The 138,913-nt window shown below is 43.9% G+C and overlaps 9 protein-coding genes and 2 long non-coding RNA genes across 21 annotated transcripts in view; 6 read left to right on the top strand and 5 right to left on the bottom strand.

The window, feature by feature from the left end:
• LOC134472292 (NXPE family member 3-like) overlaps window positions 1-14,379 on the top strand; it is a 19,174-nt gene extending 4,795 nt beyond the window's left edge. Inside the window, exons 2-6 of the mRNA XM_063233611.1 lie at window positions 2,287-2,401; window positions 5,167-5,891; window positions 10,788-10,861; window positions 10,947-11,159; window positions 13,402-14,379. Of these exons, the coding sequence (XP_063089681.1) occupies window positions 2,287-2,401; window positions 5,167-5,891; window positions 10,788-10,861; window positions 10,947-11,159; window positions 13,402-13,934 (1,660 nt within the window). The 3' untranslated portion in view covers window positions 13,935-14,379. The remainder of the gene's footprint in view (window positions 1-2,286; window positions 2,402-5,166; window positions 5,892-10,787; window positions 10,862-10,946; window positions 11,160-13,401) is intronic.
• A 42,109-nt stretch (window positions 14,380-56,488) lies between these two features.
• LOC100718488 (NXPE family member 3-like) lies at window positions 56,489-72,430 on the top strand. Its single transcript, XM_063234201.1, has 6 exons — window positions 56,489-56,728; window positions 59,740-59,854; window positions 63,143-63,867; window positions 68,380-68,453; window positions 68,539-68,751; window positions 70,993-72,430. Coding segments are annotated over exons 1-6 (1,662 nt in total). The 5' UTR covers window positions 56,489-56,726; the 3' UTR covers window positions 71,526-72,430.
• Window positions 60,488-63,697, bottom strand: LOC134472504 (uncharacterized). The gene is made up of 2 exons (XR_010042344.1): window positions 63,518-63,697; window positions 60,488-61,158 (listed from the first exon to the last, which is right to left on the bottom strand). It is a non-coding gene; the product is annotated as an uncharacterized LOC134472504 (long non-coding RNA).
• Window positions 72,431-72,572: 142 nt separating the features above from the next.
• Mblac1 (metallo-beta-lactamase domain containing 1) lies at window positions 72,573-74,157 on the bottom strand. The gene is made up of 2 exons (XM_003470166.5): window positions 74,016-74,157; window positions 72,573-73,735 (listed from the first exon to the last, which is right to left on the bottom strand). Exons 1-2 carry the CDS (start codon window positions 74,021-74,023, stop codon window positions 72,901-72,903), a joined length of 843 nt encoding a protein of 280 aa, XP_003470214.3. The 5' UTR covers window positions 74,024-74,157; the 3' UTR covers window positions 72,573-72,900.
• A 205-nt stretch (window positions 74,158-74,362) lies between these two features.
• Cnpy4 (canopy FGF signaling regulator 4) lies at window positions 74,363-79,144 on the bottom strand. 2 transcript variants are annotated; one of them, XM_003470167.5, is made up of 6 exons: window positions 78,909-79,137; window positions 76,604-76,730; window positions 76,420-76,516; window positions 76,052-76,174; window positions 75,200-75,317; window positions 74,363-75,107 (listed from the first exon to the last, which is right to left on the bottom strand). In XM_003470167.5, the coding sequence occupies exons 1-6, from the start codon at window positions 79,021-79,023 to the stop codon at window positions 74,956-74,958; spliced, it is 732 nt and encodes a 243-aa protein (XP_003470215.3). In that variant the 5' UTR covers window positions 79,024-79,137; the 3' UTR covers window positions 74,363-74,955. The 2 variants fall into 2 exon arrangements, with proteins under 2 accessions (XP_003470215.3, XP_013008231.1); XM_013152777.3 differs by lacking the exons at window positions 74,363-75,107; window positions 75,200-75,317 and adding an exon at window positions 75,324-75,540 and having other exon boundaries at window positions 78,909-79,144.
• A 194-nt stretch (window positions 79,145-79,338) lies between these two features.
• Window positions 79,339-85,852, top strand: Taf6 (TATA-box binding protein associated factor 6). Of its 2 annotated transcripts, none has more exons than XM_003470168.5 (15): window positions 79,339-79,465; window positions 81,228-81,442; window positions 81,552-81,638; window positions 81,777-81,930; window positions 82,130-82,186; window positions 82,304-82,423; window positions 82,647-82,792; window positions 82,900-82,977; window positions 83,078-83,179; window positions 83,263-83,445; window positions 83,704-83,778; window positions 83,900-84,025; window positions 84,472-84,645; window positions 84,894-85,091; window positions 85,324-85,852. In XM_003470168.5, exons 2-15 carry the CDS (start codon window positions 81,287-81,289, stop codon window positions 85,702-85,704), a joined length of 2,037 nt encoding a protein of 678 aa, XP_003470216.2. In that variant the 5' UTR covers window positions 79,339-79,465; window positions 81,228-81,286; the 3' UTR covers window positions 85,705-85,852. The 2 variants fall into 2 exon arrangements, with proteins under 2 accessions (XP_003470216.2, XP_005003756.1); XM_005003699.4 differs by having other exon boundaries at window positions 79,349-79,465; window positions 81,265-81,442.
• On the bottom strand, window positions 84,099-89,741 carry Ap4m1 (adaptor related protein complex 4 subunit mu 1). 2 transcript variants are annotated; one of them, XM_003470004.4, is made up of 15 exons: window positions 89,504-89,741; window positions 89,315-89,403; window positions 88,822-88,928; window positions 88,646-88,742; window positions 88,377-88,487; window positions 88,213-88,293; window positions 87,926-87,988; window positions 87,762-87,828; window positions 87,621-87,674; window positions 87,388-87,494; window positions 87,194-87,288; window positions 86,880-86,924; window positions 86,587-86,637; window positions 86,378-86,489; window positions 84,099-86,231 (listed from the first exon to the last, which is right to left on the bottom strand). In XM_003470004.4, exons 1-15 carry the CDS (start codon window positions 89,559-89,561, stop codon window positions 86,007-86,009), a joined length of 1,362 nt encoding a protein of 453 aa, XP_003470052.1. In that variant the 5' UTR covers window positions 89,562-89,741; the 3' UTR covers window positions 84,099-86,006. The 2 variants fall into 2 exon arrangements, with proteins under 2 accessions (XP_003470052.1, XP_063090269.1); XM_063234199.1 differs by lacking the exons at window positions 88,213-88,293; window positions 88,377-88,487.
• A 73-nt stretch (window positions 89,742-89,814) lies between these two features.
• On the top strand, window positions 89,815-97,387 carry Mcm7 (minichromosome maintenance complex component 7). 2 transcript variants are annotated; one of them, XM_003470005.4, is made up of 15 exons: window positions 89,815-90,024; window positions 91,192-91,271; window positions 91,595-91,759; window positions 92,049-92,173; window positions 92,246-92,426; window positions 92,743-92,880; window positions 93,184-93,333; window positions 93,487-93,601; window positions 93,686-93,817; window positions 94,042-94,125; window positions 94,470-94,863; window positions 95,140-95,223; window positions 95,800-95,968; window positions 96,730-96,839; window positions 97,027-97,387. In XM_003470005.4, the coding sequence occupies exons 1-15, from the start codon at window positions 89,994-89,996 to the stop codon at window positions 97,226-97,228; spliced, it is 2,160 nt and encodes a 719-aa protein (XP_003470053.1). In that variant the 5' UTR covers window positions 89,815-89,993; the 3' UTR covers window positions 97,229-97,387. The 2 variants fall into 2 exon arrangements, with proteins under 2 accessions (XP_003470053.1, XP_005003755.1); XM_005003698.4 differs by lacking the exon at window positions 89,815-90,024 and adding an exon at window positions 90,744-90,884.
• Cops6 (COP9 signalosome subunit 6) lies at window positions 96,879-101,454 on the bottom strand. 2 transcript variants are annotated; one of them, XM_003470006.5, is made up of 11 exons: window positions 101,298-101,454; window positions 100,967-101,092; window positions 100,633-100,764; window positions 100,230-100,318; window positions 100,064-100,126; window positions 99,681-99,728; window positions 99,474-99,588; window positions 99,299-99,391; window positions 99,107-99,207; window positions 98,830-98,975; window positions 96,879-97,159 (listed from the first exon to the last, which is right to left on the bottom strand). In XM_003470006.5, the coding sequence occupies exons 1-10, from the start codon at window positions 101,365-101,367 to the stop codon at window positions 98,835-98,837; spliced, it is 978 nt and encodes a 325-aa protein (XP_003470054.2). In that variant the 5' UTR covers window positions 101,368-101,454; the 3' UTR covers window positions 96,879-97,159; window positions 98,830-98,834. The 2 variants fall into 2 exon arrangements, with proteins under 2 accessions (XP_003470054.2, XP_005003754.1); XM_005003697.4 differs by lacking the exon at window positions 96,879-97,159 and having other exon boundaries at window positions 98,723-98,975.
• An 8,435-nt stretch (window positions 101,455-109,889) lies between these two features.
• Window positions 109,890-121,823, top strand: Znf3 (zinc finger protein 3). Of its 6 annotated transcripts, XM_063234196.1 has the most exons (7): window positions 109,890-110,061; window positions 111,164-111,205; window positions 112,447-112,555; window positions 116,060-116,196; window positions 117,376-117,467; window positions 117,910-118,036; window positions 119,615-121,823. In XM_063234196.1, exons 4-7 carry the CDS (start codon window positions 116,142-116,144, stop codon window positions 120,682-120,684), a joined length of 1,344 nt encoding a protein of 447 aa, XP_063090266.1. In that variant the 5' UTR covers window positions 109,890-110,061; window positions 111,164-111,205; window positions 112,447-112,555; window positions 116,060-116,141; the 3' UTR covers window positions 120,685-121,823. The 6 variants fall into 6 exon arrangements, with proteins under 6 accessions (XP_063090266.1, XP_063090264.1, XP_063090265.1 ...); XM_063234194.1 differs by lacking the exons at window positions 109,890-110,061; window positions 111,164-111,205; window positions 112,447-112,555 and adding an exon at window positions 112,985-113,122 and having other exon boundaries at window positions 116,057-116,196; XM_063234195.1 differs by lacking the exons at window positions 109,890-110,061; window positions 111,164-111,205; window positions 112,447-112,555 and adding an exon at window positions 113,020-113,122.
• A 12,087-nt stretch (window positions 121,824-133,910) lies between these two features.
• On the top strand, window positions 133,911-138,639 carry LOC134472503 (uncharacterized). Its single transcript, XR_010042343.1, has 2 exons — window positions 133,911-134,318; window positions 137,413-138,639. It is a non-coding gene; the product is annotated as an uncharacterized LOC134472503 (long non-coding RNA).
• Window positions 138,640-138,913: the final 274 nt, after the last annotated feature.

Raw genomic sequence — 138,913 nt, 5'->3', positions numbered from 1 at the left:
ATGCTTGATTAACTGCAACTAAAGTTTAACCATTTGATTGGTGTTTATAAAACACCAACTTATAGCTTGCTCAATTCTTCGTATTTGTGTTTGTTTTCTCTTTTATCCATTTTGCTCTTTTTAGTATCATATTATTTCTTTTATTTTGTGTGCATTTTTTTTTTGTCTTTTTCCTTTTTATTGGTACCGGGGATCGAACTCACGACTGCCTGCTTGCAGGGCAGGCACTTATGCCACTGAGCTAAACTTCCAGGCCCCTATTTTTCTTTTTCTAAAAGGTGATTTTTATCCCAGTAGCTGTGTTGGTGTTTGCTTACTATGTTTGGGGGGGGGGGCAGATTAAGGAACCAAGGAAAAATACAAAACTCCTTAAAATGAAGCTTTTTGGTAAAATTCTGGTAAAGGCAATTAAGACTCTGCACCCATCCACTGACCTAAGGAAACATTCTGTTGCTTTTTTCCCATCGTGCTAACATGTCTGACTGAGCTGTAACCCCATGCCAATGGGTTGCTCTTTCTCTTTTCTTCCTTTCTTTCTTTCTTTTATTCTCCGTACCTTCCTTTTTCTTCTCCTTCTTCTCCTTCTCCTCCTTCTTCTTCCCCTTCTTCTTCTCCTTCTTCTTCTTCTTCTTCTTCTTCTTCTTCTTCTTCTTCTTCTTCTTCCTCTTCTTCTTCTTCCTCTTCTTCTTCTTCCTCTTCTTCTTCTTCCTCTTCTTCTTCTTCTTCCCCTTCTTCTCCTTCTTCTTCTTCTTCTTCTTCTCCTTCTCCTTCTTCCTCTTCCTCTTCCTCTTCCTCTTCCTCTTCCTCTTCCTCTTCCTCTTCCTCTTCCTCTTCTTCTTCTTCTTCTTCTTCTTCTTCTTCTTCTTCTTCTTCTCCCTCTTCCCCTTCCCCTTCCCCTTCCTCTTCCCCTGCCGCTTCTCCATCTCCTCCTCCTCCTCCTCCTCCTCCTCCTCCTCCTTCTTCTTCTTGTTTTTCACTTAGGATCTTGGTATCTTGCCCGGACTGGCATTAAACTCCTACTCCCAAGCATTCCTCCTTCCTCAGTTTCCTTAGTAGGTGAGCTACAGGCTCATCTCATTATGCCCTGCCCACATTCTACTTAAGAAGTAGATTTCCGGGCGTGGTGGTGCACCCCTGTAATCCCAGCACTGGAGGATCCTGGCAAGTTTGAGACCAACCTGGGCTACAAAGTGAGCTCAAGTCCAGCCTGACCTCCATAGTGAAACTCGGCCTCAAAAAGATCAAAACAATTCTATATTATAAATTATATATATTATCTGGCCTCTGGGTGATGATTGTATCTCTCCCTAAACATCTAGTTCAAACTTTAGAGCCATTTTCAGTTTCAGATCTGGGAGAACACTTCCTGTGTAACTGGCTTTCAAATCAGTGGCATTTGACACACTCCTGACTCCTAGCGGCTGATACAGTCCTTTCCAGGCTAGGTTTTTATCCTCCTGTAGGGCATTCTGTGGCGGCATCTACAGGTGAGTGGGTGGTCTCACTCCACTCCATTGCATTAACTCACAGAGGAGCAACAGTTTAGGAGATGAGCTCTCATTGATGGTCTTGGAGAAAATAATGTGAGTCTGGAAAAAGTACTAGAAGAAAAGAAAAATTACTAGAGGAAGACCTATAAAAGCAAAGGTAAATAAATAAATAAGTAAAGGGGTGGGGCTTAGCTCAGCAGCACAAGCGCCTGCCTGGCAAGCGCATGGTTATGAGTTTGATCCCAGATACCAAAACCAAGAAACAAACAAGCCAAAAATAAATAAATAAATAAATAAGAAGTAAACTGTTGAAGAGCTGCTGAGCCACTGAGGGTTCTAGAAGTGTTCTTGTACCTCACAGTCCTTGAAGACAGAGCTGGGAAGAGACCTTAGTGTCCAAGAGGACACAGTGACTCCACCTTTTCTTCCACCCCTTCATTTGTTCAAGCCCTTGCTGCTTGAAATGAAGTGGAAGAATATGATTTGGAGCCAACGTCACATCCTATGGAGAGGAAAGCTGTCCCTTCTGGGGAGGCTGATGGTGCCCAAGGCCAGAGTTCAAGACACAGGGATCTTTGGTGCCCAGGAACTTGCAGAATCAATGATCAAGATCTCTAACCAGGTATACCAGGGGCTGGGTGTTCTCTATCCAGTCAAAGTCTGGATCATACTTCTGAGTATGGCTCTGAATTATTTCATCATGCAATTGAACGTTTCAGATACCACCATTATTGATACCAAAATTCTATGTTGAAGATTTATTATTCATCCTTAGTTTTAAAAATCCTCTCCCTAGGATCTTGACCACAAGCCAGATGTCAGACAAACAACTCCAGGCTTCCAAGAACTCATCTGTCACACAGGTCAAGTGGCACAAGATTGTGGTTATGTGGTTCCTCACTGCAATTTGGGTGAGTATTCTTCTTCCTACTTTTGTCTACACACAAGAACTAGTTTGTTTCGTCTGGAAAATTCTTTCTTTTCCTGCTTATAATCCAGAAGAAGAAGCTTTAGGATGGCATAAACTCTTGGAAACAGAATGAACATACAGAACTCTGCTTGCATGAGAAATAATACCAAGAATCAAATTGAATCACATCAATTTAAAAAAAACTTCTGTGCAGCCAGGAAAACCACAAACAGAATGAAGAGACCACCTATAAAATGGAGAAGAAAATTTTGTCAGCTACTCTTCAGTCATAAGACTAATACTTAAAATATAACGAACTGGGAAACAATTAGGAACTCCAATTTAAAGACCCAATAAAAAATGGGCATCTAACATGAATAGATACTTTTCAGATATACATGGCCACTAAACATATGAAAAAGTTTCAACTTCACTGGCCATTTGAGAGATGCAAATTAAAACAGGATTCAGATTTTATCTCACTGCAGAAAAAATGACTATCATCAAGAAATCAGATAAATCAAACAAACACTAGAGAGACTACAGGGTAAAAGGAACCCTTCTTATCGGTGGCAATGTAAAGTGGTACAAGCTCTATGGAAATCAATATGGAGATTCCTTAAAAAACTAAAAATAGAAATGCCATTTGACCTAGATGTTTCCCTTCTAGGTATCTTCCCAGAACAGTTAAAGACATCATATTACAATGATATGTGCACACTTGTTTTTACAGCACCAGAATTTAGTAGCCGATACATCTATCAATAAATCAATGGATAAGAAAATGTTTTACTTAAACACAATGGAGTATTACTGTGCATAAGGAATGACAAACTTGGATCTTTTGTAAGAAAATGGGTGCAGTTTGGGACCATGATGTTAAGTGAAGCAAATAAGACACACAGTTTAAATATCACTCGGCTTCTCTCATATAAGAAACCTGATATTTAAAAAGTACAAAATAAAGACAGATAAGAGAAAATAGTTATTATAATCCAGCATAGCTGTCTTAGTTTCTTTTCTCATCACTGAGACACAATACCCAACATTCGCAAATTAAAGGAAGAAAAATTTGCTTCCGCTCACAGGGATTTTTGTTTGTTTGCTTGCTTTTGTCTTTTTGAGACAAGGTCTCACTATGCAGTTCAGGCTGGTCTCAGGATTACTTTGTAGTCCAGGCTGCTCTTGAACTTGCAATGATCCTCCTGCCCCAGCCTCCCCAGTGCTGGGAGGACAGGCAAGCACCACCACGCCTGGCCCAGCTCACAGTTTGTAGAGGTTTCTCTCCATAGTCGGCTTCCTCCAAGGCAGCACCGCGGGCAGGAGAGAAGCAATTTACGGTGTGGCAGACAGAAGGGAATAAAGCATAAAACTAGCAAAGAAACAGCAGCAAGCCTCCCTTTCCCTCCGTCCCATCTAGGCTGCAGCCTTTTGCGTGGGTCACCCACACCCAGAGTGGGCCTTCCCATTTTCCACACCAGAACTGGGCTAAACTGTGCCAGATGTGGACTTACCAAGCAGTACACTCCCTACACGTTAGACTCAGCCACCTCCAAGAGCCCCATCTAGAAGCACTCAAGGTTTGGGGGAACATCTAGACACAAACCATAACAATGGCCAATCTAAAAGTGATTTAGTATAATTGTCTCATATTTTATATGCTTTTTGGCCTGTCAGTCTGGCTCTTCATCTGTGTTTATGTAACTAACTTTATTGTTTTTATTTTATTTGTGAGTGTGCGTACATGTCTTTTTGAGACAAGGTATTGCTATGCAGTTCAGTCTCGCCTTGAACTGACTTTGTAGCCAAGACTGGTCTTGGATTTGCAATTATCCTCCTGCCTCAGCCTCTTGAGTGCTGCGGTCACATGGACAACCACAACCAGCTTGGTAACTAATTTTATAAAGACGTAAAAGAAATGAATCTGATGCTGTCCAAAAAAATTTTAAAGACAAAATGGAGAAGGAGGGGAAGGAGAAAAAACAATTGAGATGTGTTGGGTCCATGTACGAATTCTCCACAATAAATGTAGTGATTATTTAGTGCAAATATTTACCAATAAAAATTTAAAAAGAAAGAAATTGAGGAGCTGGGGATTTAGCTCAGCGCCATAAGTCTGCCTTGCAAGCACGTGTTCGTGAGTTTGATCCCCAGTACCAATAAAAAAGGAAAGAAAGAAATGTAAATAGAAAACGGGCAAACCATATGTGGCATCTCATAGCTGTAATTCCAGCACTCTAGAGGCTGAGGTAAAAAAAAATCACAAATTTAAACCTACCGGAACAACTTAGCAGTTTATAAAGACCTTGTCTCAAAACAAATTTTAAGTTTGTATTGGGCCTCTGTCCGCTTTTGTGTGTATCCAACTCCTCCTTCTAAATCTAGGATGAGGTGGTAGGGGAGAGGGCAGGGAAGGGATTTCCTTTGTAAAGGGCTGAGCAAGTGGGAGGCTGGGCATTGGATCCCAGCCTAGGCTGCCCTCTGGCGGTAGCAGGAATGTGTGCAAGTAGTGAGGCAAAAGCTACCGAGGGCCAGAAGTTGTTTCTGTGAGATTAAGAAAAATTCACAGACATATGATTTTAAACATGGGATGGGGTCTACAGATGTGTATGTTCTCTTCTAAGACTCCATACTCTAAGTCAAAGGAAGCATAAGGCACCATGGCCACCAGGCTTGAACAGCTAAGCTTCGTATACTGAAATCTCTGTCCCAAAAGGAAAATGAAGTGACATACACCATTGACAAGCTCTTTTTCTCTACCTACAGATCTTGTACTTCAGAATATCTTGGACTGAAAGCACCGCCCCTCTGCCCCCAGCTCCCCGTCCTGCAAACAAATCCTCCGGATTTTTCTCTAGGACACTGGTCAACCTGACTCATCTTTTGTATTGGCCTCTGACTCCGAGACATAAAAGGGACATTTTGGCCTCCACCAGTGCCAAGACCTCCACCTACCACCTGGGGGGTCTTACCCAGACCAGTTACACCCTGGGAGGCTACCTAGAGGCTGTCCTTGTGGCCAGGGACCACGAGGGCAGACCCAAAACTCACGGTGGAGATCTGTTTAGGGCACAGCTGCTGGGTCCCTCTCTGCATAGTGGGGTCCTTGGGGATGTCCGGGACCTGGAGAACGGCATATACCTCCTGTCCTTTCCCCTGCTTTGGGCCGGGATGGCCCAGGTGCAAGTGCGGCTGATCCACTCTAGTGAGGCAGTTGAAGTTCTACGGAGAATCTGGAGAGAAGAAGGGGCCACAGTCGATTTCACAGGCTATTTCCGGGGACCCACAGGATATGAAGAAAACATGACTTGCAATACGAACCCCTTGTTGTTTGGGGAGAAAGAGGATATCTGTTACTACAAGGATGAAGATTCTGGTGAACTCTGGTACTGTGCCCAGCCCCAGACCCTGTCCTGTGACTCACTGGTAGGACATTCAGCTGGACGATACTGGAAAGTGACCACACCATACGAAGATGCTCTGCTGGCATGGTAAGAATGTCACGTGTACAGAATTGTCATATGGTTGTTTATTTATTTATTGGAGTACTAAGGAATTGAATTGAAGGTCTTCACACTGAACTACAACCCTCTTTTTTTGTTGTTGTTGTTGTTGTTCTAAGGACTGCACTCACCACTTCAAGCTTGCCAGGCAAGTGTTTGTGTCGCTGAGCTAAATCCCTGGCCCAACCCTAATTTTTAAAAAAAAATTTTTATTTTGAGATAGAGTATTGCTAAGTTGCTAGGTTGCCCATGCTGGGCTGAAACTTGACTTCTCCTGCCTCAGCCTTCCAGCATGCTGGAATTACAGACTTGTTCCACCATGACCAACAGTTTTTCCTTTAATTTCCAGCAAGTGGAGTCGTATACATAAGAGGGCCCAATATGTCACAAAGACACACACAAAAAGCCTTTTATGAGTCACAGTTACCTCTCTTATGCAGGATTAAAACCACACTACTCTGAGCAGCATTGCTCAGGCCACAGGAAAATACTGTTCCACATTTTCACCTTGTGTCCTAAAATCAGAAATCCTGAGGCTTGTGTGGTATATCCCTACACATACATAGACATTGTTTTATATTGTGAAAGTGGACTAACTGGGAGAAGATTTCAGGCAAGAGAATGAATGAATTAACCAACTTGTCACTCCTTATTCTCAGATTCTTAACTAACGAGACTCACTTCCTGGGAAAGAGAAGGAAAGAAACCTGGTATCATCAGAATACCTAACCCATCCCTGACTCATGGTCTCCATGAATAATAATAAAAATAATAATATTATCATTATCAATATTATTATTTTGGTCCTTTTGTAGACAAGGTTTCGTTATGCAATTCAGGCTGATCTTGAACTCACTTTGCAGCCCAGGCTGGTCTCAGACTCCTAGAGCTCCTCCTGCCTCAGCCCCCCAAGTGCTGGGATTACAGGTGTGCACCACCACCCCAGCTTCTGTGGTTATCCTGACTGAACTCCTATGCTCATCATTCATCTCTTTGTATGTATGAAACACTTTCTGAGCACCTATAGCAGGCGTTATGTTTTGATCGAAAGTGGATGCAGAAGCTTTGTGTCTTTGGAAGGCAATTGGATCATGGGGGTTCTGATTCATCCACTGAGTGCAGTAGCAGAATGGGCTGTTGGCAGATCGGGCCTCATTGGGGTGGGTCACTGGGGGTGCGACCTGGAATGGTGCGTTCTCATCCTAGATCCTTCCTTCTCTCCGTCTCGCTCCCTGGCTGCCATGGGCTGAGCACCATTTTTCCACTGTTCTCCTTTGCCATCCTTTTTCTGCCTTGGAGTCAGCTGACTGAGAGCTGAAACCGTAAGCCCAACTGAAGCTCTCCTTCTCTAAATTGAGGGTGTTGCATATTGTGTCTCACTGACAAGGAAGAGAAGCTCTAGCTGTACATAATAGCATCCCTGCTTTCTTCAAGTGTTCATGATGGCCCACGGATGATGCGCAATGTTTGACCATGGTCAGTAGGCAAACCTTCGTCTCAATGCAGGAGACACTGAGCACGCAATGTGCGGATAACGTCCAGCATCTCTGAAGCTAGATTGCTTGAGTCTGAAGCCTTGCTGCTCTGATACTGTTTGTCAGTTGCTATTTATATCATCTCTAATTACTCAAGGTTAAGTAAATTAACATTTCTGCATGTTAGTGTCTTTCCCCCTCCTTTGTAAAGGAGATGATAACAATACTGATGTTGTAGCCCTTGTGGTAAGAAACAAATGAGCTAAGGTATGTAAAGTGCTTAGAATGCAATGGTAAGCAGCCAGCTTTGTCAGCTTTTCCAGTTGCCTTTGAGCACCACCCTCCTCTGTTCAGGACGCTGTCCTTGGTGCTGGAGGCCCGGGGGCTAGGAGAAGGCTGGGAGGCAACCCAGCTCTGTAGCAGCTAATAGGCAGTTATCAGATGGCCACAGGAGTGACGAATATGCACTGGACGTGAATTTGTGATCCGAAAGCCAATTGTTTTATTGATGTCAACTGTTACCCAATTCTGAAGACTCTGCGGTGGCAAAGTAAGAGGCAAAGGGATCGGTCGCCTACGGCCCTGCAAAGGAACCACCTCAAACTCAGGAGTCCTTCCTCGGTCCTCTGTTCACACTGGTCTTCTCAAAGTACCCTCTGTCCAGTCTTATTTGGTTTAGAGGGCTCTGGGTGGACAGGTATTCTCTGTGGACCTCTTAATTTTTCATATGACAAGAGGAAGGGATGGTAAATAAGAAAAACAATCTCTAAGTTATACAGAATACTAAGGTACATATGACATAGAAAGTTTAAAAATATAAAGGACAAGCCAGGTGTGCTGGTACACATCTATAATCCCTGTGTTCTGAGAGGCTGAGGCAGCCGGACTGCAAGTTTCTGAGCAAATCAGCCTGAGAAAACCAGTGACTTGTGAGACTGTGTCTCAAAAATTTAAAGACAATTTGAAAGGGCCAAAGACATAGCTCACATAAACGCCCTGGGTTCAATCCCCGGGACTGGGACCAAAAAAAAGGAAGAAAAATTAAGAATGAGTGTTACTGGTTCAGGTTAAGGAGGAAGCCTGCAGACCTGGAACTTGGAGGTTCCTCAGCAACTAGGCAAGAAATGAGATGCTTTAGACTCAAGTTGCAGTAGCACACGTATAGCTAAAATGGTCCATTTTTATATATATTCTAAAGGCAGAAACCACCGAATTACCTGAGAGACAACATGTAGAATGTGTCAAAGAGAGAGAGAGAAGGAGGAAGAAGGAAGAAGAAGAGGAGAGAGACAGACTCAGAGACAGGGAGAGAGAGAGATTTAGGACTTACAGATGGTTGCATCTGTCTACCTGGAAGGATGGAGTTGTCATCAGCCAAAATGGGGCAAAATATTGGCAAGGCAGGTGGGAGTGGAGACTGGGGGTCTAGGCTTGGCCATGTGTATTAGATATTGTGCAGAGATGCTGAGCAGACACTCAGATACAAAAATCTGGAATTAGGCAGAGGAGGCGGAACTAGGAAGAAAAATGTGGAGGTCAGGAGACGCAGTGAAACCACCAAAGGAACAAATGTAACTGTAGAACATGACCGAGGGGTGACTCTATGTGCTCCAAATAAAGAGGAAGGATTATTTAAAACAACAACAGGAGAGTGAAGTGGAGAGCAGGAAACTCAACTGGAGTGGGCTTAGTGAAAGTGAGGAGAGTTAGTACTTCTCACAGAAGGCTCCAGGCATCTTTTTTGTATCATGTTCATGAGTTATTGTTGTTGCTGCTGCTGCATTTTTTGAGACAGGGCCTCACTATGAAGTTCAAGCTGGCCTTAAACAAACTGTGTAGCCCAAGGAGGCTTCAAACTCACAATGATGATCCTCCTGCCTCAGCCTCCCGAGTGCTGGATTAAAGGTGTGTGTCACCATACCCAGCTGTGTTTTCTATATTTCATAATGCTTTGAAACTGTGGGCCCTTGTAGCCTTGGGACGATCTGCTCTCCCAATGTTAGTGAACTCCTTGGAGCATGTCTTTTCCGTGCCACCCAATTCTGAGTCCATACTATTCACACTTGCTTTTACCAGGTTCTGACAGCTCTGCACAACATCTCTCTGCCTTAAATACCATTGGATGCCCAGTGACTAAGGGACACCACTTATAGCGCAGAACCCGTTAAAAGTATTCAAACTAGCCAGTCTTAGACCTTCTCAGCTGACCATTCTCGTTGACTTTTATCTACTTTTGAAGACCTACAATGTCTCCAATGTTTTGGTTTTCTCGGTTTTGTTCTTTACTATTTTGTTCAATTGTATTATAACTAATGATATAGGCAATTCTATTAGAGATAGCAGGAGGCATTATGGTAACCATTGATGATCACCTTGTATTATGTTTTTATATTATCTATTATGTCCACCCTTTTGACTTGACCGATTCTGTCCTGTTATGTCTCATTTGGTTTTACTCTCTTCCAAAAAAGCAATAAGAACCGTGGGAGCAATGAAACCCAAAATGTGTAATAGTCATTGTACAAAAGAGAGGAAAAGAAAGTGCTCTAAACTATATAACTGCATGTATATTTAAGTGTATAAGATAGAAAATGATATCACAGAGTTTTATTGGATCATTGAACAGAACTGTTTGCAGTATCATTGTTGGAATGTCCACTCTACAAGCTTTAATTTTGTGACTTGAACAATTATTTTTAAGAAGGCAATATGTAATCCATTAACTAGTGATTTCCTACTGTTCATTTTTTTCTTCTGTAAATCTGTATAACTTGTACCCTTTCACTTTTTTTTCTTTTCTCCTTAAATTAAAAAAAAAAAAAAGAAAGACCTTCTCAGCTGTTTCCTCTGTTTCAACTTTGGGAGGACTACAATGAGGACTACAATAAGGACTTTGCCCATGCTTTTTCTTCTGATCCTCTGTCCCTAGTGCTTCCCTCTGTTGCCTTGTTTGGCATGTGGTGTCCTTTCCTTTTGGGAACTACAAGTCACAACTGTCTTTTTATGAGAATTATCTTCTGTTCTGTTGGCTTTGCCTCACGTGCATAAAACTTAAGTCCTTGCTGTGCAGTGAATGGTGGCCTGGAACCACTGTGTAGCCCAGGCTGGCCTAAAATTCATGACAGTCCCCTTGCTTTAGCCTCCTGAGTGCTGGGATTGCAGGTGTGTGCCAACACACTTGGCCTCCTGGATATGTTTTAAACAATTCTGCTTTGTGCACTCATGAAGGAAATAAATGCTGGAACGTTAAGTAGCTTCCCAACTCATCTTCTGCTGCCAAGTCCTGTCTTCAAGGTTTCTGTAGACGGGAAAGAAGCCTTTGAATTTGAGAACCTCCTTTCTTCCAAAGACCCCTATTGCCTCAGTCTGAGTTCTTCTGCTCACGCACTTCTGGTTGGTTTCTCTTTAGGAACCTGACAGACCAGGTCCTCCCACAGGGTATTGGCCCATTCCATGTATCCAAGAAAAGGAACAGGAAGCTGGGTAAGTGGCACTGGGACTTGAAGAAAGGGCAGCACTCATTTCATGACTAAACAGTCTCATGTACCCAGTGATTGCTGTGTTGCAGTTGTGCGTCCTGAACAGCCGTGCTACCCTGGGATCCCAGCCCCAAAGCCCTCTGGCTTCTACCATGGAAATGTCTGGTACTCGCTGGCGTGCTCCAGCCGCTCCTTCCCCACAGCAGACAGCATCGTGGGCTGCCTGGCTGGCCGCATCGTCCACATGATGGGGGACTCCACGCTTCGGCAGTGGTGGGAGTATCTGCGTGATACCGTGCCCTGTGAGTACTGCGAGTATTCCAGTCCCCCACCAGAACAACTCAGAGAGGAAGAGGAGAGCGAGGGCTGAAAGAAGGCAGAAAATTACATCCATGGGGCAGAACTGGCTTTCATGAGAGTGACAGGATTTGGGGCAGGGAGAGGCTGGGAAACATGGTGCTCAGAGTCCTCATCATCTCAGCCATGAAGTTTCAGATTAGGGAGCTCATAATTATGAGACGGCAGGTGTGTATACACCTGTGGCTGGAACCAAGGATTTGTTGGGGGGATACTGGAGAGATGGAGTTGGAATTTAAGGGAAAATGCAGAGAAATCAAACTTTGGAGGTTAATGTTTAAGGTAGTATTTTCATGTTTGGGGGCAGATTGCAAAGAAAGAGAAAGGACAATGGTAAAGTGAGGCTACACTGGTAAAGAAATAGTGTCCAGAGTGAAGGAAGATGCTGGAGAAAGCAATGGTGACTGCTGACTGATTGGTTTGGAGTGAAAGGAGGTGACTGAGTGACGCTGCACAACCATAAAGTGGGCTCAGAATGGTGTCACTGGGGTACTGGGATGGCAGCATGGGCAAAGGAGTGCATGAAGACAGTCTATCTACTTCACACACCCTCCCGCCGGGTTCAAGAGGTGGGAGAGGGATTCTCAGTGAACCAGTGGAGGAGGTATTTGAAGACATGGGACTGAAGCTGAAATGAGATGGTTGAGCTTCAGACAGAGTTTTGATACTTATTCCTTTGGGAACAAAAGATACAGTGGCAAGAGCGTCCTACAAACTGAGTTTCTACCTCTCATAAAGCAGAGTTTAGAGCAAATCCCACAATATGACATAGCATGGATTAAGGCAGAGGTCTTATCGGTAAAAGAGCTAACCTGAGAGCTGAGGATGAGAAAGACAAGAAAGGAAACGAGCACTCAACTCCCTTCTCTGTCCTCCCATCACCCGACAGAAAGAGCAGTGTATGGGCCCCACAGGGTAAGTCTATTCTCATACAGGGGAAACTTTTCTCCTGCACTACCACACTGCTTGTCCTGCTCCTTTTTTGAGATAGCATCTCACTATGCAGTTCAGGCTGGTCTTGAACTCGTTTTTTAGCCCACATTGGCCTCACATTTACAGCAATCCTTCTGCCTCAGCCTCCTGAGTGCTGGGAGTATAGCAGGCTTCTCCATTCCTACCTACAAGTGTTAAAACAGCCTGTCAGGGGGTTTCCCAGTACAAAACAGTCTAGAGGTGGCAGTGTGTGTTTACAGGAGTTTTCCCGAAACCAGCTGCCCCATTTTGGGCTATTGCGTTGTTGTCTACTTTCTTTCCATGGGACTAAAGCCTCCAGCCTTCCAATGTGGATGCAGCTCCTCTTTCTTGTAGGAAGGGAAGACTCTGGTATTTCAATATTGAAGCAATGCCAAGCAGGCTAGTAGGTGGCACATGTTTGTAATCCCAGCACTTGGGAGGCTGAGGCAGGAGTACCGCTGCAAGGTTGAGACCAGCCTGAGCTACATACTGACTTCAAGGCCAGTCTGGACCACATAGTGATGCCCTATCTCAAAAACAAACAATGAAAAAAAAAAATGAGTAATCTGGTAGAGTCACTTTCGAACAATTCTTCTCATGGACTGGATTAGTTTCCCAAGAAAGAGATGTTTCTAAAGATAAAAAGAAGCCCAAGACAGTAGGTTGGCAAAATCAGAGCCTCTCTGCATGATATGCAGCCTTGCTATGAATCAATAGCATTCCTCTTGGGGCCAACATGACCTTGTAACACGTGGGTGGACATGCATGCAGCAACTCTGTGCAAAGAGGGGGCCTCCTCTAGTGTGGGAGAGAACAGGCTGGATCTCAGGTGCCACTAGTGTCCTAACCTGACCACTATGGCACAAGAACACAAACTTGATGATGAGTTTCTAGCTTGGATGTATCCCATCCAGTGGGTGACTGAAGGAAGCCAATGGGTGAACCTGTGTTGGAATGCTCAGTCAGCAGACTGCAAAGAGTAACAACTAAGAAAGGAGAGTTTCTACAGGACAATCAATGAGACAAAATGCTAATGGCTGAGAGGCTGAGGACCAAGAAAATTCCTTCTCACTGGAGATCCAGGAGGTCATGGAGAATATCCTACATTAGAGAGAGGATCTGCTGGCCACAGTATATTCTATGCAAACAAAGAGATGCTAGAGCATTTGTATTTTTAATTGAGGAAATATTACCTAATATTAACTCCTGATTCCCACTCTTATCTCCCAACAGCCCTGAAGCCCATAGATCTCCATGCTACGTATCACTCGGGGCCCCTGATGGCTGTGGACACGACGATGGGCATAGTGCTGCACTGGCGGACCCACAGCTGGCCCCTGCGCACTCTCCGCACACAAGGGGCCTCCCTGCACTCAGTGGTCAGGGAGCTGACAGGCCTGGCAGGGGGTCCCCACACCGTGGTTGTGCTGGGCTTGGGAGCCCACTTCCCCACCTTCCCCCCCTCCATATTTGTGCGACGTTTGGCAGGGATTCGGGCAGCCGTGATGGTCCTGCTGTCCCGGGCACCCAGTACTCTTGTGGTCATCAAACTGGCAAATACTGGCTACAAGTCTGTGTATGGCAGTCACTGGCTCATCCTGCAGGTGAACCGCCTGCTTCGAGTTGCCTTTTCTGATCTCCGCGTGGCCTTTGTGGATGCCTGGGAAATGACTTCCAGCCTGGCCCTGCCAGACAACATCCACCCAGTGAAGCTCATTGTCAGCAATGAGGTGGACCTACTCCTCTCCTTCATCTGTCCCACCTAAACGCTCCGGGTGCCCTGGGACTGTGATCACAGTGTGCCTGGGGCCTGGCCACAGGACCTGCGAAGAGGAAGGGTGGAACAGTGACCGAGAAGAGGAGGCCTCAGGGTTTACCACCTGGCTAAATTCTCAACATTTGGGTGACCATCTTTTCCTCTACCTGTCTTGCAGTACATCAATAAATGTGTAATTTGTTATATAAATGAGCCCATACTTTACATGCATTCTTTTAAATTCCCTTCTTTGTTTTTACAATTTTATTCATAGGCACTTGACTCCTACAGTCAAGAGACAAGGAAGCCTGGTTATTGTAAACCAAACATTGCATATTGTAATCCAAATAATATAATCCCTTTTCTCATCTTCACAGCACAAGGAATTGTATACTTGTAATTTTGTTAAAATGTTATTGGAATTTTGTCAAGTTAATACCAGCATACCATCTCCAGGGCAACCCATGGTGAGAATACACATTAAGACATATGTCTGTCAGTTATGGGCAGACAAAGGTCCTGAGTCCAGTCCAGGTGAGGATACATGGAAGAAGGTCTTGATCCAAGGCCTCATCCAAGACTTATCTCATCAAGAAGAGAGTGGCTCAAGAATGAGTGAGACTCAGGAATTATGTGAGAAATGTGAGCTGAACTGGCCAGGTGGATAGCAAGTGCCTCTGCAATACATAGGGAAAAGTGTGCAGGAAGACTGATCTGCAGAACTCCATTGAGGTAACATTTGGATGATTTGAGAGACTGTTGCTTCAGTTTCTGATATGTGAGCTTTTGTGACCTGGGAAGTCCTATCTTCTTATCTTGTGGTTCCAATGCAGTTGACATTCCTGGAACTATATGGCTCTGCCATCCTGCTGTGCTCAACCATTTATAGGGAAAACTGTGAAGAAACAGGAAACTGTGCACTGCTTCTGGCATTACAAATCACAGCCTTAGCTAGCCTTATTTACACTGCTGAGAGCCAATTGAAGGGAGAAGTAAATAGCACAGTTGGCTCTGCACATATCAGTACGCAGAAGCAAGTCTTGCTGACGGAATTATTGTGCATTAAATTGGAGTTACTCACGTCATCTCCTACACCTGGCTACTGCTCCAGCTGGCAGCAAACCTTGGCATCATCCAAATGGTGCTGTTTTTAGGCACATGCAGAATTCAAGAGCTGTGGGGTCAGGAAGGCTTTTAACTAGGAGCCAGTCACTGTGCCCCTGTGAGGGAAGTGTGTAAAGCTGTGAGTGTGAAATCAAAAGTGCAAGGGAGACCCCAGAAGTGTGGAGATATCAAGAATGTGTATCATCTGAGGAAAACTGTAAGAAGAGACCACAGCCAAGCCAAGACAGAAGCCACAGGAGCTATAATTAGCAGAAGTACTGTAGCAGGGGGGGCCACCCAAGCCCTTTGGAATTTTCATCTTGCCACAGATCACCTCTGATCCTGCACATGGAACTTCAGGACTTAATGCTTGTCCTGTTGGAAGTTGGACTTGCTTTGGCCCCATTCCTTTGTATCCCTTTTTACAATTTTATGTATGGAAATACCTATCTTGTATCATTGAATGTTGAATGTGTTTAACTTTCTTTTCATTTGTACAGGGATCTGCAGCTAACTATTTGCTTTAAACATCAGGTAAGACTTTGGACTTGGACGTTTCAACCATGCTGAAACTGTTCAGACTTTGGTAGATCTTAGAGATGGATTAAATGCCTTTTTGCATAAAGGAATATGCACGAGTGTTTGGAAAGCCAGAAGCAGAATACCATGGCTAGTATTTAGATGCCCCTCCCAAAGCCTCACATGATTGTAGGTGGAGCTCTTTCAGAGGTAGCTGAATCTAGAGTGTATGACTGTGAGATTGACTCATAGTTTATGCTAGGCTCCAGGCACTAAGTGTGCTATCTTCCCTAAGTAGTTTAGATAAAATATAAAGGACATAATGACATTGTTGAGGTCCCTTTCTTGCTTTTACTATTTTGTGATCACCAGGAACTATTCTCTGTGATGGTCTTCTGCCAAGGCATCCTGCCTTGGAGCCAACCTATCATGGACTGAAACCTCTGCAAGCTAAATAAACATTTCAACTTCTAACTTTCGGTGTTAGTATTTTGTCTCAGCAACCAAAACAGGAACTAAGACATACCATGAATAAGCTTAAAGAAAGAGACCAAATAGAAAGTATGTAGGCTATGCATGTTTATTACAAAATCATGTGGACTTTGGAGGGCATGACTGAAGGGTGGGAAATACTGATAATGGCTTGTACTGCCCATTTTTAACCAGGAAAAAAGGGTTTTCAGGATCTCTAAACCAAATTCAAAGTTCAAAGTACACACTTTGGTCATCATTTTGACAAACTTTTATTCTATTTTTCAGTTTGGTTACTCCAATGCTTATTTTTCTGCCTTGGGTGATGAGTGTCTGTAATCCCACTACTGTGGAAGTCTGTGGCAGAAAAACCACAGATTTGAGCCAAGTTTGGGCAATTTTGTGACTTAGTGAGATCCTGCCCAAAATTAAAAATTAATACATACAAAATATAAAACACTTGTGAAAGTACTAATTCCTCAGATGTGTAAACCAGGCTTAGTGCAGAGATCCAGGGGCATCCTTAACATGCCAAAAGGAAACCTGTCTGTTTACAGGAGTCTGTGTTAGTTCCAAAGGTCACATGTGAGACTTCAGGATTCTGGTAGAAAATCAGGTCTTGAAAGGGTGAATTCTGAGGATCCCTGAGAGACAGAGGGCTGCAACAGACTGCATAGTGTTGAAAGAACACGTACGCATGACTCATGACGAAGTTTACAGAAGTGGGAACTTTTCCACAGTAAACGCCTTCCTGTATGATGAGCGAGTCTGTTAATTTTTGTTGCTTTATGCTTTATCTGGATCCTTGGTTCATCCTGACTGCTCAAGAAGAAACCAGATAGCATGGATCTGTTTACAGGACAATCCAAGTACCACAAGATTTTGACTATGGGATTGGTCATTTTAGTTTGGGTGAGTATTTCCCTTTCCTGTACTGTCTCTTATTGCTGGCTCCTCTTTTTTCTCCCTGTGAAAACTCAGATATGGTTTAATTAAGAGCTTTTACCTAGTAAAGGGGATTATAGAAGCCCTCTGTCTTCTTATCGCCAACCCTTTGTGATTCCAGGAACAAGGTCTGCAGGATGGGGTATCAGCTGCAGGAGGAGGCTGAGCAAGCTGACAGTTGAGGTCGATTTGGGTTCTAAAATTTAACTTCAAAAGGGGTTGTTCTTGGGGAAATTCTAGGGGTGAGAAAAGAATAAGCAATTTACATTGTTCTTTACTCTCATCTTTGAAAGATGTTTTCTGTCCTAGTATAAGAGAAAAATGGGAGTCTATAGTGTCCAACTGTGCTTTGTACAGACCAAAAAAAGATGCAGGAAATCGAGGGGGGGGGGAAACACTCCAATATGTAGAAAGTGAGCAGGTAGCTACACTGACTGAGCCTTATTTTTTTTTTAGAGAGCAATAGGAAGCCAAGAAGTGTTCAGAAAATGGCACTTTCTTGCGTGTTTTGCAAGCAAAAAGATTTTTTCAGCCATAGATACTCCATGGGCTGCTTACAGTTATTGTTTAAACAGTAGGGTCTTTGTATGGAAATAACAATATTTCTACTCTTCTTTTAAAAAGTATGTGATCTGGACTATGGTTTCATAAACTGGCCTTTATTCTAAGAGCAGTGAGTTTAATAAGAAATCCTAACTCCTTAACAGCCAGGTCTAAAGAAAGCTTCTCAGCAGTACATGGGTCATTCTCTAAAACAGACCATATATTAGCTCACAGAACATATTTAAACATATGCAAAAGAGTTGAAATTATCCCTTGCATTGTATCGGATCATAGTGCTTTGAAATTAGAAATTAATGATAAAAGATACTGCAAAAATCCCACAAACACATGGAAACTGAATAAAACACTCTTGAGTAATCAGTGGGTCACAGAGGAAATTAAAGGAGAAATTAAACAATACCTACAAACAAATGAAAACACAAATACAACTTACTGGAATCTGTGGAATGCAATGAAAGCCATCCTCAGAGGAAAATTTATTGCACTGAGTTCCCACATCAGGAAAACAGAACGAATACAAATAAATAACTTGATGCTACACCTCAAACAGCTAGAAAAAGAAGAGCAAGTCAAGCCCAAAGACAAAAGGAGAGAGGAAATTATAAAAATCAGAGCAGAAATTAATGCAATAGAGACTAAGAAAGCAATCCAAAGACTCAACGAATCAAAGAGTTGGTTATTTGAAAGAATAAATAAAATCGATAAGCCCCTACCAACCTTATTTTAAAAAGGGATGAAAAAGCTCAAATTCATGCAATAAGAAATGAAAAAGGTGAAATCACTACAGACTCTACAGAAATACAGAAGATCATCAACATCTATTTCAAAAACCTCTACTCTCAAAGGTTTGAAAACACAGAAGAAATAGATTCCTATAAACATATGAAGTACCAAAACTAGATCAAGAGGATGTAAAACTGCTGAATAACCCAATCTCCATTAATGAACTTGAAAATGTAATTAAGTCATTACCTACAAAGAAGAGCCCAGGCCCCGATGGATTCACTGCAGAATTCTATAAGAAATACAAAGAAGACCTAATGCCAACACTACTCACACTATTCAATGAAATTGAAAGGGAAGTAATCCTTCCTAAGTCATTCTTGGAAGTAAATATTTCTCTTGTACCAAAACCTGAGAAAGACCCAACTAAAAAAGAGAACTATAGAGAAATCTCCCTAATGAGCACAGATGCAAAAATCCTCAATAAAATATTGGCAAATAGGATGCAGCAAATTATCAAGAAGATTATACACCATGACCAAGTGGGATTCATCCCAGGCATGCAGGGATGGTTCAACATACGTAAATCAATAAATGTAATCCACCACATCAATAAAGCCAAAAGTAAGAATCACATGATCATTTCTATAGATGCAGAAAAAGCCTTCAATAAGGCCCAGAATGCATTCATGATAAGAACTTTACAGAAAATTGGAATAGATGGTCTTTACCTCAATGTAATAAAGGCCATCTATGACAAACCAACAGCCAGTATCATACCAAATGGCCAAAAATTGAAAGCCTTTCCTTTAAAATCAGGCACAAGACAAGGATGTCCTTTATCACCACTACTATTTAATATAGTACTGGAAGTCCTAGCCAGAGCAATTGGACAAGAGAGAGAAATAAAAGAGGTAAAGATAGGAAAAGAAGAAGTTTAATTATCATTGTTTCCAGATGACATGATACTCTGCATAGAAGACTCCCTAAACTCCATTGAAAGACTCCCAGATATAATAAATAAATTCAATTATATAGCTGGATACAAAATCAATACTCAGAAATAAATAGCATTCCTATACACTAACAACAAAATTACAGAGAGAGAAATAAGACAAGCCACACTCTTCATACTAGCAAGCAAACAAATGAAATATTTAGGAATTACTCTTATAAAAGAAGTGAAAGACCTATACAAGGAAAATTATAATACACTGAAAAAATAAATTGAAGATGATCTCAGAAAATGGTAACACATCCCTTGCTCATGGATAGGAAGAACAAACATTGTGAAAGTGACCATTCTCCCAAAGCTCTTATACAGATTCAATGCAATCCCAATAAAAATACCATCAACATACCTTAGATCTAGAGAAATCACTCCTAAAATTCATCTGGAAGCAGAAGAAACCTAGAATAGCAAAGGCAAGGCAGGAGGTATCACAATCCCTGACTTGAAGTTATACTACAAAGCAACAGTAGTAAAATCAGCATGGTACTGAAATCAAAACAGAGCCGAAGATCAATGGAATAGATTAGAAGACACAACCACAACTGCAAACACACTCAACCCCCTTATCTTTGATAAAGGAGCCAAGCAGGTACACTAGAAGAACAACAGTCTCTTTTATAAATGGTGCTGGAAAAACTGGCTCTGCATATGCCAAAAACTAAAACTAGACTCATGCCTCTCACCATGTACTAAATTAAAATGTAAATGGATCAAAGATGTGAATATTAAAACAGAAACACTAAATCTATTGGAAGACAAATTGGGTAGAAACCTTGAAGACATAGGGGTAGGTAGAGAATTCATGAACAGGACTCAAATCGCACGGGAAATACTTCCCAGAATCAATCACTGGGACCACCTCTTATTACAAAGTTTCTGCATGTCAAAAGAAACCTCCAGCATAGTGAAAAGAAAACCCACAAACTGGGAAAAGATCTTAGTGAACTCCCCCTCAGACAAGGGAGTTTTGTCTAAAACATAAAGAATTCAAAAAACTCAGACCCCCAAAATTCAAAGATCCAATCCAAAAATGGGCATCTTAGATAAATACACATTTCTCAGATGAAGAAATGCAAATGGAAAATAAATACATGAAAAAATGTTCATCATATTGGTCATTAGAGAAATGCAAATTAAAAACACACTGAGATACCATCTCACTCCTGAAAGAATGGCCACGATCAGGAAAACCAACAATAACAAAAGCTGGAGAGGCTGTGGGGGAAAAGGAACTCTCCACTGTTGGTGGGAGTGTAGACAGGTAAAACCTTTGTGGAGGTCAGTCTGGAGATTTCTCAAAAAGCTGGGACTGGAAATCCCATTTGTAACAGCTACTCCACTTCTAGGCATAGTCCCAGAAGAACTGAAAAGCATACCACAGTGACATATGTGCACCTATGTTTATAGCAGCACAATTTGTAATCGCCCGATCTTGGAAGCAACCCAAGTGTCCATCAACTGAGGAATGGATAAAGAAAGTTGTGGTATTTCTATACAATGGAGTACTACTCAGCTATAAAGAAGGATCACATGGAGATATTTATCAATAAATGGGTGCAGCTTGAGACCATACTCATAAGTGAAATAAATCAGTCTCGAATGTGTGAATACCGAATAGTTTTCCTAATATAAGAAATGATTCAAATATATAAAAGTATGTGGTAATTGATTCCCCATTATGTGTCCTTGAAGCTTTAGAAAGTTTTCATTTATTAATTGGAAAGGCTTTATTCTGGGCTGCTTGATATTATTGCCTGTGATGAAATGATCAGCTATTTTGAAGAAAACAAGTCATCATAATAGCTAGTGCTGACTTAATATCATCTTGTTTTGAAGCCCCACCAAACTATGGCTCTTCTGTCTCCAATGGTTTTATCATGTTGTATCTTGCTGGATTATATTATATGTGATAGTATAAACAAAAATTGTTATAGACAAAGAGATAATATAGAAACCACTGTTGTTTTCTGTTAGCTGGTTCTAAATACCCTACAATGCTTTCATCCACTTGAATGGTTTTACTCTGTCTTGAAATGTTTGATGCTATAGTATATGAAGTTATATTCAAATATTTCAAGGAAAAAGGCTATGGTAACTATTATTAAGTCAGGGTATTTGGTGGTGAAGCACTAGGTTGCTGAAACTGTTACGCTTTGACCTGCATTGTTATGTTGTTATGTCCTTTTTTATCTCAATCTCTCCCTTATGCGTTAAAAAATTATTGAGATTTTTTAATGATTTTTTTACTTAAGGTGAAAAAATTAAAAAATTAGCAGGGTATATTATAGTAACTTATTGGATTTCCTATTAACTTGATTTGAAGTCCTGTAATACTCCCACTAACTTGTTTTGACTGATTAGACTCTGTTGCACTCTGTATGATAGTATCAAGTTTGAGGGTATTGGCAACTACTTTGAAGGCAATAAGATTCACTATGACACCCATTCTGGTTTGACTATCATCTTCTTTTGAAATCCTGTAATGTTGACAATGTTTAGGTTTCATTGATCTTGTTCTCTACTGTTTTGTTCAACTTTATAATACCTAATGAGATAGACAATTCTTTTTAAGGAAGCAAGATGCATTACGGTAACCATTGTTGGTAACGTTGTACTCTGTTTTTATATCATGTGCTATGTCTATCCTTAGTTTTGACTGACAGCTTTGTTTTGTCATATTTAACTTTATTCTCTTCCAAAAAAAAGGAATAAGAACTATGGGAGTAATAAAACCCATAATGTGTAAATTTTGTTGTAAAAAAGAGAGGGAAAAAAAGTGCTCTAAAAGATACAACTGCAAGTGTGTTTAGGGGTGTTAAATAGATGACCATATTAATGTTTTTGGTTGGATCATTGAACACAACTGTTTGCAGTCTCACTGTGTGAATGTCCACTTTGTATGCTTTGATCGTGTGAATTGAGAAACTATCTCTAAAATGATTATGTGTAATCTATTAACTGGTGATTTCTTACTGGGTTTTTTTTTTGTTTGTTTGTTTTGCAGTTCTGTATTACTTGTACCCTTACACTGTTTTGTTTTGTTCTGTTTTTTCTTTTTCCTTTTAAATTAAAACAACTGATTTTATTGGTACATTTAGATATATTTAATGACCATATTCATCACGAGGAATTTGTACCTGTACATAGTATACCTTGATTTTTCTTCTAGCGCCCCAATTCTCTCCCCTTCCTCTGGCCCTTCTTTCCCTTTTTATTTACAGAAGCTTTGTTTCTATTTTTCTATCTGTTCTATTTCTTCTTGTCCCTTCTTCCCTCTCTTGTTCCCTTTCCACCTGAACATTTTCTTTCAGTTTCCCAAGATCTATTATACATTTTGGTCCTTATTTACCCTTTCAGTTTCTCACACTAGAGAAACAATGTGATATTAAGCATGTGTATCCAGTTTATTTCACCTACCTGCGTGGTCTCAAGGGGCATCCATTTAGCTAGAAGCCTCTCAAGTTTATCCTTGTTTATAGCAGAGTAGTACTCTATTTTATTAAAAAAGTCATTTCTTCTTTATCCATTTATCTGTTTGGGGACATTGGGCTCTTTACAAGACTTAGCTACTGTAAATTGTGCTGCCATAAGCATGGGTGTATATATATTGGGTAAAAACCTTAAAGTCATAGGAGTAGGTGGAGAATTCCTAAACAAGAATCTAATCCCACAGGAAATACCTCCCAGAATCAGTAACTTGCATCACCTCTTATTAAAATGTTTCTGCATGTCAAAAGAAATCTCCAGCATAGTGAAAAGGAAACCCAAAAACTGGAAAAATATCTTAGTGAACTTTCCCTCAGACAAAGGGCTTCTGTCTAAAACATACAAAGAATTAAAAAAAATCAGACCCCCAAAATTCAAAGATCCAATCCAAAACTGGGCATCTGAGATGAATGCACAATTCTCAGATGAAGAATCATAAATGGCAAAAAAAATACATGAAACAATGTTTATCATCATTACTCATTAGAGAAATGCAAATTAAAACCACACTGAGATTCCAAATAACTACTGAAAGAATGGCCAGAATCAAGAAAACTACCAACAACAAATGCTGGAGAGGCTGTGGAGAAAAAGGAACTCTCCTACACTGTTGGTGGGAGTGTAGACTGGTGCAACCATTGTGGAGGTCAGTCTGGAGATTTCTCAAAGAGCTGGGATTGGAGTCCCATTTGTTCCAGCTACTCCACTTCTACACTTATTCCCAGAAGAACGGAAAGTGTCATACCACAGTGATATATGAGCACCCATGTTTATAGCAGCACAATTTGTAACCACCAGATCTTGGAAATAACTTAAGTGTCCATCAACTCAGGAATGGATAAAAAATTTGTGGTACTTTGATACAATGGACTACTACTCAGCTATAAGGAATGATTACATTGAGATATTTATAAATAAATGGGCGCAGCTTGAGACCATACTCATAAGTTTATACTCACATGTATAAATACTGAATAGTTTCTCTAGTCTAAGAAATGATATAGATAATAAAAATATGTGGTAATCATGATCCCACATTATATGGCTTTGAAGCCTTATAATGTTTTCACTCATTAATTGGAGTGGTTTTATTCTGGGATGTTTGATATTATTGTCTGTGATGATATGAACAGCTATTTTGAAGAAAACAAGACATAATAGCTAGTGCTGATTTAATATCATCTTGTTTTGAAGTTCCATCAAACTGTTGTTCTTCTGTCTCCATTGCTTTTATCATATTGTATCTTATTGGATTTTATTATATGTGATAGTATAAACAAAACTTTTTATAGGCAAAGAGATGATATAGATGGTAGCTGGTTCTAAATATCCTGTAATACTTTCATCCTCTTGAATGGGTTTACACTGTCTTGATATGTTTGATGCTATGGTATACAAAGCTATACTCAAATATTTCAAGGAAAGTGACACTATGGTTACTATATTAAGTTGGGTTATCTTAAGGTGAAACACTATGTTGCTTAAATTGTTCTGTTCTGACCTGTATTGTTATGTTGTTATGTCCTTTTTTATCTCAAGCTCTCCCCTTTTAAATTTTATTTATTTAGTTATTATATTTTTAATTATGGGAAAATTTTTTTTAAATTAGTAGGATATATTATAGTAACTTTTTTGATTTCCTATTAACGATTTGAAGTGCTCTCACCATCTTGTTTTGACTGATTTTACTCTATTTTGTTCTGTTTGATAGTATCAAGTTTGAGGGTATAGACAACTACTTAGAAGACAATAAGATTCACTATGATGCCCATTCTGGTTTGACTGTTATCTTCCTTTGAAGTCCTGTAATGTCTCCAATGTTTTGGTTTTATTCGTTTTCTTCTGTACTGTTTTGTTCAATTTTAGTATACCTGATGAAGCAGGCAATTCTTTTTAAGGTAGCAAGAGGCATTATGGTAACCATTGTTGATTACCTTGTATTCTGTTTTTACAGCATGTACTATGTCCATCCTTTATTTTGACTGACTGCTTTGTTTTGTCACATTTGGTTTTAGTCTCTTCCAAAAAAGAAAAAGTAATAAGAACTGTGGGAGTAATAAAACCCAAAATGTATAAATGTTATTGTAAAAAAGAGAGGAAAAGAATGTGCTCTAAAGGATACAATTGCAAGTGTGTTTAAGTGTGTATGCTAGATGACCATATTACTAAGTTTTTTTTCTGTCTTTTTATCAGTACCAGGGATCGAACTCACGACTGCCTGCTTGCAAGGCAGGCACTTATGCTGCTGAGCTAAATCCCCAGCCCCGATTACTAAGTTTTTGTTGGATCATTGAACACAACTGTTTGCAGTCTCACTGTTTGAATGTCCACTTTGTATGCTTTAATTTTGTAATTTGAACAACTATTTCTAAGATGACAATATTTAATCTATTAACTAGTGATTTGTTACTGTGTACTTTTTTGAAATTCTGTATTACTTGTACCCTTTTTGCTGTTTTGGTTTTTTTTTTTTAATTTTATTTAAGGAGAAAAAGAGGGAAAAAAGCAAAAAAGGGTACAAGTTATGCAGAATTTCAGAAAAAAATAAACAGTAGGAAATCACTAGTTACTGGATTACATATTGTCATGCTAGAGATATTTGTTCAAGTTACAAAATTAAAGCATATAAGGAGGACTACTTAAAATAACAAAAACAAACAGCAATAATACAAAGACTAGAAGATGATAAGAGGATCTATAACTGTTTGCAGTGAGACTGCAAACAGTTCTGTTCAATGATCCAACAAAACTCAGTAATATTGTCTATCTTATACACTTAAATATACATGCAGTTATATCATTTAGAGCACTTTCTTTTCTTCTCTTTTGTACAATGACTATTACACATTTTGGGTTTTATTACTCCCACGGTTCTTACTACTTTTTTGGAAGAGAATAAAACCAAGTGTGACATAACAGAACAGAGTCAGTCAAATCAAAAGGGTGGACATCATACATAATGTAAAAACATAATACAAGGTGATCAACATTGGTTACCATAATGCCTCCCGCTATCTCAAATAGAATTACCTATATCATCAGTTATATTAAAATTGAACAAAACAGTAAAGAACAAAACCAAAACATGGGAAACATTACAGGTCTTCAAAAGTAGATAATAGTCAACCAGAATGGGCATCATAATGAATCCCACTATCCTCACAGCTGTTGCCTAAACTTTTGAACCTGGCACTATCAAGCAAAACAGAATAGAGGAACATCACTCAAAACAAGATGGTGAGAGCAATACAGGGCTTCAAATCAAGTTAATAGAAAATCAAAGTGGGTTACTATACTATATCCTGTGATTTTTTTATTTTTCCCTTAATTAAAAGGATAAAAATAAAAAAGTAAATAATAAAATGGAGATTGAGATAAAAGAGGGCATAACAACAAAACAGCGCAGATCAAAACATAACCATTTAAGCAAAATAGTGTTTCACCACAACATAATCCCGACATAAAAGTAGTTACCATATTGTCTCTTTCCTTGAAATCTTTGACTATAACTTCATATACTGTAGCATCAAATATATCAAAACAATGTAAAACCACTCAAGAGAATGACAGTATCACAAGGTATTTAGAATCAACTAACAGAAAATGAACAATGGTTTCTGTATAATCTCCTTGTCTATAAAAATTTTTGTTTATACTATCACATATAATAAAATCCAATAAGATACAACATGTTAAGACCTATAGAGACAGAAGAACAAAAGCTTGATGGGACTTCAAAGCAAGATGATATTAAATCCGCATTACCTATTATGATGTCGTTTTCTCCAAAATAGCTGTTCCTATCATCCAATCTTCTCTGTCTCACTTCTGTTGAGCTCTTTTTCTGTCGTTAGTTATCAGTTTGTCTTCTTCATTTCGTTTTCTGCTCCATTCATTGTGGCCTCTCTGCCACTATTTCTGGAATCTTCATATTTTTCTTTTTTAGAATATCCTGTAGTATTCTCTGTAGAGTTGAATTGGTGGTTGCATATTCCCCTAGTTCCTCTTTATCCTGGAAGCACCTTGTTTTTCCATCAATTTCCAGGGATAGTTGTGCAAGATATCTCAATCTTGGCTGGAGGTTATTATCTCTCAAAGCTTGAATTATTTCCCCCCACACTCTTCATGATTTGATGGTTTGTGCACAAAACTGTGGTGTTCCCTTGTAAGTGATCTGTTTCTTGTCTCTGATGGCTTTTAAAATTCTGTTCTTATATTGGGTTTCTGGCACTTTGATTATTATATGCCTGGGCATAGCTCTGTTTGGGTTGTAGGTGGCTGGGGTTCTGTATGCCTCATACATCTGAGTATCTTTACCTTTTGCTAAATTAGGAAAATTCTCCTGGATTATTTCTGCGAGTAGCTTTTGTAGTTCATTTGTTTGTGTCCCTACCTCTTCTTTTATGTTCTTAATCTTAAGTTATAGATCCTCTTATCATCTTCTAGTCTTTGTATTATTGCTGTTTGTTTTTGTTATTTTAAGCAGTTTTTCATTTTATGCTCCCATATTACAAATCTGCCCTCCAGTTCAGATGATCTATCCTTAGTTTCTTTCAAGCTGTTATGCCAGTTTTGGATAGAGATTTTAGTTTCTTAGTAATCTCTTTGAACCTGCTTCTCATATTCTATGCTTTCTCTATTTTCTCCATCAAACAATTCTCACCTTTTTTTCTGTTCTTCCATTCCACCATCTGTTTTTTCTTGGGTGGTGCTTAGCATTTCTCTAACTATTCTGCTTATGTCTTGCTTCAAGTCATTAATAACTTCATTCTTGATCTCGTCTATGAGGCTCTGGAGATAGCGCTTTAAGTGTATTGGTGCCATGTCTGCTGTTGCCTGTTTCTCAGGATTGGGGGCCAAGGAGTCTTTCTTGTTGCCCCCTCTTCCCATATTCTTTGTTCCTTATATACAAGCATATATAGGAGGCCCAGCTTCCTTCTCTATCAGCCACAGTCTGTTTGAATTGTGCCGGCTAGGTGTTCCTGCCCACCACAGCGCACCAGGGAGTTACGGACTGGGCTGCACATGTTGGACCCGCCCGACCAGCGCTGGGACCTGGGTTGTGCTAGCCTACTGGGTGTCAGCCAGTGGTGTCACACAGGCTAGGCACTGCTCATCAATCCTGCTTGAGAGGGGGTATATGTGACTGAAGTCACTACAGCGCCCTGTTTTGGCAAGTCTGCCTGGTGCCAGAATGTCCTCTGTTGGAGCCTCCTAGACCATGGAAGAGTCCCAGTTTCCCTCACTCATGCAGGTCGATGCACGGCTCCCTGCCCATCCTGCTCTCAACTCCGCTCACTGATTCCCGTTCTCAGTGCTTTTGTGCATCTCTCTCCCTGCTGAGCTGATTCAGATGCTGCAGCGGTGGGAGGAAACCCCCAAATCCCGGCTTCCAATGGCATGGGCTCCAGCTTCCATGCTGAGGCTTTATCTGTTCCTGTTATACCAGGATTGCATTCCCAGTTGGTTTCTCTCAGCCCAGTTCGTTCTTGGGTCAGCAGGGTATATCTACTCTTTCTTAGGATTCCTCACTCTGCACCATTTCTGGATTCTAAACTGGGTCTCTCAGAGAACCTCCATAGCTGCTGCTATCTGTCCACCATGTTCTCCCAGAAGTCTGGTTTTTTTCTTTAAATAAAATTTTTTTATTTAAAAGGAGTGTAAAAAGAATAATAATAAATGCCCATCACAACTATGGCCTATAGACATAACTTACATATATAATCCTCACAATTCACAAAATGTTCCTGAAAGGGTTTTGGCCCAGACAGGACACTGTAGCCAGGAAAACCTCAACCAGAACCAGGAAGCCCATATCTCCCCTGCCCCTAGGAATTTACCTATGATGCCATCTTTCCTGCCACATGGAATTTGCCTATGGCGCCAAATCCAGGACCAATGGACTACCCATGCATCCCTGATGCCCCCTTAAGTTCCACCCCAAACCAAGGCTACTTATATAACCCCAATGCCACGAGTCCGCTGGAGAGGTCACCGGATACCAGCGGTGAGGAGTGCCGGTCATCTCTTTCCATGTTCTCAGAATAAAGGCCACTTTTTGTTTTATACTTGTCATCTTTTGGAAATATTTATCATCTTTTGGAAATAATCCTATCAGTTCTTTAGGTAAAAAACCTAACCTCCCACAAAACATATATACTAATGACACAAAAAAGGACAATCAACCCATCCTTCAACAGGACAATTTTTGTCTGTGGACAAGAGGCCTACACATGTCTTTCCTCACTATGGCAGGGATCATGTAGAGTGGCTACAGTAATATCACAGGTCACCTTACACACTCAATCGCAAATCCTACACCAACATCTACAAGGCCTACCTCATCACAGTACCACACATAGAGTGGCCATCACACCTACTGTGGCTGGGACAAGTATATTTTCTGCCATTGGTCTGGGAACAAGGAGACTAAAAAACAGCCTAACATACTACTATCAGATATCATATGACTTAGATCCCAAAACATTAGTTTACTCCAAGATCAAATAAACACACTGGCTATAGTAGTTCTCCAACAAGGAAGGGCATTTGGTATTCTAACAGCAGAAAAAGGGGGATACTATGCCATGTTGGGAGAAGAATGCTGTTATTTTATTAACCAACTTGGTGTAGTAAAAGATCAGGTACAAAACTCAAAAAGTTGGCAACTAGTATATGAAGCAGACACCATTTTTCAAAATCTACCTCCTGGTCATCATAGTGGGGTTCCTTAGACACATAGGACCCCATCTTAATGCCCATTATGGGTCCCTAATTACTATAATAATTTTTTGCTGTTTGCCCCCTTTATCTTCAGGCTCCTCTCATGGTTTATCCAAGCCAGAATACAGATGTTTACTTCCAAAGAAATCCTACTACTGAGCAACATCTCTATCTCACAAACTCAGAAGGAAAGGATCCCTCGATCCCATTTCCTTCTACCCTAGGCCCCAACAATAGCCCATCTCAGCAAGCAGCAGCCAGAGAGACTCCATGGTGCCCCCTAACACCAAAGAGATGGGAATGTTAGATCCTACCTGTCTTGGAGGCAGCACTGTCATCATGGTAATGGTTCAAAACTGTGTCATCATAATGGATAACTCATTCTTCCCAGAAGCCCCTATGGTTTCTTCCTTCCAAAAGTCTTTGCCAAAGATCATACATGTAAGTATTTTTTTTTTATTTAAGAGGAAAAAGAGAAAAACACAAAACAAACCAAAGCGGTGTAAGGGTACACGTAATACAGAACTACAAACAAAACAAAACAAAAAAAAAAACATAACAGTAAGAAATCGCCTGTTAGTAGATTACATATTATCATCTTGAAAATAGTTGCTCAAATCACAGTATCAAAGAATACAAGGTGGACATTCAAACAGGGAGACTGCAAACAGCTGTGTTCAATGATCCAAAAACATTAATATAGTCAGCTATTTAACACCCCTAAACATACTTGCTGTTATATCCATTAGAGCTCTTTTTTTCCCCTCTCTTTTTTACAACAAAATTTACACATTTTGGATTTTATTACTCCTTAGTTCTTATTACTTTTGGGGGGGGGGGAGGAGAATAAAGTCAAATATGGCAAAACAAAGTTGTAAGTCAATACCAAGGATAGACATAGCACATGATGTAGAACAGAGTACAAGTTGCTCAACAATGGTTATCAACGTTGTCCCTTGTTTCCTTAAAAAGAATTGTCTATCTCATTAGATATTATAAAGTTGGACAAAACAGTAGAGAACAAGACCAATAAAACTTAGGCATTGTAAACATTACAGGACTTCCAAAGAAGACAATAGTCAAACCAGAATGGGGATCTTAGTGAATCTTATTGCCTTCAAAGTAGTTGCCTATGTCTTCAAACTTGATACTATCATATAGAATGGAACAGAGTCTAATCGGTCAAAACAAGATCGTGGGAGTACTACAGGACTTCAAAACAAGTTAATAGGAAATCAAAAAGAGTTACTATTTATCTATCCTAATTTTTAAAATTTTTTCTTTAATTGAGACAAACATAAGAAATGACTAAATAATTTTTTTAAAACAATAAACTGGAGATTAAGATAAAACAGGACAAAACAATATAACAATAGAGGTCAAAGCATGACTGTTTCAGCAACCTAGTACTTCACCACCATATAACCCGACTTAATAGTAGTTACCATAGTGTCTGTCTTTTTCCTTGAAATGTTTGGATAAAACTTCATATACTCTAGCTTCAAATATTTTCATATCAATAAGCCCAGAATAAAGCCTTTCTAATTAATGAGTGAAAACTTTATAAGGCTTCAAGGCCACATAATGGGGAATCATGATTACCACATATTTTTATATATTTGAATCATTACTTACATTAGGGAAACTATTCGGTATTCACACATGCGAGATTGATTTATTTCACTTATGAGTATGGTCTCAAGCTGCGCCCATTTATTGATAAATATCTCAATGTGATCCTTCTTTATAGCTGAATAATACTCCATTGTATAGAAATACCACAACTTTTTTATCCATTCCTCAGTTGATGGACACTTGGGTTGTTTCCAAGATCTGGCGATTACAAATTGTGCTGCTATAAACATAGGTGCACATATATCACTGTGGTATGATGCTTTCAGTTCTTCTGGGAATATGCCTAGAAGTGGAATAGCTGGAATAAATGGGATTTCCAGTCCCAACTTTTTGAGAAATCTCCAGACAGATCTCCACAAAGGCTGTACCAGTCTACACTCCCACAAGCAGTGCAGGAGAGTTCCTTTTTCCCCACAGCCTCTCCAGCATTTGTTGTCGGTTTTCTTGATCCTGGCCATTCTTTCAGGAGTGAGATGGTATCTCAGTGTGGTTTTAATTTGCATTTCTCTAATGACCAATGATGATGAGCATGTTTTCATGTATTTATTTGCCATTTGCATTTCTTCATCTGTGAATTGCGTATTCATCTCAGATGCCCATTTTTGGATTGGATCTTTGAATTTTGGGGGTCTGAGTTTCTTTAATTCTTTATATGTTTTAGACAAGAGGCCCTTGTCTGAGAGAGAGTTCACTAAAATCTTTTCCCAGTTTGTGGGTTTTCTTTTCACTATGCTGGAGATTTCTTTTGACATGCAGAAACTTTTTAATAAGAAGTGGTCCCAGTTATTGATTCTGGGAAGAATTTCCCGTGCGGTTCGAGTCCTGTTCATGAATTCTTTACCTACTCCTATGTCTCCAAGGTTTCTACCTAATTTGTCTTCCAATAGATTTAGTGTTTCTGTTTTAATATTCAGATCTTTGACCCATTTAGATTTTAATTTAGTACGTGGTGATAGACATGGGTCTAGCTTTAGTTTTCAGCAAATGGAGAGCCAGTTTTTCCAGCACCATTTATTAAAGAGACTGTCGTTCTTCCAGTGAACCTGCTTGGCTCCTTTATCAAAGACAAGGTGGTTGAGTGTGTTTGTAGTTGTGGTTGTATCTTCTAATCTATTCCACTGATCTTCGGCTCTGTTTTGATTCCAATACCATGTTGATTTTACTACTGTTGCTTTGTAGTATAACTTCAAGTCAGGGATTGTGATGCCTCCTGCTTTGTCTTTGCTGCTTAGAATTGCCTTTGCGATTCTAGGTCTCTTCTGGTTCCAGATGAAATTTAGGAGTGATTTCTCTAGATCTATAAGGTATGTTGATGGTATTTCTATTGGGATTGCATTGAATCTGTATAACAGTTTTGGGAGAATGGCCATCTTCACAATGTTTGTTCTTCGTATCCATGAGCAAGGGATGTCTTTCCATTTTCTGAGATCATCTTCAATTTCCTTTTTCAGTGTATTATACTATTCACTGTATAAGTCTTTCACTTCTTTCATAAGAGTAATTCCTAAATATTTCATTTTTTTGCTTGCTAATGTGAATAGTCCAGTTTCTCTTATTTCCCTCTCTGTAATTTTGTTGTTCGTGTATAGGAATGCTATTGATTTCTGAGTATTGATTTTCTATCCAGCCACATTACTGAATTTATTTATTGTATCTAAGAGTATTTCAATGGAGTTTAGGGGGTCTTCTATGTAGAGTATCATGTCATCTGCAAACAATGATAATTTAACTTCTTCTTTTCCTATCTTTACCCCTTTTATTTCTCTTTCTTGCCTAATTGCTCTGGCTAGTACTTCCAGTACTATATTAAATAGGAGTGGTGATAAAGGACATCCATGTCTTGTGCCCGATTTTAAAGTAAAGGCTTTCAATTTTTGGCCATTTAGTATGATGCTGTCTTGTTGGGAGCCGCGGCCGAGCCCAGTCGCTTCACTTGGCTGACGTGAGGCCTGTAGGAAGGAGCAAAGCCTGAGCTAAATTACCCCTCCCATCGAGTGAGCCAAGTTGGCGCCTGCTTCCTGCCCCCTGATTGCCCTGGTGACGTAAACAGCCCACGCAATAGACTGATCTACCCAGCAACTAATGACGATGACCAATCAGCTCACATTGCCTGCTGTTGCCCTATTGGACAATGAGTCCATATATATGTGTGTGACCCACCCTGCTAGAGAGAGAGATAGAGAAAGTCCACCAGTGAGAAAAGACTGGTGGCAGAGCAGAGGCCTCGCGCGGCCCACGCGGAGACAAATAAAGGCAAGATTGCACACCGTCAGAATCTGTCGCGTGTTCTTCCTGCCGGCCGGGAGCGACACCGACACTGTCTGTTGGTTTGTCATAAATGGCCTTTATTATATTGAGGTAAAGACCATTTATTCCAATTTTCTGTAAAGTTCTTATCATGAATAAGTGTTGGACCTTATCGAAGGCTTTTTCTACATCTATAGAGATGATCATGTGATTCTTATTTTTGGCTTTATTGATATGGTGGATTACATTTATTGATTTGCATATGTTGAACCATCCTTGCATTCCTGGGATGAATCCCACTTGGTCATGGTGTATAATCTTCTGGATGATTTGCTGGATCCTATTTGCCAATATTTTATTGAGGATTTTTGCATCTGTGTTCATTAGGGAGATCGGTCTATAGTTCTCTTTTATAGTTGGGTCTTTCTCAGGTTTTGGTACTAGAGTAATATTTGCTTCCAGGAATCACTTAGGAAGGATTGCTTCCCTTTCAATTTCATTGAATAGTTTGAGGAGTGTCGGCATTAGGTCTTCTTTATATTTCTTGTAGAATTCTGCAGTGAATCCATCTGGGCCTGGGCTCTTCTTGGTGGGTAAGGACTTAATTACATTTTCAATTTCATTAGCAGAGATTGGGTTATTCAACAGTTTTATGTCCTCTTGATCTAGCTTTGGCACTTCATATGCTTCTAAGAATCTGTCTATTTGTTCTGTGTTATCAAACTTTTGAGAGTAGAGGTTTTTGAAATAGGTGTTGATGATCCTCTGTATTTCTATTGGGTCTGTAGTGATTTCTCCTTTTTCATTTCTTATTGCATGAATTTGAGCTTTTTCTTCCCTTTTTTAAATAAGGTTGGCTAGGGGCTTATTGATTTTATTTATTCTTTCAAAGAACCAACTCTTTGATTCGTTGATTCTTTGGATTGTTTTCTTAGTCTCTATTGCATTGATTTCTGCTCTGATTTTTATAATTTCCTCTCTTCTTTTGGCTTTGGGCTTGACTTGCTCTTCTTTTTCTAGCTGTTTGAGGTGTAGCATCAAGTTATTTATTTGTATTTGTTCTGTTTTCCTGATGTGGGAACTCAGTGCAATAAATTTTCCTCTCAGAACGGCTTTCATTGCATCCCACAGATTCCGGTAAGTTGTATCTGCATTTTTATTTTCTTTTAGGTATTGTTTAATTTCTTCTTTAATTTCTTCTGTGACCCATTGATTACTCAAGAGTGTGTTATTTAGTTTCCATGTGTTTGTGGAATTTTTGCAGTATCTTTTATCATTAATTTCTGATTTCAGAGCGCTATGATCCGATAATATGCAAGGGATGATTTCAACTCTTTTGCATTTGCTTAAATATGTTCTGTGAGCTAATATATGGTCTATTTTAGAAAATGATCCATGTACTGCTGAGAAGAATGTGTATTCTGATGTTGTTGGGTGGAACATTCTGTATATGTCTATCAAACCCATTTGTTCACAGGTGTGATTCAGTTCTGTTATTTCTTTGCTCATTTTCTGTCTGGTTGATCTGTCCCTTGGTGTCAGTGGTGTATTAAGGTCTCCTGTTACAATTGTGTTACTGATAATTTGAGTTTTCATTTCTGTTAATAATTGTTTTATATAACTGGGTGCTCTGGAGTTTGGTGCGTATATATTTAAGATAGTTATCTCTTCCTCTTGGAGTTTTCCCCTTACGAGTATGTAGTGACCTTCTTTGTCTTTTATGGTCATTGTTGGTTTAAAGTTCACGTTGTCTGCAAACAGAATGGCAACTCCTGCCTTTTTTTGGATTCCTGCTGCATGAAGAATTGTTTTCCATCCTTTGACTTTCAGTCTGTGAGTATCCTTCTGGGTTAGATGGGTTTCCTGTAAACAGCATATGGTTGGATTTTGTTTCTTGATCCATTCTGCTAGTCTGTTTCTTTTGATTGGTGCATTGAGACCATTTACATTAATGGTTATTACTGTTAAATGCTGGTTAATTGTAGGAATCTTATCTCTCTGCTGTTGCATCTTTATCTTTCTGTTCTGTTTAATTATTTGCTTTGCTTAGTGGTTTTTTCCTTTGTGTATCTAAACTGTCTTTCAATATTTTTTGCAGGGTTGGTTTGGTGTTCATGAAGTTCTTCAGCTGTTCTTTGTCATGGAAGTATCGTATTGCACCATCTATTTTGAATGATAGTTTTGCAGGGTATATCAGTCTTGGTTGGAAATCATTTTGCTTTAGGATCTGGAATACTTCACTCCATGCTCTTCTTGACTTTATCGTTTGTGCTGAGAAGTCTGCTGTGATTCTGATAGGTTTTCCTTTATAAGTGATCTGTCTTTTCTCTCTCACAGCTTTTAATAATCTATTCTTGTGTTGGATTTCTGGGATGGTGATTATTATATGTCTGGGTGTAGTTTTATTTTGGTTATGACTGTTTGGAGGTCTATATGCTTCACTGATCCTGATGTCAGTTTCTGATCTCATGTTTGGGAAATTTTCAGCTATTACTTCTCTAAATATCCTCCTGACATCCTTCATGTTGTCTCCCTCTCTTTCATTAATCCCTATCATTCTTATATTATTCTTCTTTGCATCGTCTTGCAGTTGTTGAATTGTTGTTTCCTGATTCCTTGTTATTTTCAAAAGATCTTTCCTTTCCTGTTCACTAGCTGCAATCATGTCTTCAAGGTCTGAAATTCTATCTTCACTTTCATTAAGGTGGTTTTTACAACTTTCAGTAGAGTTTTTTATTTCCTGTATATCTCTGTGCATCTGCATTATGTATTCTGTTTGTTTCTTATATTGCTCGTCTAGGGATTCTTTTTGTTTAGTTCCTCCAATTTTTTATCTGTGTTTTCTTTAGATATATTTAGAATCTCTTTCATTTCTTTTATCATTTCTTCTTTTAGCTGGGAGATTATTTCGAGTTTGAATTTCTTTAAAGCTTCCTGGAGTTGCTTGTCAATTTCAGTGGCTATTGTGTCTGATATATGAGGTGGATGGGATATATTTTCTTCTATATACATCGCTCCTAGGGTTTCTTGAGATGGGCTGGAGGTTTGAGGTTGTAATTTGGTCTTTTGTTTTGTCATTTTCCTATATTTCTGTGTTTCAAGTGTTATTTGAAAGCTTCCTCAGGATCTGTTGAAAATCCCCTTCTATGTTTGGAGCTACTGAGACTCTGGCACCGCGCTACCCCAAGCCATTGGGCCTACAGAACCAGTGGCCCTCCTCTGCCTGCTCAGAACTCCGCAGTTCCAGACAAGCTGGGCCTCAGGGACACTGTGCGCCCACCTGCCCCTTGGAAGCTCCACAGTTCTTCAATCGCAGCCAGGTTAGGGTACTCACCACATGCCGCAGTGCCTCAGGAACCTGTGGACCCTCCCTGGTTGCAGAGATATCCACAGTCCTCCAGACACATGGAGAGGCCGATGCAGGCACCCCAAATCTGCCCAGCTCCTCCTCTGCAGACCAATGGCCAGGCGCGGCAGCTAAACAGGCTGGGCTAGGCTGATAGTGTGGGCCCGCCCACCCATCGGGAGCTCACCAATTCTCCAAGTGTAACCGGAATGGGGAGGCTAATGTGGAAGCCTCAAACCCACCTCTCCCCTTCACTGCACCTGGAAGCCTGGGGGAACTCCAGCAGTCTGGGCGGAGATATCCAGAGTCCTCCAGACACGCAGGGAGGCCGGTGAGGGCACCCCAGATCTGCCCAGCACCTCCTCTGCAGACCGATGGCCAGGCACGGCAGCTAAACAGGCTGGGCTAGGCTGATAGTGTGGCATACATATAAGTATTTACCCCGTCTTCTATACTCTCACAGATTTAGCTCACATCAGTACCCAGAGATCTTTCCCCTTCACAACCTGTATCAGGCAGAACCTGCCCTTTGTCTGCAGAGAACTACCACAGCCTTCTTTGTGGTGACTCCTGCATGCCTGCATTAAACTTTCTTATCTAGTTTCCACCTCTCTTTTAATATTCTGCACTACCCCAGAGTGAATACAAAATTTCCACTCAACCACATAGTTTGGTCCACTTCACCCCCATCTTATGATTTGTCATTGGCTCAATATTACCTAAGTGACTATACTATAATCTTATTGATTGTTGATAATTCTGTCCTACTTTCAACCCACCTCACATTCTGGCTTTGCTCAGTAAGCACCCTTGAGAAATAGGCTTAGGGGGCAACATTCTGTCGTTCTTACACAGAAGATTTCTCTCCATAAATTCTTCCCATTTTTAACCTCTAGTGCTCCTAGAGTTCATTCCTCAATTTTGGAGGACATGAACTTGGCCTTTTGGACATTAGGAAGTTGGGAGCTTGTTTCCCTTATATCAGTAACAAGATCACATTTGAAGATATAATGTTTGTGAACATTCCAGAATTTACAAAACAATTCTTTTTCTTCTTCTGTCTCTGTCTGTCTCTGTCTGTCTGTCGGATTTAGGCAAATGAAACTACCAACCTACTATGTCCATGAACTCATGTTCTCTAAAATCAAAGAATGAATTTTAGGAACAACAGAGGTGACGAGGAGAATATATTTAATGAGAGACAGAAAGCTTCTCTCAGGGAGAGAGTCATAAGGGGACCCGAGTTGGTTGTCCAGGGTCCTGTCTTTTCCAGGGACTTTTATAGAGTAAAACCATGTGTTCAAGGTGGGGAAAGACGGGGAACTCACAAAGCAGATGGGCATAAGGTGAGGCATAACTATAGTTAGCCAATAAGATCAATAGTTCAGGTAAAACTGATTACATTAAAGACAAATTGGAAAGCAAGTCACATAGAAAGCAGGCATTCTTGAAGTTGTGAACGTTCCCCTAAAGGGATGGTTTAGTGCCTCCAGGGTGACAGGGAACTAATTAAAATATCAGTCTTTAGGGTGTAGATGCATTTGTTTCATCCTTTGTCTTGAGGCCTGGCCTCAAGCAGGAGGTGTCTGTCTCCTCCACAGTTGCAAACTATCTGGGCTTCTGTACTGGCTCTTTGAAAACCAGCCCTGTCTCACTGCCTATAATATTTCTGACTAATTCAGCTGCCTGTAACAATATCCCCTCTGAAGAAGAAACCCAAACTGCCATGAGAGGGTAATGGGAGATAACCTATCGCAAACTTCTTCAAACTCAACAGGATCGCAGTTATTGAATGGCTGTCTAGAGGCCCTTGATAGACACCAGGCATTTTCATCTTGGGTGTGCACACAGCTTTAAGTCTGGAGGAGACAAAGACAAAGAAACAGTCAAGCATGTATGGGCCAAAGAAGAAATTCAATAAGACAATTATGAATATAGTTAACAAAGATTTCCACCAAGAGAAACTAGAATTAATTCCTAGAAGAACAAAGTCCAAGGAATTTTAGAATTTAACATGTCATTGATTTGTTATCTAATATCTTGAATAGCTACTGGGACATTAGCAGAAGAATCAGGAATGTATATACAGCATTTAGTTTTTACAATTGCACAAGTGACTCCCCGTACTGCTGTTAGAATATTTAATGCCATCCAATTTTGAAGAACAGCCTGTAATGAAAGATCATTTATCTCCTTATATTGTATAGGACGTCTATTAGCTATTATGTAATTTTCTCTATATGGCTGTATGAGCATATGAGGAGCATTCAAGAGTATGGTGTAAAGTTACACTGCACATCTTGCCTTTCTTTTTCCATTTTCCATGAAGGAGCTGTCATCACAGAAGAGGGTTAAATTTGGGTCAGTAAGTAGGGTGTCTAATAAGTCTTTTTGGGCTGTACATGTATGAAGAAATATCTGTTCACAGTCATGTTTATCAATCTCAATTTTTTCTTTCTGTTGTAGCAAGAAGGTGGCAGAATTTCAGAAAGAGCATGTCTTTATTTGGATGGCTGGTCCTTCTAGAAGTAGAGCCTGCTATTTAAGAAGTCAGTTGTCAGACAGCCATAGACTTCCCTTAGAAGGAGGGAGTCCTGCCACTTTTGTGAGATAAAACACAATGAGACCTTTGCCTAAAGTCAGCTTGATTGCCTCTGGCAATAAGAGAGCTACAGCTCAAAAGATGGTGGATAGGTAACAGCTGGCTACAGAGACAGCATGAGATAGTCAACTTAGAATTCAACATAATACAGCGTGGGGAGTCCCGAACAGAGGGAGATCAATTCTCTCATCCAAGAAGAAACGAAGGTGAGAAGAACCAATCAGCTGTTATTGGAACAGCTAAAGATTAAGTGCTCCTGCCACAGTGGCCACTTGCTGAGCCATCCGAGGTCCCAATGCTTTGACTCACTGGAGGCACAGTCACACTGAGGTCAGGGGTCAGCCAGCCAAACAGAGAGCAGGGAGCCTGCATTGACCTGTGGTGAGTGACAGGAGTGGAGCCATTCCACAGAAAGAGGGGCTCCATCGGATGACATTCTGGGACCAGGCAGGACTGGTAAGTACAAGGGGCAGCACTGACTTCAGTCATTTGTTCCCTACCCGAATAGGATTGGTGGAGTGAGCTTGGCCTGGGTCATGTGACCTGGCTGAGACTCAATAGGTTATCCGAAATCAGTTCTCTATGACAGCGGTGCACACTAATGCAGTGAAGGCCTCAGAAGTTTGACTGACCTAGAGGGGAGGTAGTGCACAGTAATACAGTGAATGACTCAGCAGCTTGACTGATCCAGAGGGGAGGGGCCAGCATATGCTGCCCCTGTGTGCAACTCACTAGCACACTGCAGTGGGTCACCTAGCCAGTGTGCTTCAGAAGATTTGTAACCAACAAAGAAAGAAACTGGGGCCTCCTGAAAGAAACAAAAAAGATGGGAAGAGGAAGCAACAACAAAAAGTCCCCAGGCCCCAACCCTGAGAACATTGACCCAGGACAGGTAAATACAAAGGAGAATGAGAACAGCAAACATGCAATATCAGACATGGCACCAGGGGACATAAAGAGATATCTTCGGGACCTCATAGACAAGTTCAAAAGTGAAATATTTAGCCAAGTAAAGCAAGATACAAGAAGATTAATAAAAGAGATGCCAAGCACCCCTCAAGAAGACACAGACAGAAAAAGGGAGGAACTCAAACAGAGGAGACAACCATTGGATGAAGAATATAAACAAAATATAGAATACATAAAGTAAACTCAAAGAGATTACCAGGAAATTAAAAACTCAATGGAAAGATGGCAAAACTGCTTGAAAGAAACTAAGGAGAGATTATCCAAACTGGAAGACACATTTGCAATGTGGGATCATGAAAGGAAACATTTCTTAAAAAGAACAAGGAAACAAGAAGTAACAATATAAAGGTTAGAAGATGACAAGAGGATCTATAACTTAAGAATAAAGAATGTGAATAAAGAAGCAGGGGTACAACAAAGGAACTACAAAGGCTAGTCACAGAAATAATTAAGGAAAACCTCCCAAGCATAGGAAAAGGAAATGATATTCTGATCTATGAGGCATACAGAACTCCAGCCATCTACAACCAAAACAGAGCTACACCCAGGCATATAATAATCAAGACCTCAGAAATTCAATATAAAAACAGAATATTAAAAGCTGTTAGGGACAAAAAACAGATAACCTATAAAGGAAGGCCCATCAGAATAGCAGTAGACTTCTCAGTACAAACCATCAAGTCAAGAAGAGCCTGGAGCAAAATATTCCAAGCTCTGAAAGAAAATAATCTCCAGCCCAGATTGATATACCCTGATAAACTCTCTCTAGAAATTAATGGAGAAACAAGATGCTTCCAAGACAAAGAGGAACTTGGGAAATTCGCAACCACCAATCCAACTATACAGAGAACACTGCAGGGCATTCTAGGAAAAGAGAAAAGTACTAGGATTCCAGGAACAGTGGCAGAGAGGCCTCAATGAATGGATTAGAAAATAGAATGAAGAAGATAAGCACACAACTGATGGCAAAAAAGACCATAACAGAAATGAGGCAGAGAAGATTGGTTATAATCTCTAATATAAATGGCCTTCATACACTAAATTAAAAAAAAAAAAGAATCACACGTGGAGTAAATCAGGAGGTAGGGCCCACCAAAATGCTATTTATGGGAAATATAATTAACATGAAAAAGAGTACAAGGGCTGAAAATCAAATATGTGAAAACAATGCTCTCTATGTGACAGAGAACCAGAGAGTAATAGGGGCAACTAGATCAGTATTTGTGGATAGGTTGGAAAGACAGGCTTTAATAGGTAAAGGAATGCAATTAGAGATCAAGTCCAGGAAAGAGAAGGTTTGGAAACACTTAGGTAAATAGCAGGTTGCCCTCCCCATTTAAAGCCAAGGGTCTTGGTCAGACCCAAAAAGGCATAGTATACCCTGGGGAAGTAAAAAGGGAGGGAGAGTCTTAAAATGATGGCAGAAGATATTATTAATAGTGTATCAGGATTTAAAACCCACATTACTCACACCACTCTGTTTAGATAGATTTTATTCTGTCCCAGTTTGTCTACTTGCATTAGATTTCAGGGCACAGACAACTATCCTAAAAACATCAGGATACAGCACAGTAATCATCTTTAATCTCCTATTAACTTAATATGGAGCCCTGTATGACTTATATTATTTTATCATGACTGATCTTAGTTAAATCTGGTTTGTTTGATTGATGTTTGGTATCGACAGATTTCATTCAAAACTGTAATGATTGGTAGTATCAAGTCTGAGGGTATAGGCAACTACACTGAAGATAACAAGATTCTACGATACACATTCTGGTTTGATAACTGCCTTTTTTTGAAGTTTTATACTATATACAAAGTTGTATTTTTATTAATACTGTTATGTACTAATATATTCAATTATACTATGTCTGATGATACAGTCAATTCTATTGAAGATAACAAGAGACAACACAGAAACTATGACAGAACTCCTTATTCGATGGTCTTACATGTCTTTTTCATTTCATGTGTTTATAGGAATTTCTTTAGTTTTGTCTTTCATGGTTTTGTTTCTCCCTCTAATATAGAAAGGATAGAAATACATGTTAAGATTCATGCATGTGTAGAATCTATAAACAGTTTATGAGAACTGACCTTATGACACATGATGAAATGAACAGATATTTTGAAGAAAAAGAGATACTAAAGTACCCAGTGCTGATCTTGGAGTGTCATAATGTGAAACCCAGCAACAGTATTACTCTTTGTTCAGAGTGATATTCGCCTGCTTGGGTTTGTTCAATCTCAACATAATTGAAGATATGGATAATTGCATGTATGTTTAAGTGTACAGGATCAATGGCCATATTTCTAAGTTTTTGTTGGATAGTTGAACAGAACTGGTTGCAGTCTCACTGTTTGAATCCAGACTTTATATGCTCCACTTTACTATCTTGAATAATTATTTGTAAGAGGAAAATTTGTAATCATCACCTAGTGATTTCTTACTGTTTATTTTTTTCTTGAAAGTATCTATTATTTCTAACCATTTTCTGTTTTGTCTAGTCTTTCATTAAATAAAATTTAAAAAAAAAAGAATCAGTAGCCTTTATTTTAAGGATGTGGAGAATCGCCCCATGGACAAAGATGGCCAGGCTGCTTCTGATCAGGATATGGGTTATGGAAACATATATATAACCTCTGACTGGGGTTTGCACTTAGGGCAGGCATTGGTGATGCACGAGCAGCTGATTGGGACTTTTTTTCATACCAATTGTAGAAGGAAATGGAAGTTGTCATAGGAGAAGGGGGAAGTGAACTCAAAGTAGACATCCACTGGTCCAGCCTCCCACTGCCATAATATCGTATCTAGGGCAAAATCCTTTCAAGGAGAACTTCTCAATGCATAGAAAATATGAACATAAGACAATTCTGACCATTTTCTCTCCTTTTTACAGCATGTCTCTAGTTCCAAGAGTATCATACTTAATAATTCCCTCTGTATTCCACTTTGGCTCTAGGGGGTAGGTAAGATCATACATTCATACAGCAAAATACCTATTGACTCTTTCAACATGGAAGGGTCAAACATCTTCCAGTGCTCAAGCATGCATTCCAAAGAAGTAAGGGGCTTTGGCATTGTGTTGCCCATGTCTGTAATATAGAAGCAAGGCATAAGTATGAAACCTTTTTCTACCTGAGAATTGAACTCAGGACATTTGACTGAGCTATGAGTTGAGATACTTAATTATGCAAATAAAGGAAAATAAACAAGGGATCCCTTTTCACTCCTGTTTGTCAAACAGTCTCTAGGTGTCCCTGGTTGACACTGCCCCTGAGCAGTGAGGCCTTCTGGAGAGAACGGAAGATAGATTCGGTCAGCCTATCCACCCTCGGCTTGACCTGCACTCCTATCCTCCCAGATAGCTCATGAACTTTTGTTTCCCTAAGGAATGCTTAAAGAAGGAAGCATAACTTTGTAATAAACTACTTTGCTTATTGAAAAGAGATACATTAAAAGGTGGAAGTAGGATGATTTTTTCTTTCCCTCTAGAGATAGGTAGAACAATTGACGAAGAGCTCTGTCCTGTGCACTGGGCAAAGGAGTCTCCAGGCTTTTGTCTCCCACTTAATTACCTTGGTAACCTTTCCTCGTAGCTGAATAAGGCTTTACTTCATTTAAATTTCCATACCTTTGAAGCTCACATGTTAAATTTTTTTTATTTTAAAAAAAGATTAAGATAAAAGAGGACACAACAGCACAGTTCAGAACAGAACAATTTAAGCAACGCAGTGTTTCACCACAAGACAGTATGACATAACAGTCGCCACTATACTGTCTCTTTCCTTGAAATATTTGAATATACCTTCATACACTATACTATAAACATAAAAAGACAGTGTAAAACCATTCAAGAGAATGAAAGTATTACAGGGTATTCAGAACCAACTAACAGGAAATGAACAATGGTTTCTATATTATCTCCTTGTCTATAAAAAATTTTGTTTATAATATCACATATAATAAAATCCAATAAGATACAACATGATAAAACTGATGGATACAGAAGAACAAAAGCTTGATGGGACTTCAAAACAAGATGATATTACATCACCACTACCTATAATAAGGTCTTGTTTTCTTCAAAATAGCTGTTCATACCATCACAGACAATAAAATCAAACAACCCAGTATAAAACCATTACAATTAATCAATGAAAACATTATAAGGCTTCAAAGCAATATAATGGGGATTCATGATTACCACATACTTTTATGTATTCTTACCATTTCTTACACTAGGGAAACTTTTTGGCATTTATACATGTGAGTTTGATTTATTTCGCTTATGACTATGATCTCAAGTTGCGTCCATTTATTTATAAATATCGCAATGTGATCCTTCTTTACAGCTGAGTAGTACTCCATTGTATAAAAATACCATAACCTTTTTTATCCATGCCTCGGTTGATGGACACGTAGGTTGTTTCCAAGATCTGGCTATTACAAATTGTGCTGCTATAAATGTGCATGCACATATATCACTGTGGTATGATGTTTTCAGTTCTTCTAGGAATATGCCTAGAAGTGGAATAGGCCCAATAGGACTTCCAATCCCAGCTTTCTGAGGAATCTCCAGACTGACCTCCACAATAGTTGCACCAGTCTACATTCCCACCAACAGTGCACTAGAGTTCCTTTTTCCCCACAACCTCTCCAGCATTCATTGTTGGTAGTTTTCTTGATCTTGGCCATTCTTTCTGGAGTGAGGTGGAACCTCAGTGTCATTTTTATCATTTCTCTAGTGAGTAATGATGATGAACATTTTTTCATGTATTTATTTGGCATTTGTAATTCTTCATCTGAGAATTGTGTATTCATCTCAGATGCCCATTTTTGGATTGTATCCTTGTATTTGGGGGGTCTGATTTTTAAATATTCTTTATATGTTTATACAGAAGTCCTTTGTCTAATGGATAGTTCACTAAGATTGTTTCCCAGTTTGTAGGTGTTCTTTCCACTACGGTTAAATTTGTAAATCTACCAGTCACAGTTTATGTTAGCAAAAGGCACATCAATTTCCTAGGCACACAGAAAAGAAAAGCCTATTTACTCTTAATTAACATATATAAGCACAAATGTAAATTCTTTCTTACTACTTGCAGTGAAATGTAAATAATATCTCTGGGGGCTGGGGATTTAGCTCAGTGGCATAAGTACCTGCCTTGCAATCAGGCGGTCGTGAGTTTGATCCCCAGTACCAATAAAAAGAAAAAGAAAAAAAAATTAATATCTCTGAAGGTGGAGGAAGGTAGTCAAAGTGATCTGAAAATCCACTGAAAAGTTTGGAAATAAATATAGAAAAGTGGAAATTTTCAGTAGTCATGAGCAAATCTTCACTGAGAAACTTTGGGTGTCCACCAGAGAATCATCCTGGCCAGGAACCCACAGTTCTCTGTTTCTATCAGCTTGGATAACTGTTATAGCCTAGTTTTAACCATTGCACCTCATTTCTGTTTTGTATGCACCGCTCAGCTTCCCCTCCCCCCCCCCGCCCACCTTCCTATCTTTCTAGGTTAAGTTTCCATTTCCTGAGAAAGCTGTAAAAGCCTTAGGTATCAATTTCCTGTAACCCCGTCCCCTACCTCTCATCCGGTTATCTGTAATAAAATGTGCTGTTCTTTAAGAAATGCTTGTCTTCAAGGAAATTACAGGAAGTTCTGTAAGGCCTAGGCACTACCTAACTGTGTCAGTGATTACAACATTCCTGTGGTTTTCAGCTTTAAAAGCCTAATTCCCCAGCTGTGAGGCGCGCAGTTTCCAAATTTGCTTCCAGGGATTGTGTCACCAAGGCCTGGCCTAAAATAAAGCCTTTGCTCCCCAAATTTTAATTTCTTGCTTCCTTGGGTTTTATTCCGGGGTCTGAGCTATCACATTTGGGAGCCTATCCAGGATGAGAGCAAGACCCCAGACTCATTTCTGAACATTTGAAAGTAAGTACTCTAGAGGGTTTGCTTGGGCCGCAGTAAGTTTGTACTCTTGGGGAGGGGACACCCTCAATTTGGGAAGCGGGGACCTCTCGAGGACAGAGTTGATTGGTTTTTTGTGACAAATCTTGTCCGTTTGTATAGTTTTGGGGACGAACTTCATCCATGGTGACTCTGCCCCCAGTGGGAAACCACTCCATTGGTTAATTTGATAATTCCTCCAGATCCCAAAATTTGACCAATTTTTGAGCAAAGGCCATTTTGCTGCAGCTTGTCTTGACTTGTGTGTCTGTCTGTGTGTCCATTTGGTCTAATTCTCCTTTTGGTTACCCCAAATCTAACAGAACATTCTCTCCTAGGAACCCCTTCTACGAGCCCAAAATGGACAAAGGGATTTAGATATTTATGTTCAGTGTTTCTGTACTTTAGAATTGTCTGCGTGCTTGAATTTGTTACTAGCTTAGGGGCTTGTTGCCCATTTTTGTTGCAGGATCCATATGGCTTATTAGACTCAAGTTTCATAATAAAAAAAATTATTTCCTTTAGCTAACCAAACTGTGCACGAAGCAACCTTTGTTTGTGTCTTTAATGTTGTGGTGCCTTGTTTAATGTTTTAGTCCTCAATTGATTACTTGAAACCTCAGCATGCCTTTTAAAAGAAGTATTTTCTTTCTGGTTAAAATGCAAACATATGTGCACATACTTATGTATATTTATGGTTTTTAAGAATCATATCAACTTTACTAAGTAAAAACCAGGTCATACTATATTTGAGCCAGTAAAAAGGTTACAGTTTTTTTTTAAATACAGCATTTTAATGTGGTAAAATACATTAAAAATTAAATATGTTTTAGACTACTAAAAGGTGACTTCAAGGGTTTTGTAGAGAGTTTTAATGTTGTCTGAGAAGCAAGAGGAAAGATAATTGACTGGTAATAGTAAGAAAAAGAGGGACAAAGAAAGTGGTTTTGTCTTCAAGTAAAAATGTCTGGTTGCACGAGAATGTGGAAGATAAAAGCTCAACTTGGGGGTATATTGTAAGTTGTAGAAAGCTCAAGAGGATGTGAATTTTATTTGTCTTGGTTTATAGTACTGCAAATAACAGGTTTGACAAGAAGTAAATGTGTTCAGAATTTGACAGTATTAGATCAATTTTGGTAGATAAGATTGGTAAACCTTTGCTGCAAAATGTTTCCATTAAAATGAGATTATAGGTGATACTAGAGAGAAGATACAAGTTCTTGCATGTGCTGTGAACATCTGGGAGATTATGCAGCACAATTTTGTTACCTATGAAAAAGCCCTTTTTTGTTAAGAATATAATTTCAGTAAAATGATGGCCTTCCACGAGGCACCCTGGAATAAAAGCGGTGCACCATCCAGATGAAGCCTACTCTCTGATCCGGAATGCCAAAACCACATTTTCCTTTTATCCCACCTGATTGGACATCCAGAGGTGAGGAGGTTTCCTAAGTATCACCAGTTGTTCTCTTTGCAACTCAGTCAGCCCCACATGTTAGACAAAAATTGCAAAGGTTTGAGAGATTTGAGAAAATGCCCCTAAGCCAGTTAATTGAGATACCACAAAAGGTCTTTGAGAACTGAGAGAATTTACAAGAAGATACCAACAAGAAGATAACCAAGGTGTTAGAATTGCTCTATGAGAGAAAATTTAAAAAAAAAAACTGATGAGAGTTTCTGGGGGCAGTTGGATACTATAGGCTAAATTCTACTGAAAAGCTTGCCTCTATATGACTCCCATAAGAGAGAAACTCAAAACTCACTGAACTGCATTGATAAATGTGATGGGCCTTCCAGCAGCTCACTTGGGCCTTGACAGAGGCCCCAGCCCTGGGACTCCCTGACATTACCAAGCCGTTCACCTTGTTCATAGATAAACTCATGGGCATTGCCAAAGGAGACCTAACCCAGGACATTGGCCCTTGAAAGAGGCCTATAGCCTACCTCTCCAAAAGACTTGATCCAGTGACAGGAGGGTGGCCTCCCTGCCTGAGAATCCTAGCTGCTGTGGCAATGTTACTTAAAGAGGCTAAAAAAAAAAAAACCCTCACTTTTGGACAGAAGATTTCTATAGTGACCTACCACAGTCTAGAGACTCATCAATTCCACTCCCGAAAAGTGGCTCTTGAATGCCAGAATTCTAGACTGTCAGGCCCTGCTTCTAGACCCAGAGTCGGTAGTTTTCAAGACTTCTTCAGCTTTAAACCCAGCCATCCTTATGCCTGATGATGACCTGGTGGAACAAAGGACACTTCTCCATGAGTGTGCTGACTTCCTCGAACTGCAGCACAACCTATGGGCTGATCTTACCAACCAGCCTTTGGGAAATGCTGACAACTATTTCATCGATGGAAGCAGCGGCATCCAGAATGGCAAATGAGTGCCCGGGACAGCAGTGACCACTGAAAAGGAGGTACTCTGAGTTAAGTGATTACAGCCTGGCACCTCTGCCCAAAAGGTGGAGTTTATTGCTTTGACTGAGGTGCTAAAACTAGCCACGGGAAAGAGGGTAAACATCTATACTGACAGTAGATATGCTTTTGCTACTGTACATGTACATGGAGTCATCTATCAGGAGCGAGGTCTCTTAACCTCAGCTGGGACTAAGATTAAAAATGCTCCACAGATTCTAGACTTGCTGGCAGCTGTCTGGCTACCTCAACGAGTTGCTATGATTCATTGCAAGGCTCACCAGACAGGAGATGACCCTGTCACCTTAGAAAACAGTTTGGCAGATCAGCCGCTTGAAAAATAACAACCACATCAGAGAAGCCAACCAAGGAAGTAACTGCTCTGATGCTAGTCCCTCCAACCTTGTCAGAACCAGTCTACGTAAAGACCTACAGTTAGCATCTCAACTTGGAGCAAAGTGCCCCACCCCAGGGGGCTGGTACCAGTTACCTGATAAATGAGTACGGTTACCAGAGGCACTAGGATGGGAGCTGTTACACCGGCCTCACCAAACTACACATTTAGGGAGAACTAAACTTGCAGAATTATTCAGAACTCAGTTTTTTATTCCAAAACTCTGCAAACTGACCACCTCTTTGAGCTCCAGATGCCCACAGTGCTTGTTAGTCAACTCAGCCAAGAGCTCTATGCTGGAGACCACCCAACATCTAGGAATTGTTCCAGGAGAACATTGGAAAGTAGACTTGACGGACATGGTAAAGCCTGGTTTACAGGGGCACCGCTATCTCTTGGTATTAGTAGACACCTTCACTTGCTGGGTAGAGGCTGTCCCTACTAAGTCTGAGTCAGCCTTAGTGGTAGTTAAAAAGCTATTGCATGAGATCATACCTTGATTTGGCCTCCCACTATCAATGGAGTCTGATAATGGCCTGGCTTTCATAGCCCAAATCACCCAAAATTTAGCCCAGGGTTTAAAGATTAATTGGAAAACTCCACTGTGCCTATCGGCCACAAAGCTCAGGGCAAGTAGAATGTATGAACCAAACTCTCAAGGACATTTTAGCTAAGCTGTCTTTAGAAACTGGCAATAATTGGGTGAGCCTTATTCCCTTTGCACTGTTAAGAGCTAGATGTACCCCATATGTTTCTGGAATTTCCCCCTCTGAAGCTATGTTTGGGAGGCCCCCGCCATTGGTTGCAAGATTGTCAGAAAATAAACTAGCTGAAATAACTAATCAAGATCTCATTAAGTCCTTGCAGACTCTCCAACCCATGTTGACTTTAATCCACCAGCTATTTAGACAAAAACACCCGGATCTGCCTTCAGAGACACCTCTCAAGGAACCAATTGAGCCAGGGACTCCAGTCTTGGTGCGATGCCACCACTGCAACTCCCTCGAACCCCGCTGGGAAGGATCTTTCACCATGGTGCTCAGCACTCCCACACCATCAAGGTAGCAGGAAAGACTGCCATGGATTCACCATACCCACGTAAAACCACTGGAAGCAACAGACAGCGAGGAGTGTTCTCAATGGACTATACAGCAGAGTGGTAACCCCTTAAACTTAAAATTGACTAAATACAGTTAGATTATGCCAGTCATGAACTGTTTCAGCTTGCTTGCATTGATTTTTTTTTTTGTCTTTTTCATTTTTATCGGTACCAGGGATCAAACTCTTGACTGCCTGCTTGCAAGGCAGGTGCTTATGCTGCTGAGCTAAATCCCCAGCCCCACTTTGATTTTAATAACATTGATGCCGACTTTGCACGGTGGCTTTAGTCCCCCTGTGAGCAAAGAACAATTGTTAAGATCTTTGTATGGGAGCCCCTGTGATTGCGGAGAGGGCTATATTACTAAAGGTAAAGACACCAACTTGAGGGGAATTATACATACAGTAGGAAACAAGGATCGAGATCCTTCCCACACAAATGATGAATTGTATGCATACAGTCTTCAGACAGATTGTGGGAACAAGTTAATATTCCTTGTTGCTATACCCTCAGTTACAGAGTGTTTGACTCAAAGGTGGATGTGTATGTTAAAGCACCACGGGTTACCTAACAAAGGCAGCCAGCCAGGGCCATGCCCTCAGAATTGTTCTTATTATTCAGAAATGCACTCCTCCTGCTATGACTCTGTACAAGAATGTATAGGCATAGATAGCAAAACTTACTTCACTGCTGAGCTTATGAGGACACAGGCTGGAAGTGTTGGAGGTGATTGGTCCACCAATCCAAGAGTAATAGGAAGTTCAAAGTATGCTCAAGCCTCATGTCTCAGCATGGTTGGTAAATCAGTGTGCTGGAGCAGGGTGGCCCCTATACATGTGTCTGATGGGGGTGGCTCACAAGATCAGAGAACTCATGGTTGAGGAACAAATCTAGCAGCTAATAAAAATAATGTTTCCCCAGATACATTACCACCCCTTAATGCTGCCTAAATTGCGGGGAGTTGATCTGGATGCTCAAACTTGTGATATTCTAGAGACCACTCATAAAGCCTTAAATGCTTCCAATGCAACTTTGGCTGAAGATTGCTGGTTATGCATGGCACAGGGCTCCCCCATGCCCCTTGCGATCCCCACCAATGTTTCTCTGACTATGCTGGAGGAACAAGATTACTTAAATTGTAGTGTTGGTCCCCCCTTTAGAGTACAACCAGTAGGGTTCAAGGACTCTCTCTGTCTCCAAGGAGGTTTTCATAACGATACCTCTGACATTGACGTGGGGTTCTTTGCATTTACTAATTGTAGTTCCATAGTTAACCGGACTGCCTCCCTTTATCCTAACGAAGGGCAAGTATCTATTTGTGGAGGAAATATGGCCTATACTTTCCTCCCAATTAACTGGACAGGGATATGTGTAACAGGTATTCTGTTGCCTGATATAGAGATCCTACTCGGGGATGAGCCTGTCCCCATTTCTAGTTTAGATTACATTGCAGACTGCTCAAAGAGGACAATTCAATTTATTCCTTTATTAGTAGGCCTAGGAATATCAGGAGCCTTAGGTATGGGGGCAGCAGGAGTAGGGGTTTCTGTCCAACTTTCCAACCAGATCATTAGTGATGTGCAGGCATTATCTAGTACCATTCAGGTCATTCAAGACCAGATAAACTCATTGGTTGAAGCAGTTCTCCAAAACAGAAGGGGATAAAATCAAGAGACTACAGGAAGACCTAATTAAAAGGAGGAGAGAGCTATTTGAAAACCCTTTATGGAGTGTCTGGAATGGAATCCTGCCCTATCTCCTGCCCTTGCTTGGACCATTGTTAGGAGTACTGCTCTTGGTCACAGTAGGTCCTTATATACTCAATAGAATAACTATATATGTCAGAAAACAAATGCAAGGCATAAAGTTGATGATGTTAGGCCAGCACGCCTATGAGCCTGTACCTCAAAATCCTTAAAATTAGGTCAAAGCTTTGACCTCAGTCACAACATCAGAAGGGAATGTTATAGCCTACTTTTAACAACTGCACCTCATTTCTGTTTTGTATGCACCACTCAGCCTCCCCCTTCCCTTCCTATTTTCTAGGTTAAGTTTCCATTTCCTGAGAAAGCTGTAAAAGCCTTAAGTACCAGTTTCCTGTAACCCCATCCCCTACCTCTCATCCGACTATCTGTAATAAAATGTGCTGTTCTTTAAGAAATGCTTATCTTCAAGGAAATTAGTTCTGCCCAGGTGCTACCTAACTGTGTCAGCGATTACAACATTCCTGTGGTTTTCACCGTTAAAACCCTAATTCCCCAGCTGTGTGGTTTGCAGTCTCCAAATTGGCTCCCGGCGATTGCGTCCCCAAGGCCTGGCCTAAAATAAAGCCTTTGCTCCCCAAATTTTAATTTCTTGCTTCCTTGGGTTTTATTCTGGGGTCCGAGCTATCACAATAACCAGAGATGAGTCAGTCTCCACAAAGGAATCTAGGTATCTGTCTGGTCACCATTCCATTCACTCCATTGGCCACTGGCTCAATGGGGATTCACCAAACAGATGCTGGGGAAACTGTCCTCTGCCTTTTGAGGGTGGAAGCTGCTATAAGAGTGATTCATTAGCTGGCAGAGCAACCACTGTTTGTCAACATTCTATAAGGGGCATTACTGATGCACAGGTAACCCAGTGGAATTCATTTCCTGCCATAGGTAAATTACCTAGGGCTGGGAAAGCTGACCTCAAGATAGAGCCCCGTGGTTCTGCCTCCCAGACTACAGTGTCCCATCTTGGGAAAAAGTCTCTACTGCCTTTTTCTTGTGTTTGAGCCATGACAAATGTTTTCTTTCAGATCCAGACATATGCTTAGATATGTTTCACAAATTTCTTCAGCATTCAAATGTTAAAATGCTAATGGTTGATAGCCATTTAATGTTCTATGTTAAGCTTACTGCTGCCTATATTATACAGTTACCAAACTCTTAGATGTTAGACAACTGAAATTAAGAGGCAATTATAAATTCCTTTCACTGGAAACTACTAGATCTTTTCCAGAAAAAAGGTTATATGATGCAAAACCACAAGACCAACACTTAAACAGAGGCCAGGCTTGAGCCTTTCCCAGCCTGTTTGCCTTCCCTGGCTTTGCCCTCTGCCCAGCCATAATTAACTATACTCAATTGATGTTAAATGACACCATAGCTGACCTCTCTCCTTAATAAAAAGGTAAAAATTAATAAAACAGGCCATCCTCCAAAAATCAGATGGCATTAGACATTTTAATAACATAAAGAAATACTTATATATGTCATAAATGACATGTCAGTTCCTAAAATTCCCTGGACTTTGTTCTCCTTATGGGAAGCCATTACTAAAGTTAATAAATACCCTGTTGATTGTATTATTTGATTCCTGAATACTTACTTAACTCTACAGACACCTTCTACTGTAGACCAGATCCCAAGACAACAGGCTAAACTTGGCCCTCAAACCCCATAGAGACCTTCTTAATATGGCTTTTCATGTTTTCAACCACAGAAATAAAAATTAACAATTTGATCTTTTAGTAGTAACCCTTGGAGTTCTAAGACAGGTAAATGGACACAAGGTGGAGCTGTCTGAGCCCCTCCCCAGACCATGCCTCAAAGCAGCAGAAGGACATTGGGCAAGAGAGTGCCCTATCCTGGCATTCCTTTGAGAACTTATCCCAGGGCTACTGGGACTATGCTAGCCACCAGAGAGTGGGTAAGCCACCCTAACTTTTAGCCCTCGCAGGAAATGCCAACACTGCCAGATTCATTGCTGACAGATCTGCTTAAATTTGCTGCTAAGACTGACAGGGCTTGGGGCCCACAGCTCCCATTAAGGTGTCCATCTCAGAGTCCCAAATCCCACTAGAAGTCTCAGATAAGACATTCTCTATACTTGTGGACATAGAGGCCATGTATAGGGTTCTTCCTGAGCTTTCAGACTGCTATGTTGAGTCCTCAGTCTCTATAGGGGGTATTGATGGCCAACCCATGCAGCCTATAAAAACAGGGCCTATTTCATGCAGATTCCAGGCTGTTTCTTCTCTGGCTGACCCTTCAATTTTTCCTTGTGTTCCTCAATATCCCATGGCTTCCAAACATTTATAGGGACTTAAACCTATAGTTAAGTGCCTTTTAGACAATGGTTTTCTTAAAGCTATCTATTCATCTTATAATACTTCTATTCTCCTGGTACTCAAGCCTGATGGGTCTTACCCTCTACTGCAAGATCTTAAGATACTCAGTAGTGCTTTTGTTAACACAGTCCACCCAGTGATGCCAAAACCTTATGCCTTGCTCTCAAATCCTTCACTCCACCACTCACTTTATAGTTCTAAATCTTAAAAATACCTGTTTATTCCTTTGTGTTTATGCAGACTGACCCAGACACTGAGGCCTCAAAAGCTTACACCTGTTATCACTAATAAACCTCTCCTCAGGGATATACAGCCCCCCCTTCCATTCTTTTTCACCATTTTCTCAGATACAACCCTCGTCAATATTGACAGATAAATTTTATCTTCTCACCTTTGTTTATACTTTTTCAGGATACATAAAGGCCTTTCCCACAACCAGGGAGACTGCTGATATACTTACTAAAGTCCTGTTACAACAAATCATCACAAAGACTACAACCAAGTTAGAGCAGCCCAAACCTGTTCTTCTTGGCAACCTCAGCAGTGGTCAAAGTTGCTAGACTGTCATCCTGGTTTCACATCACTCAGGCTAAGTGGTGCCCTTCCAGCCCTAGATCTAACCATCTTTTGCCCACTCATCTTCACCTCACCAAAGACTCACAGCCACAACTCTCATGCTATCATGTTTTGATATCCAATTTGGTTCCTAATTTCTTATCCTTTTTACAGCAGGACTCTCAACAGTCTTTCCTAAAGACTCCCACATCATGCATACCAGAGACAAGCCTCACCTATTTACCCTCTTAACTTTTACCCTTTCAGATGGGGGAATAATCACCTCTGATAACCCCACAGATTTTTCAGAATTCCTGCAATGATTCTATCTCAACATAGTCCTGATAAAATGACATATCCAAATCAAAGGCACCTTTCCTTCTACCTCACTTGGGTCCTTAAATATGATAGTGCCATGCCTCCTCATAATACCTTGTCTCTTTGTTTTTCCAGTCTAACGTCCGGGCATTCACCAGTGATAAAGTTGTCCTGGTTAAAACACCTGGCACCAGCTATTACGTGGGCATCAACCATCATCCCATTGACACTCCTAAACCCCAGTACAGCACCCCGTTTCAACAGGAATCAGTAAAAGAAAGAAAATCTTTGCCCTTTTTCCTAATAATCAAAAGACGGGAATGAAAGGATTTTGACCCAGATGGGACATTGTAGCCTGGGTGTGGAACCAAGGGGCTCTATCTTGAGGTCAGCTTTCCCACACCTAGGCAACTTACCTATGGTGCGAAAATGAATACCAATGGGCTACCTGTGCATCACTAATGCCCCTTAGGCACCACCTCAAACCTGAGCTACATGTATAACCCCACACCACATGTCTGGTGGAGAGAATGCCAGACCCCGGAGGGTCATGGGGGTCTATCCCCACGTTCTTAAAATAAAGGTCTTTTTAATTTCATACTTCTTATCTTTTCAGCCACGCCAAAATCCTATCGGATGGTACCCTTCCATGCTAAAAATTCTATCACAAAGTTCTATACCCTGCACAAATATTTTTGTAGAACAAAGTTATATTAGTTTACTCAGGTTGCCATAAAAAACACCCTAAACTGGGTGGCTCAAGCAACAAAAATGTAATCACGTGTACACATCCATTATTGCAGCTCTGAAAGGCTAAGAGAGGAGGATCTCAAATTCATACCAGGCTGGGCAATTAGAAATTTATGGAGGCTCTGTTTCCAAAAAAATAAAGCTGGAGCCATTGCCCATGCCTGTCATCCCAGCATGTGCAAGACTGAGACAAAAACAACATAGTGAGTTCAAGGCCAGGTTGGGCTACATCAGGAGACCTTGTTTCAGAAAATAAGTAAACAATAAATTTAAAAGCTCAGTTAAGACGGTCCTGAATTCAATCCTTAGAACAAAAACTGAGACCTATCTGCAGGGTACTGCTCTTCTAAGATTATAAATGTAAATCTTTTTAACTTTACTTTACTTCTTCAGCTCCAGGGGTAGAAATCTTCCTGCCTTGCTGCTTACAGGGTTCCTCAGTGTTCTCTTTCTGCTCTTTCAGTCACAAACCATTCTCCCCAGGGCACCGCTTTGTTCTGTTGACTCCAGTAGAAAAGACTTCCTGGTGAGTGGGGGAGCTATTATGCTTTCCCTGGAGGTCTGGAGCACAGTGTTCTACAGTGAGTGAACTCCTCCTGCCCACCCCCTGCTCCTTATTTGCTGTTGTATTCCCAGTCTCTAAACTTATTCTGCTGAGAAGTGTGCTTTTGTCTTTCTTCCCGAGGCTGCCCAGCTGTCCACGTCATTCGCAAGTTTGGAGATGCCATGCTTTGGCAGCAGTTGAAACAGCAGCAGGACACTGCTTCGTGAGTTGCTCTGAAGACAGCAAACAGGACTTTGGGGACCTTCTAGAACAAGGGGAGAAAGAAGCAGAGTTGAGAGCTACAGAGCCCTGTTGATGTGGTATCAACATGTGGGTAATGGGAAAGAAATCTATAATTTGAACTCTGTAACTATAAAGACTTACTAAAAAGAAAAAAAATGGATGTGAGGCCCTGGGCTATGACCTTAGGCTTTACCCGCTGTAATTTGAGACAGGCAAGGGACTCAGAATGTCTTAACCACTCTTTTTCTATCAGGCAAAGCTGCAAAGTAGTTTCACAAGGACAGGTGTTTGATACTGAAGGCTGAGAGCTATCCATATATTTTAAAGTGGTTCTTTGCCCCCTCCTTCCACCTGAAGCAGAGGTTTTTGGGTTTGGGGGGGTGGTTTGTTGTTTTTTCCTGTATGTGGGAACTTGGTAGGGTTTCTGAAAATAAAACTCAATAAAAGAGTAGGAGGCACCTTGAAACTGGACCCTGGGGAGTTTTAAACCTTGGGTTTGGCCTCCAGTAATTTATCAGTTAGGATTCAAATGCGTGTGCCTGTGCTGGCTCCAGCAACTTCTGATCCCAACAATCTCTGCATTTGCCTGTCTCCACAATTTTCTAGGTGACTGCTTGCCCTTTGGCCTCAGTTCTCTGAGGGATCTAAGAAAGGCTGCTGGTTTGCAGTTTCCCCAGCTTTCTTGCTGTGAGAATGGGCATGATGGTTTCCAGGCATTTTATGCATCAGAGTTGAAACCAAAAGTCCCCTATTCTGCACTTGTAACAGCACTGATTAACAATGACTTCAGCAACTTCAGTAACTCTTTCTTTCACTCAAAATTATTCATTAACTCATTTAGTAATTTTCCAACTATGTCTGTGAGAGATGTAGGCTTGTAATTTTGCTGTATTTTAATGTTCATTTTAAATTTTAGAATTGAAGCCACAAGGTCTTCCAATGAGTTGAGAAAACCCCCTCTTTTTCTACTCTGAGGAACAATTTCAATTCTTCATGTAAGGTTTTAAATGTTTGGAAGAATAAAAAATGTCTGGAAGATTCAGTGGGGGAAGCCATGTGTGCCTAGCATTTTCTTTGGCAGAAGGTTTTAAAATATGCATTTGATTTATTTAAAAAATATTAGGACTATGTGGGTTTCTCTTTCCCTTTTGTTCACTTAGGTGACATTTTAGAAGCATTTGTCCACTTTACCTACAACTTCAAATGAAGTTATTCATAACATCATCCTATTACATTTCAGTATCTGTAAGATACAGCACAATGTACCTGTTTTTAATACTGGTATTGATTATGCTTGATTAACTGCATCTAAAGTTTAACCATTTGATTGGTGTTTATAAAACACCAACTTATAGCTTGCTCAATTCTTCGTATTTTGTGTTTGTTTTCTCTTTTATTCGTTTTGCTCTTTTTGGTATTATATTATTCCTTTTACTTTATTTGCATTTATTTTCCTTTTTTTAAGGGTGATTTTATCCCAGTAGCTGTGTTGGTGTTTGCTTACTCTGTGTATATGGGGGAAAGATTAAAGAACCAAGGAAAAATACAAAACTCCTTAAAATGAAGCTTTTTGGTAAAATTCTGGTAAAGGCAATTAAGACTCTGCACCCATCCACTGACCTAAGGAAACATTCTGCTGCTTTTTTGCCGTCATGCTAACATGTATGACTGAGCTGTAACCCCATGCCAATGGATTGCTCTTTCTCTTTTCTTCCTTTCTTTATTTTATTCTCCCTGCCTTCCTTCCTGCCCCTGCTTTTTCTTCTTATTCTTCTTTTTTTTCACTTAGGATCTTGGTATCTTGCCCAGACTGCCATCAAACTCCTGGTCTCAAGCAATCCTTCTACCTCAGTCTCCTTAGTAGGTGAGCTACAGGCTCATCTCATGATCCCCTACCCACATTCTACTTCTTGGTTGGTTATTATTTCCTGGTGTGGTGGTGCACCCCTGTAATCTCAGCACTCCAGAATCCTGTCAAGTTTGAGACCAACCTGGGCTACAAAGTGAGCTCAAGGCCAGCCTGACCTCCATAGTGAGACTCTGTCTCAAAAAGATGAAAAACATTGTATATTTTATATTCTATACATTACCTGGCTTCTGGGTGATGATTGTACCTCGCCCTACACATCTAGTTCAAACTTTAGAGCCATTTTCAGTTTCAGATCTGGGAGAACATTTCCTGTGTAACTGGCTTTTAAATCAGTGGCATTTGACACACTCCTGATTCCTAGTGGCTGATACAGTCCTTTGGACCCTAGATTTTTATCCTCCTGTAGGGCGTCTGTGGCGGCATTTACAGGTGAGTGGGTGGTCTCACTCCACTCCATTGCATTAACTCACAAAGAAGCAACAGTCTTGGAGATGAGCTCTGATTAATGGTCTAGGAGAAAATAATGTGAGTCTGGAAGAGGTACTAGAAGAAATAAAACTTACCAGAGGATGAGCTTTAAAAGCAAAAGTTACATAAATAAATAAAGAGCTGGGGCTTAGCTCAGCAGCACAAGTGCCTGCCTGGCAAGCACAGGGTTATGAGTTTAATCCCAGGTAACAAAACCAAGAAACAAACAAGCCAAAAATAAATAAATAAATAAATAAGAAGTAAACTGTTGAGGAGCTGCTGAGCCACTGAGGGTTCTAGAAGTGTTCTTGTACCTCACAGTCCTTGAAGACAGAGCTGGGAAGAGACCTTAGTGTCCAAGAGGACACACAGTGACTCCGCCTTTTCTTCCACCCCTTCATTTGTTCAAGCCCTTGCTGCTTGACATGAGGTGGAAAAATATGATTTGGAGCCAATGCCACATCCTATGGAGAGGAAAGCTGTCCCTTCTGGGGAGGCTGATGGTGCCCAAGGCCAGAGTTCAAGACACAGGGATCCTTTAGTGCTCAGGAACTTGCAGAATCAATGATCAGGATCTCTAACCAGGTATACCAGAGGCTGGGTGTTCTTTATCCAATCAAAGTCTGGATCATACTGCTGAGTGTGGCTCTGAATTATTTCATCATGTAATTGAACATTTCAGATACCACCATTATTGATGCAAAAATGCTATGTTGATGATTTATTATTGATCCTCAGTTTTAAAAAATCCTCTCCCTAGGATCTTGACCACATGCCAAATGTCAAACAAACAACTCCAGGCTTCCAAAAACTCATCTGTCACACAGGACAAGTGGCACAAGATTGTGGTTATGGGGTTACTTACTGCAGTTTGGGTGAGTATTCTTCTTCCTACATATCTCTATCCACACAGAACTAGTTTGTTTCGTCTGGGAAATTCTTTCTTTTCCTGCTTATAATCCAGAAGCAGAAGCATTACATGGCATAAACTCTTGGAAACAGAATGAACATAGAGAACACTGGTTGCACGAAAAATAATACCAAGAATCAAACTGAATCACATCAATTTTAAAAAACTTCTGTACAGCGAGGAAAACCACCACCAGAATGAAGAGACCACCTATAAAATGGAGAAGAAAACTTTGCCAGCTACCCTTCAAACAAAAGACTAATATTTAACATATATAAGGAACTGAGAAACAATTAGAACCCCAAATTTAAAGACCGAATAAAAAATGGGCATCTAACATGAATAGATACTTTTCAGAGGAGATACATGGCCACTAAACATATGAAAAAGTTTCTACTTCACTGGCCATTTGAGAGATGCAAATTAAAACAAGATTGAGATTCTTTCTAACTGCAGAAAAAATGACTATCATCAAGAAATCAGATGAGTAAACATCAAACACTAGAGGGACTGTAGATAAAAAGGAACCTTTCATTATTGGTGGGAATGTAAACTGGTACAAGCACTATGGAAATCAATATGGAGATTCCTCAAAAAATTAAAAATAGAAATTCCATTTTTATTTCTCTTCTAGGTATCTTCCCAAAAGAGTTAAAGACATCATATTACAATGATATGTGCACACTCATATTACAGCAGCAGAATTTAGTAGCCGATATGTCTATCAATACATGAACGGATAAGAAAATGTGGTACTTATACACAATGGAGTACGACTGTGCCATAGGAATGACAAACTTGGATCTTTTGTAGGAAAATGGGTGCACCTTGGGACCATGATGTTAAGTGAAGTAAATAAGACTCACAGTTTAAATATCACTTGGCTTCTCTTATATGAGAAACCTAATATTTAAAAAGTACAAAATAAAGACAGATAAGAGAAAATAGTTATTATAATCCAGCATAGCTGTCTTAGTTTCTTTTCTCATCACTCAGACACAATACCCAACATTCACAAATTAAAGGAAGAAAAATTTGTTTCAGCTCACAGGGATTTTGGTTTGTTTGCTTGGTAGATTTTGTCTTTTTGAGACAGGGTCTTGCTATGCAATTCAGGCTGGTCTCAGACTTATTTTGTAATCCAGGCTGCTCTTGAACTTGCAATGATCCTCCTGCCCCAGCCTCCCCAGTGCTGGGATGACAGGCAAGCACCACCGCGCCCGGCTCAGCTCACAGTTTGTAGAGGTTTCTCTCCATGGTCAGCTTGCTCTAAGGCAGCACAGCAGGCAGGAGAAAAGCAGTTCACGGTGTGGCAGGCAGAAGGGAATAAAGCATAAAAGTAGCAAAGAAACAGCAGCAAGCCTCCCTTTCCCTCCGTCCCATCTAGGCTACTCTTGTGGTCCAAAAACGAGCCCCCAATCCCCCAACCAAAAATGGGGCAGGACATGTTTTTAAAAAGCAATTATGATTTATTTTATCCTGGGCCCAGTGACACAGTGCAGTTGCAGTTTGCAAAAGCTGTGTGTCCCCCTCAAAACTTTTCAGACTTTTTTAGAAAGCACAATTTACGAAGTAAGAGATTATGGGCATGGGTCAGTAAATGAGAAAAATCCTTGATCTGCCAAGGAATGAGGAAGATCTTTGTTTCCCTTTACAGAGGACAGAGAAGTCTCACAGGAATTTACAATCCCTTGTTAACTTATTTTAGCACACAATTTTAGATAACGTCTGTCGTTTGCAGAGGGCAGCAATAGTTAACATACCAATTTGGTCACCCAGAAAAATGGTGCATACAGAAAGTATGACGACACTACAGGTTTGGTCATATAACTTGGGCATAACATAAACATAATGAAGCTCTTTTTGTTAGTGTATAACAGCTACCAGTCTTTTGGGTAGTGTCACCCACACCCAGAGTGGGCCTTCCCATTTTCCACACCAGAACTGTGCTAAACTGTGCCAGATGTGGACTTACCCAGCAGCACACTCCCTACACATTAGACCCAGCCACCTCCAAAAGCCCCATCTAGAAGCACTCAAGGCTTTGGGGGGACATCTAGATACAAACCATAACAATGGCCAATCTAAAAGTGATTTAGTATAATTGTCTCATATTTTATATGCTTTCTGGCCTGTAATTCTGGCTCTTAATCTGTGTTTATGTACCTAACTTTATTTTTTTTTCTTTTATGTGTGTGTGTGTGTGTGTGCGCGCGCGCGCGCGCACGCGCATGCACATGTAAGTGTCTTTGAGACAGGATCTTGCTATGCAGTTCAGTCTGGCCTTGAACTGACTTTGTAGCCAAGGCTGGTCTTGGATTTGCAATGATTCTCCTGCCTCCGCCTCTTGAGTGCTGTGGTCACAGGGACGACCACATCCAGCTTGGTAACTAATTTTATAAAGACATAAATCAATCTGATGCTGGCCAAAAAAACTTTAAAAGATAAAATGGAGGAGGAGGGGAAGGAGAAAAAACAACTGAGATGTGTTGGGTCCATGTACGAATTCTCCACAATGAATGTAGTCATTATTTACTGCAAACATTTACCAATAAAAATTTAAAAAGAAAGAAAATGAGGAGCTGGGGATTTAGCTCAGCGGCATAAGCCTGCCTTGCAAGCGCGTGGTTGTGAGTTCACCCCAGTACCAATAAGAAAGAAAGAAAGAAAGAAAGAAAGAAAGAAAGAAAGAAAGAAAGAAAGAAAGAAAGAAAAGAAGAAAATGAGCAAACCATGTGTGGCATCACATAGCTGTTATCCCAGCACTCTAGATGCTGAGGTAAGAGAATCACAAATTTAAACCTAACCAGGGCAACTTAGCAATTTAGCAAGACCTTGTCTCAAAATAAATTTAAAGTTTTTATTGGGCCTCTGATTGTTTTTGTGTGTATCCAACTCCCTCTTCTAAATCCCGGATTAGATGGTAGGGCAATAGGGTGGGGAAAGGGATTTCCTTTGTAAGGGCTGAGCAAGTGGGAGGCTGGGGATTGGATCACAGCCTAGTCTGCCCTCTGGCGGAAGCAGTCATATATGCAAGTAGTAAGGCAAAACCCACAGACATGATTTTAAACATGGGATGGGGTCTACAGGTGTGTAGGTTGTCTTCTGAGACTCCAAGCTTTGGGTCAAAGACAGCATACTGCACCATGGCCACCAGGCAAAGGACAGCTAAGCTTCATATACTGAAGTCTCTGTCCCAAAAGGAAAATGAAGTGACATACAGAGTTGACAAGCTCTTTTTCTCTATCTACAGATCTTGTACTTCAGGATCTCTTGGACTGAAAGCACCGCCCCTCGGCCCCCAGCTCCCCGTCCTGCAAACAAATCCTCTGGATTTCTCTCCAGGACACTCGCCAACCTGACTCATCTTTTGTATTGGCCTCTGACTCCGGGACATAAAAGGGACATTTTGGCCTCCACCAGTGCCAAGACCTCCACCTACCACATGAGGGGTCCTGCTCAGACCAGTTACACCCTGGGAGGCTACCTAGAGGCTGTCCTTGTGGCCAGGGACCACAAGGGTAGACCCAAGACTCACGGTGGAGATCTGTTTAGGGCACAGCTGCTGGGTCCCTATCTGCATACAGGGGTCCCTGGGGATGTCCGGGACCTGGAGAATGGCACATACCTCCTGTCCTTTCCCCTGCTTTGGGCCGGGACGGCCCAGGCGCAAGTGCGGCTGATCCACTCCAGTGAGGCAGTTGAAGTTCTACGGAGAATCTGGAGAGAAGAAGGGGCCACAGTCGATTTCACAGGCTATTTCCGGGGACCCACAGGATACGAAGAAAACATGACTTGCAATGTGAACCCCTTGTTGTTTGGGGAGAAACAGGATATCTGTTACTACAAGGATGAAGATTCTGGTGAACTCTGGTTCTGTGCCCAGCCCCAGACCCTGTCCTGTGACTCACTGGTTGGACATTCAGCTGGACGATACTGGAAAGTGACCACACCATATGAAGATGCTCTGCTGGCACGGTAAGAATGTCACGTCTACCGAATTGTCATGTGGTTGGTTATTTATTTATTTATTGGAGTACTAGGAATTGAATCGAAGATCTTCACATTGAACTACAACCCTACCTTTTTTTTTGTACTAAGGACTGCAGTCACCACTTCATGCTTGCCAGGCAGGTGTTTGTGCCGCTGAGCTAAATCCCTGGCCCAACCCTAATTTTAAAAAAAAAATATTATTTTGAGATAGAGTATTGCTAAGTTGCTAGGTTGCCCAGGCTGTGATAAAACTTGACTTCTCCTGCCTCAGCCTTCCAGCATGATGGAATTACAGACTTGTTCCACCATGACCAAAAATTTTTCCTTTAATTTCCAGCAAGTGGAGTCTTATACATTAGAGGGCCCAATATGTCACAAAGACACACACAAAAAGCCTTTTATGAGTCACAGTTACCTCTCTTATGCAGGATTCAAAACCACAGTACTCTGAGCAGCATTGCTCAGGCCCTGGGAATACTATTCCACATTTTGCCTTATGTCCTAAAATCAGAAATCCTGAGGCTTGTGTGGTGTAACCCTAGAGAAACATAGACATCCTTTCATATTGTGACAGTGGACTGAGTGGGAAAAGTTTTCAGGCAAAAGAAAGAATAAATTAACTAACTTGTCACTCCTTATTCTCAGATTATTAAATAAAGAGACTCCCTATCAGGAAAGAGAAGGAAAGAAACCTGTTATCATCAGAGATACCTAACCCAACCCCTGACTGTTGTTGTTGTTGTTGTTGTTGTTGTTTTTTTGTCTTTTTCACTTTTATCGGTACCAGGGATCGAACTCATGATTGCCTGCTTTCAAGGCAGACACTTATGCCATTGAGCTAAATCACCAGCCCCAAACCCCTGACTCTTGATCTCCATGAATAATAATAACAATAATAATCATTATTATCATTATTATTATTTTGGTGCTTTTGTAGACAGTGTTTTGTTATGCAATTCAGGCTGATTTTGAACACCCAGGCTGGTCTCAGACTCCTAGAGCTCCTCCTGCCTCAGCCCCCCAAGTGCTGGGATTACAAGTGTGTACCACCACCCCAGCTTCTGTGGTTATTCTGACTGAACTCCTATGCTCATCATTCATCTCTTTGTACGTAGTAAACATTTCTGAGCATGTGTAGCAGGCATTATGTTTTGATCTAAAATGGACCCAGAAGCCTTGTGTATTTGGAAGGAAATTGGATCATGGGGGTTCTGATTCATCCAGTGAGTGCAGTAGCAGAATGGGCTGTTGGCAGATCGGGCCTCATTGGGGTGGGTCACTGGGGATGCGACCTGGAATGGTGCCTTCTCATCCTAGATCCTTCCTTCTCTCCGTCTCAGCTCCCTGGCTGCCATGGGTTGAGCACCTTTTTTCCACTGTGCTCCTTTGCCATCCTTTTTCTGCCTTGGAGTCAGCTGACTGAGAACTGAAACCATAAGCCCAACTGAAGCTCTCCTTCTCTAAGTTGAGGGTGTTGCATATTGTGTCTCATTAACAAGAAAGAGAAACTCTGGTTGTACACAATAGCATCCCTGCTTTCTTCAAGTGTTCATGATGGCTCACGGATGATGCGCAATGTTTGACCATGGTCAGTAGGCAAACATTCGTCTCAATGCAGGAGGCACTGAGCATGCAATGTGGGGGTAACGTCCAGCATCTCTGGAGCTAGATTGCTTGAGTCTGAAGCCTTGCTGCTCTGGTACTGTTTGTCAGTTGCTATTTATATCATCTCTAATTACTCAAGGTTAAGTAAATTAACCTTTCTGCACCTTAGTGTGTTTTCCCCCTTGTTTGTAAAGGGGATGATAACAATACAGATGTTGTAGCCCTTATGGTGGGAAACAAATGAGCTAAGGTATGATAAGTGCTTAGAACCGCAATGGCACACAGCAGGGCTTTGTGAGCTTTTCAGGTTGCCTTTGAGCACCTCCCTACCTGTCCACCTTGCTGGAGCCCCTGAGGTTAGGAGATGGCGCAGAGGCGGCCCAGTTCTGCAGCAGCTAATAGGAAGTAAACAGATAACCACAGGAGTGACGAATGTGCACTGGACATGAATTTATGGTCTGAAAGCCAATTGTTTTCTTGATATCAACTGTTACCCAATTCTGAAGACTTCTATAGTGGCAAAGTAAGAGGCAAAGGGAATGGTCACCTACGGCCCTGCAAAGGAACCCACCTCAATCTCAGGAGTCCTTCCGCAGTCTTGTGTTCACACTGGTCATGTCAAAGTACGCTCTGTCCAAGCCTATGTGGTTAGAGGGCTCTGGGTGGACAGGTAATCTCTGTGGGTCTCTTAAGCTCTCATATGACAAGAGGAAGGGTAGGTAAATAAGAAAAATAATCAGTTACAGAGTATTAAGAGACATGTGACATAGAAAGTTTAAAAATATAAAGGACAAGCCAGGTGTGCTGGTACACATCTATAATTCCAGCGTTCTGAGAGACTCAGGCAGGAGGACTGAAAGTTTGAGCCCAACCTGGGCAACAGTGAAACGCTATCTGAAAACAAATGTGTAAACATTCTGGGCATGGAGCTTAATACAAATGCCCTAGGAGATTAGAGAGAGACTCTGACTCTGGGTGTGAAGGTGCAACCCAACACTGAAAGGCTGAGGCAGCAGGACTGCAAGTTCCTGAGCAAATCAGCCTGAGAAAATCAGTGACTTGTGAGAGTGGGTCTCAAAAATTTAAAAACAATTTTAAAGGGCCAAAGATGTAACACACATAAAGGCCCTGGGTTCAATCCCCAGTACTGGGACAAAAAAAAAAAAAAAAGAAGAAAAATTAGGAACCAGTGTGACTGGGTCAGGTTAAGGAAGAAGAATGGAGATCTGGAAGTTGGAGGTTCCTCAGCAACTAGGCAAGAAATGAGATGCTTTAGACTCAAGATTCCCTAATCCAGATATAGCTAACATGCTCCATTTTTTTATATATTCTAAAGGCAGAAACCACTGAATTACCTGAGAGACAAAATGTGGAATGTGCCAGAGAGAGAGAGAAGGAAGGAAACAAAGAGAGAAGGAAGGAGAGAAAGAGGAAGGAGAGGGAGAGAGAGAGAGATTTAGGACTTACAGATGGTTACATCTGTCTACCTGGAAGGATGGAGTTGTCATCAGCCAAAATGGGGCAAACTATCGGCAAAGCAGGTGGGAGTGGAGACTGGGGGTCTAGGTTTGATCATGTGATTTAGATGTTTGTGCAGAAATGCTGAGCAGACACTCAGATACAAAAATCTGTTTTAGGCAGAGAAGGCCGAACTAGGAAGAAAAATGTGGAGGTCAGGAGGCGCAGTGAAACCACCAAAGGAACAAATGTAACTGTAGAACATGACCGAGGGCTAACTCTATGTGCTCCAAATAAAGAGGAAGAATTATTTAAAACAACAACAGGAGAGTGAAGTGGAAAGTGAGTGGAGTGGGCTTAGTGAAAGTGAGGAGAGTCAGCACTTCTTATTGAAGGCTCCAGGCATCTTTTTTGTATCATGCGCGTGAGTTACTGTTGTTGCTGCTGCTGCTGCTCTTTTTTGAGACTGGGCCTCACTATGAAGTTCAAGCTGGCCTTAAACTCACTGTGTAGCCCAAAGTGGCTTCAAACTCACAGTGATGATCCTCCTGCCTCAGCCTCCCAAGGGCTGGGAATACAGGTATGTGCCACCATGCCCAGCTGTGTTTTCCTTTTCTATATTTCATAATGCTTTGAAATTGTGGGGCCTTATAGACGTGGGAGAAATGGCCTCTCCCAATTTAGTGAACTCCTTGGAGCATGTCTCTGCCACACCACCCAATTCTGAGTCTATACTATTCACACTTGCCTTTATCAGGTTCTTGGCTCTGCACATCTCTCTGCCTTAAATGCCATTGGATGCCCAGTGACTCAAGGACACCACTTATAGCCCAGAGCCCGTTAAAAGTATTCAAACTAGCCAGTCTTAGACCTTCACAGCTGTTTCCTCTGTTTCCTCTTTGAGAGGACTACAATAAGGACTTTGCCCATGCTTTTTCTTCTGATCCTCTGTCCCTAGTGCTTCCCTCTGTTGCCTTGTTTGGCATGCAGTGTCCTTTCCTCTTGGGAACTACAAGTCACAACTGTCTTTTTGATAAGAATTATCTTCTGTTCTGTTGGCTTTGCCTCACCTGCATAAAACCTAAGCCTTGCTATGCAGTGAAGGGTGGCCTTGAACCATTATGTAGCCCAGGCTGGCCTCAAATTCATGACAGTCCCCTTTCTTTAGCCTCCTGAGTGCTGGAATTGCAGGTGTGTGCCAACACACTTGCCTTCTTGGATATGTTTTAAACAATTCTGCATTGTGCACTCATGAGGGAAATAAATCCTGGAACATTAAGTAGCTTCCCAACTCATCTTCTGCCTCCAAGCCTGTCTTCAACGTTTCTGTAGATGGGAAAGTAGCCTTTGAATTTGAGAACCTCCTTTCTTCCAAAGACCCCTATTGCCTCAATCTGAGTTCTGCTCACACACTTCTGGTTGGTTTCTCTTTAGGAACCTGACAGACCAGGTCCTCCCGCAGGGTATTGGCCCAGTCCATGTATCCAAGAAAAGGAACAGGAAACTGGGTAAGTGGCACTGGGACTTGAAGAAAGGGCAGTACTCATTTCATGACTAAACAGTCTCTTGTACCCAGTGATTGCTCTGTTGCAGTTCTGCCTCCTGAACAGCCGTGCTACCCTGGGATCCCAGCCCCAAAGCCCTCTGGCTTCTACCATGGAAATGTCTGGTACTCGCTGGCCTGCTCCAGCCGCTCCTTCCCCACAGCAGAGAGCATCGTGGGCTGCCTGGCTGGCCACATCGTCCACATGATGGGGGACTCCACGCTTCGGCAGTGGTGGGAGTATCTGCGTGATACCGTGCCCTGTGAGTACTGCGAGTATTCCAGTCCCCCACCAGAACAACTCAGAGAGGAAGAGGAGAGCGAGGGCTGAAAGAAGGCAGAAAATTACATCCATGGGGCAGAATTGGCTTTCATGAGAGTGACAGGATTTGGGGCAGGGAGAGGCTGGGAAACATGGTGCTCAGAGTCCTCATCATCTCAGCCATGAAGTTTCAGATTAGGGAGCTCGTAATGATGAGACGGCAGGTGTGTATACAGCTGTGGCTGGAAAGGAGGATTTTTTGGGAGGCTACTGGAGAGATGGAGTTGGAATTTAAGGGAAAATGCAGAGAAATCAAGCTTTGGAGGTTAATGTTTAAGGTAGCATTTTCATGTTTTGAGGCAGATTGCAAAGAAAGAGAAAGGACAATGGTAAAGTGAGGCTACACTGGTAAAGAAATAGTGTCCAGAGTGAAGGAAGATGCTGGAGAAAGCAATGGTGACTGCTGACTGATTGGTTTGCAGTGAAAGGAGGTGACTGAGTGACGCTGCACAACCATAAAGTGGGCTCAGAATGGTGTCACTGGGGTACTGGGATGGCAGCATGGGCAAAGGAGTACATGAAGACAGTCTATCTACTTCACACACCCTCCCGCCGGGTTCAAGAGGTGGGAGCGGGATTCTCAGTGAACCAGTGGAGGAGGTATTTGAAGACATGGGACTGAAGCTGAAATGAGATGGTTGAGCTTCAGACAGAATTTTGATACTTATTCCTTTGGGAACAAAAGATAAAGTAGCAAGAGTGTCCTACAAACTGAGTTTCTACCTCTCATAAACCAGAGTTTAGAGCAAATCCCACAATATGACATAGCATGGATTAAGGCAGAAGTCTTATCGGTAAAAGAGCTAACCTGAGAGCTGAGGATGAGAAAGACAAGAAAGGAAACGAGCACTCAACTCCCTTCTCTGTCCTCCCATCACCCGACAGAAAGAGCAGTGTATGGGCCCCACAGGGTAAGTCTATTCTCATACAGGGGAAACTTTTCTCCTGCACTACCACACTGCTTGTCCTGTTCCTTTTTTGAGACAGCATCTCACTACACAGTTCAGGCTGGTCTTGAACTGGTTTTGTAGCCCACATTGGCCTCACATTTACCGCAATCCTTCTGCCTCAGCCTCCTGAGTGCTGGGAGTACACTGGGCTTCTCCATTCCTACCTACAAGTGTGAAAACAGCCTGTCAGGGGGTTTCCCAGTACAAAACAGTCTAGAGGTGGCCTTCTGTGTTTACAGGAGTTTTCCCGAAACCAGCTGCCCCATTTTGGGCCATTGAGTTGTTGTCTACTTTCTTTCCATGGGACTAAAGCCTCCATCCTCCCAATGTGGATGCAGCTCCTCTTTCTGGTAGGAAGGGAAGACTCTGGTATTTCAATATTGAAGCAATGCCAAGCAGGCTAGTAGACAGCACATGTTTGTAATCCCAGCACTGGGAGACTGAGGCAGGAGTATCGCTGCAAGGTTGAGACCAGCCTGAGCTACATACTGAGTTCAAGACTACTCTAGACCACATAGTGATGCCGTGTCTCATAAACAAACAATGAAAAAAAAAATGAGTAACCTGGTAGAATCACTTTGGAACAATTCTTCTCATGGACTGGATTAGTTTCCCAAGAAAGAGATGTTTCTAAAGATAAACAGAAGCCCAAAACAGTAGGTTGGCAAAACCAGAGCCTCTCTGCATGATATGGAGCCTTGCTGTGAATCAAAAACATTCCTCTTGGGGCCAACATGATCTTGTAACACGTGGGAGGACATGCATGCAGCAACTCTGTGCAAAGAGGGGGCCTCATCTAGTGTGGGAGAGAACAGGCTGGATCTCAGGTGCCACTAGTGTCCTAACCTGGCCACCATGGCACAAGAACATAAACTTGATGATGAGTTTCTAGCTTGGATGTATCCCATCCAGTGGGTGACTGAAGGAAGCCAATGGGTGAACCTGAGTTGGATGGCTCAGTCAGCAGACTGCAAAGAGTAACAACTAAGAAACCAGAGTTTCTACAGGACAATCAATGAGATAAAATGCTAGCGGCTGGGAGGCTGAGGACCAAGAAAAAGCCTTCTAAGTGGGGATCCAGGAGGTCATGGACAATATCCTACATTAGGGAGAGGATCTGCTGTCCACAGTATATTCATATGCTAACAAAGAGATGCTAGAGCATTTGTATTTTTAATTGAGGACATATTACCTAATATTAACTCCTGATCCCCACTCTCATCTCCCAACAGCCCTGAAGCCCGTGGATCTCCATGCCACATATCAGTCAGGGCCCCTGATGGCCGTGGACACGACAATGGGCATAGTGCTGCACTGGCGGGCCCACAGCTGGCCCCTGCGCACTCTCCGCACACCAGTGGCCTCCCTACACTCAGTGGTCAGGGAGCTGACAGGCCTGGCGGGGGGTCCCCACACCGTGGTTGTGCTGGGCTTGGGAGCCCACTTCACCACCTTTCCCCCCTCCGTATTTGTGCGACGCTTGGCAGGGATTCGGGCAGCTGTGATGGCCCTGCTGGCCCGGGCACCCAGTACTCTTGTGGTTATCAAACTGGCCAATACTGGCTACAAGTCTGTGTATGGCAGTGACTGGCTCACCCTACATGTGAACCGGCTCCTTCGAGCTGCCTTTTCTGATCTCCGTGTGGCGTTTGTGGATGCCTGGGAAATGACCTCCAGCTTGGCCCTACCAGACAACATCCACCCAGTGAAGCTCATTGTCAGCAATGAGGTGGACCTACTCCTCTCCTTCATCTGTCCCACCTGAGTATTCCTGAGGCTCATAAGGCTGGGCTGGCAGTGGGCCTAAAGCCTGAAAAAGAACTGGGAGAATTATACTCATAATAAACCCTTCTGAGATAAAGACAGGTGTCATCAACTTCTCCCACTGGGAGGCTATAATCTTCCTCACTAGTCCAGCTGATTTTCTTCTTGCCTCACACCAATCCCTTTCCCACTCTGAGCCAAAAGTGATTATTTGAGAAGCAAATAAGATCATGGTATTATTCCCAGCTTGAAAGCCAAGGGCTCCTATCTTAATATAAATCCAAATTCATGCCATGGTCCCTAAGATCCTATATGATGGCCCCCCCTTAACTTGACCCTCATTTCTTACCCTTCTGTGACTCTTTGTAGTTCAACTGACATCTTCTTGCTGTTTAAGAGTCCCGTCCTACCTCAGGGGCTCATGTCTGCTGTCCCTAAGCTGCTGCGCCTGTCTTTCAGATTCTCCTATGACCACCTTTCTTTTCTTTCAAAAAAAGGTAGAGGCAGGTAGAGGCCTCCCGGAAGACAGAAATCGTGTCTTTCTATGGAGTTTCTAGGGTCTTTCCATGCAGTTTAGTCTGGCCTTGCACTCACTTTATAGCCCAGGCTGGTCTCGAACTTGCAAGGATCCTCCTGCCTCAGCCTCCCAAATGCTGGGATTATAGGCGTGAGCCACCATGCCTGGCCCTTTCTTTCAATTTTTTAAACACCTCAGAGTCCTTTCCTATCCACCCAAATGTAAAGAGCTCCCTATCTCCTCCTCACTGTGTTCCACATCACTATGTAGAATCCATAATTATTTCATAGCTACTATTTATTATTATTGCTTCCTTGACAGGAAGCTTGTCAAGCTTACTTGTATTCCACAACCTACAGTACTGCTGGAGACATTGCAGATATCAAATAAATTATCCACTGAATGAACAAAAAGTGAATGAATGAATCAACTACGGGGGAGGTTACTGCTGTGCCCTGCACCTTCTCTCAGGAACCTGCACCCTGTGAGAAATAGGCAATTGGTTTGTGACTGATTACCATATTTGCATAATTATCATTATTAACGTTTTAATTTATATTAAAGCAGTTTCCATTTTTATTTTGGAAGACCTTCACAAGAACTTTTTTTCATTTTAATGAAGCCTGCAAAGGATTCAGAGACCTGAGCCAATCCTTCACACCAAATTGGTTGCAGAGACAGGCAGTGATATTGGTGATGGCAGTATCATTGTGAGTGACTAGTAAAACTGCTTTCTGGAATGCAGGAAGTGAGCAGCCATCCTTGCCTGCCCTGATTTGGGCTGACTAGGTCCTTGTATTCTGAATGTTCTCCTTGGAGGGATTTGCTTCACTGACAAAAGTCCAGTCCATCTTAAGACTCATTCTTGCACGATCATTTCCTTATCTCCAACCACTGGCTCCCGTGTGCTGTTCACACAACTATTTGTTTCTGGCTGAAAGGCTTCCCTGATCACCCGAAAAGGGGCTCCATGACCAGGCACAACCACATTGGCGGTGCCTAAGATCCTCCTTCGGCTCCGCTCCTGCGCCACCGGGTCTTCGCTCAATGCCTGCCAGGAGTCCTCGTCTCCATCGCGCTCAAACACATCACCCGCCACCACCACAGTGCCCAGGGCAGTGCTTGCCACCACCACGCTGACGTCCCGCTGGCCCCCGTGGCCTGGTGTGGCCCACACTTCAAGTCCGGGACCCAGGCGCAGGGGCCGCTCCTCACTTAACCCGTGTGGCAGGTAGAGGCCTCCCGGAAGACAGAAATCGTGCGAGACCAGCAGAGCTGCCCCTGGGAACAGCCCCAGATTTCCAATATGATCCGAGTGCCCGTGGGTCCCGACCACTAGAGTCACGTCTCCCGGGGACAAGCCCTGCCCTGCCAGGGCCCCCAGTAGCACCTCCCGAGTCCAGGGTCCCCCAGTATCCACGAGAATGGGGCCACGCGCCGCCTTCTCCAGGGCTGTCTCTGCCTCGCCGCCCGCGGATAGAGACTCTCGATGGCTGGACTCCGGGTCCCAAGCCTGGGGCAGGACCAGGGTGACTGAGCCGTCAGCGCGCACGGCGTCGCCCACACCCACAGTCTCCGGCTCGGAGTAGCCCTGCAGCAGAACCACCACGGAGTACGGGTCGCCGGGCATCAGCAAAGGCGCCCCGCTCAGAGGTTCGGTCCGCACTAAGCGGCTCACGGCAGTGAAGGACGGGCTGGGGAGACAGAAAATGGGACTGAGGGCGAACTCCGAGCTCCACAAGCCTTAGTCCCCCACTACCCAAAAGTCGCCTTCCATCGTAACTTTGCCACCCCTTTTGCTCTTACCGTGGTACTGTATAGCCCTCACCCCCCTGCGGAAGATGGTACAGCCCAACCCTCCTGTAAACCGGATCCTGCTCTCTCGGCGTTTTCGGCTCCCACCCTTCTGGTCTCTTGGTAAACCCTCAGTAGTTATCCTCCGAAGGATATCTATTTTCTTTGCTTACCACTGACCTACTCATAACGCCTCACTTAAGTCTTCCTGATTGAGGAACTCCCGGAAGTTGGACAGGCGCAGGGAATTTTGACCTCTGCGAGGGCCCGTAAACCCAAGGATGGCGGCCGAAGTGGCGCCACGTATGTAACTAATTCCCGCGCACCATAAAATTTGAACCTTCACCTGCCGCTTAAACAAGTCCTCTCTACAATTCTCCGCGCCGCTATCCTTACAGGTTCCTTGGGCTGCAAAACTACCGAGCACATTAGCTACTGGAGAGCGGCATCCAACAGCACTGCTGTCTGGGCACTGCCTCATCAAACAGCTTTAATGTGTATACAGACTTGAAACTGGGCTCAGTTGATACTTTCTTTAAAAAAGTTTAATAGCTATATATAAAACTTGGCACCTGTGAGATTAATATGAAGTAGACGAGTGTCTAAATCAGTACAGCCTCACCCCCACGCAGTGTCCTATTCTTGTTCCCAGCTTGCTGGTATGCAGCCTCCTGGACACAGGTAGGGTACAACATATAGGTCACAGAGAATGTTTCTGTCGTGTTTCCTGTAAGTATCTAAAACCAGATCTTTTGAAAAGCAAAGTGACTTTCCCAAGACCCACAGTTCCATTGGATCGCTGACCTCTGGGGAGCAGTAGAGATATTTACAAGGAAAAGCTTCAAGGTTGTCACCACACACAAACCTGCCAGCTAAGGGGCTGGAATGACAGGCATAGGGTTCATCTGTAGAGGAAGGACTTCCACCTGCTGCACCTACTTTTCTCCCCATAGTTATGCCATCCTTCGTCCTCAAGATCCTGCCTGATACCAGATGGCAAGGAATAGTTAGAAGCACTGAGGTGGGGTCACTTGTACACTAATACACTCTTAAACTGTGGGGCAGGGACAGCTCAGACGACAGGGTTTTTGATAACTCGCTGGGGGTTCAAAGGCAAGGGTCAAAGATCCTCTGGGTCATGCTTGGAGTGTCTTTCTGTCTTTGTCATTTCTTCTACCTCTTCTTCCCCTTCCTTTTCTTTTTCTTCTTCCTCTTCTTTCTCTTGCCCATCTGTGATTTTCTCTTTTCCAGTCCAAGTTTCCTGTAGACATGCTAGGTGGGGTGAGAGAAAATAACTTAAATTTTGGTTCTGGGGATAGGGAATACTGCATCCTAGCCCTAGAGGAGCCCAACCCCACACTTACCAGTTTCAGTAGCTGGGAGAACATGACCTTCACAGAGAAAATGCTGTAGGGGCTGCTCCTGATGGTGGAAGTACCAGTCTCCCACGACATCTTCATACTCCTCTAGCATTGTCTCACACTCGTCAAGTGGAAGAGTGGGATTAGTATCTGGTCTGCTGAACTTTGTAAACTCTGCTCTCTGTTCTCCACTTGCTGTCCTCCCTCCTTCAGCTGACTCATTTTGGAGAGGCAAGTAGCCGGACTAAGCTTGGCTCGGCAGATGTGTGATCTTCATTCAACAAACATTTATTAGCTCCTATTCTGCTAAGTAGGTTATTAAATTCTGAGTCCAGCTCCCTTTCCTGTAAAATAGTCCTGTAGTCAGTCATACCTACCACATCAGATTGTTTCACGAGTAAAATGAAGCAGCAGCTGGAAAGTGTGTTACAATCAGGGACATACAGTAGATGCTCAAAAAGCAATGGTATTAGCCTCTGATTCTTCTATCTTTCTTTTTTCTTAAGTACTGGGGATTGAAGTCCAGGGCCTTCACAGTGAGCTACACCTGCAGCCCTTTTTTATTTTTTGTTTTGAGACAGAATCTTAGTTGCTAAATTGTTTAGGCTGGACTCAATTGTAATCTTTCTGCCATAGCGTCCCAAATTTTGGGATTAAGAGGTGTACATCACCATGCTTGGCTCCAATATTACTTCTTAATATGCTCTTGCTCACATTTTAATGGATGGCATAGTCCTCACTCTGCCCCCTTCTCCCTGCTCAGAGGTGGACATCCCTTACAATCAAATCCTAGGACCTAGCTCCCACCTCAGATTTCCTTCTCACTTTCCTAGACACTGTGGTATCTTATCCTACCTGCTTCTTGAGGAATGTGACTTCCGCGCTGGGCTCATCCCACAGCTCCAAAGGGATCCCCAGATCCACTTTCACTCCCTTCTGCACTAGGCCTTTCAGCACTGTCATGGTCTGACTCTGGCCCTGAAAGACACAGAATATAGAATCTGCCCAGCGCAGTATGACGTCTTTCTTCCATTTTCCCACACATCAGTTTTGTTGACTACTGAAGTCTCAGGAGTGAGTTCAATGAGGGTGAGATGCAGGAGCCTAAACTAAGGAGAGGACACTTCAGAGCTGGGGGGAGATGGCATACAACCCCTGAGAGCCTCAAGGGATATAGGTCTTTGTTTCTGAGAATCAGGTCCTGCCCTGGGAAAAGAGCTGACCTTGGCATATCTCAGTGACCCCTTGCGCTCAGCATGGATACTGTAATCCAGGATACGTTCACATAAATTTTCCAGGGCCTCTTCTAGTCTTGTCTCTCTGTGGGAAAAGGAGAACAAAGACTTCCTGGATCCTGCAAGGACTCTCAGAACAACTTTGGGGGCCGGAAGGTAGAGGGACACTTACGAAACACTATAAGGCACATGTTTCTTCCTCTTGCCTGTGTCCAGCACCTGCCCCAGCTCCAATACCTCTCGAGATCGGCCAGTGAGACTCAGCTTCTCCTGTAGCTCCATGCTCAGTAGCTTACACACTGATAGGAGAGATGTCCAAGGGAATGTAAAAGACCAGTGAATATATCAGCAGATCTGCAGCTGACCAAAGGCAGCAGAGTATGCTGGGTTGGAATCCAACTCAGCCTCTCAGTAACTAATAATCTTGATGTGCCTCAGTTTCTTCACCTCTAAAATGAGGATAATACTATGACCCTTATAAAGGTATAATAAGTATAAAAATTAAGATATAAGTGCTTGCTGTTATGCTGAAATTATTTATTGAGCCCCTTCTGTACACATGGCATACAGAACAGAATAGAGAACAGTAAGACCCACAATCTTGGCAGGGTATAGTGGCACATACCTATAATCCCAGCACTTGAAAGGCTAAGGCAGCAGGATCATCCATGAGTTGGAGGCCCACTTGGGCTACATCAGAAGACCCTGTCTCAACTACTCCTCCCCCAAAAAAGATCCATGATCTTTGTCCCTGGCAATGATGCCTATGTAATCAGATAGATAAACAGGTAATAATATAGTGTGATGGACCCTACACTGGGGGCTAAAACCAAGAAGCTTGATCTGAATAGGAAATGCAAAATTCATTCAAAGATTACTTATTGTCCTCCTACTAGCCTTTGATTTCCGTAAGCATGAAAGAACATCCCATCATTACTCTTTTCATCACATAGCATGTGACCTGGCACTTGGTGGGTACCAAGAAAAGAAATGGCTGATACTGAAGTGACAAGTATGGGGGCAGGGGTTTAGCTTAGTAGCGTAAGCGCCTGCCCTGGCAAACACGAGGTCATGAGTTCCATCCCTGGTACCAAAATAAAGTGACAAGTAAACCAAACAAAAGTACACGTAACCGAAGTGCTTATATGTGCTTGGTCTTGTGCTAAGACCTGAGATCCACAGGTACTCTCTTTCTTTCAGGGGCTTTCAGCATAGCAGGAGGTGACAAAGAAGGCTTCTAGATGAGGTGATATTTAAACTGGGTGTTGAGAAATGGTTATTACGGGGTTTTTTTAGACAACAGGAAAAACAGCAAAGGCAGAGTCGCAACAGAAAAAAAGATGCTCAGTGACCAGGAGACGTTCAGGTTCAGAGTTATCTGAAGCATGGGCACCTTTAGGATGGGAACAGAATATGAAAATGTAAGTGCGGGACTGTAATACGGAGATTTATGTGCACTCTGATCACAGTAGAAGCTCACGTAGGTATTAAAGCAGAAAATGCTAAGATTCCATCTGAGTTTGGAAAGACTGACAGGAGGAAGAAGAATGGTGATGCAGAGGTAGAAGAAGATGAGAAATTAGAATCAAGTTAGGAACACGGATACTGAAATCCTGTGGCATGTGGGGCGAAGATTAAAAGAATCTCAGTAAGAAAATAAAGTCAGGGAGGCAACAAACTAGAGAACCAGGACACTCAATGATCGGGCTCTGAAGGGTTCCTTCCCAGCAGTGTCCCACCCTACGGCAGCTAAGATGCTGCTTGGAGTAAAATCCTTACAGGATACACACTCTGCAAAGTCTCACACTCATGTGAAACTTAGTTGTGTATCCTCCCATCCGATGTTTATGAGTTTCAAGGCCTTACTCATCCACAAACTCCCTCAGGGTAGGGAAGGGTCTGTAATTTGGCAGCGTATCTGCCAGGGCAGGGCAGAGAATGCCTACAAGACAAAAGCCTGACACCTTGCTCCTGCAAGCTCTCCAGATTTAGATCTGGTTGATGACAAGTAGGAAATATCACATACCGATGCTCTCTGCAGATTCCGGCGGTCCAGGGCAGGTAGCCTCCGAACTACAATTCTTACACCGCACTGGGACCCCAGCTTCCAAGAAAAAGCAGACTCCCTCGACCAGGCTCAGGGAAAACTTAATGCCACAGTTTTGGGGTGGCAGTATGCATACCTCCCTTGATCCCATTCCAATTCTGTCAAGTTCCACTAGAGTCTTTTTTTTTTTTTTTTTTTTTTTTTTTTGTCTTTTTCTTTTTTATCGGTACCAGGGATCAAACTCACGACTGCCTGCTTGCAAGGCAGGCGCTTATGCCGCTGAGCTAAATCCTCAGCTCCCAGTTCTACTAGAATCTTACTCAGGACGTCAAAGAGGTCGAGTAACCCACCCATCATAGTTCACCTGGTCTGGCCTAAACGAAGTAAGTAGGGTAGAGAGATGGTAATAGGGACTGCTCCCTTTTGATACCTTCGCATCTGCTGGGCAAGCGTTCTGTGTCATCGTCTTCCTCTCGCGACGTTCCAGCCCAAGCACTATACACTGCCATCACAAGTAACAATATGCCTAACCGTACAGGTCCCATGACAGAGCGACGTCCACAAACGAACACTTTGACTTCAAACTAACTTCGGGAAGGCAGCGGGCCCTTTAAATCCGGAGGCGGACGGCAACAACGTTAAATCCCCGCAGGCCTGGTCGGCGCATGCGCAGAACCAGCCCAAAAGGGGTGGGATCTTAAGAGTAGTAAGGTTCCCGGCTTCTGTTTTGTGGCGCCTCCTGAAGGTCCTGGCCGGTGTGTGGTGAAGTATTAAATCGAAGTAATTAAAATAAGAACGTGTACTTCTCACATGTATTTATAAAAACACATTTTTATATGATTTCAGGCTGTGAGCGTCTATAATTTATTGTGATTTGAGGAAAGGGCGGCGGTGACTTGCTCTCAATCTCTGCCAGGACCTGCGACCGAGGGGAGGGGGCGGGGCCAAGATGGCGCCGAGCGCCGGGTGAGCGGCGCTTTGGCAGCGGTGAGAGACTTACTGCCCCCGGCGCTGAGCTTGCGGGGGCGGGTCTGGAGGCTACAGGGGAGGAGAAGACCCCTTGAGGGGCCCTTGTGGGGACTGGGAAGAGGGCTATTGGTTGTGTGTCTGTGCTCGTGGAAACTCCGTGTGTGTATGCATTGCAAGGATGTCGGGGGAGATGGGGTGGGTTCTCTGAGCTTCCTTTGGCGCTGCCTGGGGATCTTCGACTATGTTCTTTCCTGGGAAACTACTGCAGAGTCTAGCTCAAGTTCGCTCTGCTCAGAGAAGTCCTTCTGCTGTCTCCACTGATCTGAGACTTTCCTGGATCTGTAGGGTGTTTCATGAGCCTTTACTGCCAGAGGGTGCCGAGGGTATTGACAGATTAGTAGTTGACCAAAGAACCAGGACACGATTGCTTCTTGTACACCTGGCACAGAGTATGCATTGAGTAATTTTGTCCCTTCAAAGTAAGATTTATAAAAGTCTATGAGGAGATCCGGGATGGTTTGAAAAGTACCAAATTCTCCTTTGGCACTCAGTTCTGAACACTTGAGGTTAATCTTCCTAATCTCAGCTCCCAATTCCTTTTGACTTAATGTAAACGTAGGCTCTGGCCTGTCTTACTCATCTAGATAATCGTGACACCTAGTATTAACTGAGCGTATACATCTTTAAGCCTTGCAATTCATTCATTTGTTCAACAAGTGTTTATTATTGCTAGTGTTTCAGGCAGTAGTCTGGACACCCAGAATACATTCACTAACATAATAAAGATCCCTGTCCATATCGTAGGCGAGGTTGATAATTAGGAATGGTATAATGTATTAGAAGCTGTTAAATGCTATGGAAAAGAAAAAGAATGGAATGAGGGCAGAGTAAGGAATTAAAATAGCATGGTCAGGTTCAAATGAGAAGAGAAAGAAGAGAGGCAGGAGGAGGAAAGAAAAGACGAGAAAGAAAATGGAAACAAAGCTTTTGTAAATAAGGGAAGAGGGGTTGAAGGGATGGGAGGGAAATGGGAAAAAAGAAGCAAGATATATACATGTGCAAATTCCCTATGATGATATAATATGTATATCTAAAATATACCAACAAAATACAAATTTAAAAAAATAGCATGGTCAGAGAAGGCAGCCAAGCAGACACCTAGAAGGACACAAAGCAAAAGCTAAAGCATGTCTGGCAGATTTAAAAAATAATAAGGGGGATGATAGGATTGGATAAAATAGAAGAAGGAAAGACATGATCAGAGATACAATGGGAAAAAGGCAAATCTTGACATCACAGGTCATTATTACGGTTCTTATGGTAAATGGGGAACTGTTACAGCAGAGAAATGACAGTCTGGTATACATTTTGACAGTTATTTTGACTGCTAGAAAAGGATAGATGTAAGGAGACTGAGGTGGGAGCAGAGCTTGTCCAGAGGCTATTGGAGTTCTGCAGGAGTTGGATGGTGCTCTGGGCTAACAAGTGGGAGTGGAGGAATCAGGGTCGATTTAATGTGAGGGAGGACCCAGATAAAGAGACAGTGAACACTGCATTGCTATGAAAATGAGGGAACCAAGTCTTGAACAGGAAGGTAAGGGGAGATCAGGAATTTAATTTAGTAGAGTTTTTTTGGTTTTCTTTTTGTACTGAATCAAACTCAGAACCTTGCACTTGCCAGGCAGGTGCTGTGCCACTGAGCCATATCCCCCAGCCCTTAGTAGAGATTTTGAGTTGTGTTTCTTTTTATGTCTTTGGTCTGCTTCATCTCCCTGCCAAGGGCTTCATCACTTTACCTGGGGGTCGCACCCTTCCAGGGAGGAGAGGAGGTACTCCAGCATGGCTGAAGAGAAGAAACTAAAGCTCAGCAATACTGTGCTGCCCTCTGAGTCCATGAAGGTTGTGGCTGAATCAATGGGCATTGCACAGATTCAGGAGGAAACCTGCCAGCTGCTGACAGATGAAGTCAGCTATCGAATCAAAGAAATTGCACAGGTACCCAGGCCCTGCTGCCCAGCCCTGCTTTGTGTCAAGGATATTACCCCTTCTTCCCCCTGTCTTAGACTGATGACCAATGTCTTTTCTCCTGTCTCCCTGACTCCAGGATGCTCTCAAGTTCATGCACATGGGGAAGCGGCAGAAGCTCACCACCAGTGATATTGACTATGCCCTAAAATTGAAGAATGTTGAGGTAATTGGGAGAGAAAGGAAGGAAGCAGGAGGACCAAGATGTGAGCAGGGCGATGAGAAGCCATCCTCCCAGATGCTGCACTTGCCTTTTGCCAGGCTCATTTCTCACACCTGCATCTCTCTTTCCCTCCTGATACAGCCACTCTATGGCTTCCATGCTCAGGAATTTATTCCTTTCCGTTTTGCATCTGGTGGGGGCCGAGAGCTCTACTTCTATGAGGAGAAGGAGGTTGATCTCAGTGACATCATCAACACCCCTCTGCCTCGGGTACCTCTGGATGTTTGCCTCAAAGGTTAGTAGAGGGGCAGGCAGAGTGCTAAGGAGGAGTGAGATGTGTTGTTGTGAGGAGCTGCACAAGTGAAGAAGCTCAGTGTGGGCTCCTGGTGAATGGCAAGAATGGGAGCAGGAACCAGAACACATCTACCTTAGTGTGGAGTGACTTCCTAGTGTCCATGTCCAGCAACTCAACATAATAGCTTCCTTTCTCACAGCTCACTGGCTGAGCATCGAAGGCTGTCAGCCAGCTATACCAGAGAATCCACCACCAGGTAAACTTTTCCATGCCTAGTGCCCTCTCCCTTCTCTCCTTGTACTCCTGCCTTGTTCCCTAGTTTCTTTACATCTCTCCTCACTCATCACTCCTGCTATGACTGGTTTCCCACCAGCTCCCAAAGAGCAGCAGAAGGCTGAGGCCACAGAACCCCTGAAGTCAGCAAAGCCAGGCCAGGAGGAAGATGGACCTCTGAAAGGCAAAGGTCAAGGGGCCACCCCAGCTGATGGCAAAGGTCAGTTCTCTAGGTCAGGGCTCTCCCAACTCGTATCCCAGATCAGATGGGTCATTTGTGAATTGGCTGAGACCAGGGCTAGAGAGTCCCAAAGGGCTTAAGAAACCTAAAGGAAGCCACAGTGGGGGAGGTGGCACATTCAGGTTTGTCTGGTACTGAGGCCCCTTCTGGATCCTTCTATTTTCAGAGCCATCACTCAGTTCACATCTCTCAATTCACACAGGGAAAGAGAAGAAGGCACCACCTTTGCTGGAGGGGGCTTCTTTGCGCCTGAAGCCTCGCAGCATCCATGAGCTCTCTGTGGAGCAGCAGCTGTACTACAAGGAGATCACCGAAGCCTGTGTGGGGTCCTGTGAGGCCAAGAGAGCGGTTAGGACCCCACCCGCCTGTCCTCAACCTAAGATTTCTTTTGCATCCCTAGCAGATTGCTCCCCACGATAGCTGCCCCCTCCCCACTTACTTCCCTCCTCCCATAGGAAGCTCTGCAGAGCATTGCCACAGACCCAGGGCTCTATCAGATGCTGCCACGGTTCAGCACCTTCATCTCTGAGGGGGTAAGCAGACTGAGAAAGCCAGCCCCAGGATAAGGTTGGGGGAGGGGTAGCAGGGAAGTTGATCTTAGGAGTCTTTGCCTCTTGCTCCCTCTTCTTATAGGTCCGTGTCAACGTGGTTCAGAATAACCTGGCCCTGCTCATCTATCTGATGCGTATGGTGAAGGCACTGATGGATAACCCTACATTATATCTAGAAAAATATGTGAGTACCTCCTACCCTCCCTCTTCGCTACCACCCACAGGAAACCATTTGTCAGGACCCACCAACTCACTACTTCTCTATAGGTGCATGAGCTGATTCCAGCAGTGATGACCTGCATTGTGAGCAGACAGTTGTGCCTGCGACCTGATGTGGACAATCACTGGGCACTCCGGGATTTTGCTGCCCGCCTTGTGGCCCAGATCTGCAAGCATTTCAGCACAACAACTAACAACATCCAGTCCCGGATCACGAAGACCTTCACTAAGGTGAGCCCCAGCAACCTGTCTCACATCACCGACAGGGTTGTCACCAGGATTACAAGTGCTTCACCCAAACCAGTGGTGGGGCAGTTGTGCCTTGGGAAATGACACCTGGAACAACAGGCTGGGGAACTAGAACTAGCAGGAGGTTGGTCTAAGGGGCTTCAGCCTCATCTGCAACATCCTCATAAAGTTTCTTTCTAGAAGACCTGGGTTCATAACCTGAAGACTCACTCATCTGGGTTTTCATTTCTTCCTCTGCAGAGCTGGGTAGATGAGAAGACTCCCTGGACGACTCGTTACGGCTCCATTGCAGGCCTGGCAGAGCTGGGACATGATGTTAGGCCCCTGGAGGGGGAACAGCTGGGCGAGGGGAGGCAGTCTTGAGGTTAGAGGGCAATGCCATCCACCTGAGAAACCCCAGAGGCACCGAGGACCTGGCTTCTCTCCTTTCCAACAGGTGATTAAGACTCTGATTCTGCCACGGCTGCAGCAGGAGGGAGAGCGGATTCGAAGTGTCCTGGATGGCCCAGTGCTGAGCAACATCGACCGCATTGGCGCTGACCATGTGCAGAGCCTCCTGCTGGTGACCAGAGCCCCTTCTTTGCCCTCCCCCATTTCTCCCTACTAGTCCCCCTCCCACACATGTACGTACAGTGTTCAGCAAGCATCTAGCATATTTTATTTGCTTATTCGCATCTTTGCTGCATATATTCCAAGTACCCTTCAAAGTCTGATGCTGTTTTACTGATGGAAAGACAGGCATAGGTGGGCTAAGTAAAAAATAAGGGATCTTAATCACTGTACGACTGTGTGTGAAAGGCACACACAGGTGTATGGAATGACTGTCCCACAGATGTTACTGGTGTGTGTAGCAAGTCTTCAGCTCACAGCAGTTGGCCCTGTTTTCCTCTGAGGGAGAACCACACCATTCCTTACACTCGCTGAAGACCCTGCACAGTTGCCATCGAGGGCACAGTGAAACAGTGGCTGTGTCCTTTCATACTCTTCCTCTTTGCCTTTTCACTGCAGAAACACTGTGCACCTGTACTGGCTAAGCTGCATCCTCCACCTGACAATCAGGATGCCTATCGGGCAGAATTTGGATCCCTTGGGCCCCTTCTCTGTTCCCATGTGGTCAAGGCCCGGGCCCAGGCTGCTCTACAGGCACAGCAGGTCAACAGGACCACACTGACCATCACACAGGTCAGTCGCTACTGGGGGGAGGGAGAGAGGAAATGAACGATGCATGGGTGGGACATGGCCATGGTGCCCAGGGACAGGGATTCCTCTAGGCCCTGAGGCAGCACAGTCTCAGAGAGCCTGGACCCCATCAGTAAAGGATGCCCCAACCCCAGACACAGCTACTGAGGAAGAGCAAGAGCAGCCAGATCTCCATTCAGCCTTTCCTTTTCCTAGATGCTGATGTTTTCTTCCTGACTCTTCCCTCACAGCCCAGGCCCACATTGACCCTGTCTCAGGCCCCTCAGTCTGGCCCTCGAACCCCTGGCTTGCTGAAAGTCCCTGGCTCCATCGCACTGCCTGTCCAGACACTGGTGTCTGCACGAGCTGCTGCCCCTCCTCAACCTTCCCCTCCTCCAACCAAGTTTATTGTAATGTCATCGTCTTCCAGCGCCTCATCCACCCAGCAGGTATGTGGCATCTGGGACAAGGGATGCAAAGCAGCCTGGGTCACCTCAGAGCTGTTTAGGGAGGCCTCAGAGTAGAGACCAGTCCCCTCAAGGCCCAAAACCAGGAGACAGAAGGGCCACTTGCCAGGGTCTCATGAAGTTTAAGTTGGCAACAGTCTACTGGATCCTGACGATGAAAGCCCTTCACGGGGTGGGTGCAAGGTGATTCACACTGCCTCCCTTTCTCCTCCAGGTCCTGTCCCTCAGCACCTCAGCCCCTGGCTCAGGATCCACCACTACCTCTCCAGTCACCACCACAGTCCCCAGCGTGCAGCCCATTGTCAAGCTGGTTTCCACTGCCTCCAATGCACCCCCCAGTACAGCCCCCTCTGGGCCTGGCAGTGTCCAGAAGTACATCGTGGTCTCACTACCCCCAACAGGAGATGGCAAAGGAGGCCCTCCCTCCCATCCTTCTCCAGTCCCTCCCACCTCATCTTCCCCCTCTCCACTTGGGGGCAGTGCCCTCTGTGGGGGGAAACAGGAAGCTGGGGACAGCCCACCTCCAGCACCAGGGACTCCGAAGGCGAATGGTTCCCAGCCCCCTGGACCTGGCTCCCCTCAGCCTGCTCAGTGATAACATCATCCATCTGCTGACCTCTCCCATGGATTCCTATGTGCACATTTGCAAGCAATATGGAAGAAAGAGTAGGCTTGATACCCCACATGACTTTCTTTTTAGATACTGTACAGTTACTTCCTCGGAATAAAAGTTGATTTGTAAATTCTGAGCCTTCCTGTGTCAGATACCACGGAAGAGGCAAGCCTGCTGGCCTCTCAGGACTTCTGCTTACATCCAGAACCACTCCAAGAAGGAAAATGTCGTCTTCCCATTTGACTGCCTGCTGCCTTTGCTGCCACAGCCTTGTCTGGGGAACCTCAGATCCGAATGACATAGGCGTCACTGTGGCTTAGGTGGCGTACCCACTTGTGGGGGTTGGTATTGCCACTAGGCCTGCAGGTCAGCCTGAGGAAGCGAACCTGGAGGCCGGAACATGTGTGCCGAGGTAGTTCGAAGGATAGGCTTGCAGGGCCCAGCCCCAGTGGAGGGGCTGAGGTGGAAGGCCCGTGGTCAGGGGGTCCTGGTAGGCTGGGAACGTCCATCTGTGAGGAAAGAGGACAGGGAAGCCATGAAGCCGGGCAGCTGCTTACCCTCCTAAGAGCAGGGCAGCAGCTGCACTGGAAAAGCTGAGTATGGTAGGCACAGGTGGAGGTAGAATAGTGGGGTGCAAGAGGGTCACAGGGGATACCTGGAAAAGGCCTGAGAGTTGGGAGCCTCCTTGTATCCGGGGCAGGTTCCAGTGAAGGGCTCCCTCCCCGAGATCTGCCTTTTGCTCTGGGCTGCTTAGCTCCTGAGACAGGCTGGAACATAGACAGAGATGGTCCAGGACACAATGGTACCTGCCTTGGCAAAGGACAGTCTCCCCCCAGGGAAATTCCCTGAAGAGCACAGACTAACCTGACCACCCCTCGTGGCAGCGGAAGGTGCAGCCGGATGTTGACAGCTTGACTACAAAGAAAGGAATGTGGTCAGCCCCAGGAAGGTAGATACCCTTGTCCCTGTTCCTCTTCAATGTCACAATGGAAGTTCACAGGTGCATAATACCCCTTGCCAAATGCTAGAGCCTCTATATTGGCTTCTGAGATTGATGGATACAATTGAAGGAGTAAGTAGTAGGTTCCTAGCTCTGATTCTGACCGTCTTGATGTCCTACACAGCTAAACCAGGCCTGCCTGGCCTCTACTCTTTACCTTTTTGGGGGCAGGTCACATCGTAACTTCAGGTAAACCTGGAGCCTGGAATAAGAAGGCAAAATACTATTATTTAGACCAGATCCTATTGGCATCTTACTGTCACTCACCCAGGGCCTCCATGTGAGGCTGTACAGAAGGCCAAGAAAGAAGAGGGCCAAAATCTAGCCCAATCCCTCTCTCTGCTCATGACTTTTTCCAATTGATGCCCTATCACCTCTATCATCACCCTTTCACAGGAAGTCTTGGGAACATCTATGTCTTGGGCTGGTTTGGTTTCCAGAATGGTTCTAGAACACAAGAAATGGTCTCACCGGCCTGAGCCTCGGTCCCACTGCACAGAGGGAAAGAGCCGGAAAGGGAGCGGGGAGGGAAGATCATCAGAGAGCTGGTATCGCATCACAGTCAGCTGAGACCAGAGAGGAATGAAGTCAGCTTAAGTCTCATGCTTCCAACTGCCTCCCTCCCATATGCTGGATACAGTATGCTGAGCTACCCTGATGCTGACCTCACCCTGGGGTGGCTGCAAGCGGAGGATCCGATGAGACTCAAACTCGTCCAGGTTTACTGAGCTGTGAAATGAGACTTCATCCACCCGAATTCCTGGCCCATAACCTGCAAAGAGAGGCCCCTCTCCTAATCCATGCTTTGGGAGAGAATGGCTGGGGTAGGAGAAGTCTCAATTCTAATTCTTCTCCATGAAACTGTTGGCAGTGAGAAACACCTCTCAGTCTTTCTCACCTCTCAGTTCCGATTTCCCCACACAAAATTCTTCTGTCAAGCCAATGCGCATCTCTGTTGGAGGAAAGACATCTGAAAAGGTCAGCAAATACCAATGATGCCACCAAGGATCCTGTCCCAAACCCAACCCTAGGTCCTCACCAGAGCCACTGGGAAGGAAGCTCTTGAGCCGGAGCTCTCCTTGCACATCCACCTTCAGTGGTGATCCCTGGAAGTGACAGGGTGGTTAGTGCCGAGTCATGACCTCCCAAACCCATTTTCCAAGTACCATTTGTCTTCAGTTTGGATTGGGAGCCCACACTTACATTAGCTGCTATCAGTACAGACAATCTCTCGACCACATCTAAAAAAACTTCATTTTTTTGGCTCTGGAAAAAAAGGGCGAGGATTTGAGTGGTGAAGGTTAACTAAAGACATGCATTCTAAAATGCACTGGCAGAAAAAATAGGGTAATTGAAATAGAATCCTGGGGCACAGGAGTAGAAGGGTACCCGTGTCTAGAATAGTGAAAAGATAAGTCGGAATCTTGGATTCTGATGTCCCAGGGGGAAAAAAAAACCTGAAAGTCTGACCTCAATGATCCTTCCCTGACCTGGTCAGAGCGACTGGAAAGGACTGGGCGGCTGGCAGCACTGCTAGGGGCCACTTTGCTCTGTTGTGTCTCTGCCCCAAACTGTAAAACATCCAAAGCGACCAATCCTCAGCTTTAAAAGCTTCCAAGAAGCCTGCCTTCTCCCTCATTTCCCTCCTACTGACCAAGCCAACACTGCTGAGATCAAAGAGGCTGAAGGGCTTGCTAACCACAGCTTCCGTCTGGATGAAGTTTCTTAGCATCTCTGTGGATGTGGTCTGTATGTAGCCATAATCCTAGTAGTAAGGAAGGACAGATGGTTTTGAGGGGATCAATGGACGAAATGAGTGGAAAAAAGAGTGGGTTTTGTCTCCCAACCACAAGATCCCGCTGCAGAACAGTGGGTGTATCTTCCTGGGGTGCAGGAGAGAAAAAAGGAATTGTTGGTACTTACCAGTACTTCGTCGAGGAGTTCATAGACAAGAGCAACGTTTCTGGAGATGGTCCCTTCACTGAGAGAGCCACAGTAGTCACCCAGAAGAGTAGCTAACCTGAGGACACAGAACAAAGTGTGGACAGCTCCTCCTCCTCTGGGACCCCCACTCTGGGGTCCAGCCCAACCCTCCTCACCTGGAGAGCAGCTCTAAGAGGCTGAAAGGAGAAATGTTTTTTGAAGTCGTGGCCACCAAATAGAGGCCGCTGTGTCTGATGTGAATGAAATGACGGTCATCGTGATACTGAGGCAAGAGGGAAAGTGTTAGGAAAAAGGGGTTGAGGCTCCTGAAGATTCCAAGTTGTACCCTGATGATCCCTGCTAAACAGACAGTAGCAGTGTAGCTTTGGGTGACCTCTGAAACCTCTTGAAAGCCAGGCTTCCTAATGTGCAAAGGGCTAATAGTAACACCAACTCTAGTTCAGGATTGAGCTAGGTAAGGAGCTGAGCCTGATGTACTGTCACAGCTCAATACACTTTCCTTAGTTATTTTTGTTGAAAGACTACCCCTCAATGCAAGTTTAAAAAAATAAAATAAAAAGGACCAAAAAGCAAGAAACCAGTCTTTAAAAATGAAGGACGAACCCATCTCTCAACACCCCCAACTGCACCCTCCCACCGAGTGGTTACCATGACAACTGGGGACTCGTCTCCAGGCAGTCCCATCAGCTTCCGGTAGAAGAGCTCGGCCACATCGCGGCCACCACTGTCCCCGCGGACTGGCCGGGTGGAAGGACAGTTAAGGAACGGCCGACACAGATAGACTCTGAGATCATCTCCCAACCAGCCACTCCATCCTACCCCGTGGCATAAGGATACAGTCTTTGTAGATGAGCGGATCTCCTTTGGAGGACAAGATGAAGAACTGAGAAATCATGACTCTTCTGGAGAGTAGATCAGCAGATGGTGAAAGTTGGGCCTGCCCCGCCTTGCGGCCCCGGAACAAAAGGAAGCCTGTGGGCTGGCCCTTTAAGAGATCGACTCGCCTCCGTTCGCGTCACTCAGGGCCGCGGGAAACCCGGCTCCTGTCCCGCCCCTCTGGACTATTCAGTCTCCACCTGCCTGCTGCCTTTGCCTCACTCAGTCCAGCCTTGCGGGGAGATTGGTCAAGGGTGGAGCCTGCGGCGTGTGGGCGGGGAGAAAGGCCATCCTTTCCTACTGGCCCGCGAGCAGCGTAGCTGGTCACGTGGGAGGCGACGTTTCGCGCCAATTTCGGTTGGTTCTGCATAGTCCTGTGCGTGGCCGTTTTCAGTTTCCCTGGTTCAAACTACTACTTTCGCCAACTGCTGCTGAACGGTCACTGGCAGCGATGGCACTGAAGGATTACGCACTTGAGAAAGGTAAGGGTTTGCAAGCCTGGGGGGGGGGGGCTTAACGGGAAATGTGCTGGCTGACACCTGTTGGTGTGAATTGGGGTCGGTGTCGGCGGGCTCTGGGATGAGCGAGGCTAGAAAAGCTGGGCGGCGAGCAGACGGCACCTAGGATACTCATGGTGGAGCGTCGAGGAAGTGCTGCTGTCTTGCCCAGGAACGGTGTCGGTGTCGTGGGAGAGATAACTCGGTTGGGAGTTGTAGAGAGGGAAAGGGTTATGCCCAGAAGAGAACGAGAACTAGGCTGTGGTTGGCCAAGGGTTCTTGGTCTCAGGAATGGAGACTGAACCCGCCACTCTCCAAACCTTGGGGGACTAGAGAGTTCCCGCGTCTGGTCTAGACCCGCCGAAGCCTTGGGGGCGGGCCGGTCGGGGCCGCTGCGCGCTCCAATTGGCCATTTCCAGCCGCCCCTCCTAGCGGAAGTGGAGGCGGGCGGAAGTGGCGCGTTGCTGTCGAAGATAGTGTCGTCCATAAACAGTGTCCTTCCGCGCATTGGACTCGCAGATAGCTACCTAGGGTTGGGGGCGTGCCTGGAATTCGGATATTTAGAGCGAACTCTCCAGGGGCAGCTGGGCGTTGTAACTGAGAGGCCCTGGGCGTGCTAGCCAATCTCCGGACGGACTCCCGCCTCGGGCGGAGGAATCCCAAGTGGTGAAGCGGCTGGAATGCCAGCCCATGTGCTTCTTTGTTTACTAAGAGCGGAAGCAGTGGCGGGAGCGGGGGTGGGGTAGTGGACTGGCCTGGTTGAGGTCCGGGCGAGAGTACGGCTTTAGAGAGTCCCAAGAAAAAGAGGAGTTTTACGGGTGGAAAGAGAAAACCTTGGGGTCCAAGTATGTTGTTGGGTGCAGGAGCCCATTGGAGAAGGGTACTGAGATTCTTAACTAAGACTAGAATTTTCCTGGGAAAGGGTGTTGGGTAAGACACCTAGCTGCCAAGGGCCGCATATTTTTGCCTTAAAACCAAACTTGGGGAACAAGTCCTACCCTCTGGAAGAACTGTGCAGGTTTACTTACATCTTTATATAATCAACTAGTGAGACCTGTTTAAAACAAGAGTAGGTTTTTAGGCTTCTTATAGGGATTTTCAGTAAAATCCAAAAGAAAGATTGCTTCTTGTGATTTTACATTTGCCTTGTAGAAAAGGTTAAGAAGTTTCTTAAGGAGTTTTACCAGGATGATGAATTTGGAAAGAAGCAATTCAAGTATGAGAGTCAGTTGGTAAGTTCAACACAGGGTGAAGGGAATTGGGAATAGAGTGGCACTTAGGGAACTGTAAGAGTGGCCTGGCTTGTTTCAACAGGTGTGTTGGTCCCTTAGAGACTTGTATAGTAGGGCACTTGATAAGTGGTATAACGTTACACTGTAATAACCAGAGTGCTTTCAGGATTTGGGGGGTGGTTGTCTTTGGTGGGCAGGTTGCTGTTGTGTGCAGCTGTGTGCTGCTCTTTGCTCCCTGTGGATAACCAGACTGTTGAACTCACAACAGTGGGTTTTGAGGGTGAACTAGATAAACGTGGTCCTGAGGTGTTGCAAAAACCCAGGTTCGGCTGGCTCATCGGGAACAAGTGGCAATGTATGTGGACCTGGATGACGTAGCTGAAGAAGATCCTGAGTTGGTGGACTCAATTTGTGAGAATGCTAAGCGCTACATGAGGCTCTTCGCTGATACTATTCAAGAGCTCCTGCCTCAGTACAAGGATAGGGAGGTGAGTGGTTGTAGGACACAGCATAGCAAGGAAACAAAGCTTTTGAGACTTTTTGGATGCTAGTGGTTCGTGAGCTAACAGAAGCAGGGCACTGATTTACCTGGTGCCCTCTATGCTCTCCTTTGCTCATCTTTTTGTTACTTGAGACACCCTGCTATGTAGTTCTGGCTGACCTCCTGCCTCAACCTCCCAAGTACTGGGATTACAGGTCTGTGTCACCATATCCATTTTGCTTTCCTCATGTTGTCTGTCTCAGTGCTGTTTTATTTTTGTATTTCTGTTCTTTTAGGTGGTAAATAAAGATGTTCTGGATGTTTATATTGAGCACCGGCTGATGATGGAACAGCGGAGCCGGGACCCTGGGGCAACGCGAAATCCCCAGAATCAGTACCCTCCTGAACTCATGCGCAGATTGTGAGTGTCCCTGTGGGAAGGGTCAGGGACTTTTTCTCCTGAACCTTACTGATGACAGTTTTTTCTTCTTAGTGAGCTATATTTTCAGGGGCCAAGTAGCAATAAACCTCGTGTGATCCGGGAAGTACGAGCTGACTCTGTGGGAAAGTTGGTCACTGTGCGTGGAATTGTAACTCGTGTCTCTGAAGTCAAACCTAGGATGGTGGTGGCCACTTATACTTGTGACCAGTGTGGGGCAGAGACCTACCAACCGGTATGTATAGAGTATGGAACAAGAAGGAATTTAACTGTTTAGTCATTTTTCTAAAGAGTAATTTTATCTATTGGAGTTACTGTCTTTTTCTCTGGTTGTTGTGAAAGATGCTCACATACTTGCATTTTTTTCTTCGGTACATAGTGGTCGTCCTGTGTTTTGTTGGTGTTCGTCATTATTGATCTAGACTAATAGTTCAGAAAGTTCTTAATACTTATGTTTGCGGAAGATAAGAAGTGACTCAAGTGACCACTACAATAAGGAGGGTTTTTTTCCCCTATTGACTCATTGGTGCTTCCTTTGTTTCATGTCCTAGATCCAGGCTCCCACTTTCATGCCTCTGATCATGTGCCCAAGCCAGGAGTGCCAAACCAACCGCTCAGGAGGACGGTTGTATTTGCAGACTCGTGGCTCCAAGTTCATCAAATTCCAGGAGATGAAGATGCAAGAACATGTGAGTCGTGGGTATATGGCCTGTGACACGTAAAGCAGAGAAGTCACTTGAATCGTTTTGTCATTTATGCAGTGGCAAAAGGAAAGAACAAAAAAGGGAAGACCTAAGGCAGAAAAGTCCCCTGGTGCAGAGTGGCAGTGTAATGGGTTTTCTGATTGAGTTGGGAAGAAATAAACGCCTGTTTCCCTCAGTCTAATCTGAAGCTGGGTAGACTGAAACAAGTGAGGAGTGTGATGCCTAGGAGTGAAATTTAGGTTCCTATAGACCTTATGTTCTTTTCCTTTGTCCTATGTACTCTGCTAGAGTGATCAGGTGCCTGTGGGAAATATCCCTCGCAGTATCACAGTGATGGTAGAAGGAGAAAACACAAGGATTGCCCAGCCTGGGGACCATGTCAGTGTCACTGGTATCTTCTTGCCAATCCTGCGTACAGGGTTCCGACAGGTAGTCCAGGTAAGAAAGGGACTCTTCATCTCCTCAGAGAAAACTTTAACAGCAGTAAAACATCAAACTAGAACAGAGCGTGTTGTGAAGAAACCATTAGGGAATCAGGTACTGGGCAAGTTAAAAGGATTTCATTTACAGCCCAGTGCATTTTGTTCCAAGGGCTTACTCTCAGAAACTTACCTGGAAGCCCACCGAATTGTGAAGATGAATAAGAGTGAGGATGACGAGGTTGGGACTGGAGAGCTGAGCAGGGAAGAGCTGAGGCAAATTGCAGGTGAGGGGTCAGGGGAAAGAACTTGGTGGGATTGAGTTTCATCCTAGTCCTTATCCACGAAGAAATAATGTAATTTCCTTACAGAGGAGAATTTCTATGAAAAGCTGGCTGCTTCTATCGCCCCCGAGATATATGGGCATGAAGATGTGAAGAAGGCACTATTGCTGCTGCTGGTGGGCGGCGTGGACCAGTCTCCTCGAGGGATGAAAATCAGAGGTCAGGAGGAAAAGGAGGTTTCAGCAGATGAAGTCAGTTGGGAGGAAAAAACAGAATAAAATAAGTTAGGGTCCATGTAGCTTAAAAAGTAAGATCTAGCATCTTGGCTTCATGGCTGTGTGAGTGTTCAGCACAGATAACATGAGGTACAGGAGTGAGGCAGAAATGTTCTTCGTTGAACAGTTTGCAGCTGGAGAATGGTCACTCTCGGCTTCCTCTTCCAGGCAACATCAACATCTGCCTGATGGGGGATCCTGGTGTGGCCAAGTCTCAGCTGCTGTCTTACATTGATCGCCTGGCACCCCGCAGTGAGTAGGGACAGGCTGGATCACAGGGTTTGTTGAAAAGGCTGTGGTGGGGAGGTGGCTGCTTTTGCGAGGGTTAATGTTGGGGAAATGGAAATGTTGCCAGCCCAGCACCCCCACTTTTCTGCCACCTCCACAAGGCCTGGCCTGAACAGGCCTTTACCTCACTGGTCACGTGGGCGGCGACATTTTGCACCAATTTCGGTTGGTTCTGCATAGTCCTGTGCGTGGCCGTTTTCAGTTTCCCTGGTTCAAACTACTACTTTCGCCAACTGCTGCTGAACGGTCACTGTGTGCCTCCTTTTTTCCTTTTGTTGTCTGATATCTGTTGCTTCCTTCCTTTTTAGGCCAGTATACGACTGGCCGGGGCTCCTCCGGAGTAGGGCTCACGGCTGCTGTTCTCAGAGACTCTGTGAGTGGAGAGGTGACCTTAGAGGGTGGAGCGCTGGTGCTGGCTGACCAGGGCGTGTGCTGCATCGATGAGTTTGACAAGATGGCCGAGGCTGACCGCACAGCCATCCACGAGGTCATGGAGCAGCAGACCATCTCCATTGCCAAGGCTGGCATTCTCACCACACTCAATGCCCGCTGTTCTATCCTGGCTGCTGCCAATCCTGCCTATGGGCGCTACAATCCTCGCCGCAGCCTGGAGCAGAACATACAGCTTCCAGCTGCACTGCTGTCTCGATTTGACCTTCTGTGGCTGATTCAGGACCGCCCTGACCGAGATAATGACCTTCGGTGAATGAAGCTCAGAGAGCCCTTTTGCTGGGTGGGAAGGAAGTGAAATTAGAAAAATCCCTCTACTTATCTGCTCATAGAAATTCCAGAGCCTCCCCCTCTTGCTGGTCTGTAGTTCCTTGGGAGAAAAGGGTCAGGCCTGTGATGCTGATTTGGAGGGAGTCCTGGGACGTCCCGTTCCTGCCATGCTATGAGGAAGACATAGAGCTAAGGGAGGGATACTGAGGCTTTGGTGTATAGCTCTAAAACATTCCTTTGTGCCTCTGCTCTTCCCAGGTTGGCCCAGCATATCACCTATGTGCACCAGCACAGTCGGCAGCCCCCTACCAAGTTTGAACCTTTGGACATGAAGCTTATGAGGTAGGGGGCCAGGGAGAATCAGTGTGCCCTTAGCATGTTGGGCTACATGTATGTTGAGAATCTCAATCTTGGGGTGTATAGTTTTCACCACTACCCCCCTTCTCTTGATATTCCTGAGCTTGAGAATAGTGAATCAAACTAAATAAACTACACACAGAGCACATACCCTGACCATATGAGAACAGTGTGAAGACTCGTGAGAACCTTTTTTGCCTCCTTTTCTTCACAGTCCCTTTAGACCTGATCTGGTTGTAAACAAAGTATTTCTGTTTCTTTTAGATACCCCCTAAGCACAGAGGAAGAGACTAGTTCATCTCTGGCAGGTGGATTTTTGTTTTTGCAAAGGCCATTTTTCTGAAAAGTTGGAAGTAGTTTGAAATACACTGGCAGCTTATATTTGGCAAAATCCCTTGGTGTGATACTCAAGCCAAGCAAATAATTCGCTGACTTTTTTTTTCTACTTAAACTCTCTTCCAAGAATTTTCTCAAACAAGTCTTTCAACAGGAAAAAAAGATGCCTGTGCAGCCTCTCCCTCATCTCTTTTCTGCTCTTCCTACCAACTTTTTCTCCTGCAGACGGTATATAGCTATGTGCCGCGAGAAGCAGCCCACAGTGCCCGAGTCTCTGGCGGACTACATCACAGCAGCATACGTGGAGATGAGGCGAGAGGCTTGGGCCAGTAAGGATGCCACCTTTACCTCTGCCCGGACCCTGCTGGCTATCCTCCGACTTTCCACTGCTCTGGTGAGTGCTGGTCCCTGTTGTGCTGGAGGGGATGTGACCTATACCTAGCAGCTGTCCCTGGTGTGGTCCTTGCCTGAACACGGCCACCTCCCTCTCACTGGCCCTGCCGGGGCTAAAGTGCTGACAGTGCAGATAGTGGTCCTCTCTGTGCTACCGCACTGTGGGTACTTGCTGCTCCAGCAGGGCATGCACAGCGCCCATGGAGGGAAAGGCCTTCTTGCTGCCACAATCTCGGGTGGGTGGGTTGGTTCATCTCATCCTGAATGCTAGAGCCTGTGCTATAAACCTTCATTTCTGTTCTCATCTCTTGGACCTTCGTCATGGGGGCTCCAAAGTGCTGTTCGTGCAGGTAGTGTGATTACCTGACCTACTGCTGAGCTAGCACTTCCCGAGCCCCCAGGACACAGCCTCTCCCAGTTGCCTTGGCTGAGCTCCCGAGGCTCCATCTGTCATGGTGGGGAGCCCAGTGGAGTTCAGAAGGGTCTGGTCTCCCTCACAGGACAGCTGAACACCGGGACTGGCCAGTGTTGAGAGGCGGAGACTTGGGCAATTGCTGGACGCTGCCCTGGGCATTGCACTTGTCTCGGTCTGACAGTGCCGGCCCTTCACTACGGATGGGGGTGTAGGGTGGGATCCTCACTTTTGTCCTATGACACAGTAGACAACAATAGCTTGCCCAGCCTTAAACTGGAATGAGGGGGAATCCCTGACTTTTCTGTTTCCCTCTTCCCGTCTCCATCTCTCCCCTGGCTTCCCCTTAGGCACGCCTGCGAATGGTGGACACAGTGGAAAAGGAAGATGTGAATGAAGCCATAAGGCTAATGGAGATGTCAAAGGACTCACTTCTAGGCGACAAGGGGCAGACAGCTAGGTGAGTGGCTCAGTGAAGGATGAAACAGGTCACCTTGAGTTTCTTGAGCAGGTCACTTTATCTTTGTGGCTTCTGTATTCACAAGCATATGAGGTTGGCCTCAATATTAATACCAGCCACCATCCTGTGTTGCTGCCGAGTGTACTGGTTTATTCCCTGATCTTACAAACTCATGCATTTCCTTCAGGACTCAGAGACCAGCAGATGTGATATTTGCCACTGTCCGTGAACTGGTCTCGGGGGGCCGAAGTGTCCGGTTTTCTGAGGCAGAGCAGCGCTGCATATCACGTGGCTTCACCCCTGCCCAATTTCAGGCGGCTCTAGATGAATACGAAGAGTTAAATGTCTGGCAGGTCAATGCTTCCCGCACACGGATCACCTTTGTCTGATGACATCCTGCTTGAGACACTGGGACCCACCTGAGATCACATACTAACTTGTCCCTTCTGAAGGTGTAATGCCCTGGAGAGGATGGAGACTCCTTTTCCTGCCTTGCACTTCTTTTTTATTTCTTTTGCTAATAAAAGTTATATTTAGTGTCATCTAAATTACGTCTTCCCAACAGTTTGATGTTTAGATTCATAGTGTGTTCTTTTTTATTTCACCCACTCAATAAGCTGATGTACCTTGTCCAAGTGCTAAGCACAAATACAGACATTAAGACAGCCAAAGAGTAAGATGTCCCTGCTGTAACTGGGCTTTAGTTTGGGCTGGGACTAGGCTTTGTCATGTTCCTGGAGTTTGCTTCTGCGGCTCCTCCCCTTTTTCACCTCCATCCCCTATTTAGCCTCAGATTTCTGTTGTGTATCAGACTCTGGATACAACACCAACATGAGATGCCAGCCTCATTCCAAGTTTGCTCTCTATTTTTGTTTCTTGAGGCAGTCTCCTAATTCAGGCTGGCCTCAAATTTGCAGCAATCCTCCTGTGTCAGCCTCCAAAGTGTTAGGATTACAGGTATTTACTACCACTCCTGGCCCAGTTTATCCTTTGTGTCACTGGAATCAAGCCTTGTATATGCCAGGCAAACATTCTAGAGCCATGTCCCCAGCCCCCACTTTTTTTTTGTCTTACTTTTATCTGTACCAGGGATCAAACTCACAACTGCCTGCTTGTAAGGCAGGCGCTTATGCCACTGAGCTAAATCCCCAACCCAAGCCCTTTATATTTTTAAGGCAGTCTCAAGTTACCCAGGCTAGCCTTAAGCAGAGGTTGCCTTAGCTACCCAAGCAGCTGGGTTTACAGTGCACTACTATACCTAGCTTCATTGGTTTTCAGATGCTCTCATCAGAATCAGACATCTTGCTCATCTTTGTTCAACTCTACAATCCTATTTAATAGAAACAGGAACTGCAGTGATGCAGGGATGTATTGTCTGGCACACAGAATTACATTAAGCTTAATCTTGGGCCCCTTCCTAGCTTCCTCTTTAAAGTATGGGGGACACTAGCCTTGCCTCATAGGGCTGAGGCACCTAGTTGTAACACGTACCGCAGTGGCCACAGGTCAAGGGTTTGAGTTGCCTATTGTAAAAATGTATTCAGTGTCCTTTTCTCCCTTGTTATGTGAAAAACACTTCTAATGAAGTTAATTTAGCTTAGAAAGACAGGTTTGTAGAGTTGGCCTAGATGAGCTGCCATCAGGATATTAGGAGACAGAACAAAGATCATATAAGTGGAAGTACTCAAGTCTTTGACTCCATTCCACCCTAATGAATATACAGTCACCTCATCTGTGGTCATTGAAGGGGACTAAGAAGAGCTGATAATAAACAAGGACTCTGCCTCTGAACAAGGCTGGAACAAAAACATCCTTTTTAAAGTCCAAGTAGAGAGACCTATCTGGTGCCTAACAGAGAGGACAAAGCCACTGGGAAGGGGTGCTGAGGGGCTGCTCTCTTTTTATTAATGACAGCAGTTTCTAAAGAGAGTGTAGCGCCCAGCCCCCTTGGGACAGCTGTCTGACCCCTGTGCATGATCTCTTCAAGTACCCTCGTCAGAAGAAGAGACCCCGCATTCGCCTGCCGATGCCTTGTCGGTCGTAGAGGACGTTGAATTTGTTCACAAACTGGTTCATGGTGTTGCAAGTTTTGGTGATGGTACCAAGGTAGGCCATGAGCCCAACATCGTTGCATTGCTGGGAGGGAACAAAAAGAACCAGTTCCCCAGAGGTTCCTCACATCATGCCCAGTGGACAACAGTCCCATGTCTTGCCTTACAGAAATGATGGTGTAAGCCCCACCTCCCCATTCAAAGTTTCACACTCACATCATAAAAGTCTGTCTTGAATTTGTCTGTGCTGAGCACAGGGAGGCAGTGACACAAAGCATAGGCCTCCCGCAGGATCTCATGGTTGAAGGGGACTTCTCCTAAGGGTGTAAAAATGCTGCAATGATGCTGATGCTGTAACTTCCCCACAAGAGAAGCAATGTTAAAGTGCCAGAGAGGCACCTGTCCTACCTGCTTCAGAGGCCTTGACATACTCCAAGATGAGCTTGACACGGCTGTGCAACATCTTGATGGCACTGTGCTGTGCTATCAAATGTTCAGCCACTGTAAGGAGATAGGGACAGGTGATGGGTAAGAAGGCATGTGGTGACCTTTCCACCCTGTCCAAGGAATCGCCCCCCTTTACCAGTAGAGTTCTCTCCACTGCCTGTTGCTGTCATTCGGGCTACATGGTCTACACCGATGCGTTCAGCTTCCTCTGTGGCCAGTGTGTAGGTCAGTTCAGCGAACAGCATTGTAGCCTATAGGGTACAGTATCCCACACATACAGAGTCAAAAGCAGGAAACAGGCCAATAGCAGGCTGTGAAGATTGAAAGGTAGTGTACTACCTACCTCTCCATTGATTATATCAATGACAGACTCAAAAACACTGACAGGCAGCTGTAAAGAACAGACGGAAAACAGTTCTTACTAAAGGCAAACATACCACAACCTGTACTGTGTTCCAAGTTGGCCTGGGCCCTTTCAAGCATTTTCTCCTATCTAGTTTTCCCAAGAACCCAGTGAAGTAGGAATTATGTCCACTTTATGTGTGACAGTGCTGATTAGAGGTTTAATAACTCAAAGTCACACAGCTCATAAATGAAAGCATAGAGATTCAATCTGGCATTCTCCAGTAAAGAAGAAATGTGTCACACAGTGTAATATTGGGAATGAGGATAAAAGGCATAGAACAGACGAGGAGAACAAAGTGGGCTTGGAATCAGAATACTCACATCTGTGTGCTTGGTCATAGGGTTCAACTTAAGAAAGAGGGGACTCTCAATTATTTCACACACCTGGAAGAGAGGGGCAATGGACAGCAAAATCAATCTCCATCTTTCATCTTCCCCTTCGTCCTCTGTTCTCTGCCCCAGCATGCACACGTGTGAGCATGTATACCTGCTTATGGACGTGGATGTCGGAGGGGTCAGGCGGCCCTCCTGTAGTATACCAACCCAGAAATTCCAGCTCCTTGAATACCTGTTTAACTGGAGAGGAAGGGGCCAGGGCACAAAGTATTTCTTTAAACCACCCTTCCTCAGTTTGAAGCTCCTGGTGTATATTTACCAACTGCCACTGCCTCAAATTCTGGTTCACTTTAGAGTAATTATTCCTTTCTAAGCTGTCTTCTCTCATGTGGAGGAATACCTGAATGTGCTTTTTTTTTCTTCAGATATTCTCTATCATTCCTCCTCTGCTCTCATCCTTTTGTTTGCTCCTTCCCAACCTTCAATCTCTCCCACCTTGCACTTTTTTCTTTTTAAACTCCCACTCCTCGTCCCCACTTCAGTTCCCCTCTCACACTGCTCCTCCTTGGTGTAATAATATTCCTTGTCAATGATTATCTTCTCTTCCACGGTGTGGGACAGCAGCTCAAAGGAGTTCATCACCTCGATATTTCGGCCTTCCTGCTTCCCGATTAGAGCCCCAATCACTGGGGAAGAGAGAATGACAGGGAACTGGTGAGCATAAAGCATCTGAAACATTTCCCTCATCACCTGAGGGACTAAGGTCAGTTTGAACCTTGGGGAAACAGTAATTTGAGGGAGGACGATTAGCTTCAGAAAAAAGGGAAAGATCACTGTTTGGAGGAAGGGACCAAGGCAGAGGGTTGGAGATTCATGCGGAACACTCACCCTGGACAGGACGCCCCTCCTGGGAGCGCATGCGGATCCAGTGGTCTGAGATGTTGAGAATGACAAGGGGATGAAGAGCGACGGAAACGCTGCCCGTCACGCCAGAGGCCATCACGCTGGGGACTACTATGCGTGGAGAGAAAGGAGAGAGAATGACAGTCCGCACCCCACATTCTTCCCTGGAAATCGGAGTGAGGGAGAGCAGAGCCTGGGCCCTCCGTCTCTCCTCCAAGTTAACCGGGAAGACAAGCTGCTTTTCTCGGGGGTACAAGAAGGCCTTAATGCACCCCCGAAATGGTGTCTCCCGAAGCCGCCCCACAGGGCCCATTACCTGCTGCATCCACCTCCATCCCGCTGCTCCCTCCAGTCCCGTTTGTCGCAGCCGCCGCCGCTGCCGCCATTTTCCCCGCGCCCGCCAGCCTCGGCCCCGCCCCCTTCCTTCTCGGCTTCCGTCTGCGAACTGCGCATGCTCAATATCCTCGTGGCGGTGAGGGTCGGGGGAGGGAAGTGGTCCGTAACCATGGTATTCAGCCTCCAGGACTCGCGCGTCCCAAAGGGTTTTCCTGTACCCTGCTCATGCCTCTCGCGGTTGACCCCATACGAATCACTTAACATCCCGTCCAACTTGATAATGTCTTTAAAATTGAGATGAAAATGCCCAATTTTTAAGGCAACAGAATAAATGAAATGCCATCTTTATTGTCCTCAGAATGAAAACCAAACTTTTGATCACAACCTGCAAGCGCCTGCATAATCTGGTCCTGATTGTCGGTCGACCCTGACCTATGCTTTTTCAGCCCTTGATCCATATGCTTCAGTTACTTTGGACCTCATATTTTTGTTTTCCACTACTTGGGTTTGAACTCAGGACCTTTGCACTAAGCTACGGCTCCAACTTTTGTTAATTATTTATTTATTTATTATTTAACGGTAGCAAAGTTTTAGTAAAGGTAGGAAAAGAATAAGCCCTGGGAGCGAGTTTGTGCCAAGAAAAGTAGGAAAAGATGCATACCCTTCAGTGTGAGGAAGGGCCACCATATGAGAGAGAACACAGTAGCACACTTTTTAATTTAATTTAATTTTTAAAGGTCTCGCTGTGCAATTCAGGCTGACAGTAAACTCACTATGTAGCTGAGGTTAGCAGGGAACTTGTGGAAATCCTCCAGTCTCAGCCCTCCATGTGCTGGGATTACAACTATGTAACACCACACCCAGCTTTGTTACTTTGTCAGGACAAGGTCATATTCTAGTGCTAAACTGCCCAGATTTGGCGATCCTCTTGTTTCAGCCTTTGAGAGTGCTGAGATTACAGGCAGGCACCATCATACCCAGCTCTTCACACTGTCTTTCACACACTTTATTCTCTCCTGCTTAAGGGCCAGGAGTTCCTTGGTTCATCACTTTATCCTGGTACCTAAATATTTTTTGAGCAAATGCTCCATAACACTGCTTCTCCTTCCCCTCCTATTGTCCCCTTCAAGTTGTTGGTCTGTACCAGCCTGCAGAAGTACCTAGGAACCTGGTTCTAGGAAAACTGTTTTGGTGATAATGGTAACTTGTGGAGATTAAGCAGTTTCTCCACTTAGGAGCCTAGCTGAAGGAAACTTATGAAGGGCCAGCAATGCGCACAGGAAGGAACCTGAGAAATCCTACAGTGTGACAGAGGATTTGTCAAATTGTAGACCCACCAGTAAATCTCCAAGGTCTGGGCCAGCTGAAGGATTTGTCAAATAAAATCATACATATCTCCTTCCTCTTAGGAAAAATAAAACTAAAAAATCTACCCCTACCCTTTCCCCAGTACTAGAATGGAACTCAAGGCCCTCACAGTGAGCTACATCTCCAGTTGTTTTTTGTTTGTTTTATTTTGTTCTTTAAAATGATCTTGCTATGTAGCTCAGGCTATCCTTGAACTCAGAAGAGTTGACCCTTAGGCAATCTCAGCCTTGGCATACTAGGAAGAACACCTAATTAGAACAATTATGTCACCTTGGCTAAGGTAGTATCATTAGCAATAACATAGCATCAAACACAGCCTAGAAAATGACAAACTGTAATAACCATATAAACTAGATTTACGGTTATATAACAAAATCTAAAACAAAGCAGAAAATTGTATGAAGTAAATTCACCCACTATGGCAATTTTACCCTCCGGGAAAAGATTTAAATGGGGTGGGGGGAAATAGAGAAATAGAAAAAAAAGAAGAGATTAGAAACAAGGCTGGTGGACAAATGAAGATTATGCAAACTTTGGAAAACTGGTTAAGAAGACAAGAGGGAAAGAGAGAAGGAGAAAACAAAAACAAGAACAGAACAACTAGAAGCAGTGTTCACATTATTATAAAAACAGGAACAATCAAGAAGAAAAAATATCCACTTCAAGGTGCATCTCTGCTGTCACTGGTAAACAGACCAAGCCTACATCTGTGTTGATTAATCCCAGCAGCCCAGTCTGGATTTATAGTGGGGTACTGAGTAATCCCAGGAAACCTGTACCTTTTGTGCCACTGAGAATCAGGCTTGTTTTTGGCTGTGAAGCTGGAGCCTGATTTGTTCAGCCTGCAGTGCTCTATTTGCCTCCTGCTGACTTGAACTCTGCTCCCTGCCAGTTTGAACTTGGATCCTTGACATGCTACCAGCTCAACTCAGTTCCACCTCCTCCTGTCACTGAGAGCTGCTGGACACATTAGCCCACAGTTGCTGAGTTCTGAGCTTGGTTATTTTATCTCTAACATAGCTACCAGCCAATCGCCCTCTCCTGGCGGATCTCTGATTCCAAATAACTCACAAGCCATTGCAGTCTGTCACATCCACTGCTCCACTCCACTGGTGCATCTCTCTGCAGAGGTCTCTGGGGTTGCCAGTAGTTGCTGTGTGTCTTCAGATTCTAGAGCCAGCACCTTCCCCACCCCACCTTGTAGCAAGCCAGGGATCAGGGAGGAAGCTCCACTTGCCACCTCCTTGTTTTGTGTTGAGGTGTCTCTCATCATTCTCCCCATGGCTTCAGTTGTTGCTTCAGTTCCTCACTGGATCCTGGGATCCACTTCCTTCCTATTCTCTTCCTCACGTTGCTGTAGTGCAGTGTCTAGACACCACAGCAGAGGATATTTCTCTGCTGTGCATATCTCTGCCATCTTCCTAGAAGTCCCATGTTTTGTTTTTTGAGACAGGGTCACCTTACGTAGTCCAGGCTGGCCTTGAACCTACTGTGTAACATAGGCTGGTCTCAACTCACAGTGATCCTCCTGCCTCAGTCTTATGAGTGCTGGGATTACAGGTGTGTGCTGCCACACCTGGCAGAGACGGGTAGCTTCTAAGTGGTACAGTCCTTCAGAGATTGAGGTCTATGTTAATAAAGCTGATAATTTTTATTACTGTCTCAAAAAGACCCCTTGCCTTTTTCTTATTTCAAATGCTTTTAAAACGTTATTTAGCTATTTGCATAACTCATTAAAACAGTGATTACTGTAAAATATCAGAATGACTAAAACTGAATCAGTTAATAATACATACTTCAGAAGTAAACTCACTAAACGTTTTTTAAAAGTACTAAAAACTCTCAAATTGAGATTATGGTGTTATCCTTTCCAAACTTCTAACAACATGAAACGTAAGGTATCATCTGTTGTTTTATCTTTTCCTTCCTCAGGGCGGAGGTGACTAGGCTGGCAGGGAATAGAGTGGAGGGGCTGAGAAATAAAGACACTGAGGAGTGCCTGGCCTGCCTGGCCTCCACCGCCACTGTCTCTGAGCGTGTGGTATTGTCTAGAAGTTGTATCTCTTTGGGATTGCTGAACGTTGCTGTAACTCTCTCCTCTTGGTGTGCTCAGTCTTGAAGAAGGACAAGGTAGGGTAAATAAATATAGGGTTAAAAAAAATCTTATTTTGCCCACTTTTAGACAAGTACTCCCTAAATCACTAGCATGCCTCAATGCAGAGCTGTAAAGAAATTCGACTCAGTTTTACAAAATGAAGGCCCTGCTTTGTTCTGCCTTTAGTTATTCATTGGACATTTGTAGGCCTGAAGGGCCCAAGAGTTTGTCCTTTGTCCCTGTGCTAGGCTGTGACTGTCATCATTCATTTATTTAACAAATGTTCAGGAATGCCCTCTATTGGCAAGCACAATTCTAGGTGCTGGGCACCCCCCACTGAGCATGACAGAGTTCTGACCTCCTGAAGCCCGTATTCTAAGTGTAGGAAACAGACAACAAGCATGCATACTGTGATACCAGGGACTGGGGTGTGCTGCTTAGCATGGAAAGGTGAGACCTGGATGGAGCCAGGAGCCAGGCATAAAGGGATTTGGCAGAGTATTCCAAGCAGAGGGGCCAAAGGCAGCAAAGGTCTTGAGGCAGGAGACCATTGATGTGTCCCAGGAGTAACAAGAAAGCCAATGACAGGAGCTCAGTGGGAGAGGGGAGAGAGTAACAAGACATGAAGCCAGAGCAGTGACAGAGTTGGAAGCCATATAGGAGGTTAGAAGGGTTTTCATTTTCAACCTCAGTGAGATCCAAATGAAGTGACATGATTTGACTCATGCTTTGAAAGGATCATCCAAAGGAAAAATAAAAACCAAGAAAACTAAAAAGAAGAAGAAGAAGAAGGAAGAGAACCAGCAATAGCAGCAGCAGCCAGGCATGATTTTGGAGCCAGCAATCCCAGTACTGTTGGGCTGGATGCTGAGGCAGGCGGATTGCAAATTCAAGCCCAGTTTGGGAAGCAGCAACTTAGTGAGACCCTGTCTCAGAATAAAAGGGCCAGGGGTGCAGCTCGGTGTGAAGACCTTGGGTTCAATCCCCAGTACCCTCCCAAAGTAAAAACTTAAAGGTAAAAAGGCCTCCTTTCTACCCTGCCTTCATCAAAGAGAAAAATCTAAGTGAATTCTTGGGTTTTTTTCATGTTTTGTTAGTATGTGTTTGGATACACAATAATTACATCCGTCTTGGGGAATTGGAGCACATACATACCACATCTTAATCCTTTTCACTTCCTCTTCCACTCCCCAGCAGAGTTCACTTTCAAGGGCCATAAGGATGTGGTCTGAGCCGCAGACCAGAATGGAGCAGAGGCATGGGAACCTGAAAAAGCGTGGAGAGAGGCATCAGGAGTAGAGGCTGTCAAAGGTCCCATGACCAGGATGAGGAGGTGCCTCTAGACATCCTGTGTTTGAGCACTAGCTTGGTGCCAGTCAGTACTATCAGAGAACGGGTCTCTACCATGAGCACAGACGCAAAGTGACCCAACTCTCAGCAGCCAAAAGTTACTTCCACAGTTCGTGGCCCCAAAAGGCAAATTTTTAATTTTCCATGCGTGTAATTTTCATGGAAAAGGTAAATCAAGGAGCAAGGCCATTAATAACAGTGCAATTCAATAAAATGCAGCAAGGTTCATCCAGGACAGAGCTGGCCAGACCAGGATGAGAATGGCCTTGCCCTGTGCCCGCCCATTGAGCAGCACAGTGAAACCACTTTGGGTTTTACGTGGTAGCCTTGGGGCTGGACAGCCACAACAGCCCAATGGACCCCATCATTTCAAGTTAGTTAAGATATCAGTGAACCAGTGGAGGCATTTCGGGGACCCTCAGGCCCACATCTTTGCTCTCGTCAGTTTCTCCTAAAGCCATAGCTGTCAGTGTTTCATGTAAAGCAAAGATACATAAGCTGGGCATGGTGGCTCACTCCTGTAATCCCAGCACTCGGGAGGCTGAGGCAGGAGGATCTTTGCAAGTTTGAGACTAGCCTGGCTACAAAAGTGAGATCAAGGCCAGCATGAACTGCACTCTCAAAAAGACCAAAAAAAAAAAAAAAAAAAAAAATGCAGCTAGGGCCAGGCTAGCTACTTTCCCCCTCTGCCTTTTGCATGTGTGTCTACTGGGACTTGCCTTGAACATGCTAGGCAAATGCTGTACAACCGAGCTATGTACTCAGGTCTCTTCAAAAACATTTATTTTGAGACAAGCCCTCCCTAAAGTGCCCAGGCCGACCTTCAATTTATGATCCTTTTGTCTCAGCCTCTGGAATAGCTGGGGTTACAAGCATATGCCACTATGACAGTAATGATTACGTTTCTATGTACACCATTTATATTTGGTTAGCAAAGATTCTTAATCTCTTCTCATCTTTTAAATTAAGGTTCCACTTCTCCAAAATGGGAACATCAAGGTAAGAGCTGCAGTCTTCACTAGTCCCAGGCAGGGTGTACCTGGTAGCTGTGTCCAGCAGGTGGCGGTGTTGCACTGAGAAATAGCTTCTCTTTTTCTCCAGATGCTTTTTTGTTTCTGCAGGACCATCTGGTAGGGGGAAAGGAGACCAGTGGAGAAATGATTTTTCATGTCTCACCAGCATCTTCTCCTTTTGCAATTCCTGAATAGGGAGTACCCGTCAACACTGGATGGGACTGGTAAGTGCAAGCCTGTGCCCCAAATCCTACTGTCTATTCTGGTGTAGAAGCAACCAAGCCTATATAACGGAGTGACGGAGCAATGGAGACCTATACAAAGGCTAACTTTCGCATCCCATCTCCACTGCGAATTCTGTCCAAAACCCATGGGTGAATTTAGGTATCTTTTCCCTACCAAAAACCAGAATTGAGAAATCTAGCACAGGTATGTCAAGGACTACAGCTAGTGACAACTCTCAGGGTCACCTACTGGCTGAGGGTTCTTTTGCTCAGTTGGAATGGAAATCATGAATAGGCAAAGTGAGCTCTTTTAGTGTGAACAGCCTGAGCTTTTGGATGCCAGCAGCTCTCAGCTCTTAGTGCTGATGACCCTCCAGCACTCTCTTGGCAGCAGGACCCAGCAACTGACAGGAGCCTTTGGAAACTCTTGTAGCCTCTGAGATTATAGCTCCTGACAAATCTCAGCTCTCCTCCATTGTTGGCTGTTGACTGCCCTCAGTGTTATCAGCTACAGTTGCTGGAACTTTTAGCCCTAGTAACCATTGGTGTTACCAGTGCCTAGTGTAGCAGCTCAGCACACTCTACTCAAGACAGAAATCACAAACAGGCAAAGATATGTCACTTAAAATGGGCTTTATAAGGATTTATATGGCAACATAAAGGCATGCTAAGGATGTAGGAGAAGTTGCTTACATAAAAGAACAGGTAGGGTCAAATATGCATAGTATCAGACTTTCTGCTTGATCCTGGCCAGGGGTGGGGCTCCTTGTGGACCTGATTAGGCCTCTTGTGCTTCTGAAGGGCATCCTATGGGATGGACCTATGACATGCCTACTGCCAACCCAAGCAAATGTCTCCCTGAGCAGCTATCTCAGGTTGGCAGTGAGACATCTGGGCCACCCTATATGAACTAAATAAAAGAAGTCCTCTTGGCACACACTGGGTTCTTCCTTCCCATCTCATCAGGGGATTCTGCTAACTACCCTGCTCCTATATACTGAGTAGAAAGGAAAGCCAGTCAACTTATTGAGCATGGTAGGAAGCTGCAGAAGTGCTATAAGACTTCTATTTTTTGACCTGTTAGGACATGGTGTATCCTGCAGTAACCTTTTTCAAGCAGTCCATCTTAAATTGGTTGCTTGGTGCCACACTGTCATGACCCTTGAAGCCTTGCTTGGTTTTGTCATAAGGGTAAGGTGATCTTCCAGGAAATTAGGTCTAGCCACAAAGATTTGCTTAGCGATGAAGACATCAAATACAGTGATACCCACATACCGATTATAACAGCACAATTCGTGATAGCTAAGTCTTGAAAGTGGCCTGTACACCCATCAACAGATGAAAGGATAAAGAAAATGTATTACTTACCATAAAAAAGAATAAATCTGAGTCATTTGTAGAACAATGGATGCAGTTTGAGACATATACTAATTGAAATGAATTACACAGAAGGTTCAATATTGCATGGTTTCTCTTATATAAGAAATGTAATGTAAAAAATTTAAAGAATAAAATAAAAGCTAGATGACCGGAAATAGGGAGGCAGACCTTGTGGAAATACATGTTGATCTGGGGGTGGGGAGAATGGTAAGAGGAAGAGGAAGTAAAAATGCTTAAGATGGGATCTGTATGTGTACCAGTTCCCCAAGATGACTGTGACTATGTATTGCAAACATAGATGTGCACATATTTCAAGAAAAGAAAAACTTGTGTAAATACTTGAATCCTAAATTTATCGAGACATTGTGAGATGAATACAAATTACTTTTGGTCTCTACAGTTATAAGAGGTGTTCATGGTGGTGGCCGTTAGCTTCTAGGCATTTATTAGTACAGTGACCTGCTGCTTGGGTAACCTTGGTCCTTGAGATTGCTGCATACACATTTTCAATTTCTTCTCTAAGGGAATTGAAAGGGCTGGCAGTGTGGTGAGTCTCTGTGACATACATCTTTAGGGTCCCCTATACAAGGGTAACACTGTCTATTGAAAAAGTAGCATACTATTTTTCCTCTTCCTGATATGTATCTACATTTTTTGGCAGACTCTGTACACTAATAGAAAGTGAAAAAAAATCAAGAATTCACTTAAACTTTTTTGCTCCCTGATTAAAATCCTCTAGCCCATATTTGGGCGACCTGTCACTGCTCAACCTGTAAACACTGATCCACTCCAGGTCATTATCAAGCAGGACGAGGGATCCTCACTGCCTTACCTCCAGTTGGACAGAGGCTTGTGGTACCACATCCTAGGGAGTCTTCTTTTATTTCCAAACCGTACCTATGTTTACTTCCTGTTCCAGAGAACCATGTCTCTATCATAGTCCAAATCTTGTTGCCAAAGCTGTTGCGTTTTAGAATTTGATTTCTATTGCTGATTCATGGTCATTAGCAGAAGACACAAGACTTCTGAGTCAGAGACAAAAGACTTATTCACAGCACAGCAGGCAACACAAGCACCAATTATTTGAATCGGTTTTTGTCATTTCCTGGTCCCACAGTGAGATGAGTGGGCTCAGAGGGAAGCTGTGCTGTGCTGGCTGCAGGCTGCTCTGCAGCTGAGCTGAGATCGGGGATGCATTGCTTTTAAAGCAAGTGTAAGGGGCCAAGGAATATAGCTCAGAGGCACGGTGCCTGCCTGGCAAGCATGAGGTCCTGAGTTTGGTTCCCGGTTCAGAAAAAGAAGATAAAGCAAGCAGTAAGTAACCTACTCTTTGTCTAGGGGAGATGTGACCTCATCTCTCAAGGTAACTGACTGCCTAAACAACTCTGAAAATGGCCCCCAAGTAAAACATTGCTGGTTGGCACCGAGAACAATGATGTACTTAAGTTAAAAGGAAGTATGAAGGAGGCTGAGGCAGAAGATTGTAAGTTTGAGTCCATAGCAAGTTAATGAAACGCTGCCTCAAAATACAAAATAAAAAAGGGCTGGTTTTGTAGCTCAGTGCAAAGGCCGTAGGCTTAATTCCTAGTTACCCCCCCCCCACACACACACACAAAGTACAAATTCAAATCATACATCTGTTTCGGGCTCAAAGCCTAGAGATTCTGAATAGGCCTAGATGAGTTATGAAATGTGCCTTCTATCAAGTTCCCTTGTAGTTCCTGTGTCACACTACAGTCCAAGAACCTCCAGAAGAAGCCATGAAAGTACCCTGTGCCATCTCCTACCTTGGTACCCCAAGTACTGGGATTACAGGAGTGCACCACCTCACCTGTTTCATTCTGAGTTTCAGTAGTTACTTGTTACTGTTCTCTTTTGCCTCAGGGCCTTTGCACTGCTTCTGTTAAGGAGTACACACACCATCTGAATCAGTATCCATGCTAAAAAGTGGACTCGAGGATGTTGGAGCAAGATCAGAAGAAAGTTTATTATTAGAGGAAATCTTGGGAAAGCAGGACAAATGGCCAGGGATTTAGCTCAGCGGCATAAGCACCTGCCTTGCAAACACACGGTCGTGAGTTCGAACACCAGTACCAAAGGAAAAAAAAAAAAAGAAAGAAAGAAAGCAGATGGGGCCTGAAAGTGGGTTGCCATGGGGACTGTTTGTATAGGGCAGTGGTGGCAAATGTATGGCACTCGTGCCAAAGTGGACTGTTTGTATCACTGAAACCTAAAACGTTCATCATCACTGGCGTAGGGATTTTTATACACCAAAACATCTCGGACCTCTCTGGGCCAAGCTGAGATTCAGCTATGGACTTATCAGCAAGAACATTTGACTAGAAGTGGGCTTATAGAAACTCAGGGCTGGTAGCAAGCACCACTAATTGTAACTTTTCTAAAATTCTCCTCACAGGCAGAACAAAGACATTCTTCAGAGGATGTGAATAGAGGCTTGGTGTGTTGGTGTCCTGGCTGTCTATTACCTTGCTTTTATCACATTCCTGGGCAGGAGGATCCCACCGGTTTGACCTCGGGCCGTTGTTCATCGTACCGCCAAAGCCCTGGCATCGGCTACAGTGTCTCCATCCTGGGGCCTGGCGTGATGTTTGCTTTCAGCAATCGCAGGCTTCCTCTTATCTTGTCTTTCACTGAGTCACTCTGACTCCTTCTCGGGCCTGGCTTTTCCCTGGCTGCCTGTCCAGCCTGCTGAACTCCCTCTGCTTAGAACACTCCTCTTCCCTCATGGGCCCACAGCGCCCTGGAAAGTCTTCCCACCTTACCGCAGGGTCCTGATCTTCCTCAGCATCTTTTAGTGTGCACCAGGTTTTACTAGAACTGATTGTTTAAATTGCTGTCCTAAGATAGAAGCCACTGATGGAAGGACTGTTGCTTCCAGGGCTGAGGGTGCACCATCAATACTGGATGGGGGAAAATGGGGATTAAAGGGAGGCTTGGTTGGGAGGGAAATCAGGTGTGCGCTTGTCAGCTGGGTGTGGTGGCACCTGTAACCCCCACACTCTGGGATGCCAAGGCAGGAGGATGCTGTGTTCAAGCCTCGCATGGGCAACTTAGTGACTCAGAATTTGTCTCAGAATAAAAAATAAAAAGGGGCTTGAGATGTAGCTCACTGTAAAGGCCCTGGGTTCAATCCCCCAGGAGTTAAAAAAATATATGAATGACCCCAGACCTATTCCCCAACTTATTCCCCTCAAATCCTAACATAGCAGGGTTTCCCCTCTTTTCCTTCTCTCCATAAGTTGCTCTCTTCTGTTCTCATGCCTTGCACAGAATTTGTGCTGAAATGTTTTCTTTTAGTTAAGCAATTGGGTTTTTATACATTAAAAAGCAAAAGGAAAAAACGTAGGTCTGTCTGGAAGCAATTCTCAAATAATGCCTCTTTTTTTTTTTTTTTTTTTAAGTCAGGGTCTCTGTATGTAGCTCAGACTGGCTTCAACGTCATGATCCTTTTACCTCAGCCTCCTCCTCAGTGTTGGATTATAAGGGTACATCATTACACCCGATAAGGGCCTACTTTTTACACGCACAAATACCAATGAGTGTGTGTGTGTGTGTGTGTGTGTGCGCGCGCGCGCGCGCGCGTGTGTGTGTGTGTGTGTGTGTGTTTTAGTACTGGTGATTGAGTTTGGGACTTCATGTGAAGCTATAGCCCTTTTTTTTTTTTTTTTTTTCTTTTAGAGGTAAGGTTTCACTATGCAGTTCCGGCTGACCTTGAACTCTAACCCAGGCTGTGCTCAAACTCGCAGCAATCCTCCTGCTTCAGCTTCCTGACTGCTGGCGTTTACAGGTGTGCACCACTATGCCAGGCCCCTGGCTCTTTTTCATTTCCTTTAAAATTTTAATTGTTTTGAGATGGTGTCTTGCTAAATCGTTAAAATTGTGAAGGCTGGTCTCGACCTTATGATCCCTGCGCTTCAACCTCCCAGAGTATCTTCAGGGGTCTTATATTTGCTACATGCGTCTGGAACAGTATCAAAGAAGCGGCCAGACATCGCCCAGGAACGCGTTCAGATACCGCGGGCCGCTACACGCCTTTTTCAGCCTCTTCTCGGCGCCTGGCCGGAACACCCCAGCAGAGGGCGCCATCGGCCAGTTGGGCGAGGAGGACAGGCCCCCTCCCCCAGTGTGCATCAGCTGTCTGGCCCTCGGCTCTCTCCGTGGGAGAGCCGGCCTGAGTCCGTAAACCACCGAGAGGAAAGGCCCTCCCATTTTCCTAGAGAGAACAAGTGGGCGTTGAGAGCACTGTGGTGCGATGGTTATGAAAAGGACGACCCGGAAGTGATAGTGAGGAAAACTTCCGTTCTTTGTTCTGTCCCCGGTGTGTGGGTCTCTGACAGGGTTCCGTCAGGGCCTGGTACGTGTCTGGTTCCCCCAAATCTCCCGTCTCTGCCCCCAGGGTGAGTCGGGCCGTCCCCGGGGCTCGCGGTGAGCGGAGGCTGTCGTCGCCAGGGAAGGGGTGGTGTCCGTGCCGCTGCGGCCCGCGGGATCCCCAAGCCCGCCCGGAGCGGTGTGCGGGAGGCGCCCCTCCCTCCCCAGCGGCCGGTCCCCGACTCCGCTTTCTCCAAGACCCCGGTCCCCACCTACACACAACGGGGCCCTTGTGGCGGGGGAAAGAAAGGGTTCCGGTTCTAGTTTTGTGACTTAAAACAGTATCCCAAAACTCTCAGGATTGCCATTAAGGCGTTCCTCTCTTTAAAACATCTGACAGCTACTGTAACTTAGTACTTCTCCCAGACGCTTTCATTTGATGGTTCTAGCTTTTCGCGTTTGTGGTAGGAGAGGAAGTTTATTTTTAACTTAGCCGGGTCCAAGCGCTGGTCAAGTAATAAGCAATTCTGGGACGCAGATAGAACTAGGGCTGAAAGCAGATGCAAACTAAGATTCCGAGAGTGATCCTGCTGCAGCCCAATGAGCCATGTCTTTTACGGGGAGACAGCTGGTTCTGGCTCCCTTTTTAAATTGCATTGTTCCCTGATTTGGTCTGTTGTAGAAGCAGGATTGAAAACAGCAGTGTTTGTTCCCTGAAGAGTATGTGTGAACTCCGTAAGAGGATAGGAGGGTGACGAGCTTGAAGTCCACGGAATAATTAGGAACTCAAGGTATTTTTTTCTTCCAAGGCAGACGTCTGTGGACTAAGTACTAAGTAGTTAGAGAAGTACTAAATAGCTGGAAACATACTTGAAGAAGAACTAAGAGTAGCTATCAGCTGTGGGCATCATGTGGCTTCAAGTGCTTGATGGACAGTCGTGTGGAGGGACTGTCATTGAAGCTGCATCGATGACTAGATCTCTGAGATGAAGGTCTGATGGAATAGATGTAGTTCCCACCTCTCATAGCTAAGTCGTGCATTGTCAGAGCAGACTACCTGCAAAAGTAATTGAGGGTTTATAGTTATGTTAGCTCACAGAACAATGAGAACTTCATACCCTGGCTGAAGTTGACCTGGTCAACCGTTTGTTTCCTTTCAGCGCTGTCCAGGATACTGAAAGGAAAATAATCAATTGTGGAGGTCTTAATAGGTATTTAAATCCTGGTATGGTTGCACACACCTGTAATCCCAGTACTCTGGAAGGCTGAGGCAGGAGGATTGCAAATTCTAGTCCAATCTGGGCCATTTAAAAGATTTATCGAGACCCTTGCTCAAAATTTTAAAAAGAGTAGCTCCATGCAAAGACCCTGGGTTCGATTCCTAGTACCACCCCCCCCAAAAAAAAAATAAAGCCCCTTTTCTAATCATGCAGCATTGACATCAACAAAAGTGAGAATTTCCAGGAACTTGAACAGAGGCTGTCAGATAGATTCCCAATCCTTGCAACATTGGCCCGTTAGGGACTAACTTTAAAGGAAGGAAAGGATCTGGCAGGTAAATCTCTCCATGGCCTGTTCTTACTGCTAGGTGGTCTTATTTCCCATGAGTATCTCCAGAAAGTAGGGTTGGCAGCAGAACAGGAAAAGGGCTCTGCCTGCATCCAAAGCTGGGTGAGTGCAGTGTGGAAAGTATTTTTCCTATCAGAAACATTGTTTGCTGATGCAGACACTGAGGACTTGTTCTCAACAGTATGCCTTTGAGTTTCAGCTTTGCTTAATGCAGCTGTGAGAGAGCAGTGCCTTTCACCCTGTGGAGTCAGAGTTTTTGACTTGTCTTTCTAAGGAGAAATTGGGTTTTGTCAGCCTCCTAAGTAACAGGGACTACAGGTGTGTGCCACCGGATCCAGCTTCTAAGGAGAGTTTTTCCTAAAAGATGATTTGCTGGGGCTGTCTGCTCATAAACAGTCTTGTTAGTTATGAGTAAAAAGGATGGCTGGCTGGCTAGCTCCAAGACAGTAGTTGAAAAGACCCAGCTGGAGGGTGATGGTAGCAAGTGTGTCACTTTGATTACTCTTGGGGCATGGCTCGTACCTTAGTGCTTGCCCCTGTGGCGAGCAGCATTGGCATTGGGAGCTACCCAAAACTAGTGACTTTTTGAACTTTCAAATGACTCACACAGGGCTCTTCCCATTTTTGTGCCTTATGGGAATGTAATGCTGTAACACAAATATTCTGCTTTCCTGATTGTTATACTCCTTGCAATGTGGTAGGCATTCACGTGATTGTTACATGAACAAATGATTAAATAGATAAAAACCAGAGGTTTTTGAGGGTTTTATTTTGCTTTGTTTGTTGTTTGTCTTTGGGGGGGGTTGTTTGTTTCTTGTTTTGGTCCCCCTTCCTTCCCTTGCTCTTGATTGTTCTTGTAGCTACTGGATCTATTCTAGATGTGTGGATCTTCCCACAGCTTTCCAGTCTGAAGTAGAAACATCTGCCTGAGGTTCAAACCGTATTCTTAAATACTAATATTACATTTTATCTACTAGAGCCAAAGACAACAGACCTTTTTCAATTATGGTATCAGCTGGGGAGTGGAGATATTTGTACTTAAAGTTGGGTATCAAAGAATGTTATGTTTAAAAAAATTGGTTCCTACTTCAGGGACTTACATTTTGATTCAAAGAGAAAAGAGATATAAGAAAAACTGCCTTCTTTGAAAGAGGAAGTACAGCACCTAGGATTAGACTTTTCATCCTGATGAACATAAATACTTTTGTTTTTTATAAATATCAGAGTGTTAGCAGGGAGCCAGGGATCGGACATGGAGAGAAACCCGAGCCATTTTCTTTGTCCTTCTGTAGTGTCCACCAGGATCTAGAAGACCAGTCCCAGTTGCTGTTGAGTATTAACGGAGATGCTGGTTGCTCTCTTGCTGTATACAGGAAATATCTTTTAAGCTGACTTTGAACTTTTGCTTCAGCAGTGTTTCCTCATTTTCATTCAAAACCTGCTTCCTGCTGAGTCTGCAGATAAGAGATCAAAGACCACAACATCTTGCCCTACCCATGGAAACTCAGGCTGATCATGTATCTCAGGAACCTCAGCCCCTGCTTGAGAGTGGTGAGGAAAAAAGTTTCATTCCACATTTTATTCAGTCAGCAGTTACCTGTTGAAATTCTCATTACTAGGTATTAGGTTAAGTAGAATCCAGAAATGCTAAAATACACACATTCCTTTGATTCACTAACTCACAGTCTTCTTGAGGGCGGAGGTGGTGGGCCGACTGATACCAGTCAGCACAGCTTGGAAGGTTTTTTTTTGTCTTTTTCCTTTTTTTATCAGTACCAGGGATCAAACTCAGGACTGCCTGCTTTCAAGGCAGGCGCTTATGCCGCTGAGCTAAATCTCTAGCCCTAGCTTGGGAGGTTACAACAGGCATTTTGTTTTTGTTTTTTGGTGGTTTTGAGACAGTGTCTTACTATGCAGTTCAGGCTGGCTTAGAACTCACTGTGTAGCTGGGCACTGAATGGGAACTCACTGTGTAACTCAGGCTGGCCTTGAACTTGCAATACTCCTCCTATCTCAGCCTCCTGGAATTACAGGCGTGCGCCACCACACCTAGCTACAACAGGCATTTTTTAAAGGTTTTGGGCACCTTATGCAGGACTGATAACATTAAATTCTATTTTTCAGGCGCTTTAACAGCAGATTTTATAGTCATAGATTGTGCTCTTTAAGAGTATGCTCTTTAGTCTTTTGGACATCATTATATAGGTCACAGGCAGAAGGATAAATTAGGTAGGAAGCCATTAAAATGTACTTTGCTTTTATACATTGTGTCCTTGAGTTTCCAACTAGTTTTATCCTTAATGTGTTTCAGGAAAAAAGCATTTAAGGCTCTTTGTTAAAATCTACTGTATCTAGAGGTTTAGAGTCTCTGAGACAAATATGTAACCTTACAGATTACAGAAGACGTTATGTGGTCCACCACAGGAACAGGAAACATTTATAAGTGCATAGATTTCATGTGGGGGTGAAGAAAGGGAGAAGAGCTTGGTGGTTGTGTTTTTAGTCAGATGGGGCAAATCGGCTTTTTTACCTCTAAGAACTTAATGCAGGAGTTTGAGTTCAGAAATGTGGAAGGATGATGGAAGGAATGTGAAAGAAGCCTGTCCCTCGCCCAGCTTGGGGGAAGGGATGAGATTACAGCTGTCATGAAAAACAGGATTGGGAAGTGTCAGGAACAGTCTGAACAGAGAGCAGGGAGACTCACTCCTGGGCCCTTTTATTCTCTTTCAGCGCTTTCTTCTTCAAAAGTCCCTGCCTTTTCCAACAAGGACAGTCTGGGGGATGAGATGTTGGCAGCTGCTCTTCTAAAAGCCAAGTCCCAGGTGAGCCTTGGTTCCCTTCGTCCTTTTTCTTCCCATTTGTGGATAGTTTTGTTCAATGATATCCCATTCAGTGCCCTAATTCCTGAATCTGTCCATCAGGCCATACTCCTTTCTTACTGAATAATGGACCTTTACCTTCTATCATGGGCTGTTGTCTCTCGTCCTCTGCTCTGACCTTTCCCTGCTTCCCAAAAAGGCATTTCATAAGTAAATAAATTTATTGTTAATTAATTTATTGAGGTAAAGTCTCACTGTGTAGTTCATGCTGGCCTTGAACTTGTACTGAGTCTCCTACTTCAGCCTCCTGAGTGCTAGAATTATAAGCATGTGCCCCCCACACCCAGCCAAAAGGCATTTTTGAGCCCCATTTTCAATTGATATTTTTAGTACTGCCAGTCCCTACCCTTGCTCTGAAATTGTATGTGTGACCACGTTGTTTCAGGAGTTGGTGACATTTGAGGATGTAGCTGTCTACTTCATCCGGAAAGAGTGGAAGCGACTGGAACCTGCTCAGAGGGACCTGTACAGGGATGTGATGCTGGAGAACTACAGGAATGTGTTCTCACTGGGTAAGGAGACTCGCTGTTCCAGTGGCACTGGTCGTTGGTAACAGTGTTGTCACTGAGAACAAGTAGTGATTAACTCACTCTTGGAAAATTCTAATAACAGTGATAAGCAAAACTCACATTTATACAGTAATCTGCAGCTTATAAAGGGCTTTCATCTATATTTACTCAGTTAATTCTCATACTGAGACTGCAGCCAGAGTAGCGAGCATTTCCCTTATTTTATAGGAGAGAAAAGTAAGATTGGAGATGTCAGCTGCCTTATGCATGGTGATAGAGCTACTGGGTGGCAAAGCTTGAGCCTTAATTCTTGAACTCCAGCTTTAGTACTTTTTCTGAGTATTCTTAGGACTTAATGTATAATCCAGTAGCTTTTCTAAAAGATTAGTGTGAACAGCTCTGGGTTTGAGTGAACATTCTGGCACTTGACTCTGTCTCCCCCGTTAGTCTGCTGGATTTCTTCTGGGGACCTCTTGCTTTGTTTAGGCTCAAGGACACCAGCTGCTTTTGTAGAAATGTAAACTTGTTTTAAAGAAAAATGGCCTTCCTAATCTTTAGGATTAATTCCTTATTTCTTATCCCACTTTCAGTGAAAATATTTTCCTGAGCAGTGCCAGGGGGTCTTACTCCCGACTGAGACCTCCTGTATAGTTCTGTCTCTTGGAAATCTGGGGTCTTGATTGTGTTCTGTAGCCACTCAGTTTGAGCAGGATGAGCTTCCTTAGTCTACGTCTCTTTCCCATTTCTGAGTCCTGACATGATCTCTTGGTTGGAGTGAGAAAGGGCCAAGGGTCCTAGTTGAAGGGAACTAAGACCAGAGAGGTCTTGTTCAGGTGAGAGAAAACCAGCTGTTTCTGTCCCTGACACTCATTGCCTGTCCACTTTTTTAGATGAAAAAGAAACTATAAATGCTAACTGTAGACCCTCTCTACATTTACTCTCTAGAAGTAGTGAAAAAGAGATGTCAAATACTGAGGTTGTTTATATGGCCCCACATGAGCCTTTGCCTGTTTCTGTGGGCTTGGCACATGGGGTGTGACTGCAGACAGGATGGCTCTGCTGACCCAGGCTGTAAGGAGGCCCTGTGTCTCTACCCTCCTGCTCCTTCTACTCTGCTACTGTACATCATCACCTTCTTCACCGTTCTCCTCAGCCCTCTCGTCAGTTTTTTTTCCATTTACTGTCGCTTAAACAGTTCTTGCAGTCACTATTTCTCCAGTTAAATCTACAGCCTCTAACCTCTTTGAAGACTTTGGCCCTCGTTAAGCAATATGTCCTTTCTCTTCTAGTTCTGGTTTTCAACTTGCCTGATCATCCTCCCTCCTAATAGCTTCTGCTTTCTCTCTTCTTTCAGCTCTTTTCTCCTTGATTTTGTTTTCTTCCTTGTTCCCTCTGCTTTCTTAGGCCAGTTACCATACTTTGCCATAGTTTCATGCATACATGGTAGGTCTCCTTCCAGTCATGTAAAAGACATGTGCTTTTGGAGCTATACAAATCAGTCACATTAATTATTTTGTCTTCTGACTTTTACTTTTTTCCCCACAAGAAACAAGTAACATTTGCATTTTTTTATTGTGCTAGATGGTGAATCCAGGACTGAAAATGATCAAGAAATTTCAGAAGATACAGGATTACATGGGCTGCTACTGGGAAGATTCCAGAAGGATATGTCTCAGGGTCTTAAATTTGAAGAAGCCTATGAACAAGAAGTCAGTCTAAAGAGGCAACTAGGGAACTCCTCTGGGAAAAGATTGAATAGGAAAATACAAGATTTTGGCCAAGTGACAGTTGAAGGAAAGCTCTCCCCTATGGGAGAGAGAAATGAGAAATACAATGAGTTTGGAAACAGCTTCACTGTGAGTTCCAACCTTATTTCACATCAGAGACTTCCTATGGGAGACAGACCCCATAAATGTGATGAATGTAGCAAGAGCTTTAATCGAACTTCAGACCTTATTCAACATCAGAGAATCCACACAGGGGAAAAGCCCTATGAATGTAGTGAATGTGGCAAGGCCTTTAGCCAGAGCTCACATCTTATTCAGCATCAGAGGATCCACACTGGGGAGAAACCTTATGAATGTAATGATTGTGGGAAGACCTTCAGCTGTAGCTCTGCTCTCATCCTACATCGGAGGATCCACACAGGGGAGAAACCTTACGAATGTAATGAGTGTGGGAAAACCTTTAGCTGGAGTTCTACCCTTACTCACCACCAGAGAATCCACACTGGAGAGAAACCCTATGCTTGTAATGAGTGTGGCAAGGCCTTCAGTAGGAGCTCTACCCTTATTCATCATCAGAGAATCCACACTGGAGAAAAACCCTATGAATGTAATGAGTGTGGGAAGGCCTTCAGCCAGAGCTCACATCTCTATCAACACCAGAGAATCCACACTGGAGAGAAGCCCTATGAATGTATGGAATGCGGAGGAAAGTTTACTTATAGTTCAGGCCTTATTCAGCATCAAAGAATCCACACAGGGGAGAATCCCTATGAATGTAGTGAATGTGGAAAAGCCTTCAGGTATAGCTCAGCTCTTGTTCGCCATCAGAGGATTCACACTGGAGAGAAGCCTTTGAATGTAATGGGTATGAGCAGAAGTTCTCTCAGAGTTACTGCTGAATTAAGTATCAGAGAGTCTACATGAAAGAGCTGCATACCCGTTTTCTTCGCTTCCCAAGTCTAAAGAGCTCTTGCCTTATAACTTTGAACAACTTAGACTGGGTCTCTTCCACCTCAAACCTTTCCCTGTAGAAAATGGGGCAGGCAGATAGGGTACATCATTTTGGCACAGTGATCAGAAAACCTAGTGGATTTCCCAGAAAATAGCCTTCAAAACTTGGGAGGCAAGTCAGAGATTAAGTGCTGGGAACAGAAGGAAGCTTGAGGACAAGTCACCCTTTTTTGGAAGGGAGTTTGCACTAAACGATTTTTCTCATACCAGAGGAGCCTTTCTTTCCAACTTGGGGATGAAAAATTAGTAGGAATAAAGTTCCAGTGATTCTACTAGTTGGAATCAATGTAGTGAGCACAAAAGGCAGTGGAAAGAATGTTCTGGGTCCTCTATTTGCTGGGAAGAGGAATAGAGGCAGTATTTTGAAGCCACTGTCCCCAGTCAGCTTTAAGATTTGACTAGAAACATGCTGTTGTGTTTTGTAATTTCATTAATTAAGCAAACTTAGTGTTGAAGGAGTTGTTATTTTATTGAAGAGGGGAAAATGACCCCCAAAAGGATTTCTGTGATGACTGTATCCTGTAGGACTTTTGGAACTACACAACCATATTTCCAAGAGCTGTCTGGCAATACTGTAGGCAGACCCTCCCATGTTCCCTATACTGACTGAGAACTCCAGCTGAGCAATGAATAACCTGAGGGTACATGTCAGAAGCATTTAGCATTGGCCTCTGACTCCTGCCCTCTCTTCCTCTTTCCACTCCTATGATGACAAGTGATTTACTCCAACTTCTAGTTGCTAAGGATGTTTTCAAGGAGTTCAGTCAACTTCTCCTGCCCTCTGTTCCCTCTAACATCTGGCCCCAGCAGCTGAACCTCTGCTAACTCCACTTCTGACTTCAACAGCCAAGGATTAATCCAAATAAAGAGCAGAGCCCAGAGAAGGAAGGCTATGGCCTGAACCTGGTGACAGGGCCTCTTGTAGGGTGAGAATGGTGCTCCCTGATTTTTCCCAACCTGAGGGATGACCTTCCATTGTTTGCCCAGCCTTGTTCATCCTGTAGCATAAAGGAAGTGCACTATTAAACAGAATAGTTTTTCAGAAGAGGAAACTGAGTGTGTTTTTGTGCAAGGGCTAGATTTATTTCAGTTAGAATACTGACTATAAATGGAATCTTTTTTTTTTTTCTGCATTTCTCAGAAATACGAGGTTTCCCCTTAATCATCCATCATACTCCTTTAGATACTGTACTGTCACAAACCAACATAAAACCATTGACAGTTACTCCTACATATAGGATATTAGGAGCTGCAGCTCATTCTGTGTGGTACAATACTCAAGACCAACAACCAAAAATAGGAAAATGTTGCTGGGTATAGGGCCCCTGGATAGAGTACTTGGTCGTTGGGTAGCAGTGGGCAGTTTAGATTTCTTGGTTGAGTTATTCATAGAAGGATATTACAACCATAGAGAAAGCTAGGTAGAAAATCTGATGAAGAAAATATCTGAGACTGGCCCTTTTTGAAAAAGTGTTAGATTGTATACATAAGGTAATTGATCAGATGATCAATACAGGTTTCCAATTTCACAAAACTAAAATGGAATCTTATATTGGCTCTTAGTATTTGCCACACACAGTTTAACTTTGTATCTCAGAATATGAACAGCGAACCATCCAGCCTATATTACAGTCACTAAGATACTTGTCAGTCATGGGGCAGGTTTTGAAGTCCCAGGGTACACTATATCATGATTTCTAGGACAAGAGTCTGTTTTTACACAGAGAAAACGAAATAGTAATAGCATAGTTACAAAATGTTCTAGGAGAAGATGAAGTAGGTCTTAGGAGGACAGGAGATATATATATATATATATATAGTATAATTAAAGATGATAGCTTGGGTTGGGCAATACTGTAGGCACCTCAAGAGGGGCTCTAGAAGAGATCTCTGAACAGGTGAGACCTGGGGTGATGGTCACCAAACATGAAGGGTCAGCCCCTTCTCTGCTCATTGAAACACGCACTGAAGCCATCCCCAAAAGATAAGCACTTCAGATCATCTGAGTGGAGCCTTCAATGGATTTTGGCCATTGTGTGAAGCTTTTTTTTTTAAAGGTATTAAGACAAGGTCTTGCTCTGTAATTCAGGCTGACTTTGAGCTATATAGCCTGGAATGTTCTCAAACTCACTATAATCCTGCCTCGGACTCTCAGTTGCTGGGATTATAGGCATGTACCACCACATCCAGCCAAAATAATTTTCTGAAGTTACTCCTACTCACTTGGTTCTACAGATCATCCTTGTTTCCTATGCTGATCATACTTTTTTTTTCAGTCCCTAACTGGTCAATCCAGAAGATTTTGCCATTTTATTGGCCTGTCTTTACTGTTGTCCTTGGAGCCTGTTTATTCCCCAAGCTTCAGCAAGAACCTCTGTGGTTTCGATCTCTTCCCCCAGATTCTAGGCAGGCCTCCAACTATAGAACATTTACACCTAGACTTTTTATATCTTTAAGCCTATATGTTTCCCGCATTTATTGTTCCTATCTGAAAATTTCTGTGAGAGTCAAAGCCTGGGTTTTCTCTGTCCTCATCTTCGTGTGTTTAACTAGCATCGGGTCTTGGGCAGATTCTATAATGGAAAGGAATTACTGTCAGTGAAATTTTCATAGTTGAGGCAGAAGAAATGGGCTTTCTGAGTGACATGTGGCATCACTCTGTATCAGCCTAACGGCCCATTTCAAGTGGTTTTTATAAATTATTCCTCATTATAATCTGTGAAAAAGGTATTAGTAATACCACTGACAGATGAAACAATTGATCAGAGAATGTCTTGTCTGAGAAATGGGGAAGCTTGTGTAAAGAAGTGTCATCCAGGTGATTGTTCCATTCATTTTTTTCCCCCTACAGTGTTCATAGTCTTTCCTCTTATTCATTCCAGTGTTGCTAGCGCTAGAGGTAAGGTTCTTATTCTCTGGTGATATAAATAGTAAATTAACAGGTCTGTTTTCTTTTAGTCTCCTCAAAGCACCTATGGCAAACTTACCATTAAATGGTTGAAACATTTCAGTGCCTCTTCTCTCTGTAGAATAAAATTCTGTCTCGGCCTTAAGGTCTGGCCTCCTTCAGCTGGACTCTCCATGTCTGTGTAGCCTTATATCAAAAACAAAACGACAAAGCCCCCTATATACCCAACATTCATGTCCATGAGTGGCACAGCAGGCCTTAGAAACCATCTTGTTCAGGCTGCTTAGTGCAGACTGCACAGTAGCCTGACAGATGGCTCTCCATCCTCCATCACCAGAGCTTCCCATTGCGGAGGGCACACCATTCCACTGTTCATCTTAATTACTGGAAATGAAGCTACAGGTAGCTTTCCATTCTCCAGCCCTGTGTGCTTCCTGTCCAGTGTCTGGGCATTCCTCTGACCCACTTCCATTCACACGCCTTACCCTGGAGTGATGTATGCAATGGAGGTGGACTACAGCAGGGCAAAGCTATGTAATGCCTGTCTTTCCATCTGTTCTTCCTTCCTGAGTGTCCTCCCCTGGTGTTTATCTAACAGATGCTTGTTTGTCGTGGAAACTTTGTCATAAGCTTCAGCTTTCTGTGGAGACTTTCCAGTTCATCATGCATGCTATTTCCCATCAAGTTAATCATTTCCTTGAGCTGCCTCTGCATCTGGTCCATACATTCATTATTCTCTCTGTTCTCATCTGTCACTTGTTATTTGTTTACATAGCTGATTCTTTACTGTGGTGGGTTTTCCCCCTTCTTTTTTTTTTTTTTTTTTTTCCTTTTTTGAGGCAAGGTCTCACTATACAGTTCAGACTGCCCTAGAATTCACTTTGTAGCCCAGGCTAGCCTCAAACTTACAGTGATCCTCCTGCCTTGGCCTCCTGAGCACTGGGATTACAGATGTGTACTACCACACCTGGCTCTCCCTTCATTTTGATACTTTCCTACCATACATATTGCTTCCATACTCAGAAGAAATAATAGTAGAGCTCATGCTTGGCATGTGTACAAGGCCCTGGGCTTGATCCACTGTGTGGAGATGCACATGCTTACAAACATAAAAAAAAGTAAAATAGGTAGCATCAAGTGAGCACTGTGTCAGGCATTGTTCTAAGCATATTATGTACACACCTGTGTGCGTGCACACACACACACACACACATTTTTTGTTTCTAGGAATAGACTTCAGGATGTTGTGCTTGCCTCAGGATCTTGTGCTGTGCCACTAAGCTATATCCCCAGCCTATATTAACTCATTTAATTTCCATAATTCTATGAAGTAGATACTACTATTGTCCCACTTTACCTCTTTGTCTTCACATCTGTCAGCTTTGTCTTCACATTGCCTTCTTGTCTTTACCACGGTGCTTTACGGTTTTAGTCCTATTACTGTCCCTATTTTACAAATGAGAAAAAGTAAGACCTAGAGTGGGTAAGTAACTTGCCTATTGCAACAGCTAGAAACCAGTTGAGCAGAGATTCAAACCCAGAGAGTCTGGCTCCAGAACTTGGGCTCTACATCTCACAGTGTGCTATCTCTGCAAATAAAGTAGGGACTGCCGAGAGTAAGCAAGATTATATTCTGCTTGGAGAGAGGCTCATGCTGGTCACAAAAGATTTCATTGACCAAAGGCATTGGAGCTCAAGTTGAGAACCCAGGTAGAATGACAAAGCCATGAGTGAAGACCTTTGTTCTGCCTGACAAAAGAGATACAAACCTGAGTATTCCGTTTGGTCTCTTAAATGTGTACTGTTTCAGGTACCGTGTCAGGGAAAGGCAGAAAGTGGTTAGAAGAAAGGCAGAGAAAGGGCTGGATTAGGTCAGGGTCTCTTCAAGGTAAGGACCTGGTTGGTCTCTTTTCTCTAGGTATCAGAAGAGGACAGTGAATGTGTGAGTTTGCTGAGTGTTGGGTACTGGAATGAAAATTGCTGAGCCTCATCCATGAATTCATGAAGAGGAAAAGCAATGTGGACAGTCACTTAGAGGATGCCATTAAGAACAGGTCTAAGCTGGATGTAATCCCAGCACTCTGGAAGACTGACGCAGGAGGGTTGTAAATTTGGGCCCCAGTTGGGCAACTTAGTAAGATCCTGTCTCAAAATAGAAAGGGTTGAGGATGTTGCTCAGTACTAAAACCTTGGGTTCAATCCCTGGTACCACCATCACCAAAACAACAACAATGACAAAAACAAGCAGATCTGGCCTTCCTACTACCATGGAAGGATGAAAGATAGAAAGATGAAAGATGGAAAGATGAAAGATGAGCTTCTCAGAGGGGTTAGAGAGCATCAAGCCAGTGGCCCAGACATAGACAGAGAAGGTAAAATGCCAAGAGAGTGGTTTGCAGCTGCACAGCGGGTTTCTGGCTCCCCACCTCCTGCCTGAATGCACAGTGACCCTCCCTGCTGCACTGGCCTCCTGAACCCACAGTGGACTCCTTCCGAGCTGAACAACCATCTTTGGTTCACTGCTGAGCCTAAGAATGTGCCGTGGAAACTGCAGGCCAGTGCTTCTGGTGACCTCTGAAGGTAGCATGCTGCAGGTCGCGGCAAAGTCTCCCCAGAAGCCCAGCTAGATTTCAGGTCCCAGGACCTCTTCTGTTGCCCAGAGATAGGACTAGGGAATTTGGGAGCAGTGCCTGCAATGTCTCCAGCTAGTTTGCTCCCTGAGTGATTTTGATGCACAATGAAGTCTGGGAATTCCCAACTGAAATCCTCTTTTCGGTCCACTGTCAATATACAAAGTGATCCTCTGGATAAAAGGACAAAACCAGCAATCTGTTCACTCTATTCCTAGTCTGTAAACTTATTTCTTGTGAAACTTGAATACCTGCTGAGCCTTGAAACTTGATACCCTCCCCCATCAATCCACCAGCTTCCTTTTACAGCTGCCTCTCTCCCTCAGTATTCCTGACTTCTGCCTGTGACACCAGGTCAGAAACCCAAGAGCCCACCTCTGCTCTCACACCCTACGTGAAGTCACTCTCCACAACAAGATAATCCTTCCATGGCTTTGTCTTCATGACTTTTGGTCATCTCTCTTCAAGGACCCCCCAATTCTTTCCCTTGTAAACTTTCCTGTGATTTGTAGCTTGGTGATTTATCTGAAATGCACAGCTATCCAATTATGCAACCAACTCCTTGCTTAGAATGTGTCAGTGGTTTCCAGCATCTGCAGCTCCAAGTCCTGCTCCTCACTGTGCCCAAAGCTATGATGCCAGTCTGGTCCAGCCTCTGGCTTCTTGCTCTAAGATCTTCTGCCCAGTCTGTAGCCTGGCTATCCATCAGTCAAGAGAGCAGCCTAGGAGCTGGGGATTTAGCTCAGCGGCATAAGTGCCTGCCTTGCAAGCAGGCAGTCGTGAGTTCGATCCCTGGTACCGAAAAAGACAGGGGCTTGGGATTTAGCTCAGCGGCATAAGCACCGGTACAGTTAAAAAGTTAAAAAAAAAAAAAAAAAAAGAAAAGAAAAAAGAGAGCAGCCTGCAAACCTAGTTTGGATCACAAAGATTTCACATTATAAGTGGTTTGCCAACATAGACATGGAGAATTTTACCTAATACTAGTATTTTCTACTTTTCATCAATTTTGAATATCTAACAACCCTAAGCCCATCATCAGTTGACTTAGTTCAGAGACTGACTAAATCAGTTGTAAGCTTTAAGAATGGTGCTGAAAAAAAAAAAAAAAGAATGGTGCCGAAGGCTGGAGATTTAGTTCAGTGGCATAAGCGCCTGCCTTGCAAGCGCACAGTCATGAATTTGATCCCCAGTACCAAAAAAAAAAAAAAAAAAAAAAAAAAGAAAAAGAATGGAGCTGAAGTTTCCCAGAACACTTGCCCATGGCAGTAGTTTCAGTCTGAGCTCAAGAGTTCCAGCCTTGTGGCCTGTGCTTGGGATTCCCATCTTGCCTCCTAGTCCCTATAATGCACTGAGCCATTTCCTTGTGACCAGTCACTAATCTCCGTCTCCTGTTGGTTCTTTGTCTCTGACAGAGGTAGGAGGCTTGTCACCTATTGCAGTGACAGCTAGGGTTGAGATGTTCCCCAGCACTGTTCATTCTTCAGCTGAGCTGGGACCTGACAGAGGGAGTGGTCAGAATTTTGTTCATGAGGGCTCACTCTGAACACCAGGAAGTCATGGTAGAAAACAGAGAAAGCATTGTTAGGAAACACAGTGGGGACAACTGTGTTTTCTAATGTTTATTTACTTATAGTCAGTGAATAGCATGATGACCTCAAAATGTAAGCGAGAGCCCTGGTGGGACTGAGAATAATTTTAATTTAATTTTAGGGCAATTAACTACCAAGCCACCTTCTTTCTTCAGGCACCCCAGTGCTGGAGTTACAGGGGTGTGCCACTGTGTTGGGTGATTCTCATATTTTTTAAATTAGGAAAATCCTTTCTTTCACCTAAAAACTTTTTTGGTCTTTACAATGTTTCCCAATTTTATTATGTTCAGAATCTGTTTGTTAAATCACAAAAAGAGACACTGAACCTAATTTAAACTTCAGTTTAAATGTTACATACAATATATTATAGTTTTGTTTTTATTTTTCCTATGACACTGGGAATTGAACACAAGTCCTTTGCACTGAGCTACATCCCCAAGCCCTTTTTTATTTGTTTTGTTTTGTTTTGAGACAGTTAAATTGCTAAATTGGCCCGGATGGGCTCAAACTTGCAGTCCTTTTGCCTCAGCCTCCAAGAATGCTGGGATTGCAAACATGCACCACAACTTCCGGCCTGCTTTCCTTTTCTTTCTCTCTCTTTCTTCTTCTTCTTTTTTTTTTTCCTAGGCAGGAGAATTGAGATAGTCCAAGTTCACCTCAAACTCACAGTGATCCCCATGCTTCAGCCTCCTGAGTGCTGGGATTCCAGGCCTGGCTATATGATTTCTGATAGCTGTGAACGTGTATGGGTTTTAAGGACTGTCATATGTTCCAGTTGTGCTCTTCTTCACTATATTCACATATCACAGTGCGAATATTTCATAGACTTTGTCTTGATCGGAGGTTTTCTTTATATTCACTTTATTCAGAAGATTTATTTCTTGAGTAAACAATGTGATGATCTGATGGTTGTTAAAGAACTTGCTGGACGATGGCTGGGGATTTAGTTCAGCAGCATAATTGTCTCCCTGGCAACATGAGGTTGTGAGTTCAATCTCTGGTAAGACCTTGCTGGGTGGTTTCTTACATTGACTATCCATTAATATCAATATTTTACATATGGAAAATCTGAGATATAACAAAATAAATTGTACACTTTTTGATGTGATATTTTCTGAAGTTTCTGAAGAGTTCCACCCTTAAAATTCTCACAATACTTATTTTCCTAAGAATACCAAAAAAAAAAAAAAAAAAACACCAGGTGTGGTGATGCATGCCTGAAATCCCAGCACTTGGGAGACTGAGGCAGGAGGATTATTGTGAGTTTGAAACCAGCCTGGGCTACAAAGTGAGCTCAAGGCCAGCCTGAGCTACATAGCCAGACACTGTCTTAAAAAGACAAAAAAAAAAAAAAAAAAAAAAAACCCACTGAAAAAAAATCTCAAATTCTTGTTTTTATAGATGGTTTTGCTGGAATATTCCAGTGGAATATCTGTCACTTTGCTAGGAACTGTTCTTGGGGAAGGGAATTTTCCTTCTGTCTGTCCTTTGAACAACTTCTGCTGTCTTTCTAAACAGCTCCTATTATCAGTGGACCTTCCCAATAATCCATATATCTGCTGCTATGCAAGCATCATAACTTGAAGTACATTGCCCCCTTGAAGTATATGCCACCCCTCCCCTCTCTTCCTCTTTTAGACTCCTAGACTTACAGACAGGATGTTACTATATATCATACACTGAGCTTCAACTCATAGTCCGCCTGCCTCAGCCTCCCCATGCCTGGAATCATATGCATGCACTACCATTCTCTCCCAGCTTCATGTTCCCCACCCTTTGTTTGATTTTGTTTTTTGGTTTTTTGAGACAAGGTTTCACTATATAGCTCAAGCTGGTCTTGAGCTCATTATATAGCCCAGGCTGATTTTTTTTTTTTTTGGTCTTTTTTGAGACAAGGTTTCACTGTATGATTCAGGCTGGCTTTGAACTCACTTTGTAGCCCAGGATGGGCTCGAACTCACAGCGAGCCTCCTGCCTCAGCCTCCTGGGTGCTGGGATTACAGGCATGTACTATCATGCCCAGCTCCAGACTGGTGTTGACTGTCTCTGCCTTCCCAGTACTGGGATTACAGGTGGTGTGTGCCCATATGTCTGTAATGTACAGGTTTATTATTTTTGTTTTTGGTTTTTACCTGCCTGATAGAAAAGAGAAAATGCAGATATCATTACAAATTGGGCTGGGGGAGAGAAAAACAATGCTTTGAGTAGAAGACAATAATTCCTAGGGCATAGATGTAAAATGAAGAGGTGATGTGTAAGTAACCCCAGGAAAATTCTTCATCTTTCACTTTCTATCTGTGAAAGCAAGAAATTTTAGCTAGTTCACCAGTCATCTGTGGAAGCCGGAAAATTAGATAAAATGTCAGCTAACTCATGGGATGTCTGCAGAGCCTGGAAGAATGTCATGAATCCAGTAGCTCATAGGATAGCTGTGGAATGTGGAAGGCATGGTGACATCAGCCTGCTCACAGGACAACTATAGAGGGGCAACATGGGGACAAAGTATCAAAGTCAGAAGACCACATAGCTCGTCTAGGCTGTGTGGCTATTTTAAGTGGAAGCAGGGATTTTCCATGCAGAGCTGTCACTGCTTTGGTTCTGTGGGTAAGGGACAAATGCCAGTGTGTGTGTGTGTGTGTGTGTGTGTGTGTGTGTGTGTGTGTGATGAGATAAAGAGTGTATAACAATGACATTGTCTTTGAGAAGCTCATAATCTCCTAGAAGGAAATGAATACACATACAGGGAACTACAAATATGTAAATATGTGGAATGCAAAAAACAAAATACTGAAGGACATTCAAGGTGAGGAAGTGGTCAGGAAGTGGTACAATATATATGGTAGATCTTCTGGGGAAAAAGAGATTACCCAATCTCAAAGGAAATTAATATTGTACATACCCATCAGGAGAGGAGGCTGGGATAGGTCGAGAGGATGGTATCAAATCAAAATCTGGGGCTGGGCATGGTGGCTCACTCCTATAATCCCAGCACTTGGGAGGTTGAGGCAGGAGGATTGTTGCAAATTTGAGACCAGCCTAGGCTACAAAATGAGCTCAAGGCCAGCCTGAAATGTATAGTGAGACTCTGTCTCAGGACAAAAACCAAAACAAAACAAATCAAAATCTGGGAATGGCTCAACTGGAGAAAGCACTGAGTAGGGATCAACTCACAGGAAGAACCAAGGGACAATAAAGAGCAGTAAGCTGATTGCATCCACCTAGGGCTGTTGATGTTTTTAGTGTTTGCTTGAGAATCAGTGGAGAAGCAGGTCAGGAGTAAGTTTTGACTCAAAGAACATTAGCACAGCAGTATCAAATATTGCCCTGGATGACAGACTACAAAAAGGGATTTCAGGAAAGGTTTTAATAGTGTAAGTAGACAAAGTAAGTTTAATTGCATTATACTTATTTATAGTTTTGTGTTTCTCTCTCTCTCTCTCTCTTTTTTTTTTTTTTTTTTTTTTTTTGAGACGGAGTCTCTCTATGCAGTTCAGGCTGGCCTTGAGCTCACTTTGTAGCCCAGGCTGGTCTCGAACACGCACCGATCCTCCCACCTCAGCCTCCTGAGTGCTGGGATTACAGACGTGAGCTACCACGTCCAGCTCTTTGTGTTTCTCTCTTAATCAGTTACTGAGAAGAGTATAATATATCTCACTGCAATTGTGGATTGAAGAATTTCTCCAAGCTGGATCAATTTTTTTCTATTTATCTTTTGAAGCTATGCTGCTAGGTAGATATTACTTCAAAACTGTTATGTTTTTACCGGTGAACTGACCCTCTTAAAATAATTCTATTTGAGCTGTACATAGTGGCACAGTCCCATAATCTCAGCACTCTGGGAGGCAGAGGCAGGAGGATCACAATTTTGAGTCCAGCCTGGGTAACTAAGCAATTTAGCAAGACTCTCTTTCAAAATAAAAAATAGAAAAGGACCTGGGATGCAGTTCAGTGTGAATGCCCTAGTTTCAACCCTAAGCACTACAAGCAAGATAAGCAAAACTAAAAAATGCTTTTTGTCTTTGTTACTTATTTTCGTGTGGTCAGTTTTGTCAAATATTAATATAGCTGTACTAGCTTTCTTTTGGTTAGTAACTAGTATATATGAGGTATAAAAAATCATAGTGACTATTTAAATAAGTTAAAAATTTATTATGGTGCAGTTAGAAGATACATTGCCATCAGTCCCCTTCACAATACTCCTGCTTGGGCTAGGGATTTAGCTTAGTGCATAAGCACCTGCCTGGAAAGCATGAGGTTGTGAGTTTGATCCCCAGTACAAAAAAAAAAAAATACTCCTCCTTGCTTCAAGCACATATATACCATTGTTCTTGCATTTTCTGGGGTAGTTCTGGAAGCCTTCTTTCATATGTTTTTGAGGTGTGATCAAAAGTATGGCAAATGCTGCTGCCAAGTACCATCCAAATGAAAGGCAGGCTTGTAAAACCGTTAAGGTGTCCTCATCCATTTATTCACTGGATTTGGTACCATGAGACTTCTGGATCTTCCCAGAAGTAAACATATATCTGCCTCCCTGTACTCTTAAGCTTACTAAGTAATCACAGTAAACAATATATAAATTTTAAAAATCTAACTTGGGGTCCTATGTCTCAAACCCAGAGATCTAGTTCTCTTTGCAACTAACATGTTGAACAAGGGTATCCATGGATACAAGGGTATCCATGTCCCTCTGTCCTTCTGAACCTGCTCAGTGTGGGTTGTTGCCACTGTCATCAGATGAGACAGGGTAGTCCCTTTGCTGGTCCGTCTCAATTAAGGTACAAGCCATAGTCCATACTTGGTAACTAAAATTTTCTCTTTCCTCAAATGAAAGTCTTTGCAGAATAGAAACACAGTAAGGAGACTGCGGTCCACTTTTGTCTGTTTGGCATTTTAAATTCCTTTTCCATTTTGTTAACCACAATGTATTGCCCCTCTAACATTAGAGAACAAAAGAAAAAGGAAGGAGGAAAAGACTGTTCTTCACTAGCTCCTTTTTATTCTGAGTTGGGAACCAGTTTTCAGTTATCATCACTGAATTTGCACATTGTGATCTATCTCAATTCACTTGAAATCTTTATACCTCGTTGTTCAGGAATACTGATTACTGATTTTTTGAGTTATCTCTAGTACTCCAACTCCACCTTCTGAATCTCCTTTCCCTGTCTTATTTTCTCCACAAAATTTATGTCCCATCTGCAGCAGCTCAGCTATCCCAGGGCAGTGAAATAGGTTTCCAAGAGACTGAAGAAAATGTCCAGCTACAGCTTGTGAGGCATAGGTTTATTAAGACTGTCTAACATGTCCCTCTGGGAATGGTGGCACAGGCTTGTCCCAGCACTTGGCAGGCTGAGGCAGGGGGATCACTACAAGTTCAAGGCCAGCCTGGGGTACATCGTGAGTTCAAGGCCAGCTTGTGCTACACAGTGACACCCTACCCCCCCCCAAAAAAAATAAATAGCCTCACTGACAGGTCCTAATGAGGGAAAAAAGAAGTGCCTGACTCTGCACTGCTCCTCTGATAGCTGGAGGGGGGAGTGTTTGGCTGACAGGTGTCACATCCCTCTGCCTTGTTGCCTTCACCCCCTCATAGTCTCTGGAGGAGTTGGGACAGCCTCAGCAGCTTACATCCTGGCCACTCTCTGGGCCACCCTGATAAGAGGTGCAGTTGACTGTCTACTATGGCTCTCTCCAGTTCCACCACTCTGAACACTGATGCTATCTCTGAAGAAGCAGCAGGAATCTGTCTTCAGCGTGGCAGAGACTAAGGAGGGATCCAGGCCCATTAGTAACATCCTCAATATCCCCAAACTCCAGCAAACTGTGATTAACACAGCTAACCCTCCTGAAGTTTCCTGGTTTGGGCACCAGCTTTTACTTGGAGATGCAACAGCTATCAGTCAAACAGCTCACATCCCCTAACGTTTCCTGCACTGTGGGGAGCCGCCTGACCGGTCCCCTAAGATGGCGCCCATTTCCTGCTTCCGGGTTCTTCCCGGCCCGAACAAGCCCACCAAATTGCCACGTCTGCCCAGCTACCGATGACACTAGCCTATTAGCTTGCTGGGCTTGCTTTGCTATGATTGGATGCTGTTTTCCCTTATAAGAGACTGTCCCTGCCCCTAACGGGCAGAAGAGGAACCAACGTTGAGGGTGGCGGACCTTGTTAGGTCCGGTTCGCTGTACGCAATAAACTTTGAGAGCTGATCCTGCTCGAGTCTGGCCTCCTGTCTCCCGCGGCTCCGGTCATCTGGTGGCCCGTACGGGGAGAAAAGGCTCAGCGACGTGCCTCTTCGGCCGGGAGGTGCGATTGCTGTCGCCTGCGGTACGACGGAGAACCTGGCCCAATAACAACGGAAGGCCCTGAGTGCCTCTTCTCTTCACCCTGATCAGCTACGTGAGATACAGCGGTTCCCGGGACAGGTGAGTACTGGATCACCTGGGTTGGGTGGACGCACCTAACAGATTTTGAGTGCCACACGAGTGGACGCCGGTTTTTTTTTTTCTTTTTTCCCTTTGCATCTGTTTTGCTTTCGCTTCGCTAATATGGGCAACGCTGCTCGCAAGCCCCTTGCCGATTCCCTAAGGGTCTTACTGCGGACCCGAAACATCTACATAAACCGGGTCACCTTCTCGAGGTTCCTGGATCATATCAATGATATTGCCCCCTGGTTTTGGCCCACGGGCTCACTAACTCTCCCATCGTGGGAAAAGCTGGGAGGAGACCTTAGATGTGCCCAGGAGAGGGGTCTCTTAGACCCTATGGTTCTACCCCTATGGGAGATGATTAGAGCTTGCCTAACGGATGAGCAGATCCCCAGACTTCATACAGCCCGACAGGCTTTTGATAAAGCTCGATCGAAATGCTCAGAGGAGCCTGGAGCCACTGCCGATTGTGGGTCTCCGGAGGACCCTCAGGGCTCTAATTCTGATTCTGATTCAGAAGGTTCAGAAGAGGAGGTTGTCTTCACTAAACAGGACCCTCCTGCACAGCTTAAAGAGGAATTCAGGGCTCGGGAGGATAAAAAGAGGAACCAAACACCACCCTGCTCGAGCTATTCCGCCTTACGGGAGGAGCTTAAGCCCTTCCGCCCTTTGGCAAGTTCACGACCCACGATCACCCCCTTCAGGGCGCCAGGTCCCACTGCACCGCTGTGGCCGGAAGAGGAGTTGCTCCCTGGGCTGCCACCTCCACCCGTGGCCGCCAGAGGGCGCCCACAACCTATGGCACCGCCCTGGTTAGAGGGAGAGCTACTTCCTGGGTTGCCTTCTGCGCCCCCATCTGGGGAGGGAGGAGGACGTTCCTTCCACCAGAGGGTATGGTTGCGGCTTCCCTTTGAGTGTTCCGGTCTCCATGCATTCCCGGTACAAGTAGGAGGCAGGGGAGGAGGAAGATATTATGAGCCCTTAGAAATTAAACAACTTAAAGCTATCAAGGACGCAGTTTCAGCTTATGGGCCCAATGCGCCATTTACCATGGCGCTTTTAGAGGCATTGGCAGGTCTGTTTTTAACTCCTGGAGATTGGACCCAGCTGGCACGCGCCTGCCTCTCCCCCGGACAATATTTAGATTGGAAGTCCTGAAATGAGAAATTCTGTATAGAGCAGGCGGCAGCCAACAGGAAAAATAACCAGAGAGAGTAGAACAGGGATATGCTATTAGGGTGAGGAGCCTTTAAAAAAGATCAAACTCAATACCCTCGCCAGGTTTATAAACAAATTAGCCGCTGTGGCCTCCAGGCCTAGAGACGGCTGGCTAGAAAGGGAAAACATACAGGTCACCTTACAAAAATTATACAAGGGCAGGGAGAGCCATTTTCAGACTTTGTGGCCCGCATGCTTGAGGCCGCTAACAGGATTTTTCCAGATGCTGAGGCGGCTCACCCTCTCATAAAACAATTGATTTTTAAACAGTGCACTAAGGAGTGCCGTGATGTCCTAAGAACTAACAAAAATAGGTCCTTAAAAGAGTGGACACGCCTGTGCCGTAAATTGGGTGGCCCGGTGCGTTCTCAAGACAGCTAGACAACCCACGGCTGTCATTTGGCAACAGGGACCCTTGCTTTGGGTCCATCCAAAAATGTCACCCGCTAAAGCTATTGATCATTATCCAGACTCGGTTGCTTCCCTGTCTTTAGAGGGCATCTCACAAGCCATACAACACTTTGGGGTGCCTCCTTCCTCCCTACATGTACCATACACAAGAGAACAAATTGAGACCTTAACAACGTGTCTAGATTCCTGGGCGATTCTCCGGTGTACGTTTCAAGAGACCATACATAATCAATTCCCAAAAGACCCACTACTTCAGTTTATTACAGTACACCCTGTGATTTTTCCCAAGGTTACATCCACATACCCCATAACTGGAGCTCCAATAATCTTCACGGATGGCTCCAAATCAGGCATAGGCGCATATGTGGTTATGGGTCAAGAGCCAAAAACTATCCAATTCACTCCAGACCAACCCCAGGTGGTCGAACTCCAGATAATACAGGAAGTCTTACGTCGCTTCCCAGGCGACGTTAACCTCCTGTCAGACTCCAAATATGTGGTAAATGCTCTCCAGGTTTTAGAGACGGCAGGTCCCATCAAACCCTCTTCGACGGTAGCCTCCATATTCCGAGGTATTCAACATCTACTATGGAGTAAGACCTCAAAAATGTTCATTTCACATATCAGAGCTCACACTAACCTACCTGGACCCTTGGCGGAAGGTAATGCCTTGGCGGACTTGGCCACGCGCCCAGTATAGATCTTCACCTTTCCCAGTCCTCTAGAATCGGCCCAAAAATTCCACTCTCAGTTCCATGTTAATGCCCGCACCCTTGTGGCGCACTTTAACATCACGAGAGCACAAGCACGAGACATAATACGACATTGTCCGGCCTGTGTAATCTCTTCACCTCAACAATCTATTGGTGTTAACCCAAGAGGACTGCGCCCCAATCATATTTGGCAAATGGATGTTACACACATCCCAAAATTCAAAAAACTCAAATATGTACATGTTTCGGTTGACACCGCTTCTCAGGTTATGTTTGCTTCGGCAGAACCTAGAAAAAGGGCCACCCATGCTATTAATCATTGTCTTGCAGCTTGGGCTGCTTGGGGAAAGCCCAATATATTAAAAACAGACAATGGTCCTGCTTACACCAGCAAAACTTTTATAACATTCTGTCAACAAACGGATGTTGTCCTTAAGCATGGCATTCCATATAACCCTCAAAGACAAGGCATCATTAAACGGGCACATCGGACACTCAAGGGTGTCTTACAAAAGCAAAAAGAGGGGATAGGCCACGGCCTAATGCCCAAAGGAAGAATATCATTGGCACTCTTTACCATAAATTTTCTCAATTTAAACCACAATAATCATTCCCCTGCCATGGAACATAGCAATCCGTCCCCAACCGACAAAGGGCTGGTTAGATGGAAAGATGTCCTTACAGGACAATGGATGGGCCCGGATCCAGTGGTTAGCTGGACCCGAGGTGCGGTTTGTGTCTTCCCACAGGAACCAGGTCGCGAGCCGCTGTGGGTCCCGGAAAGATTGACGCGAGCAGTAAACTCCCCACCAGTTCCTGATAAAGCACAGGAGGATAAGCCCGCAGACACAAGTCAACTCGACCCTTCTGGGACCGACGCTCAGCGCCCGAGACCATCTACAAACTAAAATGTCTGGTTTGGAGTTTTTTCTATTCTGTGGGTTCCTATTAATCACCCCTGTGATATGCTCAGATTCCACAAAACCACCACAATATCTTTGGGGTCCTTGGCACCACCCGCCCACATTGGCACCTTTTTCGGCGGCCTCACCCGCCTCACCCAGGATTTACACCATCAATCAAACAGTCCTTGATTATGACCCACCCGCTTAACTCCGGTCGACCCTCCATTTCTCTTCCTTCTGTCCCACGATTACCTCTTTTTGGATCCTAATTACCATGGCTATCCTAGTAGGGCTTGTGGTTATCAAATGCTTGTTAGACCGCCTTATGCAAACCCAGCAACAGGTCAAGGTCGCGGCTATGGCAGCCATGCAAATGGCAGCGGGCGGCCCATCGGGTCGATAGGCCGCCGCATATCTCCTTCATGTCGCAGAACATCAGTTATAAAAGCTGAGTGGGCAAGCCAATGACGGGTAAGACGGGAGACGTCCTCCCAGTCAACCTAAGATAGGCTCCACTCAGATATATATGGCCTTTAAGGCCAGGGGTCCCTCCTGGAGCCAAATTATTGGCATTGAGATGCGAGACCAAGGGTACTGCAGTGCCATCCGCCTCAAAGGTTGGGGGGAAGGCATAAATAAATGTCTATATGCATCCAGGTTCAGTTCATATATGCCTGGCCCTGCAAAAAAATAAACCACTCACCCTGAGCATGGTCCTACCGGGGGGATATGCACAAAACGAGGTGATGCACAGCAGGGTATAGACCTCTACATTCTCTCATGCCTCGGCCTACAAAGTAGACCCGCTCCAAGGTGTCCAACAATAACAAGATTATAAACACCCTAGAGGGACCCACATGACATCACATTTTCAAATAAATAAAAAAGGGGGAGATGTGGGGAGCCGCCTGACCGGTCCCCTAAGATGGCGCCCATTTCCTGCTTCCGGGTTCTTCCCGGCCCGAACAAGCCCGCCAAATTGCCACGTCTGCCCAGCTACCGATGATGCTAGCCTATTAGCTTGCTGGGCTTGCTTTGCTATGATTGGATGCTGTTTTCCCTTATAAGAGACTGTCCCTGCCCCTAACGGGCAGAAGAGGAACCAACGTTGAGGGTGGCGGACCTTGTTAGGTCCGGTTCGCTGTACGCAATAAACTTTGAGAGCTGATCCTGCTCGAGTCTGGCCTCCTGTCTCCCGCGGCTCCGGTCACTGCACCACCACAGGGAAAGCTGTGGCTGTCCTGGTTGCTCCACATCTGCTCTGGAAGATGTTTATCCTGAGGGCAGCAAGCTGGAGTTTAAGATGTAGGGTTAAATTTGGGCCAATCAGCAGGCTGGGATGTGA

This window comes from Cavia porcellus, unplaced genomic scaffold, assembly GCF_034190915.1.
Source record: "Cavia porcellus strain 051 isolate PalLab524CR breed Dunkin Hartley unplaced genomic scaffold, mCavPor4.1 scaffold_23, whole genome shotgun sequence".
Classification (NCBI taxonomy): Eukaryota; Metazoa; Chordata; class Mammalia; order Rodentia; family Caviidae; genus Cavia; species Cavia porcellus.
Note: the sequence above shows the minus strand (reverse complement) of the source record. Positions and strands in the feature narration are given on the sequence as shown.

What these genes read in the sequence shown, in the direction of transcription:
- Znf3 (XM_063234196.1), top strand. Translation starts at nt 116,142, where the DNA reads ATGGAAACTCAGGCTGATCATGTATCTCAGGAACCTCAGCCCCTGCTT. An exon ending in TCAGCCCCTGCTTGAGAGTG is followed by an intron (nt 116,197 to 117,375) that starts GTGAGGAAAAAA and finishes ATTCTCTTTCAG; the next exon opens with CGCTTTCTTCTTCAAAAGTC. An exon ending in CAGGAATGTGTTCTCACTGG is followed by an intron (nt 118,037 to 119,614) that starts GTAAGGAGACTC and finishes TTATTGTGCTAG; the next exon opens with ATGGTGAATCCAGGACTGAA.
- Mcm7 (XM_003470005.4), top strand. Translation starts at nt 89,994, where the DNA reads ATGGCACTGAAGGATTACGCACTTGAGAAAG. An exon ending in TTGGACATGAAGCTTATGAG is followed by an intron (nt 95,224 to 95,799) that starts GTAGGGGGCCAG and finishes TTTCTCCTGCAG; the next exon opens with ACGGTATATAGCTATGTGCC. An exon ending in GACAAGGGGCAGACAGCTAG is followed by an intron (nt 96,840 to 97,026) that starts GTGAGTGGCTCA and finishes CATTTCCTTCAG; the next exon opens with GACTCAGAGACCAGCAGATG.
- LOC100718488 (XM_063234201.1), top strand. An exon ending in GGTTACTTACTGCAGTTTGG is followed by an intron (nt 59,855 to 63,142) that starts GTGAGTATTCTT and finishes CTCTATCTACAG; the next exon opens with ATCTTGTACTTCAGGATCTC. An exon ending in GAAGATGCTCTGCTGGCACG is followed by an intron (nt 63,868 to 68,379) that starts GTAAGAATGTCA and finishes GTTTCTCTTTAG; the next exon opens with GAACCTGACAGACCAGGTCC.
- Taf6 (XM_003470168.5), top strand. Translation starts at nt 81,287, where the DNA reads ATGGCTGAAGAGAAGAAACTAAAGCTCAGCAATACTGTGCTGCCCTCT. An exon ending in CACCCCAGCTGATGGCAAAG is followed by an intron (nt 82,424 to 82,646) that starts GTCAGTTCTCTA and finishes CAATTCACACAG; the next exon opens with GGAAAGAGAAGAAGGCACCA. An exon ending in GCGCCTCATCCACCCAGCAG is followed by an intron (nt 85,092 to 85,323) that starts GTATGTGGCATC and finishes TTTCTCCTCCAG; the next exon opens with GTCCTGTCCCTCAGCACCTC.
- Cnpy4 (XM_003470167.5), bottom strand. Translation starts at nt 79,023, where the DNA reads ATGGGACCTGTACGGTTAGGCATATTGTTACTTGTGATGGCAGTGTAT. An exon ending in CTTGCCCAGCAGATGCGAAG is followed by an intron (nt 76,731 to 78,908) that starts GTATCAAAAGGG and finishes CTCTCCTATCAG; the next exon opens with TGTGTAAGCTACTGAGCATG. An exon ending in GGTCACTGAGATATGCCAAG is followed by an intron (nt 76,175 to 76,419) that starts GTCAGCTCTTTT and finishes TGTGTCTTTCAG; the next exon opens with GGCCAGAGTCAGACCATGAC.
- Ap4m1 (XM_003470004.4), bottom strand. Translation starts at nt 89,561, where the DNA reads ATGATTTCTCAGTTCTTCATCTTGTCCTCCAAAGGAGATCCGCTCATC. An exon ending in ACGAGTCCCCAGTTGTCATG is followed by an intron (nt 88,929 to 89,314) that starts GTAACCACTCGG and finishes CTCTTGCCTCAG; the next exon opens with TATCACGATGACCGTCATTT. An exon ending in CTCTTAGAGCTGCTCTCCAG is followed by an intron (nt 88,743 to 88,821) that starts GTGAGGAGGGTT and finishes CTGTGTCCTCAG; the next exon opens with GTTAGCTACTCTTCTGGGTG.
- Cops6 (XM_003470006.5), bottom strand. Translation starts at nt 101,367, where the DNA reads ATGGCGGCAGCGGCGGCGGCTGCGACAAACGGGACTGGAGGGAGCAGC. An exon ending in GATGGAGGTGGATGCAGCAG is followed by an intron (nt 101,093 to 101,297) that starts GTAATGGGCCCT and finishes CTCCACGCATAG; the next exon opens with TAGTCCCCAGCGTGATGGCC. An exon ending in TTACACCAAGGAGGAGCAGT is followed by an intron (nt 100,319 to 100,632) that starts GTGAGAGGGGAA and finishes CTTCCTCTCCAG; the next exon opens with TTAAACAGGTATTCAAGGAG.